General features: G+C 44.6%; 1 protein-coding gene across 49 annotated transcripts; it reads left to right on the forward strand.

Annotated features, from left to right (window-relative positions):
- The first annotated feature begins 7,521 nt into the window (after positions 1-7,521).
- On the forward strand, positions 7,522-114,614 carry FOXA2 (forkhead box A2). 49 transcript variants are annotated; one of them, XR_015951264.1, is made up of 10 exons: positions 19,079-19,308; positions 49,964-50,178; positions 51,866-51,982; positions 53,470-53,620; positions 57,666-57,760; positions 58,190-58,296; positions 67,693-67,794; positions 110,721-110,848; positions 111,553-111,616; positions 114,424-114,614. XR_015951264.1 is itself a non-coding variant. In XM_035101311.3 (2 exons), the coding sequence occupies exons 1-2, from the start codon at positions 7,679-7,681 to the stop codon at positions 10,870-10,872; spliced, it is 1,368 nt and encodes a 455-aa protein (XP_034957202.1). In that variant the 5' UTR covers positions 7,522-7,678; the 3' UTR covers positions 10,873-12,162. The 49 variants fall into 49 exon arrangements, 1 of the variants encoding a protein (XP_034957202.1); XR_015951268.1 differs by having other exon boundaries at positions 53,541-53,620; positions 57,666-57,788; XR_015951263.1 differs by having other exon boundaries at positions 19,081-19,308; positions 53,541-53,620.
- Positions 114,615-144,179: the final 29,565 nt, after the last annotated feature.

Genomic DNA, 144,179 nt, shown 5'->3' on the forward strand with positions numbered 1-144,179 from the left:
ACATCCTGAATGCAATGGAAATGGTCTGAATGCAGATTCAGGACAGAACAGAACATCTCAACATGCAGTGAAGGTGTTGGCCAATGTAACAGTGTAAGTTGTTTGACCATGCATTTACTACATTATGACATTCTTTTCAGGGAAGGTATGTGGAAGGGGAAGGGCCAGAGCTCAGTGGAAGAGCATCTGCCTTGTGTGCAGAAGGTCCCGTGTTCAACCCCTGAAACCCTAGAGGGTTGCTGCCAGTCAGGGTAGACAATACTGAGATAGATGGAACACTGTGTCTGATTCTGTATGAAGCAATTTCCTGTGTTCCTCTGTACTGAACATCCAGGCAAAAAAACTATGGTAGCAGCTGCCCATTCATGCATAAGTACATAGGATCAGGCTAGTGCCCATCTAGTCCAGCATCCTGTTATCACAATGGCCAATCAGATGCCTGTGGGATGCCCAGCCCAGGAGCAGGACCTGAGCACAAGAACACTCTTCCCACCTGTGGTTTCTAGCAGCTGGTATTCAGAAGCACAATGCAGAGGAAGAGCATAGCCATCTTGTCTAGTATCTGAAGCACAATGCAGAGGAAGAGCATAGCCATCTTGTCTAGTATGTGTATCTGAAGAAGTGTGCATGCACACGAAAGCTCATACCAAAATATAAACTTAGTTGGTCTTTAAGGTGCTACTGAAGGAATTTTTTTTATTTATCTTGTCTAGTAGTCATTGATAGCCTCCACCTCCATGAATTTGTTGAATCCCATTTTAAAACCAGCACTGCTTCCCTTGGAAACAAATTCCATTGTCTAACAATGTGTTGTGTGTACTTCCTTTTATATGTCCTAAATCAGGCATCCCCAAACTTCGGCCCTCCAGATGTTTTGGACTACAATTCCCATCTTCCCCGACCACTGGTCCTGTTAGCTAGAGATCATGGGAGTTGTAGGCCAAAACATCTGGAGGGCCGCAGTTTGGGGGTGCCTGTCCTAAATCCTCCAACATTCAGCTTCATTGGATGCAGTGGCAGACCTTGGGGGGGGGTCTCAAATTTCAGTGGCAACCTGTGCAATGCCAAAATTGGGCGTGTGCACCCCCTGCCTCTCACCTTGCATTCTACATCATAGTTGCAGCTCCCCCTGCGACACCCCTGAGGTTCCTGCCCAGTGCAACCCAACCAGTCACACTCCCCTTTGGTTCCACCCGTCATAAAATGAGAAATGTTTCCAAGTTACAAGAAACAAAGAGGGAGTTATAAAGGTGAACTCTATCCTGAGTGGGCCAACACTGATATGTGTGAGCTGCTCACTTTGATCAGGCAAATGTCTGGGGAGCCGAGGAGTCCGTGATGACAATGGAAGCGCAGCCCTATAGGGATTTCAAAACACCCCACACGTCCCTGTATTTTGAAGGGGTCATGTCAGCTCAGGAATGACCCCTTAAATTCTCAGATATAAATTACTGGAACAGGAACGGCTCAACAGCAATGTCTTTGGAGCAAACCTTTGGAGGTATCAGAGGCAATTCTTTTGAGGTTACATTTCTCCTTTTATCATGCTAGAATTTTATCTGCCTTTTCTCTTTAAATAAAGAATATTAAAATTAAAAGTACCATTTTAAAAAGAAACTTTTTAAAAACCTTTTAACAATCTGTTTATTGAGCTTGATGTTAAAGCAGCTGAGGCTCTGTTGTGGTCAGGCATTTGTAAAGATATTCATGGGCTCCACTAGCCTTTGGTAGCCTTTCTTTAGGGGAAAAGAAAGCTTCCTTGCAAGACATTAGGAGATGAATGCTAATAGATCCAAGCTACTCCACAATCCAGTGTAATCAGTGGTTTCTGTATATTAATCCCCATAGTTTCCTTTTCCTTTCTTCTTCCAAAGTTCAGGACAAGCTCACGGTTTGCCTATCAGCATGTAATTTCCACCCACTCTGTGATGTTCCAGCTTTTTGAAAGAGAGCTAAACCTCCCCCCACAAGTGTTTATTGGGAGCTAACAGCAATGTAAAGCTGTAACAGGATTAATCAGTCCCTAGGTACCATTTACAGGAAAGTCATTATGGATTCTTACACTTTGCAAAAGAGACTCCCTGGAACAGTCACACTACACTGTAGATGTGGATCTCAGATTCACTATATGGAGCTGCTGGAAAGAAAACAGAGATTAACACCTCTGAGGATCCCTGGGGACTCTGAAAGATTGCACTTCCTCAACCCAAAAAGGGGGCTTGGCTTGAAATTTCCTGCTGCAATTGCTTTGTTTCTCACACCTGCCAGAGATCCATTTTCTTGATTGAGAAAATTCAGGGTGTTTTCTTTTCTTCTTAAACTTTCACATGCATTTAAAGAAAAGGATATGAGTGGTGTCATGAATACAAATGGATCCAACCTTCACTGGATCTACAAAAGGAATTGGATTCCCAGACCAGCCTCAGCTACAAATGTTCCAAATTTTCATTGAAGCTGATACAGGTTTATTTGTTTGAAAACACTTGTACCCTGCTGTAAATAGCACTTTCAGAAAATCAATGTCATAAAAGCACACATTGCATAACTGCATCCACACTAGAGTACAGAAGAAACTATAAAAGCAACAGGTCACAAAGTGGCAAAATGCAACCATCTGGTGCGGTAAAATCCAGCAACCAAATAGGTCACCCAAAGAAACAAGAGAGCCTTTACTTGGCACCTAAAAGATAACAATAAAGTTCTCAAGTGGGTCGCTGTGAGCCACTGGACTTTCACAACCAGAATAGGCCATGTCCCTGGTGGCCAGGCAGATGGTGACATCTGGAGAAGACAGTCATTGAAGAATTTAGCTCCTGGGCTGGTTCATAAGAGAGTAAGGATCCCCCAGGTACGCTCATGGTTCTGGACCAGGGTTGGGCAGAATGTTGACCTGGGTCTGCTGGTAGATCTCTGAGTGATTGGCACTAGATCTGCAATAGTTTCTTGCTATTAATTTTTTGAATAACTTTCCCCATCTAAATTAGGCTGCTGAAATGAGGAAAGCTAACCAGGAGTTGATTTCTGTTGGGAAAGACAAATCAGGTTCAGAATGGGTCCAGAGGGACGTGCTCTTTTACACTTGGCTCTGGTTGGTAGATCCTATAAAAAAGGAGTTCCAACAAACTTGAAATCTGCCCACATTTATAAATTTTATGGCTTTCTAAATAAAAACCAGCTCCTGAATGGTGCTTTAAAACCAGCTGAAAGACACATGGGTAGTATGGACATGAAGGCAACAGTGACTGTTTGGGAGAGGAGAGCTCTGGGTCACCAGAGAAGCTAACTGGGATTCAGTTTAGGCCAGACAAAAGGAAGCACTTCTTTGTCTAAAAACAAAACGGGTTTATGGGATTGGAACCTACCCAGCTGCTTAGAAAACTGAGGCAATTTTTTTGAAGAGTTTTTTTTTTTAAGAAATCAAGGGGTGTATAAATTTTATGAAATAAAGAAATAAAGGTGGAGATGACCCCTGAGTTTCAGAGCCTTGCTTTCTCGGGGCCATGCTACAGGCTATAGGTTCCCTCAGGTGCTCACTGATATGCAAGGGAGTGATGAGGTGGAGGGGCCCCTTTCAGAAAAACCAGAGGGGGACTCTGTTCGTTTGCTAGCTGGCACTGACGTGGCTTTTCAGGTAAGGAAAAAAGGCAGGGCTCCCTTCTTTTCAGTGGAATGGCACCTGGCGAATTGTAATGAGCGCTGCTTGCCTGCCTGCCTGCCTGCCTGCCCGTCTTTTCCCCTGCCGTGTCTGAACAATGGAAGGAGACAAATGGGATTCCTCTCTGAAGAATCACCCTTTTCCTTGCAGCTCCAGGTGCAGAAGCAGCACCTGCCCATTGATGCATTCGCTGAATTGCCCCGCCAACAAGCCTGCCAATCCAGTGGCTCTGCTTCGAGCGCGTTGGGGGAAGAGATCCGCTCTTCAGAGTGTTTCAGACAATTTATAATTATTCCACTTCAGGAGGATCAAAATCTCGGAGCTGGTCACATGTCCTACACATATTGATCGGAGGCAGTGCAAGTCAGGAGTGCCTGGCGTGCCATGGTCCATGGGGTCACGAAGAGTCGGACACGACTAAACGACTAAACAATAACAACAATTAAAGGAAAGGAAAGATCCCCAATACATGGTTGATAACGTCGGCGCACGTGAAGTTGTTCTTTTCAAACCACATTTAAAGGGTTCGCGCAAGAGAACTGCACAGTGGAGTCTATACGTAGGAGCCAATTATTCCTAGGGGCCGAGGTCCCTTCAGCCCCCCCTTAAATATTTGAGGTGTCGCCCCCCCCCGTTGATGGGCATTGCCATTCAAATGGTGTACGTGCGCCGCGTCTTGTGATCTATTAGGCAGGGTGGGACTTACCTGCCGTCCCGTCCCCCCAATGTTTTAGTCAAGTTGGCATCCCTTAGTCTATTCTTTGCTGTGATATATATATTTTAAAAATAACAGAAAGGCAACAAATACTTATTGTTGCTTTGTTTCTGAACAAAAGCTCGTTCACTTTGATGAAGGCTTGGCGAGTTTCTGAATCCTCCCCCCCCCTCGTTCTTTGCCCACGAACCCAAATACTGTAGGCTGATTTTGGAAGTGAAGTCCAACTGAATGCATGGAAGGATCAAGCAGCGAGCCAGGAAGTTCTCGATTGGTGGCGCTCGGCCTGGAAAGGTCCGCGCCAAGACCCAGCCTCTGTCCTGCCTACGAAAACCGCCAAGAAAGCGCTCATAGAGTGACTTCTGACTGAGATCGCGCACCTGCCAAGCGCTTTGAAGGGAAGAAAGAAAGCGCTAATGCCATTTCCGAGGAGAGTTCACTTTCCAGTGCGCATCCTTGCTGACGTGAATGTCATCTTTTAACAAGAGAGCAAACATTTCCCCATTAAAGCAAACCCTGAATCGCTTGCTCCTTTCAGCGGAGAAAGCTCCAGCATCTTTTCCATGCGAGCCTTGATTCTGGTAGCACTTCCCTAGGAATAAGGGAAAAAACGCCTTTGAGCAATACATTTCCTGCTCGGCGACAGCAGCTCTTGATCACAATTCTGGAATAGACTACCAGACCTGCTTGAACAGCAGGCATTCATCTTAGACCAAAGGAGGGGGCCTTGTGGCACTGCAGGTGACATTGAACTCCATCTCCCATCAGCACGTGTCAGCCCGGCAAAATGGTCAGGGATGGTGGGAACTGGAGTCCAGCGACACCTGGAGGGCATCCATTTCCCCAACTCTCCTTGAGAGCTTGCATGCTTTAGTGCGGGATCCAGCCAGAACGAAGCACTTTGAAGGCCTCGGATTTCAAAGGGATCGAACGTTTATCTCCTGCTGAAACAAACTGCTTCTGGCAGAAGAGAGGGCACTGCCTGCCGGCCCACCACGCATAGCTGCCAAGTTTTCCCTTTTCTCGCGAGGAAGCCTATTCAGCATAAGGGAAAATCCCTTTAAAAAAGGGATAACTTGGCAGCTATGCCACCACGGGGTGCAGCTCCACGCTAAGCACTTTCAAGTCCTACGGAGCCTTTGGACGCAGAGAGATGCCCAAGTCTCCCGCTGAAACGTGCGGGACTATGGCGCAGCTCCGAAGCGCATTCCAGTCCCGACAATTTCAACAGATCTGGCCAGTGGAGTCACGTTCCTGGAAGCCAGCAGAGTTGACTGTGGCGATCCTGGAGGCTCGGGCCCCTTGAACGTCGCCGGGCTAAGGTCTGCGTGAGGCCGACCTGCCGGCTCAAAACTGCTTCCCTCAATCCGGGGCTGAAGCCCTTTGCCCTGGGTCGCCTGCCAGATGGGCGGGGTATAAATTATTATTATTATTATTATTATTATTATTATTATTATTATTATTATTATTATTCGTCCGTGCCGGCTCCTGCGCTTGCGCTCGCTGCCAAGGCGCCCTCGGCGCTAAGTGTGGTTGGCCGGCCGAGTCCCTGCCAGCCTTTCTTCAGCGGTTCGCCTGGAACATTTCGCACTAGCCCAGCTGGGTGACTTCGAGGCGGTTTGTTTTAGTTACGAAATGTTGTCGATTGGGGGGGGGATCCACCCTTAGGGTGCCGGGTACACCTGGCGAGCTCCTGCTGGCCGCCTACTCTGGCAGGCTCAGGGCAGGTCGGGGGCGGCAGTGGATGCCCAGGGCGCGAGGCCCTTCCGGATCGCCAGGAGCGCAAGGGCAACAAGGGGCCGCGAGAGACTGCTTTGCTGCATGGCACCAAAGGGCCGCGTTCTGTTTCTGACGCCATTTCCTGTTGGTTGTCCAGAGCAAAGATATACTGCTCCTGAGCGCAGAGGTTCTATTTTAGTTGTCACCGAATCAATCAATCTTCTATTGAAATCTTTAGCAGAGTTAGAACTGGGAAAATGAAATGCCTCCCTTACGACCCCCCATCCCGCCATTTAAGCCAAGCGAATAGTTTGGGAAGTGGAAGGGAATTATTATGGCTAGGCCAATGTGATTACTATCAGCCTAGTTCCTGTAGAATTTTTGAAGTCCAAGCATTTCAACCGAAGTCGAAAGTATGGACTGTGGCTGCCGGAGTTTTCCTTAGTTATCTTCTGAAGAAACAGACCAAGGTTAAAGTATCAACTTTCTTTCTTTTCTCTACCTATGGTGCGATCCAGTCTAAGGCATGCACTTTTCAGTCCTATTTATTTCAATGGGATAGTTGTTTAGCGCAATCCTATAGATCCAAATAGGACCACCTACTAAGTGTGCATAGGACTGCGCAACCTTAAGCACGCCTCTAAATCCCCATAGTAATCAACGAACTATGCCTGGTTTGACTATACAGTATTGTATGCATACATACATTTAAAGCATTTCTATTCAACCTCGCAAGTTGCTTGGAGGAAGAAGTTTGTTGTGGTTGTAGATGACAATCGTAACCTAAAATCCCTAGATATATAGGGTCAGCCCCCTCAGAACAATCCACCGCAAAACATAAAAGCAACCGTAGAAATAAATGTTAAAACCCCAAAGGTCATTCCTCAGCAGCGCGGCCTGGAGGCGTGCGAATGGGTGAACTAGAGCATTGAAACTATCCAAGTCAGTAGGAAACCGGGAGGTAGTCCTTCCAGATTCATGACCAGGGTACAGCATAAGAAGGTGATTTTAGCCCCAGAACAGGGGGGCAAAAAGCCTCCCCCCAGGTTGCGCCCACGGGTGCTCAAGGGCAGCAGCCGGCGTCTTGGCGAGGAGAGCCCTAGGTGGGAGCTGATTATTCAAATCGCCTGCCTAGGACCTGGGGATTGGAGGCTAGCCTGGCCTCTGGCTGCAATATCACTCCGGCACCCACGTCACTGCACCACTTCGTTTCCTCCTCCTCCTTCCACCCTCCTCCTCCTCCTCCTTGTCTTCGCCTCCGGGCAACTCTTCTCGGCGAAACCCACCCAAGCAGTAGTAGGAGCAGCGGCAACCGCAGCAGCAATAGCGGGCAGGGACAAACCCCACGCAAAGCGAGCCCACCCTCCCCCTCCCCCACCACACACATAGAGGGAGGGGGAAGAAGGAGGGAGGGAGGGAAGGAAGGAAAGAGGGAGGGAGAAGGGAGGGAGGGGGAGAGAGGGAACGAGGCAAGGAGAAGGAGGGAGGGTTACCGAGGAGGGTGTTTTCCTTTTCTCCCCCCCCCCCTTTTTGGATTGCTCTCTCTCCCTCTGTCGTCGCTTGTTGTGGCTGTTAAATTTTAAACTGCCATGCACTCTGCTTCCAGTATGCTAGGAGTCGTGAAAATGGAAGGACACGAGCACACAGAGTGGAGCAACTACTACGGCGAGCCGGAGGTAAATGGCAACTTCTGTCTGTTTGCGTGGGTGGGTGTCTCTCTCTCTCTCTCTCTCTGTTTGTGTGTGGGTCCCCCACCCAATCCCCAAGCCTCCTCCTCCCGCTAAAAAACAGGACTCTCTCTCTCTCTCCCTCTCGCCCTCTTTTTATACAACACTGTGTTAGCCTTGAGATAATATTAACTTTGTGATCAAATATTGACTTGCGAAGCCTCCAAATCCTTTGCCATGCCTAGCCGCGCTATCCTAACAAAGTTGTGTTTGGCAGAGAGAGGTTGGGGGGGGGAAGAGGAAGGGCGTTTGAGGTGGGATCTATAAGGAACCAGGGGAAGAGGGGGCGCATTTATTGCTCGGAGTCTGGGGGCAAATGAAACCCAAAGCCGGACAAAAATTCTTTCTTGAAGGAGAGGAGCAAAGCTTTACGCACAAGCCCCTGTCGCTCTTCAAGTTGCGCGCCTCCTTCCTTTGCCCCAGAAAACAGCCGGGTCTTGACAACGGAGATCTTTTCCCTCCTTGAGTCAAATCACATTTCAGGTTCCGTCCTGGAGCCGTCAGATGTCAGCCCCATTTTTTTGGATTTTGAACAGAGCCCCCCCCCCCGATTTCCATGGCGTTTAATTCTGCCTAGGGTTGAGGTCTTGACCTCCGAGTGATTTCGATGCAATCCCCCCCCCGCAGTAGAGAAATAAAGTTGTCGGGAGATCACGACGGATACTCCCTAGTCAGTGTATAAGAAATTCGGGTTGAAATCGAATCCTACCGAAACAAAACACAAATTCTATCGAGTCGTTTTGATGGATCCGGCTTCTGTTGGGTTAAGCAACTATAACGCAAGTGACTTGGGAAGTAAATTGCATTGAAACCCAAGAGAATCGCTTCGGATTGGAAACCTAAAGGCATCGAGGGAGTCAGATTTGGGGGTCTGAGGCGCTAATCCTCTGCGCGTTTAGCTGGGAGTGAGTCCCGCGAAACACAGTAGGGTTTACTTCTGAGTAAGCATGCATAGGATTGCACGGTTAGACACGGAAAGTGTGTGCGGTAGAGAGCCGGCTTGCTTTCTGGTAGATTTGCATTAGCATTTGGGTTTTAACAGGAACAATTCCCCAACCAACGAATAAGGAAATATTTTAAACACCCACCCGGGTCCTCCTTTTCTTCCATCGCAATAAGAAGCACGTTACTTGGGCAAAGGCTCATTAAAGCCAACAGGAATTTTTAAAATGAGGATGCAGGAATACTGTTATGACCAGACTGGTCGACTTTCTCCTGTGGGATTAAGGTCCAGATCCTAACAGGTGCTGGTGTTGTTGTTGTTTTGTATGTCATCGATATCACTGGGACCTGTATCAGCTTAGCGCATTTGGGATCCAAGTTTGCAATGCTTGGACCCCTATACTAACCACAGACACGATCGAGTCAAAGTTAGGCGCTCCCCCTGCCCCTTTTTAAATTGTGTTTGGCGAGATTTACAAGCCGATCCCCTCTCGTGTTTACTCGGATGTAAATCTGACCGATTTTAATTTAACTGCCCCCAGATTTAAGCACTTGCTCTAGCCTTCCATATAAATTCAAGGGGCCCAAGAGTGCCTGGACCGTGCCCCATGTTCACTGGGGCGCTGGGTACTTTCACCTTCCAGCTTTGTATCACATAGACTCCGAAGGAGACCGTTCCACCGAAGAAAGCTCCCTTGAAATACGTGGTGGTTGGGGCTGAGGGCTAGGTTGCCCACGATCCCGTGGCCAGGGAGTTGGGGGTCTCGGGTGGGCCGACCCGTGTGGGCCACCTCTACTAACCGCTGGGCTCCCCGCTCTTGTCGCCTTTGCAGGGTTACTCCACCATGAACGCGGGGCTGGGCATGAACAGCTACATGAGCATGCCAGCCATGGGCACGGCGGGCAACATGACGACGGTGGCGTCCGGCGGCTCCATGGGCATGTCTTACGCGGCCGGCCCGGCGGGCATGAACCTCTCTCCGGGCGCGGGGGCCATGGCCAGCATGGCGGCGCACCTGAGCCCCAGCCTGAGCCCGCTGGGCGCGCAGGCCGGCTCGATGGGGGGCGCGCTGGGCGCTTACTCGGCGCTGAGTCCCGTCGGGGCTGGCGGCAGCGGCGCGTACGGGCAAGCGGCGGGCCTGGGCCGATCCCGCGACGCCAAGAGCTATCGCCGGAGCTACACGCACGCCAAGCCGCCTTACTCGTACATCTCCCTCATCACCATGGCCATCCAGCAGTCGCCCAACAAGATGCTGACGCTGAGCGAGATTTACCAGTGGATCATGGACCTGTTCCCTTTCTACCGGCAGAACCAGCAGCGCTGGCAGAACTCCATACGGCACTCGCTCTCCTTCAACGACTGCTTCCTCAAGGTGCCGCGCTCGCCGGACAAGCCGGGCAAAGGCTCCTTCTGGACTCTGCACCCGGACTCGGGCAACATGTTCGAGAACGGCTGCTACCTGCGGCGCCAGAAGCGCTTCAAGTGTGACAAGCCGCCGGGCTCCAAACAGCAACAGCAGCAGAATCAGGGCGCCTCGCCTGCCTCGTCGGGGGCAGCCCCGTCGCAAAGCAAGAAGGCGGCCTCGCAGGCGCCGCAGGAACGCGACCTGCCCAACGGGGCTCCGGAATCGCCGCACTCCAGCGCCTCTCCTTGCCATGAGCACAAGCGCGCCCTGGCCGACCTGAAGGGCCACCCGGAGCCCGCCCCGTCGCCGGCGCAGCAGCAGCAGCACCTGCTGGCGCAGCATCACGCCCACGCGGGGCTCTCCCACGAAGCGCACCTCAAGGCGGAGCACCATTACGCCTTCAACCACCCCTTCTCCATCACCAACCTGATGTCCTCCACAGAGCAGCAGCAGCAGCAGCAACAGCACTCCCACCACCCGCACCACCAGCACCACCCACACCCGCACCACCCACACCACCCGCACCACAAAATGGACCTCAAAGCCTACGAGCAGGTGATGCACTACAGCAGCTACGGCTCGCCGGTGCCCGGCAGCCTGGCCATGAGCTCCGTCACGAACAAAAGCGCCCTGGAGGCCTCGCCCTTGGCCGGAGACGCCTCCTATTACCAAGGGGTCTACTCCAGGCCCATCATGAACTCTTCCTAAAGGGCACCCCACCCTTCCGCTCTGCCCACCCCCTAAGGGCCAATGCCCTCTTTCTCTCCCCAGGACAAACCCGAGACTTCTCTGGACAGGAGGAGATTTGAGATACGATGTAGACTTTGGAAAGAATCCAAACGGTGCCCAAAGCCAGGTCCGTTTATCCCACGGCGTTGCCTCCCGATCCCAATCCATATCCAAAGGACTAAAACAATCCGGCGGCCTCCACCCACTGCCTGGGAGCTCCGGCGCCTTTCTACCAACTAAAGATTCTCTAGCCCTATTTTTTAAAAGAAAAAGACAACTTTCTATGAGGAGCGCAAGGACCCCACTTCTCCCGCGCACCACTTTTGGCAAAGAATCCTGGACTTCGCGCCCTGCTCCTAGTTTAGAAAAGGCTCCCGTTATATTTAATCGACGTTTGCTGTTGTGTAATTTAAAGCTCCTTTTTCTTCTACTCTTTTCTCGCCGGCGTCGGGAAAACAGGATTGATCTCCAACAACCGTGGGCCGTGGAAAACATCCATTTCCGCGGGCTTCGGCTCTTCACCACCGTCACCTTTCTTCAGACACCGATTTAAATTTTATTTGAGTTGGAGGTTTCCTTTTAGGAGCCTCCTTGTCTGTTTCTTTATTTTGTTTGTTGCGGGGAGTTATAAATATATCTATTTTTGGGTGTGAAAGTGACACAGAAATAAGTGTGTGTGTGAACCGGTGTTAGATTTCAAAACTGAGGATCAAAAAGACTGTAGCGTTGTGAACTCGGGGGAGGGGGGTACCCAAAAATGGACTTTAGATTGTAACTTGACACAGGAAGTTTTGATGTTACCGGGAGAGTAAACGACTCCGATCGAATTAATTTATCGTTTTTGTACGCTTTATTTATGGTTTATAGATGTGTATTCTGGTACAGACCGACCAAATTCTCACAAACCATATATTAAATTGCTGTTGGAGATTCCCACCCCCTTTCTTAATTTAAACAATAATACCTGTCTGTTATTTTCTAGCATAATGCAAAGAGATGCGGGAAAGATAATGAACTAATTTTAGCTCTTGATATTGCTTGCCAATGAGCTTACTGGGCTTAAAGTAGGGTGCCCCCCCCCAAGATGGCCTGTATGAATAACATGCATATTTAAAATGCACATATGAACCTGGAGTATCATGTTTCATACATCATCACATCTTGTTGGCAAGATTCCACGTTCGAATCTAAACTGTGAATAAGACTGCAACTTTACTCCCAAATATACACTTTATTCTCAAGTAAATACAGAGCTGAATCTATGGTAAATCTTTGCCTGATATTCACTAGATTCCCAAGCAATTTGGTTTCAGACTCCCAACTGTTTAGCAAAATTACTTCCCCCTCTCGACCAAAGTAAACTGCTGAAATGAAGGGGGTTGGGGGGTTGTTTTGGGGTTTGTGAAAGGGCTGTGAGCTCAACTCAGTTCTGATACTGCAGACGAACTCCTAGGCTCAGAATGGGCTCAGAGGCACCTTGGCCTTTCATTCTCACGGTATGCCTTTAGGAACTAGAATCTGGTTGGTAGATCTTGGGATTCTAGTAAAAAGCAAAATAGATCAGTAAAGCCTAAAGTCTGCCAACTCCCTGAGCTGCAGCCCATGGAAGTCCTAGGACAAGTCGGACTGAACTCAATAGGGACTTCCTTGTCCGCAGAGGTTGGGCAAAAAAAAATACTCCACCATTGTAATGGGTTGGACTAGATGACCCACGTGGTCCCTTCCAACTCTACAATGCTATGATTCTGTGATTGGGTTGTTAGGCTCTCAGTCGAGGCCTATATATAGATGCTGCCTATTCTATATATGTACATTATTGCTTTGCCTACTTGACTTTAAATATTGCTTTGTTTATTTGATCCTGTGAACATTACTTGATAGGAAAGCCCATGGGCTCGCACCAGTTATACCGTACTTGCCTAGACATCCCCGCTGACTCCAGTCCATGACTAGGATTGCAACCTCTGTTAAAAGGGGTACAGTATTCTCAACATCTGGGCACCATGCTAATAGTGGAGTCATTTAAATAATAGCACAGTATTCAGCCAAAGTATTTTTATGACTCATTGATTTCACTTATAATGTTAACCGCACATCTCTCTCATTCAATCTCTGGCCTTAAAAGTGCTTCATCTTTGACTGTACCTAACATTCAGCCTCGCCTTCCACACAATCACAGCCAATATAGCAACCCTGTAGTACAACTACTATTAACTCCACATTATCATACTCCACGCGGGAAGAGCAGAAACCATTGATTTCAATGGGTCTACTCTGAGTATGATGAACGTTGACTACGATATCACCCACTGAGACTACTCTTGCCTTTCTTAATGAACTGAGTGTGGCTTGGGAGAACCTTTCTCTGCATCAGAGAACGCGCGTGAAGCCTCAAGTGCCTGGTGGAAACCAAAACGGACGCGCGGTTGGGTTAAGAGTTTCGGGACTTTTAAAACAAATTGGTTAGATAGATTCGAATTTTAGCTTCTTTTTATTTTCTTTAAAGATTTGGGTTCTAGCTTGCTTGAAACGCAGTTCGCAAGAAGGAAGGCTTTAACCTAATGCTGGGCAATTCGGAAGTTGTTTGAAAGCTCGATGCTCCTATATTCCTCCTCTTCTGTCAGCCCTCCAGAGCCGTATTCACTGAGAAGGCCTGCCTTTCTCTGCCTGCCTGTCTTCTTCCTCTGAGTTGTCTTTGGATAAACTTCGGGGCTCCTCTTTGGAGACTCTTAGCAACGGGAAAACAGGGATGAGTAGATGGGATTCCAATCAATCCCCATCTCGCTCATGTAGAAATCTGCGCACAACACACACGCAACAGTGACAACATACACACACACGAGAGGCCTTGCCTATGGCAGGAGCTGGCAGAAGGGGAAGCGGAGTTACCGGTACGAGCTTCCTTTCGCTTGCCAAGTCCAAATGAAACTCCGTCGGCATAGTGGATTTTCTCGACTGACTACAAGCACTCTCGCCTACTCCTGTGGTGGACGGTGGTGGATCTCCAACTAGTTCTTCAAAAGCAGCCAGCTATATGCTTCCCTTTCACACCGTTCCTGAAAACAGTTGAAAACGGTAAGTTTAACTTCAGAGTATTGTAAGAATTTCATTGATTTTCAGTGAAACTGATGTGCATCACCTTATGCATATTTTACTCAGGAGTAAGGTCTTCAATGGCTTTTGAATATCTTATGATACTTACTTGGAAGTAAGACCTATTGAATTGCGGAGGACTTACTTCTGAGTACGTGCGCTACGTGTTACGCCGCACCTCTAGCCGCGCTGCAGCGCCATTGCTCAGCATGAAGACATTTGATGCTAGCTAGTTACCCCCTAGGAAGGGTATTTTTGTGTTGGCCTTTCGAGAGCATAGTTTAGCAGGATCTCAAAGACGCAGCACTGAGCCTGGTTAGGAGGAGGAAGGCTTCCAGCGAAGGCTCGCTGGATGGGGAATCGATCCAATTGGAATAAGCGGGGCATCCTTCCCAAGAAGCAGGTGTAGTTCCATGGGAACTAACCTCGGTTGAATCCCGAGGTTTCCAACTAGACTCAGATAGAGAAGATTGCCTGGCCACCGGAAGTCAAAGAGAACTTCGTTTCTTATTTATTATTATTTACTACATTCATATGCCACCTTCTCCTCCAAGGAGCTCAAGGTGGTGACCATGGCTCCCCCCCCCTTTATCCATGCAACAACCCTGTGAGGCAGGTTAGGCTGAGTGGGAGTGGCTGGCCCAAGGTTGAGTAAGGATTCTGGCCGTGCTCTCCCAACCCACTCGCACTCCAGACCCCAAACGGAAGAAACCGCCGGTGACGCCTCACTCAATAGTTTAACCCCCGCCCTCTAGCAGCACTTTAGAGTTTCTAAAGCATTTCACACAATACTCTGTCTTGTAATCCTCACACCAGTCTGGCAAGGTAGGTCAGTCTTATCCTAACATCACAAGTTGCCACTTAAGGAATTCAAGGAATTCAGAGCAGAAATGAGAGGGGAGGTCCTCATCCCTACCTCAGGGTGCTAGGATAAGAGCACTTACCTGGGAGTAAGGTCCACTGAACGTCAGGCAATTGAATTCGCTACCGAATCAACACGTATTGGCTGAGGGTGTTTTTTTTGGTCTTCCCCCCTTTTTGCTAGCCACTGTGCTCTGCCTCTGCCACATCTGTAGGGCGCGAGACTGATGTTCTGAGACATTTCACTTGGAGTGCGAACAAAAGGAGGAAACTGCAAAATCGGGCAGCCTAATGATGGATGCACGGAGGGTACGGAAACCTTTACGTCTACTTAGAAGTGAAGGGTTGGCTTTGATTCCGTTCATCATGTGACGACTTGCATGTGCGGACTGTGCCCTCCACTCGGACCACAACAACTCTTTCTTACCACCTCAAAGATGCCATTACATGCATTCAGGCAAGCGCTTGCGTGAACCGAGTTGAGAACTTCTTCCAGTGCTCCCTGACTGGAGTTCAGATGAACAAAGGTTCTAAGCACAGTTACTCAAAGACAGCGCCACTGAATGTCATCGTCTACAAATAAGTGTCCTTTAAATAAGTGGGACTTGCTCCCAGATCAGTAGGTGAGGTTTTTGAAGCCTTAGTCCCTGCAGTCTTTAGAGTTGCAACCTTATTTTAAGAGAGAGAGAAAGAACAACCCCGCTCCTGAATTTGGTGAAACGTTCTTCACCTGAATAAACACGATTTAGGACACGGTGCTATTTTAATACGCAATTGGCAACGTTGATCCCCTTCCCACACAACAGCCCAACCCCATTCGTGGAGTTCATTGGGACTTACCAGAAAGCCTTGCTAGGATTGTAGCCCATCAAGCCCTCTGCATGTTTGTTCAGAAGTTAGTCTGAACGCCATCAGAAGAAACATGCATAGAATTTCAGTTTTTAACAGAAATGAGTCGTCCTCCGAGTAATTAGGCTTAGGGTGCCGCGTAAATTCATTAAATAGAGAGCTTCACACAATCCAGTTCTGCTGAAGGTTTGCATTCCAATCCTATATCTATCAAATCCCATTGAGTTCAATGGGTCTTCCAGGTAGGTAATTATCGGACTGGGAGTCTAAAGGTGATTGGTTAAAGTGGGATGTATAAACAGAACATGTGGCTTTTAAGTTGGATATGTTTAGGATCTGGAAACTCATTTCGCAGGGGGTCAGTTGCTACACGAATAAATTGATGGGAAGCAAATGAGAGCTCTATAGCATCTTTCAAACTTCCTCCGGAGTGCATTCTGAAAGATCAACATCCGATTGCGTTCTCGCTAAAGGTTGCATATACAACACTCACTTGCGGGTGAAATCCTTCCCTGGCAAATGTGTGGGCATCAGATTTCCCCATGCCAATCATAGCTCGACTTTGGGATGAGACAGTGATGTGTGGCGCCCACGAGAGAATGAACAGTTAGTAGCCTTGGTGCATAGAACTATTTCAGTAAAAAGCATCTCCTTCCCAGGACTTGGATGCTACCTTTCAGGGTATGGCTTATATTCCTTGAATGCTTAAAAATCCTGCTATGGCTTATTTTATGGCTACGTCTTATTTTCGGAGAAACAGGGCACATCTCTACTTGGAAGTAATTCTCACGGAATTTCATGAGATCAACGTTTGGAAATAATCGACTTGACTTCTTCTTCAGAAAGTGGGGAGGACAGCTTCATATTTGCGAACCTCTGCAAACCAAACACCACAAATTTAACTTTCCTAACCCCCGGAAATGTACCTCTATGGTGCCAGTCGACACACGGCAGGGGCTGGTGTTCCAGCATGTAGTCTTCAAGTCAGCTATGTATAAAGTCTGCTCTTAGCCTGTGGAGGATTATGACCCTCTTCTAGAAAATGCAATTGGGAGTAAGTCCCACTGGTTTTACTCCAATCTGAAGTCTGCTTACACTTTTGCAGTACTGTGCCACCAAATGTGGCAGCACCACATGGATTGAGTGTACATCTCCAACATTCAGAATCAAGTAATTTACAGATTTCCACCCTCATCACTTTTTAACTTGTGTGGAGTCAAATTTTCATTTGCCCTTGTGGGAATGTCTCGCTAAATTATTAGGAGCCACCCTGGCATAAATAGATCAATAATAACATGTAATAGTTGTTTCCTTTCACCTTGCAATGCAGCCAGAACAATATACATATATCTGCCAGTAAACTTTCTGGGGAGTATGCCCCTACTTGTTTTAATTGACATAATCATCATTATTTATCCTCCTCTGCTTCCAAAGATCACAGGGCAGTTCACAACATGAAAATACAAAATACGCAATAAATTAAAAAAATGCCCCCTCCCACAAACACATTTTAAAAAACCATAGAGTGTTAATCACCCCAAGCCCTGGTTGAACAGATTATTTCCAGTGAGGTGATGACCAACTTCAGGTAACTCTGCTGGAAATCTGACTGTTAAGGAGAATTTGGCAGACCTTCAGTGGCTTAACTCAGTTGGTGCACAGGTTCCCTGTTTTTGGGAAGATTTGACATTTGAGTACAGTACTTTGGTTTTACTGCTGGAAGTTTTGACTAAATGCAAAGGAGACGTAAATGACTTGACACCATGGACCCAAACTTGAGAAATACTGTAACACAGTTGCATTTAAACAAAACAAAAACCAGCCCATAAATCCACACACGGCCCTCATAAATGTAGCCTTCCCAGGTGCTCCAGGCCTAACTGGATGGCTGCAGCAAGCCATACCTTGTCAGGAAAGTGACACTCTTCCCTGGATGATTGTTTGTGAAGTTTTGTATTTCTGCCTTGCTCAGATTTATAGATATTGATCTATAGATGTGGGTGCATTTAAGGTAACTGTTAGAAACATGGTGAATCTTGATGTTTACCAGAACGTCTTAGGACTGTAGAAGACCTAGCCTGAAATATGAGAAATGAACGTGTGTGTGTGTGGGGGGGGTGTTTTACATTTACTACAACCTGGTTAATGCCCTTTTACTATGAAAGGAATGAGGGAAACATTCAGACTGAAGACTACTAGTAAATTTCTCTTCTCTCCTAATATTTGCCTGTCTATCCGTCATATCATATCAAAACTTTGGTCATCTGCGCGTTAGTGATTGCAGTACTCTCGATTCTTTCCTCTACAGCCTCAGATTCAATCTGCAGGAGGGGAGGCGATTGCTTTTTGAAATCCAAAAGAAATAAAAATGTGATCGCCAGTACTTTTCTCTAGGGCACAGAAAGCTGACCGGTTGGCCAACCTTATTCCCACGTTCTAATTTTATTAATTCAGGTTGCATCGTCGAAGCAGCTTTATTTGGGGAAATGTATGTATGTATTTAAATAAAATATCAATTGCTTTTCCTCCGGACAACAGTCTGTCCGCTCCTCGCCCACCCCCACCCCCCGCACAACGTTTATAGATTTAAGAAGTGACCTAAACTTGCGAATCCTTCTCAAATCCCCCCTCATTGTTTTTTCGGGAAGACTGGGCCCCCCAAAAAAGGCACCTTTTAAAAAACAGGCCTATGGGTGGAGAGGACCCCATTCGGCCGCGCTTCCCCGCCGTCCGCCTGTGTCCCGCGAGGACACACACGTTGTGAAGCAAAGCGGAAAATGTGTGTTCATTACCACATAAAAGGCTCCCGTCGCGCAGAAGAATGGAGGCCTGGAATGGCAGCGATTGAGCGGACAATGGGGAGCGAATGTGATGCTCTAACCTGGCCGGTCCCATCGCGCCTGCGGTCGTTTTAAACTAAGTTAGCTGTCTCCCACTCCGTTGATCCCCAGCGATAAGATATATATACCTCTGCCAAAAGACCTTTTTAATAAGGAAAAAAGAGAGGGAGGAATGTGTGTGCGTGTGTAGATGTCGTTTAGAGTCGAGGTCTCTTTTTTCCTCTTCTGCCTCCTTTCACATCCTCTTCACACGCTAGATCGGGGTCGCTTTGCAAAGGACCACACGGTCTGCCTTCCACATTCAACCCTCCCCACCACCACCGCTATTTTTTTTTTAAAAAAAACCGCTGGTGATTTAAGTCCCCGCAATCTGGGAATAAGCAAAAACAGTTAAATAAATAAATAAATAATAAATATTTAACGCCGAATTCCAGGAGGGCAAACTTCACGCAGCCCGTCATTCTTCAGCAAATTTACACAGATATTTGGACTGCTGTTCCCTGCTTCTGCCTGTGTGTACGTGTGCGTGCATGCGTGTGCGTGTGTTTTCTCTGCTCCTTTCGAGCCATTGTGCTTAACTGAATTTTATAACGCTGATCGATATCTTGGTAAAATATTCATTTTTAAACTAGCGGGCAGTGAAATCTTTGCTTTGTGCTAAAGTCAACAGTCGCTCCAATAAATGCCGCGATGCCTTGCCGCCGAGTTGCTGTTGGCGGGGCGCCTGGGCTCGTCACCGTCGCCTCTGCGATCGGCAGATCCAGGGCATCAGGTAGGGACTTTTAAGTTTGGAGGGGCTGCTGCGCGTTGTTGTTGCTGCTGTTCTGCGCTGCTGGAAGCGGGCGGGAGAGGTAGCTTGCCTGATTCCTACCTGCTGCTGATCCCCGGTCAGAATCGGGCCTAGAGGAGGGGGGGGCAGCGGTCATCTCCCCCGACCCCAGAACCCCAGGTTTAAAATGTGCGTTAGGTTCCCCGTGGCTACGAGAATCCTCCCTCCTCAGCGAAGGAATGCGAGCTGGGGGCTGTCCCATAGTTATCAGGAAGCCGGAATCGTCCCCTAAAGGTCATGGCGACCTGATTTTCAAGTGGCCTCCTGGGCTGTTTAAGTTTTACTGGTTGGAGTTGTGGGAAAGAGTGGGTGCGGAACAGAAAAGGTGTGTGTGTGTGTGAGAGAGAGAGAGAGAGAGAGAGAGAGAGAGAGAGAGAGAGAGAGAGAGAGAGAGAGAGAGAGAGAGAGAGATGCTAGTTTAACATGCAGCATGAGCATATGCAGGCTTACTCGGAAGCAAGTGCCACTGAGCTCAGTGGGCTTTCTGGCGTGCCGTTGGGCCTGATCCAGCAGGTTTTTCTTTTGCTTGGGAGAGGCGAGCTTTTTTACTCCGATCGCCTTTCCCCTTTTCGGAACCGACCTCGTTGACGATCGGAGCAGCTGGCGGGTCTTAACAGCTGTCCTCTTCTTGGCTTCTGCGCCAGCCACCCGCCTTCGGCCGACCCCTTCCTTCCTTCCTTCCTTGACGCTTCAGAAGCAGCAGGACGCCACGCTGTGCAGGCTTACCTGGGAGTGAGCCCAGATGAGGACATTTGGACTTTCTTCCAAGTAAGCCGGCATAGGATCACACTGCAGGGAAATGGCTTGAACCTCTGAAAAGAGTTATAACACTTCTTAAAAATTGGTTTTTTTAACCGAAACTCCCAAGACTGCAAAGGACTTGAACGGGATGGAGGCGGCTTCATGGGACAGTTGTGTGGCCGCGGAAGCCTGAGGTCGCAACCCCTGGACACGTGGGCCTTTGGGGCAATGCGTAGTTTGCAATGCACTGTGAATATCAACTGCGCACCTGTCTGCGCTACCTTTGCCTATTTCTCATTCATTCCGATTCGGTTTGCTCAGAACTTCCCTCTGGATCGTGCTCTTTCTTATACAGCGAAGTGAACCTTTGCTACGAAGCCGCAATAATCCCGGGACAGGGCGGTTTCATTTCCAAATTTTCTATACCGCTTTGCGAAGTAGCTCTGGTTAAAAGGGAGTTAAATGTGTATTTTTCAATTTGTGTGCGTGTGTGAAAAGTACTTTGGAATTATTTCTGCCCCACAATACCACTCGAAGGTCGCACGTTGTGTAGTAACCGAGAAATGAGTGGTAAAGAGCTTTGAGCGCGGAGGGAAAGCTTAGACAACAAGAGCGAGATTCAGTCAAACCAGCCAAGCATATTAAGCAACGTGGACTTAAAGATTAACTTTGGCTTTTGCTCCCTTTGCCCATTTATCATATATCTTTATTAAAGACCCATCCCCCATTTTACAGATAGAAAACTAAAGTGAAGTCGTAATCTCCCCAAAAAGCCTCAGCTAGGATTCAGTCTTTCCGTAGCTTTTAAATTAGTCGACCAATATCTGCCCCTCAGATGTAGAGGGGATAACCTCTTTTCCGTATCGTAATCTCTATTTGGGGGGCATTTTAGGAAAAAGACACACCATATATCCTCGGTGGATTTGGCTCTCCTTGCCTCGGTGACCTTGACTTGCAAGGCCTTTCCCCCTCCCCTCCCCTCTTTAACACCATCCAAGGCCACGACAACTGTTGGGGAGCAGTGTCGGGGAAAGGCGAACAGATCCAGAGGAGTTACTTGGGGAAAGAAAGCGAGAGGTCTTCTCGGTAGGAAGCCTGTGTGCCAGCCAGGTCTGCCTTGCTGGCGGTATAGTCTCCGATTCCCTCAGCGGAGAGAGGGAGGGGGGAGGAGTTCCTCATCTGATTTCCCCTCCATCTAAACTGACGTGACAGCTTATATTTCCCGAACAAGATGGGATCTCTGCAGGACACACACAGAGGCTAATGGTTTTTCAATAATTAATACTCCCCTAGACCACTCGTAATGCGGCCTCTCGGATTTGTCAATTACTTGTCATTAAATGAGTGTCTATCCACGTCCTTCCCTTCGGGTCTTTTGATAGAGGGCTGAGGGAAGAAAATCACCTCCAGCCTTGTCTCCAAGAAGCTCAGGCAGCCTGATCTCAGTGTTTGTGATAGGCGGCAGGCAGGGTGCAGCTTCAGAGTCGGGCGAGAGTCTTGCAGAAAGCGCCAGGAAGCCGACGCTTGGAAATAGATTAAATCTGCCAAAGGGCAATTTTGTGTTTCCTATTCTTATCCTTCTTTTGGCAAGGTTTTTTTTAAAGGAAAATGAGTGCATAAATAGTAAACATACTTCGTCTAGGCAGAAACCAATCTCCTCTTCGAAGCAAGATTGCCAACATTTTCTTTTTACTGCTCCTGTGCAGCCAGACCAAGAAACTTCTCTAAATTTCACCGCGTCAGGCTACAGTTTAAAAGCACAGCAGCAGGGCTGGCACCCCCCCCCCGCCCTTTTAATGATGGAATCCGGACAATTCAGCGAATTATTGAATTTGTGCCTAGTCTCACGGCTCCGCTCTGGAACATGCTCTTCTGAGTATATTCAGAGTGCTGTTTTTTCTAGGAACTGAATAATCACAACCAGCATCTAGCATACCTAGGATTTGGGGGGTGAGGTGGAGTAGGCAGAGCTGTCAAGGCAGAAGACACCACAGAGCTGTTCATTTTAGAAATCCCCTCTAGTTCTGGAGGGAACTAGAGCAAGCTGTGGTTCGACCCTTCTACGCCCCTTTAACCTTTACGTCATAAGGTGATGGCGACCAAGAGTCACATAGCCGAGAGTCACATAAGTAAAGAGGATTAGGTTCCCGCCCCAAGGAGTTTACCATCTAAATTCCACCCCCCCAATTTTACTGCCAAGCCAAAGTTAAGCACTTGTAAGCCCAGAGGCTTCCAAGAGGCCAGTTTGGAGCATTTTGGGTGGGGGCGGCGGAGGCGGAGATAGTCAGGGGGCATACAAGTACTGGATGCTGCGCCTCTGCCCCATTCAAGCCAAAGAGAATCAGATCTCCCAAATATCTGAAGAAGTGTGCATGCACATGAAAGCTCATACCAAAATAAAAACTTAGTTGGTCTTTAAGGTGCTGCTGGAAGGATTTTTTAAAATTTTGTTTCAACTACGTCAGACCAACACGGCTACCTACCTGTAACTATCTCCTACCGTGGTAGAAGATGGATCCAGGCGCCTATCTTTAGTTGAACCCTGTCCTAAATCTAGAGGCGAGAGGTGTGAGCATAGCTGCCAAGTTTTCGCTTTTCTCGCGAGGAAGCCTATTCAGCATAAGGGAAAATCCCTGTAAAAAAGGGATAACTTGGCAGCTATGGGTGTGAGGCGTGCCTAGGAGGAGCAAGGCAGGCACAGGAAGACATACAATGAGGGTTAAGAGCTCGCAAGGCAGCATTTTGCAAGGGGGGTAGAACGAGGAAGGGGGTGGGAACGTCTAGGCTGATTGTAAAGAGACATTTCCATCCACCAAAGGAACAATCCGGCGCTGCATTCCAGAGGCGGAGGGCGCTTAGTTGCAAAGGCGACGTGGATCAACTGAGACCCAGAAAGCGCGCTGCGCATTTTTTCGTCTAGCTAACCGTAGATCGGATAGGAGGACGAGGCCCCCCGACTCCCCTCTGCGTCCCCGGCCCCGCTCCTCCTCGGTGCCTCCCTGCGCCCTCGTTGCTGCGTTAAGAAGCATACATAAGCTGAGGCGTCCTCGCCGCTATGGCAACCGTGTCTAGCATTGTCTATAAAGCGGAAAGCCACCGCCTCCCTCCTTAGGGCAGTTTAGTCCGTTCCGTCCTTGTCCATCTCCCGGCAGGCTACCCCTCCGCCCCTTGCTCTTCTCTGTTTAGGGAACGGTGGCACAAGTGTAAGCAGCGTTTGACCCTCTTTAACCGCCTGGACACTTTCCTCGATGAACAGTTCAGGGTAACCCCAACTCCTCACAACACACACACACACACCTAGGAATCTCCTTTTGGGGACCCGGCGCGGCACCGTAAGGTGGCGGAAGACTTTGGCAAAGAAGGAGTTCTCCCAATCACAAAAGACGCCGCACCCCCAGATGGGAAACGCAGTTTTTTCGAGGCAAGTTAGATGGATTTCAATGGGATGCACTTCCCTAGTGATAAGAATGTTCATGTGAACCAAGAAGGCAGCGCTGCACGGGAGAGGACATTTCAGCTGCTATCATGCAACCTATAGTTAGTAAATTTCCCTTTTCTGTGGAACAACGGAAGGTGCAGGAGTCCCGTTCTCTTTATTATCCAGCGATTCAAACTTTCATATAGGTTTATGAGTCTTATTTCCTCTTCAACACATCTCACCCTAAGTCTAAGTGTCCAGAACACCTATTAATCCTGAAGGAGAAAAGAGCGTTGCGGCTGCGCTGAGTCAATGTGTTTTAATGCCATGTACTGTATACAGAAAGCTCGGCTGCCGGGGATTAGCCAGGCAGCTTTGCAGTCTTGAAAATTTTAAACCTTTTCTGGAAAGAGAAGTCGAGTTGACACGCAGCCTCAACTGATGCGTGTTTACTCAGGAGGAAACCCCGTAGAACTGGGCTCAGCCTCAGGTAAGCATATGGACTCAGAAATGCAATGCCTCTTGAGTTCAATGGGAATAGTCGCAGGTTAGTGGGCGGAGAAGGACTGCACTTTGCAGCCCCAAACTATGCATGCTTACAGAGCCGTAGGCTCCACTATGCTCAACCGAGTTTACTCCCAAGCAAGTGTCCTAACTGAGGAGTCAGCTCCACTGATCTAAACTGAAATTTATCACGGTTTTGATCGGGTAAACTTGCACGGAACTGGAGGGGATTTAGTTCTTCGGAAATCCGCGAGACTAGCAATATTTTGGGATTTGGGGGTGGCTGAGTTGGACCCACAGAAACAACGTGGCTCCCTGGACCAGACCCAGACAGAGGGAGGGCATATGGGCCACTTGGCCCGGGCCTCCAATTCCAAAAGGGGGGGTCGGTCAGCCCATTCACAATCAGTAAAATCCCCAGGGTAAAAAAAGGGCCACATTATCTACCTGGCCCGGGCCTCTGCCCTGGACTAATCCTGACTTTGTTTCATGCAACATTGATTCAATATTGATCTAACACACTATTTCCCCTTTCCTTTCCTTTTTTTAACGGATGAAATTGCTGCAGAAGTTGACTTTCTCTAAAGGAAAAAGACCTGAGGGGGGAAATAACCAGAAACCTCACCCGCCCGCCCCTGGCGCTTTAAACCCGTATATGTTAACTCAACCAGTTAAGAATAGACCCGCCGGTTCGCTACTCTGTCAAGAATTCTGCCATTCACCGCTGTAATAGAAGGGCAGAAATCATCTAATTGTGCATCCCTATTTTATCCTCGTCTTCTCCTCCCCCCACCAACTCTTTTCTTTACTTCCCATCAAAACCAAACCAAAAAAAGCCCCACACCTCTTTCTCTGTTGGGAGTCTGGTAATGACATGCAAGGATGGGCTGAAAGACAACCAGACATCAAAGCACAAAGAAAATGACATTTTCCGCACTTTGATAAGAAAGTCACACTCCTCACTTTCGCCCCCTCCCTTCTCTCCTTTCTTAAAGGCAGACCCCCCAGCCCCCAAGGGCGGCTGCAAGCTCTGAGTTGGGCACCCAAAACCTCCTTTTTGCATTTTGCATCTTGCGCGGCCACCCCTTCGTAAACAAAGCAAGTCCCTTGGATGCTCCAGAGGTTTGTTGGACTTGGGGGCCGGGCAAAACAGCAACAACATTTATTGGGGATAAGGAAACACTGGTGTGGGGGTGGGGAAGACACACGCTTGGGACCGAGATGGAGCTAATTATTGCGAGGAGTAAGAAGGAGCTGGAACACCCAAGTCGAACTGAGCCCGTCTCCCGGGAGACTGATGGAGACCTATTTTACAAGCTGTAATTCCGCTTTAGACGATTGCAGGCTAAAGTCAATTCACACCCTCTTCTTTCTTCTAGAAATATTCCTAATCCTGCCGTTCAAGCGGGGAATTCTCTCGCCTTTCGCTCCACCGATATTAATCTAGAAACTTCATAGAAGGAAATCGGATAATTGTGGGTTGGGTGGGCGGAAAGAAAAGGGGTTCACCCCACCAGTTTAACTACCTCGGCAACGTCTAACCTTCGAAAGAGTAAAAATTAAACGGGAAGATATGTCGTTCGGTGATTTATGGTCCCTTGCTCTGTTATTTGGCTGAAGGATGCGCCGCCAATTAATTGAAAAGCAACAACCATCCACCCTTTTATTTTATTATATGAGCGAAGCAAGAATTTTCCTTTTGATAGCCTTTTTCTTGTCCTGTCAACTTGAGAAGCGCCTGAGCGGTTTGCTACGAATGTGTGTGTGTAGCGAAAATTTTATAATTCATTTGGATGTATCTAATTAGTAAAATAAATGTATACCCGCTCTTGAACAAAGTGAGTGTATATGGCATTGGTGTAAGCACACTTATTTGGCAGACTAAATAGGCCTTTCTTTAGAACAGATAAATAGAACTGTGTTTTAAAGCTGGTTTTATACCCATATACCTGAGTTAGTCTAATTGAACTTAATGCTCCTTTACTTCTGAGTAGATATGCATACGAGTGTATTGCAATAGTGCGATCCTTGCAAGTAAGCCACATTGAGTTACTGTTTGGAAAGTGTATATAGGTTCTCACCCTGCTATCCTGTCCAGGTTTAGGACTCCTTCATATCCCACTGAAGCAAGTGGTCAGCTAGCCTTACTCGGAAGTAAGGCCAACTGGTTTCAGCAGTTATACTTTACATGTCTACATGATACTGAACTTGCTACGAGGATTTTTTTAAAAGGATTTTTTTTACTATTTTTTAAAAGCAAAATTGGCAATAAAAACATAAAAATTCATATATTTTAGAAAGTAAACAATGAAAATGCCTATTCGCTCCCTCCAATCGTTTAACCCTTATCAATATCAAAAAAGCAATTTCATTTCACTGATACTTCTAGCCAGTTCGCTTTGTCAGTTTGGTATGATAGAAGACAAAAAGAAAAGAAAAGAAAAAGTTTGCATTCCAGCATAAAGTCCTCTAGACCCCCAAACAAACAGGTGCAAAATTAAAACATAGTAAGCTAAGCATTAAGAAACCTTCAGCTAGAGATAATAAATCAAGGGCTATGTACAATTTGATACCATTTTTAAAGGTGGAGGCGCTGGGATAATTTGCACTCAAAGTCCTGACTTTTTCATTTTAACTGCTTTCCCCAAATCTTTGAAAAGTTAAAATTCAGAAGGGAAGCATTTCTCCTACCAGCAGGAAAGAGGCCTTTTCAAACAAGCACCCAAAGAACAGGAGTTATTTAGAGCAAAATTAATCTCATATATAAATGGCAGCCAACTTTGCAATCAGTTCTGGTTGCTGTGCCTCTAGCAGTGCCTTGATCTGCAACCCTCTTTCGTGGAGGTGAGAGGAATTCATCTCAATTTGCTGCAGACGGAACCGCTGTTAAAAGTGCAGGTACAGAGGCCCGCTGAAGAGTTGGCATCCTCACACACGATTACGATGAAATATTATGTAGTCTGTGGCCGCAACATCAGTCCAGATTTGTGGACTGAGTCACATGCAGGAGCCCTTCAATGGGACTTAATTTCTGGTAAAGTATGTTTAAGTTGGAAGCCTTAATTAACAATGCCGTATAGAATGAATAATCCACTCATTCATTTGCGTTCTAGATCTAGCTTCGGCTCTGCTGTCCCTCATTTTCTCTTCCACCTGCGCGGGGCCTTCCCCTTTCTGGGAGACTTTAAGCAAGTTAATAGGGAAGAATGTTCCGTGGAAATCAATGGATCACTTCGAAGTCATGCTTTAGCTCCTCGGTGTGTGAAACCCATTCCATCTTTCTGTAGGTTTCATACCATATTTGGTATATGCAAACAATACCGGCAGCAATCCTATAGACCTGTAGGTGAATTTTATGGATCTCAGCGGGATTTGTTTCCGAAAAAAACATCACTAGAATTTGAAATTCGGGTGGTGGGTCTGACACAAATTTAGAATCCTGAAGCCAAGTGAGTTTTGCCTCGCAGGACAAACCAGATTATGACCAACAGTCTACTCGGAAGTAAGCTTCACAAAGTCCCATGGCCCTCAGGTTTGTGTGCACAGGATTGCATCTTAGATGCTGAAGGCCACATCCCACCCCAAAGCAAGCATTTTAAGTCTACTTGATACAATTATATAAGAGTTGAACACAACACGGTTATAATAAACTGGACACGCATGGTTAGGAGAAGGTAAACTCCAGTGAGATCAATTGGGATTTACTCTCAAGTAAGCGTGCATAGTATTACAGCCGTAACAATTCTTATATTTGGTGGGCTATTATAACTACTACCGTTATTGTAGTTCAGATATTTATTGAGGAAATAAATGTTTTGATTGAATCCTTTAAAGTAATGTAAGTCTGCGTAAGTTTAATAGAAGGCCTGCTAAGCGCCGATGCGCAAAGCTATTCATTTCAAAGTGACGTCTGATCCAAAGTCAATTCGTCTGCTTCGGAGTAAATGGCAGGCACTAGCCAGTTCAGAAGCCAGCTATCTGCAACCCTGAGCAGAAGGCAAAAACCCCCACAACGTTTTGGGGTAAGGGTTTCTAATCCAACCTTTACCCAATCAAAGCCAATGAGATTAATCACTGAGTAAACATGCATAGGATTGCACGCAGGCACCATTTACTGAACGCTGAAGCAGGTCGTTGCTAGACCTAAAAGTGTGACACCCTTAGGCTACTTGGAGCAGGTCTAAACACTTCAATGGAGGGAAATTCAAGAGATTCACCCCCTTCCTTCCAAGCGCTCCATAGCGTGGTTTTCGGAAAGATCATGAACGTATGAACCTGTCTTATACCATTGGTTGATCGAGTTCACTTACTCACACCACCATCAGGCGCTTTCCAGGGTCTTCCCATGGGACTGTCGCCTATTGAGGGAGCAAGGGACCTCGTCCCTCCCAACTCTACAAGTCTATGATTCTATGAAAAGATGTGAAAAGAAATGGATAGGCTTCTGCTATAATATGTCCTTCCCTGTTTTAAAATAGATTATCCTCATTTCACAGCTGCACTGATTTATACTGGCGCGTGGAGAGCGCGGGTAAGGAGAGAGAGCCTTACCGGCTAGCTGTGACGTACATAGCTGCCAAGTTTTCCCTTTTCTCGCGAGGAAGCCTATTCAGCATAATGGAATTTCCCTTAAAAAAGGGGAGAACTTGGCAGCTATGGTGACGTATGGTGGTGTTAGATAGCAATAAGCAGTTTTAGAACCCGAAGTTCTTGAAATTTGCTTGTCAGGAAGCTGTGCTACCATTCCGTTGAGAATTCTCCCCCAAAATGTGTGTGGGAATGAGATTGTAGTGATCTCGAGGAGACTGGAAAAGTTTGGAGGGAGGAAGCTAATGGATACAGCACAATGTACCCGAGCGAGCCACTTTCTGATCCGGAGTAGGTAGGGAGTGGGGGGGGGGGGCTGTAGTTCAGGAGGACAGCCCCACTCTTTCCAGGACCTCACTTCCATGGAGCCCCAAGAAGGGAGAATTGCGATGCTATCCTTCCTTGGCCCCCGTCCTTTGCAAGCTTACAAAAGACTCTCATCCTTCTCTAATCGCGACTCGGTGAATGAAACCTGCTCTGGTTCCAGCAGAAAAAAGCAACCCCCCCCCCCGCCCCTGCTTATCTTCTCTGACATCAAGCCACTGGAAGCCGTTTATCTCAGGTGCCTTTAACCTGCGGTTATCAGCCTGCTGGACTCATTTAGGGGAGCTCAGCTCGGTAACCTGAGACAAGGCTCCATTGATTGTCGAGAGCGTCCTTTAGATTCCACCTCCTCTGGGTAAACATCGCCAAGGAGCTGCCCTCGTCCCTCTCCCCCAACCGAACCACTTGCAGCAAGCGACACCTCCCCTCATCCGAGAGGTCGCTGCCTCTTAAAACGTCTCGCGACGAATTCCTAAAGACAAAGAGGGGTGCATGGATGTGCGCGTGTGTGTGAGAGATCCAGCAGGTGGGCATTTAGAGCCGCTGCGGGTGCTCTGACACCTGACGGGCGGGAGGTGTTAGGTTCATGGGGTCTCCAGCTTACTTCCAAAGGCTTGGGGAGGGCGCAGGTTTGCAAAAGGTTTGCAGTCAGAAAAGAAAAGAAAAGCAAAAATGAGGGGTCGGCCGCGTGTTTTACGCGCGCGTACTGATGCCAAAGAAGCGGACAATTCTGCAGCCCTGTAACGTATACTGAATCCCAACCGGTCTTGTTAACCCAGGAGAGAGCTGTAATAGTCATGATGAACCAAACCCACTGCAGCAGGGTGATGATGATGATAACAAATAGTTCAAGCATTTTGGGTACTCACTTATGTGGAATTTTTTGGGCGGGGAGGTTATCTGGGTTGTGAAGGCTTCCAAGTGTCCAGGGCTCTTAACAACTAAATACTTCACGGTTTATTAAAGCAATATAATAATTGCTTGTTTTTCTTTCTTATTTATATCAGCATACTGCCCAAATTGCATTAATCAATGCCGCTTTAAAAGGTTTAAATAGAAAAGGTATGCAAACGTTTTAAATAAAATATAGGTGCCTTAGGGATATTAAGCCACGTGTGGGTGTGGGTGAGCTTGCTGTTTAAAAATCATTTTAGTGTCTTCTTTTCCACTCCATTTCACAAGTAACACAACAGCATCTAGAGATCATCAGAGGTATGCGCTTCATTCCGAGAGTCATGGATTAAAACTCGTCCTGGCCGGTTGGCTTCCTCCGATTAATCAGGGCATTTAGCTGATTAATCGACCCATTAAAGTGCCCTAACTCTCCAACAGTTTGACTTCACCCCGGAAGGCGTACTTTTCTTCCATTGTCTCCTGAAACAGACCTATGACAACTAACCAAAGCATTGGGGGGGGGGGTGATGGTTTTGTTTTTATTATGTATTTTGTATTTTTATATTGTACTTTTGTGCTGCGAATCGCCCTAAGATCTCCAGATGAAGAGCGGTATACAAATTTAATAAATAAATGAACAAAGTGGTTTAGTGGTCTTGACGGTGGGCGTTATAGGAGATGAAGATCCTGCATGGAAAGACTTAACCCCTGCGTTCTCATGCACCGGGGCGAGCTGCTTGTTAGCTCTAGGGGGCTCATTTCGTTCTCCGCCAGTCTTCAACAGACTGAAAACGGAGTTGCTCGGTTCTATTGAAGCAAGTCCCACAGAAGGCGGTGCTGGCGGGGGCTAACACAAGGGGTGGAGAACCAAGCTGGTGGTTTCTGTTATTTGGGAAGAATCACCATTTTGCTGGAGAAAAGCAGGAGGAAATGTATATTTAAAGTAAACATAATAAGAGGGACATCTAACTATGTGGATGTGCCCTGTCTGCTGCCCACTGAAAAAGGAAGCGTTTTTAAAAAGGAAGAAGAAAAGATGCTGCAGGAATCATGTCAGCCCCGGCATGGCCAGCTCCAGTGCTGCCCCCGAGCATCTCTGGAAGGTCATTTGACGGAAGGCGGCCTGGAATTGCCCAGCATAGCTCTAGCTCCATCACTGGTACCCGCCAGCTCTCCAACCCCTTCAGACTGAACCTGCTGCGGGGTCCTTTCTGAAGGGCGGGGTACTCCGTGGTCTCGCTGGTGGGTGGAAAGGGGCAGCTCGTGAAACCCTTTCCATTCGCTCAGGCTTCGAAATGCACTTTGTTGCCAGCAGGAAAAGGTTCGTCTGGACTTGAGGGCAAGGCTCTTTTCGCTTTGAACATTCACATTTCCAATCCACACTGTTTCATCTATTCGATCTGTGTGGTTTATCGACTTCTGGAGCCCCTCCCAGAGGACTCTGAGGATCGACGGACGGGCATAAATAACACCAACCACAACCGCAACTTGCTGAAGAGCAGATAGGTCGTCCCTGCCCAAACGCCGCCTTCTCCAAAACTACTAATGAAATGCACAGAAGTTGCCATCATATCCACTTCCTATTACTCTTCTCCAAAGGCGGGTCCCTCCCCCCCTAAAGCGCAGGAACAGTCTCGTCAGTTTGGACACTTGCCCACTGCAGGTCCTCTCATTCCTTTCCAGAATGTTCCTCTCCGCATCGTTTGCCGCGGGGATCCTGCCATCGCGCGTTGCTAGCTGGCTCGTTCAGTTAGAGCTGACGGAAGTGCCCCCGGGCAAACGTTGGCGCTGACCGTGGCGATGCCTCGCCTGTGCCAGGTGGAAAGGTTCGACGAGCGGGTAGTGCTGTTTACTGCGCAGAATAGGAACCAATTCCTGTGAGGACCCAGCCCCCCAATAAAATATTTGAGGGGTCCGCCCCCGCGCCCCCCAGTTGATGGTGTGCGTGTGCATAATTATGTGCATAAATATGCGGGATGGAGCTGACCTGCCCCCGCTAATTTATTCAAGTTGGCACCCCTGCTAAGAATGAAGTCTCACCAGCTTCAAGTGGGAGCTCCTAAGCTTTCTTGGAGGTAAGGTCCTCATGGTCTCCCCAGGCCTTCCTTCCAAGCAAACTCAACCTTAAGATCTCAGTTTTCTGTAGACAAGAGCTGGCAAGAGGGAGAGACCAAGGTTTATTTGCAGCCACTGGTTGGACCGGTCCGGACTCTATCCCAGCCGTAGACTACCGAAGGGTTAAAAAGAGCGATCCCGACCCCCCCCCCCAGTGCTTTGCGCAGAAGTGCCGCGCGCAGCTACGCTCGAGAGGAGGACTATGTCTTTGGGGATGTGCTCCGTCTTGCAAAACTATTTTTCAGGTGGAGTCTGCTGATAGCAGCGTTTGCAGACTCCGAAACCTGATTTTCCGAAAAGCATTTTTCGGCTTGTTCAGGCCCAGTGAGCACGGAGGGGGAGCGAAGATGGGGCTCAGTATTTACAGTAGAAATCAAGCATGAAATTGAATGTTAACCATTTCTTTTAACAAATGCAAATCCAATTGAAGCCGCAGAGGGAGGACCCAGTTAGAGGTGTAGCAACCTAACGGAGCTCTCGCGAGAAAGGAAACATAACGTTGACATTTTGCTCAAGAGGTTGGAGAAGCGCCGTCCCCAAGAGTAAGTTAAATGTTAAATGGTAGAAAACTAAGCATGGGACGATCCAGGCCAAACGAAGCTAATTTAACTCCTCCTGGGTAGACTTTTAACCTCTTGCTCATTGTGACCATAAGCCAGATTCTGGAAGTCTATCAAGGAGCAGGCTGCTGAGATCAGCAGTCATAAGGAAGTTACTTGCAAATAACCAGTTAACTTCCATGGTTTGCAAAAGAAACACACACACACCTCATAAGTGTGCACAGGATCTCAATTTCTTAAAAAGCAGAACTGCCTCCTTTATAGACTCGCTTGAGAGAGCGACCAGCAAGGGTTGGGTTGGGGGCTTCAGTGATGTTTCTAAAATGTTAGCTCACTTACAGGCTGACAATATCTCCAGGGCCTTTGCTCCAGGAAGCCTCCAGGCCAATCCCTTAGGCAGGGCCTACCCAAGACATTTTGGCAGCTGTGGTGAACCACCAAATGGTACCTCCCCTCTAGAGAAGAAAAGTGGAACGAAGGTCACATCAGGAACAGAGGGAGAATAAAGATAGCTCAGTTGGTTAGAGCATGGTGACAATAATGCCAAGGTTGCAGGTTCAATCCCCTTATGGGACAACTGCTTTGCAGGGTGTTAGACTAGAAGATCGTTAGACAGAAGATCCTCAGAGTCCTTTCTGACTTTACAATTCTACTATTGTCCCTGTGGATCCTGCTGCCTGAGGTGGTTGCCTCACCTTATCTCATGGGTGGGCAGGCCCTGCCCTTAGTGAAGAATAGCTAACATGGTCCTTCAGAGATTGTCAGACTCCAGCATCCCTTAGCCCCAGCGGCCATGGTTAGGGATCTTGGGAGCTGCAGTCCAAGCACCTCTGATGGACCACAGAGACAGCTCCTCCACCTTAGGGTGAATTAACACCTGACATGCCCTCCAACATTATTTCTGCACCTGTGAGTTGAAGTTTCTCATGAGAGTACACCGTCCATTAAGCACGTGGGAGAAAAGAGAGCAACTAACAATGGAATCCTAAGTCTGCTTCGACTTCATTCCTGATTGGACTTGCTGTGTATAATATTACAGCCTGAGCAAAGAGTTGGATGGTGGCCCAAATGTTCCATGCTGGAAACAAACATGTATTCTCACACAAAGCTTAATACCAACACATTTTGTGGTCCCATGGGCCGGATGCAGCCCAATTGCCTTCTCAATCCAGCCCACGGACAGTCCGGGAATCAGTGTGTTCTTACATGAGTAGAATGTTTCCTTTTATTTAAAATGCATCCCTGGGTTATTTGTGGGGCATAGGAATTCATTCATCCCACCCACCCCCCAAAAAATATAGCCCGGCCCACCACATGGTCTGAAGGACGGTGGACTGGCCCATGGCTGAAAAAGATTGCTGACCCCTGGGTTAGAATGTTGGAGACCTGTGAGACCAGGGTTCAAATCCTCACTCGACTATGAAGCTCACGGGGTGACCTTGGGCCAGTCACTGTCTCTCAACCTAATCTACCTCTCATGGTAGATTGTTGTGGGTGTTCAAAGAGGAGGGGGAGAATCTTGAGTTCCTTAGAGAAAAGGATGGGATACAAATGTCATGATTAACAAAACAAATGGTTCCACTTTCTGTTCGAATAGAGGATCAACCACAATTCAAATCTCATCGTTGAAAACGATGTTCAAACAGGAGAAGATAACAGGCCATTTCCAATGTTTTTTCACTCCAATCTGTAATATAAGGGTGACTGGCTGGGAAATAGCTAGAAGATGTTCTGAAATCATTTTCTGTAATCAGTAACGGGGTGTGAGGAGCCTTACACAGAATTGTAGAGTTGAAAAGGACCGTGAATGCAATCTTAGAATCATAGAATCATAGAGTTGGAAGAGACCACAAGGGCCATCCAGTCCAACCCCCTGCCAAGCAGGAAACACCATCAAAGCATTCCTGACATGTGGCTGTCAAGCCTCCGCTTAAAGACCTCCAAAGAAGGAGACTCCACCACACTCCTTGGCAGCAAATTCCACTGTCGAACAGCTCTTACTGTCAGGAATTTCTTCCTTATGTTTAGGTGGAATCTTCTTTCTTGTAGTTTGAATCCATTGCTCTGTGTCCACTTCTCTGGAGCAGCAGAAAACAACCTTTCTCCCCCCTCTATATGACATCCTTTTATATATTTAAACATGGCTATCATTTCACCCCTTAACCTTCTCTTCTCCAGACTAAACATACCCAGCTCCCTAAGCCGTTCCTCATAAGGCATCGTTTCCAGGCCTTTGACCATTTTGGTTGCCCTCTTCTGGACACATTCCAGCTTGTCAGTATCCTTCTTGAACTGTGGTGCCCAGAACTGGACACAGTACTCCAGGTGAGGTCTGACCAGAGCAGAATACAGTGGTACTATTACTTCCCTTGATCTAGATGCTATACTCCTATTGATGCAGCTCAGAATTGCATTGGCTTTTTTAGCTGCTGCATCACACTGCTGACTCATGTCAAGTTTGTGGTCTACCAAGACTCCTAGATCCTTTTCACATGTACTGCTCTCAAGCCAGGTGTCACCCATCCTGTATTTGTGCCTTTCATTTATTTATTTTTGGCCCAAGTGTAGTACTTTACATTTCTCCTTGTTAATATTCATCTTGTTTGCTTTGGCCCAGTTGTCTAATCTGTTAAGGTCATTTTGCAGTGTGATCCTGCATGGGCGTAGGCAGGGGGGGCAGGAGGGGGCAATTGCCCCCCCTAGAAGCAGGGCCACTGGCCAGCCTGCCCCACTGCCCGCCCGGTGCCGTCTCCCTTCTCCCTGGCTGGCTGTGGGGCGGGCGGCGGGAAAGCACCAGAGCCGCGCAAAGCGTTTGGCTGGCTTTCCCTCCCTCCGCCCCACAGCCAGCAAGGGAGAAGGGAGAAGTCCCTTCTAGCCGGCTGGCTGTGGGGCGGGCGGAGGGAAAGCCAGGCAACCGCTTTGCGCGGCTCTGGGGCTTTCCCTCCACCTGCCCCAGCGATTGCAGAGGGGGAGGAGGGGATCGGAGCAGCCCGATTTCGGGCTGATCCTGGCTCCCCCTCGTCCCTTCCGATCGTGGAGGGGGAGGAGGGAGTCGGAGCAGCCCGATTTCGGGCTGATCCTGGCTCCCCCTCGTCCCTTCCTATCGCGGAGGGGGAGGAAGGAGTCGGAGCAGCCCGATTTCGGGCTGATCCTGGCTCCCCCTCGCCCCTTCCGATCGTGGAGGGGGAGGAGGGAGTCGGAGCAGCCCGATTTCGGGCTGATCCTGGCTCCCCCTCGTCCCTTCCAATCGCGGAGGGGGAGGAGGGAGTCGGAGCAGCCCGATTTCGGGCTGATCCTGGCTCCCCCTCGTCCCTTCCGATCGTGGAGGGGGAGGAGGGAGTCGGAGCAGCCCGATTTCGGGCTGATCCTGGCTCCCCCTCGTCTCTTCCTATCGCGGAGGGGGAGGAGGGAGTCGGAGCAGCCCGATTTCGGGCTGCTCCGATGTGGCCCCGCCCCCGCCCCTTGGCCCCGCCCCTTGCTCCCCGCCCCTTGCCCCCCCTGATTTTCATCCTGGCTACGCCCCTGTGATCCTGTCATCTGGGGTATTAGCCACCCCTCCCAATTTGGTGTCACCTGCAAACTTGCTCAGGATGCCCTCAAGCCTGTCATCCAAGTCATTGATAAAGATGTTGAATAAGACCAGGCCCAAGACAGAATCCTGTGGCACCCCACTAGTCCCTTCTCTCCAGGATGAGAAGGAGCCATTGATGAGCACCCTTTGGCTTCGGTCAGCCAGCCAGTTACAAATCCACTGAATGGTAGCATTGTCTAGCCCGCATTTTACCAGCTTCTTTACAAGAATATCATGGGGTACCAATCTAGTCCAGCTCCCTGTAATGCAGGGCTGTTTTGTCCAACATGGGGCTTGAAACCAGACCCTGAGATTAAGAGTCTCCTGCTGTCTCCAAGGTAGCCCAATGTGCAATGAGTACCATTGATGGAAAGGAGTAATCAAACAGCTCCTTTTTCTACAGCTGCAATCCTACCCACAACTCTGAAATTGGCTGCATTGAACAAAAAGGGCCTTGTATAGGTTGGAGCTGCATGTTTCTTCTGACTTGTCTGCCACTCTTTTGAGATCTTCTGCTGCTGCTTTGCTTTGGGTACCTCCTTTATTGGAAAGGGAACAGTGCTCCACAACAAAAGAGGGCACTTTCTCAGGCATAGCACCCCAGTTTAGGACCACCCCTTCAAGAGCTGCCTTGTAACAGCGAGATGGGGTCCAAGTCTTCACCCAGCCCTAAAAAAGTCTAGTGGGTTACATAGACCAGTCACTGACTCTTAGCTTCACCTACTTCACAGGGTTGTTGTGAGGATAAATTGGTGAAAAGATAACCATGTATGCCACCTTAAGCTCCATAGAAGAAAGTGGGGGTGTTAGTGTAATAATGGCCGCTTAATCCCTCCAGGACCAGTTTTCCTTGATGCAGCCTTCTTCATTTGTTCTAGGTTGGTTTTGATTGGCTGTGGTTATTGTTTTATTGTTGATTTACAGCTATCAGAGAGGCTGTAGTTAATTGTTTTCTTATTGATTTTTATTATGATTATTGATTGTATACCTATACCACCTTGATACCCCCCAAACGATGAAGGATAGTATACAACTGTTTTAGGATCTCCTGATGAAATTACAACATGTGGGAGATATTCTGGCATCTGGAATAAGAAGATTCCTTTCGTGTTTAAATGAATAAGGAATCTTAAGTATCTTGTAGGGTATGAATATTCTGGAAATAGTAATACTACTATTTCATTACAGTATATGGGGCACAGGGAAAAGGGGGTGGGAAATCTTCTAGATGAAGAAGTTCTTCTATTGTGTCTTTCTCCCCATTAGGTTTTTCCTGATTTTTCTTCACTGCCCTTGGGAGAGCAACAATTCACTTGCCATCCCAAGCCTGTTAACTGGCGACAGTGAATCACAGTCCACTTTAATTCAATTTGCTTGTCAAATTAGATTGAGCGACAGTGTTAATCTTTTAGATTTACTTCTACACGTTGGATTTTATCTCCCTGTTCTCACAACTAGGAGATTGGGGGTGGGAAGGTGTTGGCAACCTCTGCCAGGGCTATACCACTTCAGACTGCAGGTGAGGGCACTTGTGGTGGAAAGCAACTCCCTGTAGGTAGAAAATAAGCATGTCAGGGAGACTTCTGACCAGATATACTAGTTATGCATCTGCCAGGAAAGAAGACATTCCATCATGTAAGGCCCCACCTAGGTTTGAAGTAGAGGTTGACTGCCTCATCTGTAGTTGCTTTGCAGGATGAGGCTTTTCCTAATCCTGTGGACCTTAAGCTCTGTGTTGGCAGTGGGGGCCACAGGGCTGAAGGATATCAGTTGACTGTCAGTGGATCTCTGGCAGTTTACAGATGAACGGAAGCACTTGAGTCAGAGACAAGGGCCACCCAAGCAGCGATTCTGTTTTCGAAGGGGGACAGATGTCTCTAGGAAGCCTGCAAGGGTTGCATGGGTCCCCAGGGTCCCCTGCTCAGGGGTACAGGGAGGTTCTATCAGGACTGGCAAACTGTTATAGACCTGCCCTTTATTACACACACACGTCTCCAGCTGCTAAGCCTTGGAGAGCCCTGTCAAAGAGGTGACCTATTATAGCTGACATAGCCTTTAAGGTATTGCCTTAATATGGTTTTAAATACAGTACAGGAAGACTTCTCTATCCACACATCCAAACGCATAATGTCACCCCAGAAAGAGGCATTTAGGAGGCGATTTCTCTCTTTCTATAATGTAATTAATCCGGTTTTATCCCCACCCCGAGTTGTGTGAATCAGTCTTCCACGCTGATTAGCATGCACTCAAACGAAGGTGTTGGAAGGCCAGGGGAAGGAAGGCCGTCTTTTATTCCTCCTTTAACCCTGGGAGCAGAAAGGGGGTGGCTTTGCTGGCTCTTCCAACGGGGGCTCATCAGATGCCCCCCCAAGAGCGCGCAAGCTGGCCATTTGCCTCTGCGGGGGTCCCTTTACTCACCACTGTGAACTGAACCTGACCATAAACCAATCCTCCATTTCCCCCCGTTTTTGAAAACCAGCCCCGCAACTCAATGGCGAGCCAAGGCAGCGCGGGTGAAGGCCGAGGTGTGCAGAGGTCAATGAATCCGCATTATTCAGCGCTGGCGCTCGCGCAACCGAGTAAGCACGCTTTGGCTCCAAAGGGCGAGAATGTGCCAAAGCCCTCCTCCCGGCCTGCTGTTTCCCGATCCATGCATCTCTTATGGAAGCTTGTGCTCTCCTTTGATACGGGCCTGGGAGCGATGCAGACAGATCCTCCACAGCGCTCAAAGTTCACAACGAAACCTAACATCTCGGCTGAATTGAAAACGGTTTAATGACGTCTTGGTTTCCGCACCATTCTGTTATCAGAGTTCTATGGTGTTTTATTCACAGTGCCTTTTGGGGCGCAAGCCAACACTTTCCACGTCCTGTCACCCTAACTTGGGAGCAACCTGCGTGGAATCCGGTGAGATTTGCTTGAAGAGACACGCATAGGATCGGGCTGCGCGTCTCAGCGGATTTCGGTGGGAGGCACGGAGATGCTTGTTTCTCTCTTAGACTGAAAGCCTCGGCAATTGAAAATGCTCAGCCATGGCTGGATCGTACCCTTCATTTCTCAGCCAGGAGAGTCGTTTGCTTTAAATGATTGCTTCCATCCTAGCGGAGATCGTTGGAGATACTGGGCAAGAAGTCCATCGGAAAGAAGCTCTGTCTCCCCGGAGAAGCAGCCGCGATTAATTCTCCTTTCCTTATCGCTCTTCCTCCTACGGCGGAACCGTTTTCTTTCTCACAATCCCAACCTCCTCGTTTTCCGTTTGAATCAACTTTCGCGAGTTTCTCGGGAAGTTCTGTGTTGACATTTCTTGCCCCCCTCCCCCTGCAGCCTCCCTCGCGGTCTCCGCCGTGAAATTAGTGGAAACTAGAAGTTTTTATCAGCCAGGAAAAGTAATAAGTAGCCTGCAAAACAGAGATCGCCCGGTTTATTGCCCCCCATCGCCTCTGGTATCTGGTCGCAGGAGAAGGAAGCGAAAGCGGCGCTTGGCCTCGCTGGAAAGGGCGCAGCATTTAAAGGAGAGGCGTCTCGGGAAATTGACATTCTTGTCCGCATCCTTTGTCTGATTTCAAAGCAAACAAGAGGCGATTCGGATCCAGCCGAGGCTTCGGGACGCACGCATTTCCCTATCATGTCTCGGCTTTGTTTCGAACCGCGGGGCGTTAATCCCATAAACGCGATTTAATTACCGGGAGGCTAATTGCTAGGCGCAATTGTTTAGCTCATTAGTAACTGACTTGACATCCGCGAACGTGCTCCACCAAGGATGACACGAGCGAAAACTTAAGAACGGGCTTAAATAGTTTTCACGCAGACACTTCGACCCCTGGTTTTTAAGAAAAAGGAAAGAAAGACAATACAGTATCTGTTTAAGGCTGCAATCCTATGCAGACTTCTTTGGGGTGGGGGGGAGCCCCACTGAATCCAAGGGGATGTGCCTCCTAGTAAATATGCCTAGGGGTGTTCCTTCAGTGTAGGGCAGGTTTATGGTCTACTCTAGGGGTGGTGTGATTTCAGTCTTGCTAGGTGCACTTTATTTTATTTTAAACTGGAAACCTTCTTGTCTACCCAGGTGCTTAAATTTTACAAAGCAAAAGCAATTAAGGCCTCACTGATCTGTGCCCTTTTTAAGTGTTCCTTAGTGCTTTCTTGCTTAAGGACGCAGGAAGACCTGAGAGGACAGGATAGTGCTCTTGGCAAGAAATCTTTCCTGGTTGTAGTTGGTCTGCTGGAGATGGTTCCTTACCCTTCTGTGCCTTTTGTCCATATCTAAAGTTTCTGTTATGGTAAAATACAGTCTATGATTTCCCCTTAAGACACACCAGGCTAGCAAGAAACTGCTTAAGTCCATTTTTTAAAAAATAAGCTACACCTAGGATAGCTGCTTCAGGAGTTTCACTATGGCAAACCATCAGAGTTTAAAAAATAAAAAATGGAATATAAAAGTGCTTTCCATTATCAAGTGAGCTTCAGCACTCCATTCCTTTTCAAAATAGACTACCAAGATCAGCACTGCCTTCATGCCCCCTCCATTTCTATGCAGCCCCTTTGCATCTCTTTTTAGTGTGAGACTTTATTTGCCCAGAGACCAGGGGACAGTGGGGCTACACATGGTCAATAGAATCAAGCTGCATGATTGGATTCAAGCAGCAAAATCCCCTTTCAGGCTGCATCACATGGTTATAGTGCTTCTCCAGAGAGCTTTTGTGGAATGCAGGCTAGGGAGAAAGGTTCAACTTAGGCCTAGTTCTTACTGTGGTTTCGTTGGGTCATCAGTTCATACTACAGGTAGAAGGGGATGTAGGTGGCACTGTGGTCTAAACCACAGAGCCTCTTGGGCTTGCCAATCAGAAGGTCAGCAGTTCAAATCTGCTCCCGGCTTCTGCCAACCTAGCAGTTCAAAAGCACGCCAGTGCAAATAGATAAATAGGTACCACTGTGGCAGGAAGGTAAAAGGCGTTTCCGTGCGCTCTGGCTTCTGTCACGGTGTCCCGTTGCACCAGAAGCGGTTTAGTCCTGCTGGCCACATGATCCGAAAAGCTGTCTGTGGACAAACGCTGCCTCTCTTGGCCTGAAAGCGAGATGAGCGCCACATCTCCATAGTCACCTTTGACTGGACTTAACCACCCAAGGGTCCTTTACCTTTACTTTTAAAATTTATTATAGATAGGTCTCACACAAATAAATGCTCCTCCATAAAAAAACCCAAACAGCTCTGTTTAGAGAACTAGCAAGTAAGCCAAAGCTCATTCCATGGAGTGCTAATTTTTATGTGCAGGGACATATATATATATATATATGTCTCCAAGGGTGGGGGACCAGGTATGGAAATACAGGGAGGAGGGAACAACAATCCACGGGGACAACAGAGGGCTTAGACAAAAGTGCATGCTGGGAAACTGAACCCAGAAGCTGACAGTTCCTTCTCCAAGGGTGGGGGCCAAGGTATGGAAAAACAGGGGGGAGGGGCCAACACTCCCCAGAGACAACAGAGGGCTCAGACAGGGTAGGTGGGGGGAAGAGGGGGCTCGATAGCTCATGAGTCAGGACAGGGTGGGGCCAGTCACAGGGATGTGCCGGAGGGGTGGGGGGGAAGGGGGCTCGATAGATCATGGGTTGGGACAGGGTTGGGACAGGAGGGGGCAGGATAAGTCATGTGTCTGGACAGAGTGGGGGGGAATCACAGGAAAGAACCATAGCAACGCGTGGCCAAGCCAGCTAATATTACACACACACACACACACACACACACACACACACACACACACACACACTGTTTCCCCTATTTTAAGACATAGTCATAAAATAAGCCATAGCAGGATTTCTAAGCATTCAAGGAATATAAGCCATACTCTGAAAATAAGACGTAGTGATAAGTGCATTTATTTTGGTGGGTAAAAATAAAAAACAATAAGTTGCACTTTTCGATGATATTCTAATTTTCCAAGTTTCACCTGTATTTTATGTTTTTATCTTGCACTTTTATGCTGTGAACTGCCCTGAGATCTATGGATGAAGGGCTGTATACAAATTACATATGTAATTAGCTGAAAGCTGCATAATGAAGGTGACAGGCAACATAGGCGTACGATGCAGGCGGGGCAGCGCACCGCACTGGGTACCATTTGGGGAAAGGGTGCCACCATGACCGCCCCCACGGGTGATGCGCCACATCCCTGGGATGCGCGCCAGCCACGCCCATGCCTGTTCTCTGCTCCGGGGGCTGCAGCATGTTGCTCCAAGACTGCCAGGCAAGCCTCCCTGGGGAGAGCATTCCACAAACAGGGAGCCACTGCAGAAAAGGCTCCGTTCTCATGTTGCCAGCCTCTATCTTTGAGGCTATCTTTGAGGTATTGTCGTCCTAAGCCATTTAAACTCGACCTCCCCTCTCTGTGGTATTGTTTTTGTTTGTTACTATGGTATGTATTTTGTGTTTTTATATTGTTAAATAAATAAATTGCCTTCAGTCATGTCAGAGAGCGGCTGTTCCTGAGGTGAGTTGCCTGGGGTCCATGCCTTCCCTGGCAAGTCTTGGGGTATGGAGCCCCACCAGGATGATTTTTAGCAGTGCTATGAGAGCAGCAGCCAAAGTTGTAATATCTGGGCAGTGTTTGCAGAAGGCTACCAAGTGGAGTTTTCCATTTTAAAGAAGAGAGATGTTACAGGACCTCTTGGGAGCCTTGCTGCCTCCAAAGGAAGCTTTGCTCCTCTGTTACGAGTGTGTAAGGATAGGCACCCTGTACTTGCTCCAAGGTACTACTCTGTATTATATAATATTATGATGACAGGTTTCCTCAAGACGCATGGCCAGAGAGGGGGAAAGAGTGGTGTTCAATGCTTGTGGTTAAAGAAGAAGGAAGGGAACTTCAAGTCTGTAGTCCTGGCAAGTTATCATTAATTAATTCCGTGCCTTCCACCTTCCCCGCTCTCGTGCCCTTATTAGGGCTCTTCGGGGGGGGGGGGGAAGGAGGTCTAAAAAGGACAGAAGGACAGCTGCCAGGTCGCCAAGGCTTCAGGTCGCTCTACCTGAAGTTTTGGGGGGCTGCGCGCTCTGCAGACCCCCCAGGACCCTTCAAGGATCGGGAGAAAGTCTCTCCCGCTGCCGCTGGCGCTCGCGTTCAACCCGGAAGTCCTAATTAATTACATTTATATACTGCCCTTTGCCTGAAGATCACAGGGCAGTTCACCACATATTTCCCACCCTGTTACACTATTGAGGTGATGCCACAGTGCACAGCCCTACATTTGTATCGGCACATTCCTCCCCCATTTTAAAATAAGGTGTTGACTGGGGTATCTTTTTGATTTGAATTATATGCCCAGCAAGGTGGTGTTATTCCATCTCTTTGAGAAGGGGTATCAGCCATTGGACTTTGGAACCTGCTGCTTAATCAAAAGTGTCCCACCTGTGCCTGACCTTCTTGTCAGCAAGTGCCCTTGCAGGCTTGGGCTGTGCTTGTGGAGGCATAAATCCTGCTCGATGGCTCAGTTCATCTCTGTGCTGTGTGCTTATGATGCATCATAATCAGCCATGGCGTTTATTTACTTCTAGGCTTGTTTGTTTTAAAGGTGGGATGCAAATACTGAAAAACCAACAAGCAGGGTTAGCATTTGTTATAGCTTCACTAACAAATTGTCCTGTTCTCATTTAAGAGTAAGACCTTACATTTTAAAACTCATTTGAAACCAGTGTAACTGTCACAGACACCTTTTCAAGAATAGTGAAAATTGCGATTTTTCTGAAGGTGCTGAAAATTCTTGGTAGAAATTCAAGCTCTTATGACACAGATTTTGGTCTGAGACCAGCTGGCTCCCACCTAATCCCTAGGAACTGCAACTTTGTGAAAAATATTTTATTTTAATTTAGCTAAGGCATTTATAGACCACTTAATCATTAGCATTTCTAAGTGGAGTACATAAAAATAAACCATACAGAGAATAAAACAATGATTTTTTTTCATAAAACTAAAGAGAAACCCAAATACTGTCTGAAAATGCCTGCTGAAATATTTGCCATCTGCCTGAAGTTCACCAAAGAGGGTGCCTTTCTAATCTCAGACCCACACGGCATGCCTCTGACGCATGGCAGACCACCAACAGAGATTCCCCTAAAAATCTTAGAGATCGGGCAGGGATCTAAGGGATCAGGCAGTCCAAGATTTTGATTGTTACAGATCCCCCCCCCCCATTACTGAATCACAAGAGCTCCAGGCTGGGATCACAATACAATTAAATAAACTGGGAAAGTGTTTAAAAATGTACACTGAGGCCTCACCCACACGTCTGTTTATTTCATGATTCCCAGGCACAGGTCGTTCTTTTGTTGTTCTTTTGTCCTGCCGCTTTCCCTAGGAAAAGCCTGCTGTTTATTGCTGAATCAGAACAAATGGCAATCAGGTTTTTGAGGATTGATGTATGTTCTGTTTCAGCAGTAAGGAGAGGGTTTTCCTGGGGAAAGTGGTGGGACTCTTGAACCTGTGCCTAGAAATTATGGAATAAACCGAAGAAATCACAGGACAAAGGGAAGTGTGGATGAGCCCTGCATGAAGAAGGCATTATAGGCTGCAGTCACGCAACTGTACAACCAGAGCTTCCCCACTGTTGGCTATAGAACAACTTGCACCTCCTGCAACTTACAGTTTATAGCTGAGGGTAGGATTTAGCTGTATTCACAGTTCTGGGCTGCAATCCCACCTGCTGTATCTTGATTCTCCTCCCATGTCTTGGACGTGTGGCTCCAGATATTGCAAGCACAGCCTGAGTTAACAGCAGATAAGATGCATTTGATTCTGCTTTGGTAGCTGGGTTGACAGAGGAAGAGGATCGCATCCATGCAGCTGAATTGGGCAAACAAGCAAAACCATGGGAGTGTAATCTTCTCTGTTGCAAGTAAATGGTAAAAGAAACGGCAACTCTTTGATTGACATTCTGCAGAGTCAGGCCCTTAAACCACCATGACCCTAGAGATGGTGCAGTTAAAAAAATATCCAGCCTCGTCATTAACTACCTATTTAGCACTAACCCGTATTTGATAGCTGACATGCAATAGCACCAAGCATCTAACTACAATCCATACCTGATATGATATGTAGTATTTTAACCAGATCTGATAGTTAATATACACTAGTTTTATGTAACTGGCATCATTTGAAATCTGACATGCAAGCATTTGGGGTTTGTCAGGACTTAACTGGGAGCAGCCAAAATCAAACAAACAAAGGGATGCAATCAAGTCCAAAGGATTCCAATTTGATTTAAAAAACATAAAATTTCACATTGAAAGCTTCTCAGCTTTGAATTACTGCCAAAAAAGAACCTAAACAAAAGAACCCAAACCCTTGTTATAACACTTTGGACAAGCGATAATGCCACATTTCCAAAAGTTAAATTGCGGTGCTGAACTGGGCTTTTTATTTTTAGGGTGTCAACTCTGAAATCACAAAACTGAAGGCTTGATCTTAATAGGATCATAATTGCACAGTAATACACATGATCATGTGGAGAAATAACCACAAAAGAGGATGTAGAATGGAAGGAGAATATTGTGTTTATTGCCTTTGAGGCCTTGGATTGGAATGGGAATATTTCTCAAGTGGTACAAACCTGTCAGTCTGATTTGTGAAGCTGCAAAACTCCTTCCATTCCAGAACTAATTATCTCTCCCTCCCTTGCCCCAATTTATGTAACCTTTCAATACAACAATTTAAAGACATGTTTGAACCCTTAAATGAATTTTATAAATAGTTCAAATAAATAAAGGAATGAATTTAATCAGGTCTGCACTACAATAAAGGCACGGTGGTTTTCAGTCACTGTCATTTATGCAGGGTGCATTGTAAGATTTTAAGAAACATCTAAAGTGGGCCAGCTCTTGAAAACGGGTTTAAAAATTTCATCTGATCCATAATGTGGCAGGTGGCTGCTTGGGTGGGAGGTCTTGACGGAGAGTCTCTAGGTCACCGTTATTTTATGTAGAGAATCCAAAAGTGCAGGGTTTGACCTTTGAAGCTGCAATTCTATGCCCATTTACTCGTAGATCCACATCCACTGTTTATACAGAATAAGGTAGTTGAATTCTGGATTATTCCACTTCAGACCACAGATACAGAACTGAACTTTTAAAAAAGAAACCTCACTGCATGTGGAAATTTAGGAGGCGGGGTTTAGTCTAGGTGTCTAATGCAAGAGGCATCTTACATAGGGAAGCATTCAGAAATGTGACCTTCCCTTGCAGACTGAGATGGCGTGGTTCAAAATTCTCCACCCTCAGCTTCTCATCATTAAATTTCTAAACAGGCCTGCCTTCTAGATAGACATGAATAGGACAATGAGCAAAGTTTGACCCTTTTAAATGCACCTGATATCAGTGGCAGAGCTGAGAAGCACATCCCCCATGTAAGTCTCTCAGTAAAAAAAACAATAGGAAGTAAAAGTGGGTTGACTTCGTTTCAGATCATGTGAGGCAGGCTTTTGACATGCTTATCCCTTGTTGGAAAATGAACTTTATATGCAAACTGGTTTTGCCTGCGTAGTTCACCCCGAATCCCCATCCAGATGCTCCTGCACTCATCTATCCCTAAGCAGAAAACCAGCAGTCATTTGCCTAGCTGTGGATTTTGCCCCCCTTGCCCCCCTTCTCCACCAACCAGCTGATCAGCACAATTGCCAATTGTCTGACAAGGCTCCATGCTGCCCTGGGCTCCTTTGGGAGGAAGGGTGGGAGGTGAATTTAATGAATGGATGCATGCATGCATTAAATACATGCGTGCATCCCATGGAGGGCACACACAATTGGGCCAGCACAACTTCATAGATTCATCTGGATTTATTTTGGCATAAGCTTTTGTAGACTAGAGCCCACCTCACCAGATGCTGAGCTGTAGCCCACGAAAGCTTTTTCCTTAATACACCCGAGACTCCTTGTGTATGTTGCTTCGCAAGATAACCAGATTATTCTGTTGGGGTTGTGCCCACTGAATCAGGGCAGTAAGTCTTCCAGCAGAAACATCATGGCTTGAAATCCCTTCTATTACTGGTAGCTGCACCCAGCACACCAGCTGCAATTATACCTGGGTGGAGATATGCTGTGGCAATCTCTCGCTGAGACTATTGCAATGTGTTGTATGTTGAAAACCACAGTTGGTTCAAAACGGAGCCACACGTCTGCAGACTGAGACTGAGTATTATAATACGCCTCTGACTATCAGCTGTGCTGGCTCCCAATCTGTTTTCAGGTTCAATTTAAAGTGCTGCTGTTTCAATCTTGAAACCCCTTTCCATTTTAGGATTAGGTTACTTGAAAGGGTGCCTTCTCCCCCATATGCTTTCCCATACTTTCTCTTCAGAAGCCCTGACCTGTCTGTCCCTACAGTGTCAGAAAGACACTAGGGAGAAGGCCCCCTCCATGATGCCATCCTGGCCATTGTATAGCCCCCTCCCCCATGAGGCTCTCCTCCATGGACTTTTCAGCAAAGACCTTCTCATTCACCCAGGACTTTTAAACAACTTCTTTCTCAGAGTTTCTATTTGGTTCACTGTGCCATGTCCTGCCAATGGAAGCCCTGCCCAAGGACTTCTGTTAGTGCAATGGAGCTCTCCCCTCTCATAGAATCATAGAGTTGGAAGAGACCACAAGGGCCATCCAGTCCAACCCCCTGCCAAGCAGGAAACACCATCAAAGCATTCCTGACATGTGGCTGTCAAGCCTCCGCTTAAAGACCTCCAAAGAAGGAGACTCCACCACACTCCTTGGCAGCAAATTCCACTGTCGAACAGCTCTTACTGTCAGGAAGTTCTTCCTAATGTTTAGGTGGAATCTTCTTTCTTGTAGTTTGAATCCATTGCTCCGTGTCTGCTTCTCTGGAGCAGCAGAAAACAACCTTTCACCCTCCTCTATATGACATCTTTTTATATATTTGAACATGACCTCTTCTCCAGAACCTTCTCTTCTCCAGGCTAAACATACCCAGCTCCCTAAGCCATTCCTCATAAGGCATTGTTTCCAGGCCTTTGACCATTTTGGTTGCCCTCTTCTGGACACGTTCCAGCTTGTCAGTATCCTTCTTGAACTGTGGTGCCCAGAACTGGACACAGTACTCCAGGTGAGGTCTGACCAGAGCGGAATACAGTGGTACTATTACTTCCCTTGATCTAGATGCTATACTCCTATTGATGTAGCCCAGAATTGCATTGGCTTTTTAAGCTGCTGCATCACACTGCTGACTCATGTCAAGTTTGTGGTGTACCAAGACTCCTAGATCCTTTTCACATGTACTGCTCTCAAGCCAGGTGTCTCCCATCCTGTATTTGTGCCTTTCATTTTTTTTGCCCAAGTGTAGTACTTTACATTTCTCCCTGTTTAAATTCATCTTGTTTGCTTTGGCCCAGTTGTCTAATCTGTTAAGGTCATTTTGCAGTGTGATCCTGTCCTCTGGGGTATTAGCCACCCCTCCCAATTTGGTGTCGCCTGCAAACTTGCTCAGGATGCCCTCAAGCTCATCATCCAAGTCTCCTTCTCCATGTCCCACCAAAATTGGCTCATGGGGTCAGGAGAAACCCCCCAAAAGTGCACAGGGGAGGAGAGAGGAAATCTTTACACTTGGCAAACTGACATGCTTGTGCAGACCAAACATTCCACCCATTGTGTTTTATTCTATAATCCAAGCTGCTAGCTTATTTTATTTCCCCCTTTACTAGAAAGGGAAGTTTTTATGCTGCATTTTATTGTCTTTGTATTTTTAACTGTTGTATTTTTGTACTTGAGTGTCACCTCTCATTCCAGTCCAGAGAGCATATGTTGATGGACAAATTAAGGGTGATCTTTTATTAACCTGCTCTCTCAGAGCAAAGATTTCTAGTTGTGCAAAGGGACCTTCCCTCGTCTCTTCCCCCTACGTGCACCCCAAACCACCAGTGAGTGATGGAGCTACACAGCAGGAGAAGAGGGGAGGAACATTCAGCTGTGCAAGCAGAAATCCTTGAGCTGATAGAATGATTGCCTTAGCACTAGGTTAGATTCCACCCTCAGCAGGAAACAGGACAATTCAAGCCCTGGCCTTGCAGTGGTAGGGGCATGGCGGACTGCTGGAGAAATTACTATGCCTTCAGCCCCATCACTCATGTCAGCCAGGGCAGAAGGTTAAGTAGGCAGGCAAATAGCTGGCCCATTCTGGAGCTGGTGCAGCAGCAGGGCCCAAATGAAGACTGATGTTGCCAAGTGGACAGTGAGGCTGGCTTAGGGTCCAGGGGATCCTGGGCTGGCTCAGTCATTCCCCACCATGTCCCACTTCAGAGCTTTTTGTAGTTGCACCCACACATTCAGCAGGTGGAATGAGAAACTCCAAGCCCAAGAAGTGATGATGCATCAGCTGATGGAAGTTTGCAGGGTGCCAATCCACACACCCCAGCCTGGCACAAAGGAGGTTTGCAGACTAAAGAAGCAAATAAGAAAGATGGAAGGAATTTCACGAATGCTCAAATACTGGGTGATGCATGTAGTGTCCTAGTTTTAAAGCCCAGTGTAGGAAGAATCTGAAACCACTGAAAATAAAGATCTCAGGCCCATTAGAATTACTGTAAATGGAAAGATTTGCAGGCTTCAAACTATGTGGGGGCAGCTTCTGGCTCATGGAGCTTAATTAATGGCACAACTCTATTTTATATTATTTATTTTATTGAAATATTTATAATCTCCTATGTGAGTTTGTGTCCCCTAATATTTTTAGGTGCACAAGCGTGGAGCTTTGGCTACATGCATAAGGTCTCACCTTTGCATCTTAGCACAAATGTAACAATTCCTACCTCTTAATTGAAAGGTCTCTCTCTCTCTCTCTCTCTTTTTAACATGCTTTAACCACTCTGATTGTACTACACCTGATTCATACATCCCAGCAGTGATGTAGTATTGTGATATAGTATTGCCAGTCTACATTGCAATACTGGAGCTACCAGCCGCACGTCTTTCTGAAATGCTGTCCTGCTGAGAGGGAAGATGGTGTTTGAATGGGAAGGACCAAGATGACTGAATTCACTTTAAGGCTTCATATCTAGATGCAGACCTCAGTGCTGTGGAATTGTGCATGAGGGGAACCAGCTTCTTCTCATTGGTGAGATGCAAGAATGGGGGTGTTAAAAACACACTCTAGAGTGTAATTAACTCATGTTCAATTATTTTCATACACACTCTAAGGGGCAAATAATGATATAGTTCACAAATGCTTATACACCTCTTGATGTATCTTTTAACCATTGCATGTTTGCTGCTTTGCAGCTTAGCTCACCCCTTTCTGGTGTTTGATCTGTGAATGCTATTTTACACAACTACCACCAAATATGAACATACACGTGAGAACTGATTATAAGTGTTTCCTGTTCCCAATACCCAATGGACCTTCAAAAGTGCCCAATAAATTTAGGAGCCTGAACACAATGGACCTATGGTGTTTCCCCATCCTCTGAGAACACAGCATTGTTGTGAGTGTGTAGGTAACAGAGGACAGAATCTAGCCAATAGAATCACAGAATTGTAGAGCAGGAAGGTACCCCGGAGGGTCATCTAGTCCAACCCCCTGCAATGCAGGCACCTCAACTAAAGTATCCATGACAGATGGCCATCCGATCTCTGTTTAAAAGTCATTCCACTGTCGAACAGCTCTTACTGTCATAACATTCCTGATGTTTAGTTGGAACATACCCAACTTGCTCAACCGTTCCTCATAAGGCTTGGTTTCCAGACCCTTGATCGTCTTAGTTGTCCTCCTCTGCACATGTTCCAGCTTGTTAATGTCCTTCTTAAATTGTGCACCCAGAATTGAACACAGTATTCCAGGTGTGGTCTGACTAAGGCAGAATAGAGTGGTACTATTACTTCCATTGATCAAGACACTAGACTTCTGTTGATGCAGCCTAGAATAGTATTAGCTTTTTTGCTGCTGTATCACACATGTTAAGCTTGTGGTCCACCAAGACCCCTAGAACCTTTTCACATGTACTATGGGCAAGCCAGGTTTTCTCAGTCTTATATTTGTGCAGATTTATGTCAAATCTATTTCAGGCGTAGTGACTTAAGCATGTGCTGAACTTCTCTTGTTGCAGTAGATAGGGCTCTTTTAATAGTGATTTATTCCCTTACTTTGTGTTTTATAGAAATTTCTTTTAAAACACATGCAGCATACCCTGTAAAATTAAAATAAGAGATACCTTTCACTCTCCTGAAGTACGATAAATTATGTGCAAAATTAACCTGGTATTTCCTTGGTTACTTATTAACCATAGTTCATTTAACAGAATCAATATTTCTGGGGAAGAAGTAAACACTTACCACACTGGCCCCTCTTTTTCCTTTACCTTTACAACCTGAATTTTTTTATAAAAAGGGTGGGGGGGGGGAAGCATCTGCCTGGAAACCAAAGGAGAACGAGGGACCGTGCCTGTTATCTTGGGGATATGCAAAGCACATTTTATTTCGCCTTTTATCTCTCCAATTGTATGTTGATCCCATACATATAGATTGATTTTGCACAGGTAGATAATGAAAAGTCAAGGGGGAAAATTTACACAACGGCACTCAGCATCTCAGCTCTCTATTGGTATATAAATTGGTTTATTATTTCATTCTCTTAAAGAGAGCACTTTAAAATATAGCATGTTTAAACATAAATCGATTTACCATTCATACGCCTTTTCCCCTTTGTAATTTCCACAGCATTTTGGGAAGTTAATTTCAAAGATATTTACATGTAAACATGATCTTGTTTATTCCTACCTCTCTCATCCATCACCTTCTTCCTATAGTCAAGGCTCTCATGTGAAATATCTGATAGGATGACAACGGCAGCTGGAAGCCCAGAACACGTAAGTGTTTCTCTCTCCATTTGATGATACCTTGCGAGCCATTCACCGTAATTCACCGTAAGTGCTTTGCTTTTAGCCAGTGTAACCTATATTCAGGGTGGCAATTCCAGTGGAGAGGGAGGGCCTGTAGGCTTGGAGCAAAAACAACAACAGAAACCCCAAACAGAAATGAAAGGAAACATGATTAAAAAACATTTTCTGGACATTTGGTGGCACACATTTTGGCTGCTGCAGCTTAAAGCAATTAATTCAGGATACTGACATTAACTCTCTAGCTCATTGACAGCTTGGAGCTGGGACTAAAAATGCTAGTTCTCCAGGGAAAAGAGGCGGCTAGCTGGTTCTTTTTCTGGACTGTTTGCTTATAGGCCCAGAGAGCAATCTTCCTTGCAGAATGAAATGCAAGGACACAAACAATGTCCCAGGGAGAGAATGGGAGATGGGAATGAACAGTTTGAACTATTTGCTCAGCAGAAGGGCAGCCACAATTGCCGGCCAATGGCTTTCCCATGCATCAGCCAGGGCTTCTTAGCCTCTTTTGTTGTTCTTCTACTTCCTTTAGCCAGATAAGAACACAGCTGCAGAGATTCCAGCTAACTTTGGGCCTGGATTTATTCACATAAGTCTCCATTCATCTTTACTGTATTTATTTGTTGCATAAGTTTCTGTCCTATTTCTTTGAAATGTGGGTTTCATTTTCCCACTCCGAAATGAGAACTATATTCTGTAAAAGAAAAGAAAAAAGAATTTGCAACTTCTTGTCATATTTGTGCTACTTCCCATTTCCTTTGCTTTCTCAAAGAGATGGAAGGAGTCACAGAGAGGTTTTAACCAGATCCCCCACTAAAATTGCTTAGTTAGTGTTCCAGCCAAAGTTAAGCAATATCAATTTTGTCAATTTTGAGTGAGTAGTACACAGTCTCCGCCATTTACAGGGTTTACCTGGGGATGGATCAGGCCCATTCTGCATGTTTACGCAGATCATTTCATGAAATGTGCATTAGAGTGCAGGTTTAGGTCCTCAAGATTCCGGTTAATTGTTCTTTGTTTAGTTCTAAAAAAAATGTCTGTAGGATGGAAAACACTTTCAATGCCACGCTACCATACTGCGTAGGAATGCAATGGGATTTCAGCAGTGCACTATTTTGTGCTTCATTGAAAAAGCAAAGAGATTGCAGAGGTGGTTACACGGCAATCAGATAAAATTATCCTGAAGAATAATAATCATATGTGGTGTGAAACATGCAGTGTAAGGTCTCAAATGGTCCTCCCTCCTGCTCAATAATTGTCAGCACATAAAAAACACCCACATGATAGCTTATATATACACACAGACATTTATAGAACTGTCACATATAATGCTTCCACATATGCAACATAACTTATCACAGATACATATACACAGGGTTATATAAAAAACACAGGGTTCACATATAGAAAACTGAATTAATTTTGGGGTATTAAAAATGTAAATGTCCCAAGTACCCATGCAGTGCCACCTGTTTGTGAATGAATGGTATATGTGCATTTACATCTTTTAAAAGATTTATATGCAGTTTTTCATGAAAAATGCCACTGCAGTGTGATATGGGCACATTCTTCCACAATAATGCAGGACCAACAGCAATGAAAGTATCTGCACATCACCCACAACTGGGGAAACCCAACCATTTACATCTATGTAAATGGTTACGTGTGAGTATTATGAGAGTTGTTACCATATTTTGCTATTTTAATTCTGGTCTTTTCTCAACCACAATTTAAAATGTAACATGCGAACTTTTTGCATGAGTGGACTTGTGCAAGTGGTCTGACTTCTGTGTTAGCTTTTTATATTTGGTCCTGAGTATCTGATCTCTGGTCAGATCTGCATGGAGTGCTTAAATACTAAAGTTATGTGGAATGAAAACCAGGGAAATTGCCTTTCATGTAAACCAACATGAGAAGCATTTGTGCTGATTTCTGTATAGGTTTCCATGTCATTGCCCTTAAAGCTGTACTTCTATAGTATCACCAATGTACAGTGCTTTACAGCATAACATCAGTGAAAGCGATAGGGCTCTCCTTCCTCCAAATTTAAATCCCAGATATCCTGTTAGAAGATTAATTAAACTTGAATGAGTGTAGAATGAGGTAGAAAGTCATTTTTTAAAAGCAACAAGAGAGTGATTTAATGTGAACAAATTGAACATTCTCAGTCAATGTGCAACCTCACAGGAAACACAATGTTTGCACATCACTTTTTCCAGTGCAAAACCTCTGAAACTGCAGGGATTTTTCCTCTACTGGGTGGTCAGGAGGCAAGGCTGAAAGGCAAAAGGACTCCTATTGTCCTCTGCTGTGTCTTAACAGCTGGCCTCACGTGCCTCTAAAAAGAAGAAAGCACCTGTTTATCTCGTTATCCCCTGCTTCTATGAGCACCAAGCTACCCCCACAGAGATAGGGTCCTTGGCTGGTGGGGGGAGGGGTATCTCTAAAAGTGCTTTGAAAGCCCCCACATCAGCCTTGATCCAGATACAGTCATACACTGATCAAGACATTGTTTCAGGATGCTCACTTCCAATATGGCTGGAAATCTTTGCCCACTCTATCTATGTCACTACATCCTGAGTAGTCTTGAAGACATATCCAGTCTGAGCAGGGGATTCCCATTCAGAAACACAGAGGCAAAGGTGTTCATGATTGTCACGTTACACAAACTGGACGAAGAGAGTCAAGCCTAGAATGGCAGTTGGCAGTTACACTTTGGCAGTTGGGATTTGACAGTTACAGCCTGCCTTGTCACATGACACTCCCCCAAAGACCTTGAGAGCAGTAATATAAACATATTTATAAATATAACTTATTTATATACTTTTATCTACAAGATTCAGCTTTGCAATCAATTCACTATGTTGTACCCCAGGGAACGCTTTTGTAAATAAATCAGACAAATTATCATGTGATTGACAATACACTAACGTAATCACATTATGTTTTATATAATCTTTAACACTGAAAAACTTAATGTTTCGCACGTGTTGAAGTGTTCCCTGAATTAGCGATTGCGATACAAGCTTGATTATCCTCATAGATTTTCACAGGCTGTTGTACTTTATATTCCAAATCATGTAATACATGTATGTACCATGTGACTTCGCTACACGCTTCTGATAATGCAGAAAATTCTGCCTCACAAGTTGATGTGGCAACAAAACCTTGCTTTTTCGATTTTCAACCAATTAGTGAATTTCTAAACATAACCACTAATACGCTGGTTGACTTTCTTGTGGATGGACAATTTGCGAAATCACTGTCCACAAACACCTGTAAATCATTTGAATTAGATGCAAATTTTTTTACACTTATTCTGTGTACCCTTCAAGTATCTCAGAATTCTCTTAACAGCAGCCCAATCATTTAAACTAGGCTTACTCACGTTTCTGCTTAGAATACCTACACTAAAAGAAATATCAGGCCTTGAACAGTGGCTCAGGTACAAAAGAGAGCCTATTACTTTCAGTCTTTTGAAAATCTATAGTCATAGGAGTTTGTACAGCATTACAATTCTGCATTTCTAGCTTTTCGAGCAGATCTTTAATCTTTCGCTCTTAGCATATTAAGAAACTTTCATCTGCTTCTCTGCATATTTGAACCCCTAAATAATGACTTATTGGTCCTAGATCTTTCACTTCACTTCATTATTTTCCCAACTGTTTTGCTATCTTTTGAATTTTGCCTGTGGAACTACCTGCTAGCATCAAATCATCTACAAAAATCAAAACCAATATATAATCATTGCCTGATCCTTTTGTATACAAACAAGAATCAGCAATACTTCTTTTAAATCCAAGATTTAAGAGTTGTGTGTTTATACAATCGTTCCAACATTTAGCAGTTTGCTTAAGACCATAGACAGCCTTGTCTAATTTCCACACTAAATCATTCCCTTCCTCAAAACCTGGTGGTTGTCGCATGTATATCACCTGGTCCAGAGGAGCATTTAGATATGCAGAAGTAATATCATAATGACTCACTTCCAGTTTCTTGTCAGCTGCAACAGACAAAACAAGCCTCACTGATTCTGCCTTTGCAGAGGGCGCAAAAAGCTCATCATAGTGAATTCCTGGCTTTTGTGCAAAACCTTTTGCTACCAGTCTAGCTTTAAACCGTGTATCACCAGATACCCGAGTCTTTCTTTTAAAGACACATCTGCTAGAAATTAAATTTTTTAAAGGCAACTTAATGGGCGTATGAGATAGGGTCGATAAGACCTCACTTAACATCGCAGGCTGCTTGAGGAGAGGCTCCCTTCTGATCCTGCTGGGAGCCTCTCCTCACCCCTCGAAAGGGCCACTTAACCCCACAGGATGTGGCAGGGTGACTCCTGAAACACTTATCGCAAACATGGGAATACCTACATCCCTGATGCTGGCAGGACCCCTTATTGTATTCCCAACAAATAAGGTGCCTCCCTGCTTTCTTAATAGCTTGCTTGGATTTTGGCTGCTCAATGGACTTACTCTCGAAATTTGGAGAGACATAAGTAGTCCACACATCAAGATCTTTACGATCCCATGGAGCATAAGGGATCCTGGCGGCCCGACGACGAAAACTCTCGCCGTAGCTTATAGCTGCCGCCTCACTGGCCAATGCAAAGGCTTTACGCACCAAAGATTGAAAAATCCACAGGTGCAAACTTCTCTTGGGGTAAGCTGCAGAAATAACCCCATAGAAACCAAATGTAACAGAAACAAATACAGTGGTACCTCTACTTACGAATAACTCTACTTACGAATGTTTCTACTTACGAATGGAGCTCCGTCTGCCATCTTGGATGCGGTTTAGATAGGATTTTTTCTACTTATGAATTTTTAGATGGGGTTGCTTTGACTTACATTTTTTTTCTCCCAATGCATTCCTATGGGATTCAACTTACATTTTTTTTGACTTATGAATGTGCCTTCGGAATGCATTAAATTCGTAAGTAGAGGTATCACTGTATACTGTGAAATTCCCTGAAATGAGAGGTAATCAGATAAAATAAAAATATTTAAGGAGCTAAGGATATCAGAAAACTAATAGTAACGACTGATATAGAAATAATTAACGAAAATAATCAAAGCCTTAACGGAATGCCGGCTACAACCTCGTTTCACTGCGATTAACAGTTTCCTCAGAAGGAAATTGAAAGAACTGTATTTTCAATAAACATCATTCAAAAATAAAGAGTAAGGAAACACTAATTTTGCATATTAAAGACCTAATATGCAGGCAAAAAAGGGGATTCAAATTAAGCTATATAGCTTTCTAAAAAAGTCAAAGCCTGGGCTATGCCAACACCATTCAAAGATAAAGGGCAATAAAATTTAGATTTTGCATTCTCAAGGCCTGAAACGTAGGCAAACAAGGGGTTCTAATTAAGCTATATAGCTTTCTGAAAAACTCAAAGTCTGGGCTGCAAGAGCTCCATGATCTAATGTTTCGCAAAGATCATGGAGTTCTCGCAGCCCAGACTTTGAAACATATCCTGACACGGGAGAAGTATTAATATCCTGCTAATCCAAGAGGATTCCTGCAGCAAGGGAGATACGCCGCCTCTTTAACAATCTTCTTCAGATTACCAGGTGCTGTTAATGACAAAAACCATACTCAGGCTGTATCAACTGCAATGTTCCTAGCTCCCTTCCCTTAATTGTTAAGGGGTATTAGAAGCTCAGAGAAGCAAATGTCCTTCTGTCTCCTTTCCTCACTCCATAAGATGTTCCTGCCGCAGCTCATGATACTGTTGTCCAGGGCTGGCTGAAGACGTTTTGGCACCTAGGGCAAACCACAAATCTGGCCAGGAAAGGAGGGGTGAGTGAAGAGTTACATCTGAAATAAGGTACTCACTTCTTCTACCCCTTCATAGGTGCCAACTTCCTGAGGCCCTGCTGTGTGCCTGAGCACCCATAAAATTCCCCATGAAGGGGCTGGGCACCCACGGCCCCAGGCACCCACAGTTGTGTAGCCAAGTTGTCACTCCTGTACCTCTTTTTCCTTAGAGCTTTCTGTCTACTCTGCCCATCTCAAGGATTGGAGAAGTTCAGCCAATCAGTTACTGCCAGAGGCTTCATTACCATTGCCACGTCTCCATCAGCTAGCAGATTAAACTCCTGATTGGTGGAGGGGGGGGTCTCTTTGCTTTTTTAATGGGGCATTTATACTTTCAATTTCTTCAAATGTGCTGCCAAAAAAGGGTTCCCCTGTACGTTCTTATGATATAATGTGCCTTTTCTGTTTTAGGAATTAAGCTGAAGTGGCATTGCTGGCTCCACAGTCAAGGACTGTGCAGCAAGAGGCCAAGTCTTGAGTACCATTCTGAGCACACCTGACTTTTGAACTAAGCAAAGGTATGCAACGTCAATGTGATTTCTGAGAGAGAATGTTTGCAGCACACTGCAATTAAATACGGCTTAGTTGATGCATTGCTGAATGATATATGAGTAAAAACAATAGTCCTGAAGCAAGGCTTTGGTTTTAGATGATGCACCCATGTGTCATAGCAGGCTTTACCTGTCAGACAAGTGGGGTGCATGTGGGATGCATTCCTTACACATGAGAAATGTCACAGTGGCTATGAGAAAGTGTGTATCTAACTCGAAGATGGAACCCACATTGCTCTAGAAAGCACAATTCTGAACTATAGCTAGAAAAAAGTCATGTTTCTTTGAGACTGTACATACTGAATGGAGACTCTACATTACCCAGAGCATGTACAAAATTCAGTCAAGCTTTGCACATTCCACAACACTTTATGTATATTGACCAGGAAATGTGCACAATTCCCTCTTCATGGGCAGACTAAGGGCACATTCCCCTTGAGGCCTGGTGAATTCATACAATGACTCATTGCTATGACTATTAGCTGTTCACTTTACACACACCCCTCTAACATATACATAGACACATCACATTCTCTCTCATGCATACACATATTTGACTTTAATGCTACATGATTATAAAGGCACCCCTTTCTCAGCGCATAGCACAGAAGCACAGCAAATTTCCCATGGAAGAAAAGAGTGATCATCCTCCATGGTTGGCTCCCTTGTTTTCCATGTTGCAAACTGAAAAGCGGCTCCCTTTGTCTAGTCTCTCAAATTCACAAACACCAACTTGAGAAAAAGATGGGGGGCGTTCACGCGATGACACACACACGGTGCAGGGACATAGAGGTGATGGAGGAGCCAGGGGGCAGTATGGCTTCAATGGTTGGCGGCTTGTCTTCTCTGGTGCTCAGTTTCCTCCTCCTCCTCCTGCCACCACCACCACCAGCTGCTTCTCCCCTCCTTTCCTTCCATGGCAGGAGGAGGAAGAGGAGGGGCCACCAGGCTCTCCCTGTTGTACTTGGCTCTGCAATAGGCCTCCTCTGCAACTGATTCTTCTCAACATTGAGGGCCTCTTAGAGTTGGTACCTATGCTCAGGCTGGAGGGGCAATCTGGTTTGGAAGCTGTTTTTTATAGTTGGGAAGTATCTCCTGACCAGCTGAGGCCTGTTTATGCAAGGGATTTTCCTTGGCTGATAAGCCTAGTCTTCTTGCAGCTAATTCATTCCTTTAGTCAGAGTTTGGGGGTAACACCTAAGTTGAATTCTCACCTGACATTTCTCAGGTCACCATTCTAGAAAAGGAGAGATCACATGGTGAAGAGGATGATGAAGCAAAGCAACATAACCAATCATATTTTGCTCCATGCTGATATCATTGGAATAAGTGAATACTTATCTGCCCTTTCACAGTAAACATCATGAAATCACTGAAAGGAGAGGTGCCTTTCAACCTTGATGGAATATAGAAATTGTCCCCTCTGCGTCAGCCCTTGTAGATACTTATGTAAAAAGTTATGAGAAGTCTGGGTGCCTTCTAATCCTGTCATGACAAGATCATGCTTATTTATAAGCCCTGAATATAAGGAAGGATACCTGTATCAGCACATTTATATTTTTGATAGAGGGTTAGGTAGAAAATAAAGCCATAAATCATGTGACCAGTGTGTCAGTCATATCATTCTAAAGAGCTAGTTGATGACAAGGCAAAACCTGCTTATTTACTGAGGCATGAGGAGAGTAAGCTTCTTATTTATTAAAAAAAATCCCTTCCAGTTAGCACCTTAGAGACCAACTAAGTTTGTCATTAGTATGAGCTATCGTGTGCATGCACACTTCTTCAAATACCTTCTTCAGATGCACACGAAAGCTCATACCAATGACAAACTTAGTTGGTCTTTAAGGTGCTACTGGAACGATTTTTTATATTTTGTTTCAACTATGGCAGACCAACACAGCTATCTACTTGTAACTTTCCATCAAATTCATGCTCAAAATGTCTAGTGGTGTAATTCCTTCTTAAAATCTCCTGTGACACTGAACAGCACAATTCTCATATGTATGTTTTAGAAGGGTTTGAATCCCTGTGATGGGGTGAGCCCCCATTGTTCTGTCCCAGTTCCTGCCAATGTAGCAGTTCAAAAGCACACCAGTGTGAGTAGATAAATAGGTACCACTGCAATGGGAAGGTAAACTGCGTTTCCGTGCATTCTGGCTTCCATCACAGTGTTCCGTTGCACCAGAAGCAGTTTAGTCCTGCTGGCCACATGATCCGAAAAGTTGTCTGTGGACAAACGCCAGCTTCCTTGGCCTGAAGCAAGATGAGTGCTGCAACCCCATAGTCAAGTTTGATGGACTTAACTATCCAGGAGTCCTTTACCTTTACCTTTTACCTAGTCAATGCATAGATTTATGTGCAGCCTGGGAAGAGGAACCACCAGAAAGACCTGCCATCTTCCTGTTCTTTTCCACTGCACCAAATACCACTTCCATGTTACAGCCCTTCCCCTTCTTCAGGAAGGAAAGATCTTTGGTTCCTCTAGGATGGTGCAACATTGAACAAGTTTGTGCAGCTCCTAGAAAGACAAGCTGGATGTTCTTGTTTTTGGGCCAGTCTAAAAGAGTTTTCCACACAGACTGCAAAACAAGGAGAAGGTTGGAATGGGGATCCAAACGAGGCAAATGAGAGAGAATGGTTGAAAGAAAAGAGGGCCGGATCAAGAGCGAGGGCAGAGAGTGAGAGGGAAAAGATCAACTGGATCCAGCAGGTGGAAATGACACTTTCCTCAAAACATATCTTATGCCGCTCTCTTTTTTAAAAATGTGAACTTAGCTAATTGAGAGTGAAGCAACCCTTACTGACACAACTCTCTTGTCCCATTAGAATCCTTTAGTCTGTGGATATGAAATATGATTAAAATTTTTCTTGCTCCATTTTAACTGATTTCTATCAACCTGGGGGGCAAACAAACAGTCACAATTGTGGTTTTGGTAGTTGGCTTGTTGACATGCTTTGTAATGAGAATGCAAAGAAAAGAATTAACAGCACCCCCACCGCTGAAGCCTCAGGAACAAATAAGTGCTGTGGACTTTATTGCCCTCTTACACTGGGTGGCAATGATACGGAAGAAAATGAATAAAGTAATTGACTCTCTCCAGAAAATGTTGGTGCTTTCATGAAAACAAATCTGTGCTGTTTCTTGCCAGCTCTGCCTGTAGGTGCTCATTCACAAACACAATTGATGGAATAAATGCATTCAGATCTCTTAAAAGACACGTGACTTCCAGACGAAGCACCTGGGACTTCAGAGAAAATAAAAGGTTCAAAGCTTGTCTGTGATCACAGGCTTTTGGGTTTGATCCAGCACAATGGAGTCAACCGCAACGGCCCCATTGTCTTTGAGGATGCAAGTGCAATACCAGCGCACAAGCCTTTACATGACCCTTAGGCAAGTTATTTATAGTCTCCATTGCAACTCTATTCTACCTCTGACAGGCAGAAGGCTGCCCTGCCTTAACGGTTGGGCAAAGTGGCCCTTTCTGGGTCAGGAACTCAGCTCTTTGAGGGTCTCCAACTGTGAGCCTTGAAGAGATGGTAGAGAGCCAGCTGGATGAGGCTGTGCATTTTATAGAGCCATGAAAGGTTTCCTTAACAGAGGCTGACATTCTGTATTATACTGTAAGCAAAATGACATACCTTCATGTATCCTTCTGCCTCTTTGGGGTATAGAGCCTTGTGAATAAAGCAGTGGTTTCCAAACTATGTTTTTGGAGGGCATTGGAGCCAACTCCTTGGGGCCAAGTCCCTTAGCCCCCCTTAAAATATTTGAGTGGGCCACGACCTCCCAAGTTGATGGGCATTGCCATTCAAATGGTGTGTGCGCACTGTGTCTTGTGATCAAGTGTGTAAGCTTTTAGAGGTCTGTTAATGAAAAGATCTGTAACGACCATCTTCCCTTAATAACTGCTTGCCCACCCCTACCAATCTGCCCTCACAAACTGCAGCTTTGGAGGAGATTGGGGTGTGTTCTAGGTTGAGTCATCATGGATAACAGGCCCGGCCAATATCTCACAAGAATCGTGCTTAAGAACACTAGCCCAAATCCTGGGCAGCACAGGACAATGTGTTGGGGGTTCCTCAGTAGGCAAGTCAATATGGAAAGGGTACTATGAAGAGGGGACGTTTGAAAATACTTTCTCTACAGAGAAGATTGGGGGCACTTTAAAAAGCACTGGCATTTGCTGCAGAACTTTGACTCTACTTTCCCCTCCTCCAAAACAGGGGTAGGTGGCCACTGCAAGTGCTGCTGGCCTTAAATGATTTTCTGGTTCAGGTAGAGCAAGGGAGATGCATGATCTTAGCAGCAGACAGCATCTTCTGGGAGAGCGGAAATAATGGGGAGTGGAGAAACATGGCCACTGTTTCATTTCAAAGGGTTGGAGTGGAGATAGGAGCAGCCTACCACCACACATTAAAATGTTAAATAAACAGAAAAGCAGATGTTTCTGCAGCTCACTGCTAAGGAAATCACATCTGCATCACATGAACTGGTTTGGGGTTCCTAATACCCCAGGACAAGGCAACAAGCTGGCTGCTCCCTGCATTTGCCATCTTCACGTGGCTGTGAAGTGTTTGCTGTAGTCCTAAATTACACTCGCACTGTTCAGCCCAGATTAGCTCCCAAAGCACCACACTGCAATTATAATTCAACACAAAGGGATAATATATTAGGAGTCTCTTTTGGCTCCTCCAGTTGACCATATAATGCAGGATCAGGGCTGTTCCACTGCGAGCTAGACTGCAAGGCTCATTAGCAGTAAAGGTCCTTGTGATCCACAAGGATTTCATCATCAGATTATTGCTTCCTGCTCTCCTCCTTGGGAGGAATAATCAGGGCCGGCCCTACGTGCAGGCTGGGTGGCGCCGGGCACCACGGCACCGGCCCACCAGGAGGGCGCCGCGAGCTGCGCCCACCCGCTGGCCTGCCGGCCTGCCGTGCAGCTGCGCCCACGGCAACCGCGCTGCGCCTCCCTGCCCGCCCGCCCGCCGCGCAGGGAAATGGGGTGGGAGGGCGCCGGAAGGATCCGGCGCACCACGGCGCCAGGGGCGCTTAAGATGGCCCTGGGAATAATAGTTGAGCATATTGTGCAGCCATAAAAATGGCTTATTGCATTTGCAGTAGCACCCAACTCAGATCACCCCAAGAGGCACATCCGTACTTTAGCTAACTTGAGAGGGCTGCTTCCTCACAGTTAATGGTTGGATCATTGGACCTTACTGTATATGCTTGCTTTTTATTCGTACACTGCTTGAAGCAACCCCTTTGCGGAGAAAGAAAGCAGGGTATACATTTGTGAATGAAACAAATATTTTAAGTGCTGGAAAGCCTTTTTTAAAAAAGCAGTGTTTCCTCTGTGTTTTCTTTTAAACCATTCTGTTACCCCTCTTTATCTTTCTGCACCCTAAAGCATGCACTTGATTCTTTCTCTACACTACTTCACAAAATGTTTGTCTGCATCCCTTTTCTGCTTAGTCATCCCTCCTTCTCTTCCCATCCCATAATGCCTGGTCTCTTCTCTGCGCCATAGCTGCCAAGTCTCCCGTTTTTCACGGGAAACCTCCATATTTAAACCCGTTTCCCACTGTTATCTCAAATAGAGAAAAATCCCGTAAATCTCCCGGATTTCCTACCTGCCAGGGAGGCTCCTTCTGCGCATGTCTGGACATGCATAGAAGCGACTTCCGGTGCCGCTCTGCCCATGTCTGGGCACTGGAAATCGGGCAGCGCCAGCACCGGAAGTTGCTTCTACGCATGCCCAGACATGCGTAGAAGCGACTTCCGGTGCCGCGCCGCTGCTGATCCCGAATTTTTCTTACCGGGAGTTGGAGGGTGTGCTCTGTGCTTCATAGCCTTCTTCGCCCTCTTTTCTTTGTGTCTCTCTGGACCACCACCAAGTCTCTACCCCACTAGTTCTCCACAGGTCTGTCTGTGTCATCGTTTCTCAACTACCCCACTTATTTTTTCTGCATCCCAGAGGTTATTCTGCTCCAGCATATGTCTCCTGATCTCTGCTCCCCTCCCCCTCTTCCATTTCCCCACCCCACCAAACTTTAAGCTATCTTCTTCTTGTGCTTCCCACTATGCAGTTCCTTTCCTTTCTGCACCTTCATGAAAAATGCAGTGGGGAAAAGAACAACTGCACCACGCTAATACGCAGCCAAGAATAAGTCTGACTTAATTCCTAGTCTAAAAATGGCAATAGGTATCTTCCAAAATGTCTGATAATCTGGCTATTCTGATTAGTGTGCTTGTTGAAGCATCTGTCCCACGTGACCTCCTTTCAAGTAGCTCAAAGTCATTGTTTTAATAATAATAATAATAATAATAATAATAATTTATTATTTATACCTCGCCCATCTGGCTGGGTTTCCCCAGCCACTCTGGGCGGCTTCCAACAGAAGAATAAAATAATCGATTAAAGATTAAAAGCCTCCTTAAACAGCGCTGCCTTCAGATGTCTTCTAAAAGTCTGAATATCTAACAGCGTTGCTGTGGCTCAGTCTGTTAAATGGACCCTCAGAGTCCCCCTTCAGTCTCCCCTCACCTTCAGAGTCCCCCTTCATTTTCTTGAAATGTTTTACGTATGTTCTGTTTACACAGGCTCATCCCTGTGACTCCTCCCACCCTCTTCAGACCCATGAGCTATCCCACCCCCTCTTCCCCCCACCCAGGCGAGCCCCCACCTCCACTCGGCCCAGTCTGGAAAGCCGAGCCGAGATGCTGTGGAGAGGGAAGCTTTCCTAGGTGCAGTACCAGTGTACCGCTGTTTTGCAACCTCTTCTGTGCTCCCAGCATGCACTTTTGCCTGATTTGTGAGTTCTGGGGTTTTTACCTGGCTCAGGTGCGACATCTGTCTACGCAAATTCGCTTGGGATATTGTGTCAAAATTTGAATGCTATTGGTCAAGCGGTTTTGTTGAGCATCGGAAATGAACCAACATACCCGGTTTACATTTATATATACAGTATATAGATCAATAACCAGCCCTCCCTCATTTTTCAAGGAAATTATGCTGGCAGTATTTTTTCTCCTGTAGGTTACCTTCTATAATTGAACTGCTAGGGATGTCTGTCTTATAAAGAGAAAGCTTAGTTTATCCCAGCCTTTGATGAGTTTGAGAGAATGTCTGATCAATTAACATTTTGGGATTAAAGTGGACTAAAAGACCCAGGGCAGTCTCGAGCAGGTTGCGCCCCCTGGAGCTGAGGGGCGGAGATTGCTCTGGCGCCTCTGCCCTCGCAGGGTGCAGCATGGCTTCCGCGCGGCTATGCCGCGCAACGCCCTGACACCCCGCGCCACCAGGACTCTACCTAGATCCAGCCCTGAAAAGACCTGTCAACCTAGCAGTTCGAAAGCACGTCAAAGTGCAAGTCAAAGTGCAAGTAAATAAATAGGAAGCGCTCTGGTGGGAAGGTAAACAGCGTTTCCATGCACTGCTCTGGTTTGCCAGAAATGGCTTAGTCATGCTGGCCACATGACCCGGAAGCTGTACGCCGGCTCCCTCAGCCAGTAAAGTGAGATGAGCACTGCCACCCCAGAGTCGGTCACGACTGGACCTAATGGTCAGGGGTCCCTTTACCTTTAAAAGATCTAGAGGCACATCACATCCATAACAAAATGCTGTGGGATGCAAAGTCCAAACTGGCTTCACTGTTTGTTGAGCTATAAATGATGCCTATTTCTCTGGAGGTACTCTTTCCCATGATTAAATTCATATTTCCTTTTTATTGCCCCGCCCGGCCCGTATGTCAATTCAACTTTCCAGGGCATAAAGAGTTACGTACATCACTGTGCAACCCTAGTCATGTCTACTCAGAAGTAAGTTGTGCTATGTTCATTGGGAGTTTCTTCCTGGAACATGTGTCCTGGATTGCAGCTGCCAATTTATGGGATTGCAAATACCTCTGCATATTGAGGTGTGTAGAAAACGTACGCTACAGAAACTTCATTTACAGAATAACAAAATGGTACACATGTGGAAGAGCAGGGGAAAGCCACTGCTCTGGGTGTGCGTATATTGGATAAGCCAGTCATCTCTGATTCATTGGTTGAGGAGAACGACCTGCTGCCCAGTTTGCAGCACATAGGGAAGCCAAATGGAAATGGGCTCATTTGAGCTCATACTTTTAAATGCTCTAAAGGGGTACAACTAAAACATGCCTCCAACTTTAACTCAGAAAAAAGTGTGCCCCACTTAGCAGGATGTTTGGGAAACACTGTACCTTATGTTGAACAGCCCACATTGATATCAAAGGCAGCAACCATTTTGCTCTAATTGTTTCTTCAATTCAAATACGTTAATAAAAGACAACTGAAAATGTCAATTGTAAAACAATTTGCAATAAATTCTGCAATTTAATTTCCCTTCCCACCTGCCAAACCCTTCCTATTGCTTTTGAACAATTTGTTCCATGCCTAAATCATGACCTTCAGGCTTTGTAGAAAGTAGGCAAGGCGTCTGCCCGAAGGACTTCAAAGCAGAATCAAGGTGCCTCCAAAGCAACAATAGGCATGAACCATGACTTGCAAGGCGGCTCCTTCACCTTCCATTTCCCAGTGTGGTTTTTTGTTGTTGTTGTTAGTGCTACTTGAACCACAGACCTGGCAATTGAATGATGTTTCAGAAACTAAATGGGAATGCCCATGAAAGGTGACCTGCTTTGTGCTCATGACCAGAACAAGCAGAGCCCCAAAGTGCAAAACTTCACGCCCCAAGGTTGTTTCAGCAGTTTAATAACAACGTCTTCCTTGGGGTGGGGTATTTGCTTGTGTCCAAGTTTGATTTGAGCCCAGGCTGCAGGGTTGGGAGTTCCTGGTGAAAATCTTTAACTTACACATTGGGTTTGAGCAATGTTTTGATCACTCTTCAAATAGTCCACAATGACTTTGTATGCTGGTGGAAGCATTTGTGATGGATATACATATGCTAGATATGAATAGCTATGGCCTCAATGCAATCACCCTCTTTAGGTGACATGGCTTCTTTGCTTAAAAAAAAAGGAAAAACATTTGCTAATATTATAATTTGATTTCTATTCATTTTATTGTTGATCATGGAAAGACAAATATGCTTTTGTTAGAACTGCAAAACAATACAGCATTGTTTGTAGGGCTGGCACCTGAGGCAAACTACACAATAGCACGCACACACACACCCCCCAGGAACAAGTGGGGAGGAGATATTGAATAGGAGCCTGTTCTTTTAAGAAATGGTGAGAACACCGGAGAAAGCCAAAACAGAAGGTGCCTCAAAGAATCATAGACCAAATCAAAGGATCAAACCCCAATCTATTACGCATGTTTATGCATGTTTAGTCTGAAGTAAGTTTCATTGGGTTCAACGGTGCTTTCATTTAAAGACAGGAACCTGCTGTAACCCTGCTCAAAGGATGGGAGTCATTCTTGGGTGCCCTCCGGGCAGATAATTTGTAATAGCAGCTCACAAATTGTCAGCAGAAATGGTAAGTATCTTTTCAATGCCCACAAGTGGTATTTTGGATCATCTCACTTCTCATGTGCTCAGAGCTTTGGGAAACACAGAGCTCTATTGGTACAGAAAAGTACAAGCAGAGAACAAGCTTGACGAGGCTTCGAGGGAGCTCTGCTGTGACTTGGGGGTAAATTGCATTTTGCACTTTGACACAGGAGGGGATAGACACCTGAATCACCATGATTCACCTCATTATTTGCCCCCCCCCCATCAATGCACAACCTATTATATATTCATTTTTCAGACTAATTATTGTTCAGAGTTAGTTCTTTATTTGGAGTATGATCTGTGTTGGCTTATTCACACATGCAGCTCACCTCATGGATGTTTTAGTCTTCTAGTTTTGGATTGGTTGTCACAAAACTTGCAAGGAGTCACTCTATTGCTCCATTGTTGAAAAAACAACAAGAGAGTCTTCTTTAAGAACCACAGATTAACTGTGATAGATAGAATAAGTCTTTACACTACCATAATTTAAAAATGAAAGAAGGACTCCTTAACCCCAGGGGTTTGCTCGAGTGCTTATTTGCTGACTCTCCCTTGAAAGTGTGATCTGACTCCATAGAAAAGCTGGGTGTGATGTGAGATGATGTTTGCTCTGTGGTGCCTCATTCACCTGTGCAAGTTGCCACCTGATGCTGCAGTCATTGATTGATGAGCACTGAATCATGAAGTTGGAGCCAGGCAATAAGAGCAATCTTGACTGCAGAGAGCCAGTGTAACTTACCCCAGGTCATATTCAGCAAAGTTTTACTTAGGGTAGACCCGGTGCTCGCATAAGGGCCTTAGACGATCTTTGAGTTTCTGCCCCATTCTTCTCTTATGAATAGTTCTTCTGTTTATTCCAGAGCAATTTGTCCACTACTCTTAAAACATGGGAATAGCATGAACTTGGGAATGGAGGAGAGACCATTGCTTTTTTGGGGGGGGGGAATGCAAGTCCCCACCCTGAGCTGCCATGCCAGACTCCACCTCATCTCCCCTTCCCCATGGATTTGAGGTGGAGTCCAAGGTGCCAGTACTGTATTGGGTACTGAGTCTATAATGGGCACTGAGAAAGGGGTATTGGGCTTCACTTCCCCCAAATCTGTTTTGAGTCAGCCTTGTGGCAGCTCCTCATTTCAGTTAATGGAAAAGACTGGGACTGGCAGTGGCCCTCCCTCCCTCCCATCACTTGCCACATTTTGAATTTTGCTGGCCCTTTTTGGCACCCTTGAAAATTTGCCACTATAGGCAGTTGCCTAGTTTGCCTAGTGATTAAGCCAGCTCTGAACAGACCCATTGAAATTACTGAAACTTAGTCATGTTCATTAATTTAAATGTGTCTTATGCCCACCCCCATGATTTTTTTTAGGAGGCCAGGCCCTCTCAATGTTCAGAGGGTGTTCAGATCCCCCCCGTCTCCTCGTGACCTTGTGTGATGGTGCACGTGTGACGTCAGGATGCCGTGTTGGGCCCCTTCAGTCATCTTGAGAAGTTGGCGCCTCTGAGTCAGAGTAAAACTTAGTTGAATGCCACCATCCTATTCCAAACTCTGTTCCAAAGGAGGTAGACTTACATCACTGAAAAAAGTTAGTCATAACTTAACTCCCAGTAATTTCATGATGATCTAAAGTTAAGCTAAATTAGTCTGGATCCAACCTTTAAAGTTTTAGAGTTGGGAGGGATCCTTCATTTTTTTAATCCAGCCCCTTGCTCAGTGCAAGAATTTACAGCACCCATAGCATCCAAATATAAGCCAGCCTCTTGCAACATACCTAGGACAGAGGACCCCTGACTTAGGACTACTATGGGCATTACTTTCCCCCATTTGTGTCTTGTCTTGTCTTGACTGGGGACAAAGTGGCTGGGCAGATGCATGTCCAAACAGTGGGAACCCTGTAAGATCCCTGTGCCTGAATAATGTCTAATCATTCAGGCATGAATGAGATGACTTTCTGGCCATTTTCCTGCTTGGAAGGGTATATACATCCTAACTATTAATTATTTCCTAAATATTGCTAATCTGACTGGCGGTTTCCATCCTGTGCCCAATAACAGCTTGTAAGTGTTGTTGCTGGCATCCATTTATCTTGAGAGACAATGGAGTGTGACTCTGGGGTAGAAGCCAAACCTCTGTGTTAGCAGCACCAAAGTGACCTCCCTGGGGCACAAGCCTGGGCAGGGTGCAGGTACACCCAGGGCTCTGCAGATGACCAGCCTCGCTGGTGTGGTCCAAAGGATGTGTGGACGTGTGAGAGAGATTTTCATTGCGATCATGGACTGTAAAGAAAGCCACCATTAAAAAAAAAGATTCACAGTTTTTATTTTTAATTGATAATTTAATGCCACATGAAGTTAGGCCTTCAGTGGAGAGGCAGTTGAGAGACTTGGAGAAAATCTGTCCTTATGTCCTATAAATAAATACCAGTGCAATAAAGAAGAGCAACCAGCTTTGGATTCAAGCTTTTCTGAAATGCTGTTTCAGATTTTCAAGCTCTTCTTCCTTCATCTCTCCTGAAAGAGAGGAATAGTGGGTGGCAGTCACTGCCACACTGAATGCTAGAAATAATGCATCTTCTGGCCATCTCCTCCATTACTGAGTGACAGTTCTCATCCCAGACCTAATAGCACATGTCCACCACTCCCCTTATCATTAAATGGCAGCTGTCACAAGGGCTCGTCCAACAGGTCATGACTTTTCATTTTGTATTAATTAATCTGAAACAACTACCTCCCCCCTTTTGCATTTATTTTGCATTAAAAGTGGATATAGCACTGTGGCTAAGAGACTAAACTTTGGGCTAGGAGTTTACATCTTAGCCTCAAAACTACACATTGCACAAATTTCTGGGACTCTTCCTCTCTGCCTCCCTGTGTGTGGCTGCATGTGTGGAGGTGTGCATATACGTACATATGTGTTTAACTCAAAGCACTTTGAGCCATTAAAGACCCATTTAACCCTTTCATCTCCAGTTCCTTTTCAGCTCAAAATTATCCTCTGCACCCTAAGGGAGGCTGTGTGTGTTGCAGTGTCCTGGTATTTCCTCCACCGCCTTTCCACCATATGTAAAAGCAAAAAACAAAGAATAGCTGAGACAAGGTGATTTTGAGCTGCAAAATGATCAGAGGAGAAAGCAGCTTCTCCCTGACTGCCATTTTCCAGCTCTGCTACCATTTACCCAGATTGTTTTGGGTTTAAAGAGGGGAGGAAACACCAGAACTCCATATAACATCTACTTTGAGCCCAGACCTTCTGTCTTCTGTATGGGAAGAATAATCCCAACCTATTTTACAAGGTTGCTATAAGGATTATTTAATTCATATTTCCATACTGAGATATGAACACTTCGAAGAGAGAGAGAGAGAGAGAGAGAGAGAGAGAGAGAGAGAGAGAGAGAGAGAGAGAGAGAGAGAGAGAGAATATTCTATTTCATGTATGTACTAGAGGGGTTCCCCCCGCCAGCCTCTGTATATATGGAAATTCACAGCAAAATCCTCCATGTATACCCAAAAGTGAGTCCCATTGTTATCACTGTAGTTTACACTTGAATAAGTGGATACAGGATTGCACTCTTATACTTTGTGCACACAATACCTTTAAAGCACATTCTGGACACTGTAGTTTACCCATCACAAAGGTACAATTCTAATCAAACTTAGCAAACTATAATGGCCAGAATTCATGGGTGGGGGGATATGCTTCGAATGTGCTTCAGATTTACAGCATGTATGCAGAGCCTTAATCTCTGAATGATGGTGCAGTGAATGTTTTATGATTATAGTGCAGATGGATACACACATCCAAACACAGAATACCATAGAATCTCCTTCTATAATTGTGTGTCCAGCAGCTACCGTAGTAAATGTTGCCCAATGTATCTGAGTTGCAGCTTTCTGTCAAAACTACAAGCAATAAAGACAGTTTTAATTGTGAGGATCAGTTTACAAACACAGCTTGCTTCAAAAGCCGCAGCAGGACAGCTATTGCAGAGTAAATGAACAGCAGGTGGTAAACAGCCTTAGAGTTGTACAAGAATGGGAGCATTGAGGCTCAGGCCATGATCCTTGGTGTGAGAACAGTTAAGAGGCACACAGAAGGGTTAAGAAGCACAGAGGGCTCCTGTTTCATCTGTGCAAAACTGGAAGGCATTTGCTTATTTAGGGGCTGGATCACATGGGGATGTGGCATGCATTTTAAACCTTTATTTCTTACCTTCCCATTAAAAAAATGCCCAGTGAGGCTAACAAGAATAAATTCCACAATTAAAAATAGCCAATATACATTTCAGAAAGAGCAGCAACACAATAAGACTATCAAAACTTGATATGAGCAGATAAAAAGCCCCCCAAATTGCTGCCAGTTAAAATCCTAATTAAATTAAAAATACAAAATAAAACAAAAAAGCAGCAGAAAATAATGAAACAGCTGGGTAGGCAAAGTATCTGTTTTCAATAAAAGTGATTTTGTCTATGAATAGCAGGCCATCAATGCAGGGACTAGACCATCATCCCTTTTTAGGGAATTCTAAAGTCTGGGTGCACAAAACACATGCCAGATGTTGGTGGAGACAGAGAAGTGCCTCTTTGGAAGATCTCAACACCCAACCAGGGGCCATTTTTAAAATTTAAAATGGTCTTCCTGCAGACAGTGATGGATTTGGATTTGATATCCCGCTTTATCACTACCCAAAGGAGTCTCAAAGCGGCTAACATTCTCCTTTCCCTTCCTCCCCCACAACAAACACTCTGTGAGGTGAGTGGGGCTGAGAGACTTCAGAGAAGTGTGACTAGCCCAAGGTCACCCAGCAGCTGCAGGTGGAGGAGCGGAGACACGAACCTGGTTCCCCAGATTACGAGTCTATTGCTTTTTACCACTACACCACACTGACTCTCTTTGATATTGTCATGCAGCCATTCAGATTTGGCTACCTCAAGTAGGTGAAATAAAGTTCATTCAGAGTGAGGCCACTGCTGTCCGTGACACATCTGTGTATGTAGCCAAATGTGACTGGCTATGGTCAGGGCCGTCTCAAGCATGTCGGGTGCCCTGGCACCGTGGTGCGGAGATCGCTGTGCAGCACCCCCTGCAGGCCCAGCGCCCTGGCACCTTGCGCCACCCAGCCTACCCCTAGAGCCGGCCCTGGCTATGGTTTCCCCCCTTGGCCCTGTGATGGCACTACTGTTCCTAAGAAGAAAACAGAGTTGAACAAAGAAATAGTGTCAAAGTGGCAGTAGATCAGAGCTGAGAAAAGGCTCACTTTGGAGTCTTCCTGTCACCTCAGAGAAAGTGCAGAGGAGTACCGCAGTGGTGTTGCAATGAGAATATTTATCTGCTTTCTCTCCCTTCTCAAATGCCTTAAATGAGCACTTTTCATGGGGGAGAAACATGCTTCCTCCTGTTTTGGCTCAGTCCTAGAAATTAGCAAATGGAGTCAGTGTACAATGCCCCTTGTTAACATTAGCAATGACCGCTGAATGGCACCAGTAAAGTATGCTGGCAATGTTTAACAACCCATCTGTCTTTCACCTTTTCCTGCTCAACAGAAACCTTTGTTTAAACCATGTCCTCCTTCAGCGAGTCTCTATCTACTTATCTGAAATATTAATCTGAGATGAGGCACTGTATCTTTGCTAAAAGAAGACTTATTACTTTGAATGTCCTCTTCTGTAATGGTTTAATGCTGGGAAAACTTTTTTAATAGGGGATGTGAATTCTGTGTTTATCTGTATGGCTGCAATGGGACTCATTCATACTATGAAATTAAAACTGGAGGGAAAGCAAATAAGCACAAAATACGGATTGAATTTGAATATTCATGTTAACAATAAGTTATTGAAATGCCAGAGTCAAATGATTCATTTTTTTCAATCTAGATCATTATTGTTAATAAAGTTATGGCAGTCTCCCTGGATGCAATGGCTAAATCTGTGCCTTTGCATGCTACCGTAGGTGCTGCACAAACACTGCAAAGAGGCATTTTATATAGCTGAGATAGCCGGGCAGCTCTGGGGCAAGCAAAGAAAGAACCAAGAACAGCAGAAAGCTATGCTCTCTGGGCTGTTTTCCCTAAAGAGTGGAGTAAAAGGTTGGCAACAGTCAGAAAAGCATAGCCCAAGCAAATTACACTTTTTGCACATTATTATTATCAACAGACATATATATATATCATATTTCCTCAACAGAGTTCTAGGCAACCAACAATATCTTTTTCTGAAAAAAATTCTAATATAACAGTAAAACACTAAGAAACAGCAAAAGGAAAAGATATAAGAACAAAAGTCACTTTTCAATGGCAACAATGCTCTATTTTGTTTATTATTCTTTAAAATTACTTCTATGCAGCTGTTCATCAGATATATCACAGCAGTTTACAGATTTTAAAAACAAAAACGAGGGCAGTAAAACCAGACCATGTCTCCAAAACACATAGAAAGAAAGAAAAATGCCCTCACTCCCATAGAGAGAAAGTATATAAAACAAGTTGGAAGCTATGAGGAACTTGTGGGGCAGAGAGAGGAGGAAGAAGTTCACCCCCCCACCTCCTGGCCCTCAGGAATTCCACACCTGGGGGGGGGGTGAGGATGTAGCACAAGGTTTCCTTGGAATTCCCTCACCTGACCCCTACGTCGTCGCACTGTGGGTGAATTTGTTTTCTCTTCCCTTTTGTACAAGACCATCATTGTTTTTGGCTCAGTGGTTAACCCAGAATGCCACGTTCGTTCTCATACTCAGAGTAGACCACAACTGTGCTAGGCCCATTAATTCCAATGGGTTTGAGATGCACTGAGTCTCTGAGTCCAAAGTGTTTCAGCCCCTGCCATGAGTCTGAGACTGGAGTGCAAGTGGGGAAATCTCACTCGTCCCCACCACTGAACTCATCAAGGATGCTTAATTTCCTTCAGTGACTGAAACTGCATTCAATTATACTCACAGAATGGAAGCTTCATTAACTATATAGTCCTAAATGGCCAGGCACCCTGAGCAATTCTGTTGCAATGTCATTCTCCCATTGGAACCTCATAGAACTTTGGCGTCTACAAGCTCAAGGTTCTGGTCTTTTGGGGAATTGGAGCTTGTGGGGATCAGAATAATGCTGCTTTGGTGTTAGTTTCAGAACACCATCCCCCAAAGTACCTACACTGCCCAATTTTAGGCAGCTGTTTCATAAAAACAATTCTCTTCTCCCAGCATTTTAAGATAATGTTGGGCATGAGGCTTAACTCTGCTCTGGCTGATTTGACTGTGGCTGATTTGAGATTTGGGGCAGACAAAATTGTGGAAACTATCGAGGCATCTCTCTATTAGCTGCGGCCGGCAAAATCCTTGCAAGGATCTTAGCAAACAGTCTGGTAACAATATCCAAGGTGACCCTTCCTGAATCCCAAAATGGTTTTCGGCCTTCTAGGGGGACAGTGGACATGATTTTCACTGCTCAACAGCTTCAAGAAAAATGCAGAGAGCAAAACCAACCCCTGTATATGGCGTTTATTGACCTGACTAAGGCTTTCGACACTGTAAATCGTAATGCCCTGTGGACTGTCCTGAAAATTGGCTGCCCAGATAAATTGTAAACATCATTTGGCTCCTCCATGATAATATGACAGAAACAATCACAGATAACAATGGCTCTCAAAGTGAACCATTCACAGTGGGATCAGGTGTTAAACAGGGTTGTGTTATTGCCCCAACTCTATTCATTATTTTCATTGCCATGATCCTACACTTTGTCGACGGGAAACTCCCCATCAGAGTAGAAACTATATATCGAACAGATGGAAAGCTCTTCAATCTGAGCAGGCTGAAAGCAAAAAAGTAAGGTTACCGTCATAGAGCTTCAGTATGCTGATGACAACATAGTGTGCGCACGCTCGGAGGATGACCTCCAAACCATCCTAAATATCTTTGCAGACGCTTACGAAAAGCTTGGCCTATCACTCAACATCCAAAAAACCAAAGTGCTGCACCAACAAGTACAAAATAACCTCATAAACCAAAGTCAGTGGTGTAATGTTGGAAAATGTTGATCACTTCTCCTACCTAGGCAGTTATCTTTCCACAAGGGCCAACATTGATGCCGAAATCCAGCATTGCCTGAGCTCTGTGAGTGCAGCTTTCTCCCGATTGAAGTGCAGAGTGTTTGAGGGCCGGGACATTCACAGAGAAACCAAAATGCTTGTTTACAAAACTATTGTACTACCAACCTTATTATATGCTTGTGAAACATGGACCACCTATAAACGCCATCTCCAACTCCTCAAAAGATTCCATCAGCGGTGTCTCCAAAAAATTTTTACACATCACTTGGGAAGACAGGCGAACTAATATCAGTGTACTGGAGGAAGCAAAGATCACCAGTGTTGAAGCAATGATTCTTCAACATCAACTTCATTGGACTGGTCATGTTGTGTGGATACCTGATGATCGTCTTCCAAAGCAACTACTCTATTCCGAACTTAAAAATGGGAAGTGTAATGCTGGTGGTCAACAAAAGAGGTTTAAAGACTGTCTCAAGGCAAATCTTTAAAAACGTAGCATAAACACTGACAACTGGGAAACACTGGCCTGCGAGTGCTCCAGTTGGAGAACAGCCTTTACCAAAGGTGTCATGGGCTTTGAAGAAACTTGATCTCAGGACGCAAGGGAGAAACGTGCTAAGAGGAAGGCACGCTTGGCAAATCCACACCGTGATCAACTCCCACCTGGAAACCAATGTCCCCACTGTGGAAGGACGTGTGGATCCAGAATTGGCCTCCACAGACCCATTGTTAAAACCGTGTTTATGGAAGACAATCTTACTCAGCTACAAGGGATCATCAAAGAAGAAGAATGGCAAGTCTCATTGATTTGAATGGGAAGTTGAAGCATGTGCTCCACTATCATGAAGTGAAGTAAATGGGACTGAAAAGTGCTTGACTTTGGCTGAATTGTGCCCTTGTATATGGTCTTTTAATATGGTTATATGCCCTTTTATATGGTCTTTTAATATGGTTATATGGTTAATAAACATATTTTAGGATAGATTATTAAATCTAAAGAGTAATATGATATAGAGACAAGGATCAAATTCTATCTTTTCAAACAAGACTTCCTTACACATTGATGATTCAGCTGAGCATCTCAATAATAGGAAATATATATATGATGATGATATATAAAGTAATTATCATAAAAGGGATAATAAACAATTACTTAAAAATTAATCTTGTACACCACTCTGAGAATTTTATTAAAATAGAAAGCAGGCTAACACATCTTCCAAAACAAATAAGTATCATTTTTTAAAAATCCTGTTGATATACAGTCACTTTGGATCTGAGTGTAGGGTTCATAAACGTAAATGTAGGCTAAAAAGCCCCACAAAGCCCCACCCTACAATAAAGCTGTTGAATCCAGATGGATAGAAATCCTCCAGGTTGAGGTAGAACTGGGCTGTGAGTCAGTGTGTTCAATTAGTACCTGGTTATGACTGAAATTGACCTGATGGCAAATATGAAATATCAAAGCGCTTGTCAGCACTCCTGAATGGGACAAAGAAAAGGCGCATTAATGATTAACTCTGCTAAAAGCTCCGGCTTTTGTATTCCCATGGTGCTTGGCCTATCTGGCAGCCATGTGACATGCTCAGGCCATTTTCTAGCAGATTGGGGAAAGCTAGAGAGCAAACACAGGTGCTTTGAGTCAGCCCTGCTGTCAGGGACAACCACAAACAGCAGCAGCTATGCTCGGCTAAATTAACCCCTCTGTTTGCCTCTATCTTTGCTTCCTGGAGTTCTCACTGTCTCAAGGCAAGCGGGTTTTGCTCCTGCTTTAAGCTATTCACATATCCCCACCCCACTCCCCAAAAGAAAAGAAACCCACAGACAACTTTCTGCTTTTAAAAACCAGCAACAATCTGATGGGGGGGGGAGGGTTAGCCATTGCAAGAAAGCTAGTAAACTAATTTAAAGTGTTTTCCGTTAAACTCAAACTGAATTGAGTGCTGTTCCCCCCCTCCTTCTACTTCTCAAGAGAAATTATTTCAGTGATTCGAAGTTCATATGGTAACTTCTCAACAAACATGAAAAGGGAGTCTTTTCTCCCAACTTGATTCCTTTAGTCAGAGAGAGAGAGAGAGAGGGTAACATGCAAGAAAAACTATGTGAGAATGAAAGACACAAGGAATCTACCCTGTGTAAATCTCACTGGGATTTGCACAGAAGAACTTCCAGGTGGATTGTGACCTATTTTCACATTATTATTACAAATAAGCGCCGGAGGTGTTTCAATAGAAGTTTAAAATTCTTTATGTTACTATCACTGATAGTAAAGTTCAAAAATTATTCTGACTTCCTAGCACTGTAATTAAATAGGATCGTGCATATATTTATATAGCTGTATGATTCAGATGCGCTCATATTCGTTGCAATCACTTTGGAACATTAAAGAGCAGTCAGAAGCCCACATCACACACTACAGGGCACACATGGCATCTATTCAAATGTCCACACCTAAAAGGGCCAGCCCTAGACATTTTGCTGCCCGAAGGGACAAGCAAGCCACCTGAAGCCACCTGGACTGGCAGCTGAATTTTACTTCAACACTGGTGATGGGGCCGTGTTCTTCAGTGCATTTGAGGCAGGAGGATAGTTTAGACGGTCCAAGGTAGGCACTGTGAAATACACAGCTCTGTCATCCAACAGAGGGAAATGACCAGGTGGTTCAGGAGGGTCAACTTCTGCTGGAGGCAGCACTTGTCTAAGAGTCACATGGACCTCAGGAGTGTGGCCAGCTGCATGGCTTCATTTCTCCTAAGAATAATAGAATTGGAGGGTTGGACCTTAAATGTCATCTAGTCCAACCCCTTGCAGTTCACGAGTCACAGCTAAATAATCCCTTGACAAGTGACCATCCAACCTCTCCTTAGGAACCTCCAATGATGGACAGTCCACCACCTTCTGAAGGAGTTCATTCCACTGTCAAATAGCTCTTACAAGCAGAGTATTTTTCCTAAGGTTTAGTTGGAATCTCCTTTATTGTAATTTGAATCCATTGATGTGGGTCCTCCCCTTTGGAGCAGGAGAAAATAAGCTTCCGCCATCTTCCATGTGACAGCCCTTCAGATATTTGAAGACAGCTATCATATCACCTTGAACACATTGAGACCCTCTTCATATAACACGTGGACTTATTAATAGGGAGCAATAAGACATGCCCCACAGGCAGCCTGTTGCTAAATGGCTTTATACCATTTAAACTGCCATGTATTGCCTCAAAGAATCCTGGGAATTATAGTACCACGAGGGTGCTAAAAAGATCCATTTTAAAATCCTTAGCAGGCCCCCTTTGGAGAATTGCAGGTTCCAGGGTTTCCTAGGGAAAGGGAAGGTCCATTTAAGTAGTTTTGGGCTGTAATCCTAAACACTGTTACTGATGAAAAAGCACCACTGAACTGAGAATGACCAACTTCTGAAGGAACATTACATAGGACCACACTGTAAATCTCTGGTGCAGCCTATAATAACAGGAAGGTGAAACGATATGTTGGTGACTGGTGTTAAGTTTGGCATTCTTTCCCGACCTCAGAATGTGGAAATAAAGAAAAAAAAAGGAAAGCAATAATAAAAAGTGTATACAGAATGTTACCATACTCACAGTGCTTCACATACATTATCTCAGTAATGAACTATCATACTCCTGCTCTCCCTAAAGCCACTCAGCTTCATAGCAGCTCCAGCATTTTCAGGGCTTTGTGACCGACCCGAGAAATTCAGGCCGAGGCCATTCATCTAGGCTCTTTGTGTCTTCAGACACAGCACAGACATGGGGCAGCTGCCTGTGGCATTGAACAGCTCTGCTGTGTGGCGCTCGCCTTTTGGTGGGGCTGGCTGGCACTCAGCCTAAGCAACTTAGAAAGTCTTGGGGAGGAACACTCACTGTCTGGCCTGGGAGGCCCCAACAGAACGGATCTGCAGCTGTTGCTTTAGCCTGAAACCTGGAGTGAGTGTCTCCTACTTATTAGCTGAAAGGATGGAGTGCTGTATAACAAGGATGACCTCTAACAGAGCATCACTCGTCAGAGACTCAGTCTCGCTCACTTCCCAATAGGCATTACAGCCCCTTCTACAATCTAAGCCTCTCATTAGACCTCTACAGAATATCATTTAGGAGTAAGGTGACCATATATGAAGGAGGCAGGGTTCCTGAACTTTTAATGGTTTCATAGAAGAGGACTTTTTCCTCAGCCCAGCATGTGTGGCATAATGGTTAGTGTGTTGGACTATGACCTGGGAGACCAGGGTTTGAATCTCCACTCAGCCACGAAGCTCCCTGGGGGGACCTCAGGCCAGTCACCATCTCTTAGCCTAACCTACCTCACAGGGGGGTTGTGAGGATAAAATGTGGAGGAGGAGAACCATGCAGACCACCTTGAGTTCCTTGGAAGAAAAAAGTGGTATAGAAATGTGATAAATAATAATAAATAAACTACTTCTGCCAAAATGTTGTCTACCTTATAACTACTGCAATACCTCGAGTGTCAGGGCCGGAGTCAGACACAGGTCAGCGCGAAATACACAGGATTCCATAGCCAGGGAAGTTAACTCTTTATTCAAGGAGATGGCATACAACTCGGCAACCCTTCCCAGTAGGTCTTGTCTCTATGGAACAGTTGCCAGGACTGACCGGGCCCCGCCTCCCACCATTTCAAAGGCTGCTTCTCTCCCAGGTGTTTTCCAAGCAGTCTCAAGCTGTGTCTGCACACCTCTAGCCTCTGTTCTGCTCTCCTCATTATCCTATGTGTGTTATTGGAGGGGGGGAGCCTGTCTCAGCAGGAGAGGGGAGGGTCCCTGGATTCTTCAGCAGCCCCTCATTGTGCCTCATTCCTCAGGTGAAAAGAGGGACATTTCTCACTCCCCCCCCCACTGATCCTCCTCAGTCCCCATTGTTTGTTCCCCACCGCAGAGCATTTCCAATCAGAAGAAGGGGAAGTGCCATCAGACACCAGTACACCAACGGGACCAGCACACACACCCTCCACCACCATGAGAAAACCCCTTAATCCTGATTTTATTCTTTGGTAGATTAGACATGGATACACAAAGCATTTATATATATATAAAAATCAAGATTTGTTGCTCTCTGCTCCACTTCCCTCTCTCCCCAAGGCGGCCTTGCCCTCTGCCTTCAGAGCCGCTGCTTCCCACCTGGCTGCGCAATGGCGGCTGCAGCTCCTCCTCCTCCTCCTTGCCTGCTGTCCAGCAGCTGCCATGAGCTGCCCAAGGGAGGGAGCTGGTAGCAGCTGTACTGGCGGGGAAAACAGGAACATTCCAGGATCAAATCAGAAGCTGGGATGGCTTTCATAATTCCAGGACTGTCCCTGGAAAATCAGGACAGTTGGAGGGTATGGGAATGGTGAAAACCAAAGACCAAAGCATGGTTTCTTTGTTGTATATCTCCCCACAGTTTCTATCAAAATATGCAGCACAACGTTGGAGGAATTTAAGGAAACAGAAGGGATCTGGTGATCGACTTTTGGAGGCTTTGAGCTTTTCTTTGTGCTTTTTCAAAGAAGCCATTTTCACAGAAGCCATTTAAGCTGTTTACCTGGTTTAACTTGTATCTGAAACACGGTGGTAAAAATGTGAGTGGTATTTCCATCTTAAAAAATAAACATAATAGTGGCACTATCCCTGTACTCCAACAGCCTCTCTCTTTCCCTAATAAATCCCTATCCCTATTTTTTTATAGTGTGCACAGATAAGCCAGTCTAGTGTGCTTCACTTCCATCTATTCTCTATAACCACAGCTCAGTCCTTTGTATACAGAAGGTGCCAGGATCAATCCCTAGCATGTTCAGCTAAAGTTCAGGTGGCAGGTGATGTGAAGGTGCTCTGCCTGAGACCGTGGAGAGATGCTGCCTTTCAGAATTGACAGTAGTGAGCTGGATGGACAAATGGTCTGATCTGCTATAAGGCAGCTTCCTATGTTGTAGCTAAGAGACTGAGCAATAAGATTTTGGCATTTTTTTTCAGGAGTGTGGTGAAGTCTCATATGGGGCTAGATTAAACACTGTTTTCATGTATGATGCTACTGGTAAAAAATTAGTATTGCCTTATGCCAGTGAAAAATGGGAAAGGTGTTTACTGTAATGGAAGAGGACATTGTGCGATTTATTTGTCTATGTGTTTCATTTATAGTGGGGGTGGGGAACCTTTTTTCAGACTGAGGGCCACATTCCCAAACCTTCCAGGAGCCAAATGGCAGTGATGGGTGTGGCCAGAGGCAAAAATGGCCAAAACAACCAATGGAAATCTTATACAGTGGGCTAGTTTCTCCTCTCTCTCCCCCCCTTTCTCCCCCCCTCCATCCATGGAATCAAGAGCTATTATCAGAGTTCAAGGATGCACTACTGCCAGACAAAAACATGTAAGGAGGGCTGGTGATGTGTGTGTTCTGGGAAGAGTCCCGAGGGCCAGATGACAAGGCTTGGATGATACATTTGGCCCCTGGACCTGAGGTTTCACATCCCTGTTTTACAGACACAAAATATATCACCAGGGGCTTAAAAGCCTTCAGTCCTCCTAATAGTCAATCAGTCACGTGGTTTTTCTGCCCAGAGACACATGGAAGAGACCTCTTTGCCTTTCCTATACTATTGGATTAGGACTGGCTGAGTGGTAGACAGTGGATTGACCAGGGAACAGGAGATTAACAGAAATGTGTCTACGAGCCTCCGCAAATTCATGGAAGTATAAAATGTGTGTGGGACAGAAAAGAGTTTGTGGTCACTAGCCTTGATGGCTAACTTCTGCTTCCAGTATCAGAGTCAGGATGACTTTCAAATATCTGTTGCTAGGAATCAGAAATATGCAGACCCTCCAAGTGTGTCTATTTTCCAGGAACAGTCCTGGATTTACAGAAGTCATATTGGTTTCTGATTTGATCCTGGAATGTCTCGCTTTTCCTTAGAACTTCCCTATTTTCATCAGATAAATGTTGGAGGGTGTGGAGTTATGCGACCCCCGAACCAAGGAGATAAGTAACTATATAACCTTTAGAAGACATCTGAAGAAGACATCTTTAGAAGACATCTGTACAGGGGAATTTTTTAATGTTTGATGTTTAATTATGTTTATGATATAAAGAGGTATTATCTATGGTCCCATAATCTCTTTCCAGTAATCTCTAGCCAATGCCAGTTCAGATACCACCCACTTTTACAGTGGTACCGTGGATGTCAAACTTAATCTGTTTGGGAGTCCGTTCAACTCCCAGAACAGTTCGAAAACCAAGGAGCGGCTTCCAATTGGCTGCAGGAGCTTCCTGCACTCAATCAGAAGTCACATCGGACGTTCAGCTTCCAAAAAACATTCATAAACCAGAATACTCACTTCTGGGTTTGCGGCACTTGGGAGCCAAAACGTCTGAGTACCAAGGCGTTCGACAACCAAGGCACGACTGTATGTGGCTAGCATCCTTGTTCCAACATGCATAAACCCACAACTACATTTTGTTGCCTATTCATCTGATCTGGAGAGAGGTTTTTGGAGCTCCCTACAGTCTGCTTGATATTTCACTGTTCGGGATCATTTGGTATCTCCACATAGTTTGTTCCCTCACTGTTTACCCCTGATTCCAGACAATTAACAAATTAATCCAATGCAAATCTTTGAGAGACCCCAGGGAATTATTCCCTTCACTGTGAGTTTGTAATGAAATAGTTGGCAACAAAAACAGTATTTTATTTTGTTATATGCGTTCATGTTACAAGAGGCCTATGTATTATGCATTTGTGTCATTTATAATTGTCATAACATTTATAGCTTTCATCCCATACATTGTGAGCCTTGTCTGAAATCAACTTTGTGTTTTAATGTGACCTTGGATCTTTATTGTCTCTCCAAATGGATGCTTCCAGATGGAATGTGTAACATTAATAACCCTGGTAGGCAAATGCCCATATGGTTTTGCTAACTGCCGTTTGCTTACGGGGACATTTGTTTAATGCAAATTAACCTATAAATGAAGATAGATTGGAGTTCTTAGAGATTTGCTGGGAAGTGTTTTTGTCAAGCAAAGGATCGGAGGACTTCATTTCTTCACCAGGTTCCCCCTCCCCTGAAAGGTCATCCTAAACAGAATACAGAAGATCGTTATCAGCCATTTATTCAATGTAGATTTCAATAAGGCTCAAGGCATTAGTCACAGAAACAGTTCCAGTGTCAGCCCTCCAGTAGACAAGGTGGAAATGATTAATTGTCATTTGCCATTTTCCAATGGAAACTTGCTTTCCCTCCTTCAAAGAGAAAGGGTAATAGCTTGCCAGTGGCATGGAGACCCAGACTATGAGATTAAAAAGCAAACTGGAACTCTATGCCAAGACAACCTGAATTCTGTGTAGACATTATGCAGATTAAGCCAATTAGCATGATTCTTTCTTAGGCCTAATTAATTCTGCAATGTTTTACTGTCTTGCATAATTTACTCTGTGTTTGCTAGTCATTGGGGAGAAGAGAGGGGTAGCAAAATGCATTTAAGGCCCTCCCCTGCCTGACCCATGGAGAAGAGCTGAGATTTGCAGGAAGCAAAGTTCCAAAACCCTGATATTTCTAATCAATATTCTCAAGAAAGCATGTCATCTACAAAGTCCTAAAGCATCAGTCCATCTGACTGTGGCATGGAAGTCTTGATCATTTTGTTATACACATCCACTGTGCGCTTCTGCTTTTTACATTCCTGTCCATTTTCTCCTTAATGTATGAAGATGGTGCCCACTGAGACTGGCAGAGCAGAAAGCAGGGAGCCCAAACAGTACACAGATGCCAATGCCAATAGTAGGCAGAGACAACTAATTCCCCTCTCTGCTTAGTCACATTTATTATTATTATTATTATTATTATTATTATTATTATTATTATTATATTTGTTAGCTACGTTATCTTGCCCAAGGCAACCCAAAGTAACTTACAACAAGGGGAACACAGAGACTACAGGAGAGGAAGCTGACAGACAGTACCATCCCCTGGACTAGATGTAAGGAAGAGGTCAGACGGGGGGGGGCTGCCTTAGTGTTCCATTTGCCCTGCTGGACAGTGGATGTACGTATATGGTTTGCACTTGTGCTTCTATTGAGCCTTCTTCCCAAAACTCTTTAAATGAACTTTGGTTATGAACTTCAAGTTTGCTGAAACCAATGTTTTTGTCATCAAAAATTCACATTTGTCTGGTGAATTTTGCCTGACTGTCACCAGCCAGTGCTGGTTCAAGAATCTAAAAAAGGTCAATGCAGATCACTAGGAAATCACTCACATATCCTTTCTCGTCCTATAATTCTAAAAGTGTCATCCTCAAGTCCTCTTTACCAATTTCTCTTTACTGTACTTTATCCTGTGAGGATCACAAGGGATTAGATACTTTTGATTTAATTAAATGTATCTAAAAAGAGCTTATGAAATATAACCTTCAGCATCTGTGATCCTCCTAGGCACAACCACACTACCAAGTTTTGTCTGTGGCAATTAGCAATTATGGGTTCACTGAGGAGTAAAAAGCTTCATTATGTAAAATAAAATGTGAAACTGGGCAATAATGCAGGAAATTAATAATGCCCAGAAGATGTTAAAGGTAAATATAATTGTAATGCAAACATATTGCCTTTAAATATTGGCTTTTACATGACAGCTGCTCTCTGAGCTCATGCTTTCCTCTTATTAACAACAGTAATTTACAACCGGCAGGTTTTGTTTAAGCACACAATGGAAATTGCTGCCATATCCCTATTGTCTCAGTTTCAACTCTATGTTTTCACCTCGTGTGTGGAAAGGACTGTTGACCACCAAGTTGCTTTAACCTATGAGACATATTAACACAACTATGACCCCAATATTGTATCTTTTTTAGACAAGGCACCAGGCAAGAGAAATATATCACCGTAATTACAGCCTTCCCTGCATCAGGAACAGCTGTTATTTACTTTCTTGATATCCACATTTCCTTATTCAAACAAGCAAACTTTACAGTACACTGACTCTGGCTGCTTCAAATCAGCTGCCTTGAGCTGATCCCCATAGATTGCAACTGCTGTTATCAGGACTAGCGCAACACCACAGGCTACCCAAGTTAGCAGCAACATACATTTAGGGGTGTCAAAGAAAGAACATGGAGCTAGAGAAGTGTGCCCCAGGATCTCCTGCACTCTTATAGGCCTGTGTCCATTCAGTGGTGTATGATTTCTGAATTTTGGCCCAGCAATAAAGAATTCTGGGAGAGTATATTTTGGGTTGCACAGTGCAGACATGAGACAGTAATGTGCCTTGGACAAGTCCTGCTGGTTCAGGAACTTCTTGAGAGCTCCTTTGCATCGGGCTCTATAGGTTAGTGACCCCCATGTTTTAGATGGTCAATCATTAGCTCAGAAATTTTGATAGGATAGCCCCCTATACTGGAATATTAACTTTGAACTTGTGCCAATTATGCAAAGACCTATGACAACTTTGACACTGGGTACCCCTTCTATACCTATTCTGCTTTTTGATTCCCCCATCACAGGTAAGAATGAACAGACTTGTGCACCTAAGTGCTCTGAGATTGTGTGCTAGGAAAATAGTTCATCCATTCAGGGCTTTGGGTATTGGATAGAGTCAAAAACATATCCAAGGTGATGGTTTGCAATAGGAAATCAGCTGTTGGGGAAGGTGGGATTTTCCCTTTCCCTCCCTGAAACATATCACCTTTCACACATCATTCCATGTTGCATTGTGGATTCTATAAATCCTATCCCCACCCCATTTATTTATTTAAATTTTTTCTTGATTTACAAAGATATATGCAATGTCTCTCGTAACATTTTTACAAATCAGTTTCATTTGTTGGGATATTGGGAAGAAAGGGGAAAAGAGGTAGATGGGGGAGAGATGAGTGGGGTTGGGGTTGGGTGACAATGTTTCTATTTTACTTACTATACGTGGGGTTTTTTTGTCAGCGTCGCTTGTGCCGGTTCTCTGCTGTTCGCTTGTGTTCCTTTGGTGGTGAGAGATGTTGGGGTTGGCCTAGGGTATGGTTGTTCATTTGTGGTTGGCTGTGGTGGTCTTTGTTTTGTGGGTGAGTGGGGTGGGTGGGTGTTTTGGATCAGGTTAGCCATATTGATTTGTATGCTGTTGGTGGGTTTTTGTCATTGTCTTGTTGGGCTGTGTATGTGATAAAGGGGAGCCATACTGGGGTGAAGTCGTCTTCTTCCATTTGTCCCCGTGTCAGTTTCAGCTTATTGGTTAGTTTTTCTAGTAAGGCTGTTTCCCATACTATTTGGTACCATTGGTCCATGCTTCCTCCTGACAGGTCTTTCCAGTATCTGGTTATGGTGTTTCTGGTTGCTGAGAGTAAGTGGGTTATGAGTTCTTTGTGGTGTAATTGGACATTATTGTCTTGGAAGATGTTTAGTAAGGCCAATTCTGGGGTCATTTCTAATGTTGGCTGGTGTTGTACTTCTTGCAAGGATTGGTTGATTTGAAATGATTCACTGATTGGACCTTGTATTTAACCTTGTAAGTAACTGTTGCATTTCATCAATCTTTGAGAATTGTGAGCTTCGGTAGTCTTGTTAAGCTGTTACACATGAACCTTAGGTGAGTAATTTTAAACATTTCTGTACAATGTTTTAAAGAAATGTATAAGTATTCATGGTGCATCATATAAATTTATACAAATTTATTACCTAAGAAAGAGTCCGCCCCCTGAGGAAACCATTCCTGTGAAACGGGGAAGAAGTTAGCCGCCCGTCGGAAGAGATAAGAACGCATGATACATCGTAGCACTTTATTATCGGACTTGATTATCAGACTTGATTATTGCACTTTATACTGGACCTTTAAGACTTTGAGCATGAGATTTTGTACACATTTTTGAATCTCTTTGTATATGTGAAGGTTGTTGGTGCTTATACATTTAAATATTTGCACTTCACGGTTGTTTACCTATTCATTGTTTTGCTAACATTACCGTGTTGTCCGTTTGTTGCTGCTATTCTGGATTGTTAAAGAGGGCATGTAATTTGGTGTTGTGCTAACCAGGGTATTTGGATGTCTTCTAGTTTATCTTGTATTTCTTGTGTTGACAAAGGTTTGTTATTTTTTATAAAAGTCTATTAGGCGATATAAGCCTTTGGTTTGCCAGGTTTGTCTGGAGGTTTTGTGCTGCATGGTGGAATAATGGGTGGTAAGTTAATGGGGATGGGGTTGGGGATAGTTTGCCTGTTTCTGCTTTCTATGCTGTGAACATGGTTTGTGTGTACCTATTATGTGTTGTGGGAATTTTCCTTAGTTTGTTCGGGAGGAGTGGGTATGCTGTGGTACAGATACTTTTGATTGAGTCCCTTTCTAGGTGTATCCATTGTTTTGTCTCATCTTCTAGTATATATGGGATTATATGTCGTATTTGGTTGACTCTGTAATATGTTTCTATGTTGGGGATCCCACATCCTCCTGCTAAGGTGGGGAGGTGCAGGTATTTGGTGCTTATTCTTGGTTTTTTATGTGAGAAGATAAAAGAATGTAGTTTTCTCTGCCATCTGCGAAGTTGGGTTGGGGGAATCCAGACTGGGAGGGTTTGGAATAGGTAGGTTAGTTTTGGGAGGGTGATCATTTTGATCATGGCCATTTTGTCTGAGAGAGTGAAGTTCATGTTGTTCCATCTCTTTAGGTCTTTGTTTATTTTTCACCACAAGGGTTTGTAGTTGTGGAGGTATAATTTGTTGAAGTTTTTGGTTATTTGTACCCCTAGGTATCTGAACTTGGTGTGACAGAGTTTTATCTTGGTGATATTAGTGAGTTTCTTTTGGGTGTGAGGAGGGGTGTTGAAGCACATGTTGAAGCACATGGCTTCTGATTTTGCAAAGTTTTCTTGTAGGCCTGACACCGTTGCAAATGTGTTGAGTTCTCTGGTTAGGGAGATCACTGTGTTTAATGGGTCTGATGTTGTGACCATTAGGTCATCTGCAAAGATCCCTAATTTATATGTTCTGCCTTTTATTTCCACTCCCTTGATGTCTGTGGCTGCTCAGATTTGGATTGCTAGGGGCTCTAGAGCCAGGATAAATAGGAAGGGAGACAGTGGGCATCCTTGTTTTGTGCCTCTTTGGATTGCTATGGTGTGGCAATGGTTAGATCCCAAACAAGACATAAGACGAGGCTGAGTTTCCAAAAGAACAACCCCGGGCGGAGCTCGGAGGTTCGCTTTTATTTGCAGCAACTTTGACAGGTAAACATTAACCAGCTATGTAACTTTCAACCAATCCCAGAACAGGCTTCATGCATAAACATGTACAGGTAGATGTCACTTCCTGCCAACACCCTAACTTTTCCGCCATAGAGGAAGTGGCCAGTGGCACATCTCTCACATCCCATACCTGTCACATGTCTTGCTCATCAAACATCCCCCTCCCGTCGATCTCATGATCTCCAGTAACTTTCCAAACTCCCCATAAGGATTCATTGTGCTCTTCTCACCTCAGCATGACCCATTCCGGTCTTCCCCTGTCAGGCTAGATCAAGCCAGTTTGAACCGAACCTCTCCAGGTCCATCCAGCTTCTCCCAACACAACTGACCCATACCTCACCTTCCTATTCCTAACACTGTACTGGTTTGCCAGTATTACTCTAGCTAAACCTAAGAGATTAGCGGGTTTGCCACGCTACTATCATGAATCAACCCCACATGTCCCCTTTCTTTCATTTAAAAAACGAACCTAGGCTGACAGGGAAAGAAACGATGTAAGGGTACAGAATGCTTGTGCGAAAACTATGTTGCTGCTTTTACGAGCACTTGCTGTCAAAGTCATGGTGGCACTTGCAACCTTGTAACATGCAAACATTTGGCATCAGATATAAATAACAATGTATCAAAAATAGAAATAAAACATCTTTCAACATACTGTAACGGTTTTCTCATGTAAACTTTGTATCAGTGCAATAAGATTACTGAGTCTCTCAGAAACTGAGGGTCCAATAGCTTCAACGTGTGTTTCAAACCTAAAACGATATAATTCACTTCCTCAACGGAGGAGAAATCTTCCTGTAAACAACAAGGCAATATCCATCAGTCCTTCTTCACTGTGGCCGATGATAGTCATGATCCCGCGGTTCCACAGAATTGGATGCCAAACAGGAAAAGGCAGCAAGGAGATGATTCTCAGGTGTCATCGGAACCCCATGCACTCTCAGCAAATCAGCAGCCTGCATGGACAAGGCTTTCACTTGGCCCCAAGTGATCCGGCGACGCTGCAATGGAACACGATCCCGGCCCCTCTGCAGATCCCTCTGCTGTTGATCCCTCTGCTGGCACTCCCTCTGCGGTGGCGGATCCTGTATCTGCAGATTCTGCATCTCCATCTCCAGTGGCAGTTTCGGCTCCTGCTGCAGCCCTAGACGCCACGCCATCGATCCACGGCTTCACACACCTCGCTGGCAGCCAAATCGGGTCACCTGTTAGAGAAGGGGAGATAGCAGCATACCCCCTGCCCCAGGTTATAAGCCTAGCCGGTCCCTGCCACTGAGGATTGGGCAATAGTCGATAGCTGACTAGTGGCTGAGGAAGGCTTTCCCTGTGACCAAAATGGTTTTCAGCTGGAGTGGACAAATTTGTAATATTTAAATGATTTAAAGTGAAGAGAACTTTGCTAAGCCATTCCTGCCTAGAAGGAAGGCTAGGGGTAGTATATTCCCCTTTTTTTCTATGTTTTTCAAGAGAGTCCTTCAACGTCTTATTCATCCTTTCCACAATTGCTTGTCCAGTTGAATTGTAAGGAATGCCAGTTCTGTGCTCAACTTCCCAAGCTTGACAAAAGTCTGCAAAAGCTTTACTCACATAGGAAGGAGCATTGTCAGTCTTAATAAGTTTAGGTTTTCCCATGATCGCAAAGGTGCGCACACAATGATTAATAACATGCTTAGCCGCTTCACCCTTTTGAGGGGAAGCCCACACATAATGAGAAAACGTGTCCACAGAAACATGTAAAAATTTCCAGGGAGCAAAAGGAGGATAATGAGTAACATCCATTTGCCACACCTGATTAGCCTGCAAACCCCTTGGATTTACTCCAATGGAGGGGGTTGCAACAATTCTGGAACACTCAGGACATTGTTGAATAATAGCACGAGCATGGTCCAATGGAATTTTAAATTGTCATGCCAATGCCTTCGCATTTTGGTGGTAAAAAGAATGACTTTCAAAAGGTGTCACTGCACAAATTTGCTCCCTTGTAGCTTGGTCTGCAACTGCATTGCCTTCTGATATAAAACCAGGAAATGACTGGTGGGAACGAATATGAGCAATATACAACTGACATCTCCGAGCTTGTAAAAGATTCTGCAAAGCCAAAAATAAACCTAAAAGGTTCTCATCCAGGTTAGGTGTTACATAAGAACCTGGCAATGCTAAAACAACTTGGCATACATACTGACTATCTGAAATCAAATTAACATCCCGTCCAGAGAATTCTTGTAGCGCCAGAATGACAGCCGCCAATTCTGAGCGCTGGGCAGATTTCTGAGGAGGAGTGATTTTCACCTTCCAGGAGCTTTGATGATACCAGGCAACAGAGCCCCACTTAGCACCTCCGTCAGTGAACACCGTCACCGCCCCTTTTAAGGGTTGGTGAGAGATTATACTGTAAACTGACACGGGGACCTGATTCAGCGCCAGCAAGCGTGGATCTGAAGGAACGTGATACGTCACCGTTCCAACATAGTCAGCCAGAGAAGCTTGCAGAGGCATAGAAAAACAAATCATTTTATCCCATTCCTTTAAAGGTAGAGGGATAACTATATTCACTAAATCCAATCCAATTAAAGTCTGACTTCGCTCCCTTCCTTTGAAAATTAAATCTCCCAGCATCTGAGCCATTGGATAAATTGTAGCATTCGGTGTATGGGGTAAATATAACCATTCCAAGATGAGCAAAGACGCTTTCCTTTTACCCTGTGCCTGCTTCTCTTGGACAAGAGCTGCAGTAGGCAACTTAATAGTTGGAATTATAACTAAAGATAAGGGAATATTGTCTTCACACCTATCTACCCACACCAATTTTAACGCCTCATTAACTTGCTTTAACACTGCCTCCTGATCTTGTGTAAGAGAGATTATTTCTGCTGGATCCTGCCGGAACCTCAACGCTTCAAATAGCGGAGTTAAGGCACTGGTGGGTAAGCCTACATAAGGACGTATCCAATTTATAGAACCAAGAACCTGCTGCAATTGCACATAAGTCATAGTTTTTTCAATCTTTATCTGGGGAATTACTGGATGAGAGTAAGTTTGTAACAATTTGTGTCCCAAATATAAGAAGGGCTCCTTGAGCTGGACCTTCTCTGGGGCAATTTTTAGACCAAATTTAGCCAGATCATCAGTTAATTCTTGTAACCAGTCACTCCCAATTACTGGACTGGCCACAAGCACGTCATCCATATAGTGAGAAACCCTCGCCTCAGGGTGGCGCTGTCTGAAGGGTTTTAATGCCTGTGCAACATAATATTGGCATAAATTAGGACTGCACCGCATTCCCTGCGGAAGAACCTTCCATTCAAATCTCTCTGTTGGCTCTAGGAAATTTAATACAGGGACTGTGAATGCAAAGAACTTTTGATCTTTTTTGCACAAAGGAATGGTGAAAAAACAATCTTTTAAATCAATGATCATCACCTGAAAATCTCTAGGAAATAAATTAGGGTTAGGAGTCCCACTCTGAATCGATCCCATTGGTTCCAATAGTAAATTTATCCTCCTAAGGTCATGAAGCCCCTTCATGGATCAATGCCTTGTCGTGGCGAAGGGGCTTGAATAACTCAGAGAAGCTATGAGCTATGCCATGCAGGGCCACCCAAGATGGACAGGTCATAGTGGAGAGTTTTGACTAAACGTGATCCACCTGGAGAAGGAACTGGCAAGCCACTCCAGTATCCCTGCCAAGAAAACTCCATGGACAAAGACAACAGGCATATAAAAGTTATGACGCTGGAAGATGAGCCCCTCAGGTCGGAAGGCGTCCAACATGCTACTGAGGAAGAGCGGAGGACAAGTACAAGTAGATTCAGAGCTGATGAAGCGGCTGGGCCAAAGCCGAAAGGACGCTCAGTTGCGGATATGCCTGGAAGCGAAAGGAAAGTCCGATGCTGTAAAGAAAAATATTGCATAGGAACCTGGAATGTAAGAACCATGAGTGGAGGTAAGCTGGATGTGGTCAAAAATGAGATGACAAGAATAAATATCGACATCCTGGGCATCAGTGAACTAAAATGGAAGGGAATGGGCGAATTCAGTTCGGGTGACTATCATATCTACTACTGTGGGCAAGAATCCTGTAGCAGAAATGGAGTGGCCCTCATAGTCAACAAAAGAGTGGAAAAAGCTGTAATGGGATGCAATCTCAAAAATGACAGAATGATCTCGATACGAATCCAAGGCAGACCTTTTAACATCACAGTAATCCAAGTTTATGCACCAACTACCAGTGCTGAAGAAAGTGAAATTGACCAATTCTATGAAGACCTACAACAACTTCTAGAAATGACACCAAAGAAGGATGTTCTTCTCATTACAGGGGATTGGAATGCTAAAGTAGGGAATCAAGAGATAAAAGGAACAACTGGCAAGTTTGGCCTTGGAGTTCAAAATGAAGCAGGGCAAAGGCTAATAGAGTTCTGTCAAGAGAACAAGCTGGTCATCACAAACACTCTCTTCCAACAACACAAGAGACGACTCTACACATGGATATCACCAAATGGGCAGCATCGAAATCAGATTGATTATATTCTCTGCAGCCAAAGATGGAGAAGCTCTATACAGTCAGCAAAAACAAGACCTGGAGCTGACTGTAACTCAGATCATCAGCTTCTTATAGCAAAATTCCAGCTTAAACTGAAGAAAGTAGGAAAAAGCACTGGGCCAGTAAGATACAATCTGAATCAAATCCCTTATGAATACACAGTGGAAGTGAGGAACAGGTTTAAGGATTTAGATTTGGTGGACAGAGTGCCTGAAGAACTATGGATGGAGGCTCGTAACATTATACAGGAGGCAGCAACGAAAACCATCCCAAGGAAAAGGAAATGCAAGAAAGCAAAATGGCTATCCAACGAGGCCTTACAAATAGCGGAGGAGAGGAGGCAAGCAAAATGCAAGGGAGATAGGGAAAGATACAGGAAACTGAATGCAGATTTCCAAAAAACAGCAAGGAGAGACAAGAGGGTCTTCTTAAATGAGCAATGCAAAGAAATAGAGGAAAACAATAGAATGGGGAAAACCAGAGATCTGTTCAAGAAAATTGGAGATATGAAAGGAACATTTCGTACAAAGATTACCATAATCAAGGACAAAAGTGGTAAGGACCTAACAGAAGCAGAAGACATCAAGAAGAGGTGGCAAGAATACACAGAGGAATTATACCAGAAAGATATGGAGGTCTCATACACCCCAGGTAGTGTGGTTGCTGACCTTGAGCCAGACATCTTGGAGAGTGAAGTCAAATGGGCCTTAGAAAGCATTGCTAATAACAAGGCCAGTGGAAGTGATGATATTCCAGCTGAACTATTTAAAATTTTAAAAGATGATGCTGTTAAGGTGCTACACCCAATATGCCAGCAAGTTTGGAAAACTCAGCAATGGCCAGAGGATTGGAGAAGATCAGTCTACATCCCAATTCCAAAGAAGGGCAGTGCCAAAGAATGCTCCAACTACCGCACAATTGCGCTCATTTCACACGCTAGCAAGGTTATGCTTAAAATTCTACAAGGCAGGCTTAGGCAGTATGTGGACCGAGAACTCCCAGAAGTGCAAGCTGGATTTCGAAAGGGCAGAGGAACCAGAGACCAAATAGCAAACATACGCTGGATTATGGAGAAAGCTAGAGAGTTCCAGAAAAACGTCTACTTCTGCTTCATTGACTATGCAAAAGCCTTTGACTGTGTCGACCACAGCAAACTATGGCAAGTTCTTAAAGAAATGGGAGTGCCTGATCACCTCATCTGTCTCCTGAGAAATCTCTATGTGGGACAAGAAGCTACAGTTAGAACTGGATATGGAACAACTGATTGGTTCAAAATTGGGAAAGGAGTACGACAAGGTTGTATATTGTCTCCCTGCTTATTTAACTTATATGCAGAATTCATCATGCGAAAGGCTGGACTAGATGAATCCCAAGCCGGAATTAAGATTGCCGGAAGAAATATCAACAACCTCAGATATGCAGATGACACAACCTTGATGGCAGAAAGCGAGGAGGAATTAAAGAACCTTTTAATGAGGGTGAAAGAGGAGAGCGCAAAATATGGTCTGAAGCTCAACATCAAAAAAACCAAGATCATGGCCACTGGTCCCATCACCTCCTGGCAAATAGAAGGGGAAGAAATGGAGGCAGTGAGAGATTTTACTTTCTTGGGCTCCTTGATCACTGCAGATGGTGACAGCAGTCACGAAATTAAAAGACGCCTGCTTCTTGGGAGAAAAGCAATGACAAACCTAGACAGCATCTTAAAAAGCAGAGACATCACTTTGCCGACAAAGGTCCGTATAGTTAAAGCTATGGTTTTCCCAGTAGTGATGTATGGAAGTGAGAGCTGGACCATAAAGAAGGCTGATCGTCGAAGAATTGATGCTTTTGAATTATGGTGCTGGAGGAGACTCTTGAGAGTCCCATGGACTGCTAGAAGATCAAACCTATCTATTCTTAAGGAAATCAGCCCTGAGTGCTCCCTGGAAGGACAGATCGTGAAGCTGAGGCTCCAATACTTTGGCCACCTCATGAGAAGAGAAGAATCCTTGGAAAAGACCCTGATGTTGGGAAAGATTGAGGGCACTAGGAGAAGGGGACGACAGAGGACGAGATGGTTGGACAGTGTTCTCGAAGCTACGAACATGAGTTTGACCAAACTGCGGGAGGCAGTGCAAGACAGGAGTGCCTGGCGTGCTATGGTCCATGGGGTCACGAAGAGTCGGACACGACTAAACGACTAAACAACAACAACAAGGTCATGAAGAAGCCTCCACTTGCCAGTGGCTTTTTTTTTATAATAAAAACTGGGGTATTAAAGGGGCTTTGGGAACTCTGTATATGCCCCGCGTCCAGTTGCTCTTTAACTAATTTCTTCAATATAATAATTTTTTCCCGTGTAAGTGGCCACTGCTCAACCCAAACAGGGGTAGTGGAACGCCACTTCAATGGTAAGGCAGTAGGCTTTGAACAAGCCATGTCAAATTTTAATCATCTATTACTAATTTAGATTGAAATTGAATAATCAGATCTCTCCCCCATAGATTGACATGAATGGGAAGAATTACAGGCTTAAGCAAAGCTGCGCGATTCCCAGCAGGGGCTGTTACCGTAAGCCACTTGGAACTGTGACGCGCTGACTGAGAGCCTCCGACACCCCACACAGAAGGAGATTGCTCTGTGGGCCAATCTGAAGGCCAATGAGTGGCAGCCACAACGGAAACGTCAGCTCCAGAGTCTAACACCCCCTCAAAGGACCTGTTGTTCAACAAATACACACGGGTGGGCTTAGACTCCTTTATTATCTCAGTCACTGCTAGAATGCTAGGATGCAGGGAGCGGGGAGGATCAGTAGATCCAAAACCGCCTGTTCCTCGCACAACAGACTGCCCTCCAGCCGGTAGGACATATGGAATTATAACTAGCTGTGCAAAGGATTCACCCTGCTTTAAAGTCATAGGCATGTTAGTTTCGAATTGAATCTGAATGACACCTTCATAATCTGAATCTACCACTCCTGGAATAACAAAAATACATTTTCCCCCCGCTGATGATTGGGGAAGAACTAAGCCCACAGTTCCCTCTGGGAGAGGTCCCTTTAATTGTGACTGCATAAGAATTACAACACCAGGGATTGGAATATATCAATCTTCTTGATTAATCAGATCAATCCCTGCGCTACCTTTTGTAGCCGCTTTAGCGTTGGAGACATCGGTAGCGGAAATGGCAGTATTTGTGCCGGGGCGTACTGCCCGCCCGGTTTCTAGTTTCCCTGAGGGGGAACTTGAGCATTTTGCTGGGGTTTTGCACTGCGACAGTGTTTAGCCCAATGATATCCCTTGTTGCAAATGGGGCAAACCTTCTTGGGTCTTACTGTTTGTCCCATTTCGTTGTTTCCAAAAGCCCCCCCTCCAGGCAGCGTACACTGAGCGCGATAGTGGCCAGCGCGATTGCAATTAAAGCAAGTTCCTCTGCCCCCCTGCCTGTATCCCTCCTGTCTGTTGCCTTTACGCAAAGCAGCTGCTAATGCGTCCATTTGGAATACATTAGTTCCAATGTCGGAGCACGCCTTTAACATATCAGCAATCTGGTAATTCCCGCGTGCAACCACAGACTGCAGTACCCTACGACAATCCGCGTTAGCTTGCTCAAAAGACAGTCTCCTTAAAAGCTCTCCACAGGCTTCGGGATTATCTACTTGCCTTTGAATTGCCTCCTGCAACCTATCTACAAAGTCAGAGAAAGACTCTGAAGCTCCTTGCTTAATGTTTGAAAAGGACCTTAAAGGTTTCCCAGAGTCAGGAACCTTACGCAGCGCTTTAAGTACGCACATGGAAATAATGGGATAGACAGCATGGGGAACTCCCACAGCTTGCTGTTCTAGTGTGGCAAAATCCCCCACACCATACAACTGGTCAGCAATGTAATGCCCATGTCCATTATTTCCAGCTGCTATTGCCTCTTTTTGATATTCCGAGTCCCATACCATATACTGAGCTGGAGTCAACAACATACGGAAAAGATCCTTCCAATCCTGTGGCACCATATTATAAGAAGTGCTAACACTCTCAAGCAATCCCCTTGTGAAAGTAGAACGCAATCCCGTCTCTGCCTTACTCTTCCTAAGCTCTCTCAAAATCTGAAAAGGCAGTGCAGACCAATGGTACTGCACTGCTCCTTGGGCATCTAAGTCCTGTGTGACCGGGAAGGCAGAAAGCCCTTCCTCTAGTTCTTCTCTGGTCAACGTTCCTTTTGCCTGCTCTGCTTGAAACCCAAGCCGAACAGCACCCCTCATCGTCCTTTCCTGGGACGACGGAGAAGTGGCCAATGAAACAGAGGATTCCGAAGGCAATGGCAAAGCCAGAGCCTCCGGAACTGAATTTGGGGGATCTGTGACAGCAGCCCCCTCTGAGCAATGAGATTCAGGGAGGGGGGTTGCCTTTCCATCTATAGATACCCCTCCCAACTCAATTGCATTCCTGCATTTCCGCCAAAGCCTTAACGCTTCGACGGGAGCCCGGGGGGGGAAAGTAACTGCTTCCCTACCCGATCCCAGGTCTTTAAATCTGGGGATCCCTCTGGAGAGTACCACGGGCACTTAAACGATATTTCCTCAACCAACTCCTCTAGTTCTGCCAAACTAACGCCTGTCTGACCGAAACTCCGCAGAATTTCTCTCAGCTCCTGCGGGTGCGCGCTCCCGTCCTCCTGAGCTGAAATAAGAGAACCCATACTCACGAAAGGGGGCCGTGGCCAGTGGTATACCTAGACTGCTTCCAGTCTGCTTATAAGTAGGATTGAATCACGTCGGGGAATTCACCATATGTGGCAATGGTTAGATCCCAAACAAGACATAAGACGAGGCTGAGTTTCCAAAAGAACAACCCCGGGCGGAGCTCGGAGGTTCGCTTTTATTTGCAGCAACTTTGACAGGTAAACATTAACCAGCTATGTAACTTTCAACCAATCCCAGAACAGGCTTCATGCATAAACATGTACAGGTAGATGTCACTTCCTGCCAACACCCTAACTTTTCCGCCATAGAGGAAGTGGCCAGTGGCACATCTCTCACATCCCATACCTGTCACATGTCTTGCTCATCAAACATCCCCCTCCCGTCGATCTCATGATCTCCAGTAACTTTCCAAACTCCCCATAAGGATTCAGTGTGCTCTTCTCACCTCAGCATGACCCATTCCGGTCTTCCCCTGTCAGGCTAGATCAAGCCAGTTTGAACCGAACCTCTCCAGGTCCATCCAGCTTCTCCCAACACAACTGACCCATACCTCACCTTCCTATTCCTAACACTGTACTGGTTTGCCAGTATTACTCTAGCTAAACCTAAGAGATTAGCGGGTTTGCCACGCTACTATCATGAATCAACCCCACACTATGGTATTTGAATCCATATTGTTAATTCTGCATTTTGTTGAGGCTTGGGAGTATATTTGTTTCAGGATGTGTGGGAAGTTGGGGCCAAATTTCATGTATGTTAGTACTGCTAATAGGTATTTCCTCTTAGAATTTTGAAGTGTCAGGCATAGCTCTAGTGGCTTTAGCCCAAACGTAGCAGAGCTTTCCTGCATAGCGCAGAAGCTAGTTGAGGTGGAAATGACTAGTCGGCTAGACGCAGAATAACTATTTACAGGATTTATTAAAAGAAAATAAAAGCAGCAGAGTTTCTGCATACAAAGCAAAGCAAAATAAATCCTTACTCTCTCTCTCTCCAACCATATACACAGCACTTCTACTCCTAACACCTAACAAAAACCAACTGTGCTAGCATTCCTTGATAACAGAGTTCAGTGCTGGTCGTTAACCAATCAGAAGAGAGTAGTTTCTAGGTCAGGCAGACCTTGGCTTTCTGCTAAGAGTAAATTGACACTGCCTTGAGTTAATTGTGTGAAGCCAGAATCTGTAAGTTTCCCATGAGAACCAATTAACAGAAACTGAACACCCCCTCACAGATTCTGCTGGACAATTAACATCTATTAACACCTGTGTAGGAACTTTTACTGTTCACTCATTTTTCCAGCAAACCTAAACCCTTGCACATTTGCTTGTTCTTTATCTTTGCCAATGGTTTAGTTAATACATCTGCCACATTTTCTTCACTTGATACATAAGTACATGTGATTACATTGTCTTGTACACTGCAACGTACATTTTGGTATTTTACAGCGATATGTTTGGAACGTGACTTGAAACCCTCTGTTTTACTTAAGGTTATACAAGCTTGATTATCAATGTAAACTTGTACTGGTTCTCCACAATTTACATTTAAATCTGCTAACAAACGCTTGAAATAAACCACCTCGTTGCACAGTTCACTCAATGCGGCGTACTCCGATTCCGTTGACGACACACTTACGACGTTTTGCTTGCGCGATCGCCAGCTGATTAAAGCTCCACCGAACATTATGACTAATCCTGTGACAGATTTTCTATCTGGCAAATTTCCCCAGTCACTATCACAGTAGCAACTCAACATTTCATCCTCTGAAGAATTTAGTTGTAACATATAGCCAATTGTCTGTTTGAGGTATCTCAGAACTTGCTTTACCCCTTTCCAGGCATTTAGTGTGGGTTTTGAGACCAATCTACTTAGTATGCCTACTGCATAGCTAATATCAGGTCTGGACCATTGTGCTAGATACAATAGACTTCCAATTACAGAATGATATACCTCTGGATGTTCAAATACAGGACTCTCATCTGTATGAAGTGTTTTTATGAAACCTGGATCCATAGGTACTGCTGCCCCTTTGCAATCCTGCATCCTGTACGTAGTCAGTAGCTGTTTAATTTTGTTCTGCTGACTAATTAGGCAGCTGCCATCTTGGGCCCAGCACACTTCCAACCCTAGATATGCCCGAACAGGGCCTAAGTCCTTCACTTTGAACTTACTTGACAATTGCTTGGCAAACCTTTTAGTTTGTTTGTCTGTCTTGCAAGCATACAATACGTCATCTACATAGAGCAGACAAAACTCTTGATTACTGCCTGTACCACGTACATAAACACAATTGTCAGCTGTACTCTGCTTGAAGCCAAATGACACTAAGGCCTCATGAAAACATTTGTTCCAAGATCTTGCAGCCTGTTTGAGCCCATATAGAGCTTTGTTTAATTTCAGCACTCTATTGGAACCTGTCTCATAACCAGGCGGTTCAGCTAGATACAGGTCTTCTGATAATGATGCATGTAAATATGCAGCCTGTATGTCAAAATGATTTAACTGGAGTTTTCTCTTTGCTCCAAGCATTAGAATCAGCCTTACACTGTCCCCCTTAGCGGTAGGGGAAAAAGTCTCGTCATAATCTTTTCCAGGCCTCTGAGAATATCCCTGGGCCACTAAACGAGCTTTGTATTTGTACCCTCCTATCACCAGTGGTTTAAGTTTGTACACCCACCTGCAGCCTACAACTTTAGCCCCCTCAGGTGCTGCTACTGGTGTAAAAACCTTGTGCTCATTCAGAGAGGACATCTCTTCCTCCATTGCCTGTTTCCAAAGCTCTGCCTCCTCTTTTGGTAACTTTAACACCTCCTGAAAACTCTTGGGCTCTGCAATTACACTAAACACATTTGCAGTATCTGGAGAAAACCGCTCTGGAGGCACTCCTTTGTTTTGTCTTTTAGATCTTCTGGGAGAAAATTTTTCTTCTGACCCACTTTCCTCCCCAGAACTATGACCTCTCTTCTGTTGCTTAGCAACTGGTCTCTGGCTAATTGCACTTTCTTGAGAGCTCTTATCTGAACTTTCCTCCCCCTCAGACTCTGATTCTCTATGTTTACCTTCAGAGTCACGAAGCCCCTGGGAAGGTTCAAACCAAACCTCAGTATTGGCATGTAGTCTCTCCCAGCCACTATGTTCACAAAAACTGGCATTCCTGGAGATCACAATGCCATTTGTCCCTTCAGCAAAGCGGAAACCTTTTCCTAGCTCCTGGTAGCCCACAAACACTAACTGTTTGGTCTTAGGATCTCCCTTCTTTCTCATTTGTTTTGGAATTAATACCCAGGCTTTTGACCCAAACACATGCAAGTGGTCAATTTTGGGTTTTTTGCCAAACAATTTAAAGTACGGAGTTGTCCCTATTGTTTGATGAAAGAGTCTGTTTTGGAGATAACACGCAGTGAGCATGCTCTCCCCCCAATAAGACATGGGCAAATCAGCATCATCAAGCATGGCAAACATCATCTCTTGAAGAGATCTGTGTTTTCGCTCCGCAATGCCGTTCTCTTCCGGGGAAAAAACGTTCGTTTTTCTATGCCCAATGCCACGCTTCTGTAACCAATCTCTAAAAGCATTTGACATAAATTCCCCACCTCTGTCCGTCTGAATCCTTCTGAGTTTAAGGGACAGAAACCTTTCCACAGATGCCACCCAGCCTTTAAATTTAGTGAACACGTCACCCTTATGCTTCATTGGATAACACCAAGTGTAACGTGTCGCGTCATCAACAATTGTTAACGAAAAACGCGATCCACCCCTGCTTACAGCAAATGGACCAACCACGTCCATGTGGACTAGCTGTAGCGGTGACTCACTAACTCTATCACTCATGGGGTAAGAGACTCTGTGGGTTTTAACCTTTTTACAAATATTTCAGTCAAGGTACTGGTTACAACTCTTTAAATTGCACCCATCAGCCAATTCAGACATTTTCAGTACACTTTTCCAACCAGCATGCCCCATTTTCCTGTGCAATAAGTGCACACAGTTGTCATGTATAGCTTTGTTGCTCACTGCAGGCTGAGATTTACTGACTACTGCTGCAACTTGAGATCCTGCTTTAAGCCAAAACAAGCCTCCCTCTGACTTAGCAGTGCCTAAAATCTCACCAGCCTTCTTAATCATACAACTGTCTCCTTCAAAATGCACTTTAAACCCAGCTTTTAGCAAACAATCTACAGACATCAAATTGCTCCTTAATGAAGGCACACACAGTACATTTTGCAGGCATTCACGCAGACAAGGAACAAAAACTGCACCCCCCGAAATCACTTCAGAAGTACTTCCGTCTGCTAGAGCCACCTGGCTGCGCTGTGCCGAGTTCTTGGAAACAAACAATTCATCTGAATTTACAATGTGCCGAGACGCTCCCGAATCGACCACCCAGACAGCTTGTTTCTCCTCAGCAATCTTGACCTCGGGGGTCACCAGCTGAGCAGACTGTTTTCGTTTGAAGAATTTCTTTTTATGCTGCTGCTGCTGCTGCTGATCTCGTCTCTGCTCCTGCACCGGCCGCTGAGACTTGACCATCTCCGGACATTGTCGTTTTAGATGCGCTGAAGACCCACATCGGAAACAACGCCTAACAGCAAACGCTGACTCCTCACTGGCACGCTGCTGCTGCTTCACCTCTGGTATGGCATGAGAACTCCTTCCAAACCGCCCGCTTGTAGAAGCCTCTGCAGCCAACGACCTTTCTTGCTTCTTCTGCCATTCTTCAATCAAACGCCCAGTAACATAACTGACTGTTAAATCACCCTCTTTCATTGCTTCTAGAGACATAACAAGATTATCCCAGCTTTCCGGGAGAGAGCTCAGAATGATAGCCACCTTCTCCTGCTGGTCTAACACACAGTCTCTTTCCTGAAGCGCAACAAACTTTAACTGCAGACTGTGTAGGTGTTCCTGCATTGTAACCCCAGGCTGTAACATTGCCTTGTACAATGCCTTGCGAATGAACAGCTTGGAAACCGCTGTCTCACGCACATGGAGTTCTTTAAGTGCTTGCCACACACCTCTAGCTGTCTTGATTCCCCTCACATACGGCAACTGGGAATCTTCCAGCCCCAAGACAATTGTGGCCCTTGCTCTTTGGTCTTTATCAAGGTCTTCATCATCAGGCTTCACAGGAAACTTACTCACCACTCACCAGAGATGATCCCTCTGCAGCACTGCCTGCATGCGTTCCGACCACAGCAAGTAATTGGAGTCATTCAGACGCTCAAAAGCCATCTGAACTGGTTGTGAGGCCATATTGAGAGCGATGTCCCTGGAACCCGGAACCAGCTACTCACGGCCACCGAGAGAGAACAGGAACCACAGCACCCAGTACTCACACGCTGCAGCTGCGTCCACTGCGTCACCAGCTCACGACAGTCAGGAACCAGCCAGTGTCCTTCCGCTGCACCAACGCCACAGGAACAGCGACTTCTGGAACTACTGGAACCTCTCCGCTTACGCTGACACCACCACAACTCAGGCTGGCAGCATGATACCCATAACCTCTTAGAATTTTGAAGTGTCAGGCATAGCTCTAGTGGCTTTAGCCCAAACGTAGCAGAGTTTTCCTGCACAGCGCAGAAGCTAGTTGAGGTGGAAATGACTAGTCGGCTAGACGCAGAATAACTATTTACAGGATTTATTAAAAGAAAATAAAAGCAGCAGAGTTTCTGCATACAAAGCAAAGCAAAATAAATCCTTTCTCTCTCTCTCTCCAACCATATACACAGCACTTCTACTCCTAACACCTAACAAAAACCAACTGTGCTAGCATTCCTTGATAACAGAGTTCAGTGCTGGTCGTTAACCAATCAGAAGAGAGTAGTTTCTAGGTCAGGCAGACCTTGGCTTTCTGCCAAGAGTAAATTGACACTGCCTTGAGTTAATTGTGTGAAGCCAGAATCTGTAAGTTTCCCATGAGAACCAATTAACCAATTAACAGAAACTGAACATTTCCATTCTAAGCAATCAAAAGCTTTGAGGATGTCTAGGGACATAAGTGTCAGTGGGAGTTTAGTTGCCCCCACCCCCTTTCTGACTGTAATTTCACATCAGTGAAATTCACCGAGTTCAATTTCGGATGTCATTCTGTAGCAAGCATATGGCGAGTCAGGTATTTATGCCCCATCAATTCCCGAGTTTGCCTCCAGATCTGAACTGACCTTGCTCTTCCCAGCCTATATTGGAAGCTTTATGAGCACATGAATTCTGGAGATGGATTGAAAAAACACAGAGAATCCGGCTTTTACACAGAAAGGACAAAGAAAGATAAAGAGAATAGTGTCTGATGAATGAATGAGTAGCAAGCATGGAAATAGGAATGGTTAACTGAGAGCCGCACTACCATGTGGTCAGTCATGGCCCATTCAATTTCAAAACCTATCAAAGTAATAGTGAGAATGTACTTTTTGCAACGGGATCCAACTATTGTCAGTTAAGTTATACCTGTTTTACTTGATCTTTGCAATCAGTTCCATGAATAAAGAACACCTGCTGTGGGTAGATAGCCATCATACATGTGTGTGAATGTACACAGGGGAGTTATCCCTTCCTTAGCCAGAGACAGATGAAAGTCTACTAAACCCTTGCTGTCCTTTCCATAACCTTCCATTATCTCATCTGCAATAAACTTGCTACTTTCTCCCTCAGCTTCCTGTTTTCTGTATGCTTGCATTCTCTAATGACATTGTCACATTGGGTTCAGAAATCGGGTTCTCTATTGATTGAGAGCACGTGTTGCAGTAGGGTTAACAGGACATCCCCTGGGGTTGCTGGGCAGGTTAGTAAAATGGTCACAGGGTGATTGGACAGTTTGTTGCTGGGGGGGGGGGGAAGTCATGTTGCAAGTTAATGATCGATAGCGATAGTAGGTATAAATTCTTTGTGGGCAAGTTTTGGTTTCACTTTTGCCAGTGCAACGGATCTCCTGCCCGCCCGCCCACCCTCTTTAAGGGCTTTTTGCTTTGACATTGCTATGCCTGTCATGGGGTCACCTGCTTTGGGGCAGGGGCCTGGTAGGAATTTTGTCCATTTGGCTGATTGGCTGTTGGCCTTTGGTTTTTGCCTACTGCGTAGCAAATCGTCACAACTTGTAAGGTTGGCGGTTAGGCATTGGTTAAAAATTGGTTGGTGGACGGGTATGGTAAGGCTGGACCTTCCCCTCAAAATTGCTGCTGCTTATAAGGGTATTCCGTTAAAGGAATCCTGGGGCTCGACGGGCTCTCATCTGTACCCCTGCAAGGGGCTAGGGCCATGCAAGAGCAAGAGCCTCGGGGAACATTTGGGGAGAGGTGAAGGGCCTGACACACGGCTCCATCCTCTCTCAGGGGGTGTTTACCTACTGACTTCCCTAGATGGCTAGGGATGTCAGATCAGTCCCAGGGCGGGGGACAGATGGATGAACCAATGCCTAAGCAACCACTCACATTTGGTTGTATTTTAAATAAAGTTGTGGCCAAAATAATGCCAAAAACCTTAAACTTAAATTGCTGTGTGAATTATTGGGGGGGGGGTGTCCTGTGACCTCGACACGCAAAAGAGAATCCTTGTAAGATGATCTAAAGTAAGCTTTAAAAGCATTTGCTTTTGAATCCACTACCTTTTCTATCTATAAATGAGATCCAAAGCATGTGCGCCACCTTGCCCCGTGTGATGTCGGCATGCCATGTGCACATGCTGTGAGGGACGCTGACGTCTTGTGCGGACACCCCACAGCTTGCATGCCGGACACAAGGACGCTCTGCAGCTTGCATGCATGGCCGCTATAGCACTTTTAAGGGCCCCAACCCCTTCACTGAAAAATTTTGAGAGGCCAAAGCCCCCCAGGCCCTCCTACTTGGCACCCCTGCTGCAAAACAAGGGTTGTAGTTTTAAAACAATTTAGAATTTCAAGGCATTTTGCCAAAATTCAAAATATCATAAAAATTATGCACATTCAATTATGATTGGGAAGACTGTCAACTTATTTTATGACTGGTCTATCTTATCTCAAAGATTACCTCAGAATTTATTTTATTTGCCAATATTTATATATTGCTTAATAGACAAAAACTTGTAAGCAGTTATTAAGTATTTCTGGCTGAATGTAATGTCTCAAATGGAAGAGGGATATTCTGAAGGGAAGCTTTTTAAGGTCTAATGATTTACTATGTTTTTATAGATGCTTCAGAGTGGCTGGGGCAACCCAGTCAGATGGGAGGGGTACAGATTAATAATAACAGCAACTCTTCTTCTTCTTCTTCTTCTTCTTCTTCTTCTTCTTCTTCTTCTTCTTCTTCTTCTTCTTCTTCTTCTTCTTCTTCTTCTTCTTCTGACTGTGGGGGCTAATTCTGGATCCACACGTCCTTCCACAGTGGGGATGTAGGTTTCTGGGTGGGAGTTGATCACGATGAGGGTTTGTCAAACGTGGCTTCCTCTTTGCACATTTCTCCCTTTCATCCTGAGTTTGAGCGTATTCAAAGCCCATGACACTTTTGGTTAAATTGTTGTTGTTGTTGGAATCCCAGCTTCACATAAAAGTTCCCCACAGTGAATAAAAGGATCAGAGGGGGAGGGACCTTAATATCTGATTATTGACGTTTTTATCCATTTACTAAAGCTTCTCCCTACCCCCAGCGTAATTTGCAGGATTAAAGGCATTTGGAATATCACTGCAGAAAAGGTTGAAACCACTGAGATTAATAGGTTGTCTTCAATCCATGCCAAATTCCCAATTTACATTACAGTGACAATTCCTCTTGAGAGGTTGATGAAACTGAACCTATGCTGGGCCGTTATGCTCATGAGATAGTATTACAATAAATGTATATGAGATATTTGCATAGCTTCCTACTTTACCATGTAGATTTCCTCAAGGAATTCCATACAAGGTGCTGATACTTAGCTTTGAAGCCCTTGATGGTCTGGGATCAAGCTACCTTAGAGATGGTCTTTCCCTGACTGAGTCCCTGGGGGAGTTGAGAACTTCTAATCCAGGGGTCAGCAAACTTTTTCAGCAGACCTTGTGGGGGGCCGGACTATATTTTGAAAAAAATATATGAACAAATTCCTACACCCCACAAATAACCCAGAGATGCATTTTAAATAAAAGGACACATTCCACTCATGTAAAAACACCAGGCAGGCCCCACAAATAACCCAGAGATGCATTTAAAATCAAAGTACACATTCTACTCATGTAAAAACATGTTGATTCTCGAACCGTCCATGGGCCGGATTTAGAAGGCTATTGGGCCACATCTGGCCCCCGGGCCTTAGTTTGGGGACCCCTGTTCTAATCTGTTCTCATTTGCTGTCATTAGGTGCATACCCCTCAACTGTCCTGATTAAATCGGGACATCCAGTTTTGGGCGTGATCTCGCATGAAAGCACAGTGCCCAAGCACATGCGTTTTGGTGTGCCGTTCTCTCACGTGAGTCACATGACTTGCACAGGAGCACGGCCCCGGAAGATGTGTCCCCTGGTTTTCCACCAGGACATGTTGTGCCCCCTCACCCAGATTGTCCGGAGATTTGGGCTGTGTTGTCACCAATATGCTGACGACAGTCAGCTCTATCTGCTGATGGACAGCCACCCCAACTCGGCCCCAGACACACTTACTAGATGCTTGGAGGCTGTGGCTGGATGGCTCTGTGGGAGCTGACTGAAATCAAATCCTTAGAAGACAGAGGTCCTCTGGCTGGATGAGGATGGTATAGGGTTGGGGGACCAACTCCCTTCTCTTGCGGAGGCTCAATTAGTGCCAGTGCCTTCCGTTAAGAGTCTGGGTGTAATCCTTGATGCCTCCCTTTCTATGGAGGCGCAGGTTACAGCAACAGTCAAGGCGACATTTTTCCATCTTCGCCGTATCAAGCAGTTGGTCCCTTACCTTTCCTGCCCCGACCTGGCCACAGTGATCCATGCGACGATCACCTCCAGGCTTGACTATTGTAACTTGCTCTACACAGAGCTGCCCTTGAAACTGTCCCAGAAACTCCAGTGGGTGCAGAATGCTGCAGCGAGGCTCCTCACAGGGTCCTTGCCATGGGAGTATATTGTAGAATGTAAACCAGACCTGCACAACACTTGGAGCACTTTGAGAGAATAAAAATGGCCACTGGCACTGTAAAATAAGTTGCAGGAGTGCTGGAGAGAGTTGCTCCACAACCCCTAAAATCCTTCCCTTCTATTCTCCAAAGGCAAAAGAGGGAAGGTTATTTTAACATCATCCCCTCCCCCAATCTGGGCTGACCTTCCAGGGCTTCAAAGTTGTGACTCAGTGGCAGAGTATGCAGAAAGTCCAGGCTCAGTTCAAGGGATAGTGACGTAGATTTGGGAGAGACTTCTGATCTGAAACCCTGGAGAGACATTCAGTCAGAGTAGATGACACAGAGGTAGGTGGACCCATGGTCTGATCCTGCGTAAGGCAGTTTCCTACATTCCTTATAGTGCAATTATAATTGCAACATATACATTGGCCCAAATGCTTTATTTACAAAGTTTCTGAATGGGAGGAATGAGGTAGCAGCTTATAAAGTTTAAGAATAAATTACGAAGTTGGAAAAATAGGATCAAAATGCCCCATCTGTACCGGTAGTGATGACTTCCCAACCTTTGTATTTCTACAATCCTCCTATAGTCATATTATATAGTTAGGGTTAAATGCTGTTTGGAATGTGTGGTTTAAATGACCAACTTATTTATTACGAAGGTATCACAGATGGAATCTTTTCCCGCTGCCTGTAATCGTATTCTCTCTAACAATGGCATAGCTTGGAGAATTAACTGTTTACTACTTTGAGACATTCAAAAAGGTAATGAATGTACAAACACCGAAGGAAAGGAGCACTCTGGCGATGTGGCTCATGATAGAAAATTCAAACAATATTAGACTCTGAAAGTCAACATTAGACACACTTCTACTAAGGACCTACAAACAAACAGAGTTCCTCTGTACACACATTAACAAACAGAACTCAAACAATGATGGCGGCTTTCACCTTTCCAGTGCCTCCAGCTCTGGCTTCACTGCACTCAGGGCTCTGGCTTTCAGCGTTCATGACGCTGAGTGCAAAACACGAAGGCTTTGTAGCCAAGCCCCTTTACTTCCTCTTCAATATTAGTATGCCAAATTAATACCAGAGTCACAGATCCGAGATTAGCTAAATAATGAATTAGTAAACCACGGCCGAAGATTTAGCAGACTGAACACTAGATGTTTGCAATAGCCTATATAGTTGACTTGCAACTTACACATGCTTAACTTGCAGAAATTCAGCTTTATGTGTTTGGCTGAATTAAAAATAAAAGGGGGGGAGAGTTTCTGGGGGAAAAGGAACTATTGGCAATCCCACCCACCACTGCACTCATCTTGAGGTGCAGGGAGAGTGTGATTTGACTATTTCTTTGGTGTCTTCTCTTCCCCCCTCCCCTGGATCAGCCCCTCCCCCCCATGAGAGTCAGAGAGAAGGCAAACAGACACTCACTTCTGAGCCTTGAAAAGTACATAGAGGTAAAAGAGGAAATCTGGAAGAGCATCATTCTATCAACTTCACCTCTGTGTATTTTTCAAGGGATAAAAAGGTAGCCACCCTCACCACCTCATGACCAAGGGGACAGTGAGCCAGAAGCTTTGTGGGTGCCAGAGGAAGACCTCAATTGTGCCCACAAGCATCATACACCAGTGACCGTAGCATCATATCATCATATCGGTGACCATAGACATGGTGTTCCATGATCAGAACAAATGAGTAAAATGTTTTCCCCTAAACATACCGGTAGATCACCATCGTTCTCCTGATGATGGTTGAGAACTGGGAAATATCCTCACACCTACCAAATAGGAGCCTGAAATCTCTTTCAAATCAAAGAAATGGGGCAGTCTCCCAATAAAGGAGGTCCTAATTGTTAATTGGCACAGGGCCTCTTTGTGTGAGATTGTCAATAACACACAACACAGTCAAATCCAGGACTGATGCTGCTCTGCCGTCTCTGATAATGCAGCACTCTTCCCTGGGATCAAGGTATTAAGGTTTAGGTTATTTGTATTGATTTTATGTGCTGCCATGCTGTGTCACTCATGCTCATATTTGTGGTTCACAAATTCCTCCTTTAAATGTCACAGCCATTTCATCTCCTTTTGCCATCAATACTGCAAACGGCAGGGTCTGTTTATTAACCCCACCAGCGGCATTGTTGTCGACAGCTTCATACACATGTATTCACCAAGCAAACACTATGCTTATATTTTTAAATTGAGTATGTTTGTGTGTCTACATGTATAGCTAGCGCTCTCTCTCTTGCTCTCTCTCTCTCTATCCATAATGAAACATAGCAAAGGTATAATCCACCGAGAAATTCTCCCATGCTACAACCGTACTAGGCCCATTCATTTCAGTGGGGCTTGCTCAACAGAACATTCTGCTAATAGACTGAGCCCATAATGGTCAGTTTTCTTACTTTCTTTTACAGACCCATCTTACACTAGCAAAAATGAAACAAAATAAAAACTATGATGTGGGAAGGCCTGTTCTTAGAGCACCACATACACAAATAGGAAAGGTGAAAGAAAACACCCAGTTACAAGACAGATGCTTCTGGTAAGGTTTTTTTGGGGGAGAGGGGCTTTTCCATTTCAGCTCTCTGTGCAGTCCAGACAACTTCCAACTGTCACAGAGCGACCCTCGATGCAACATGAAGAAGTAATGGACCTGGGACAGACATGCAGTTTTGCTTTCATCTCCCACACCGGGTCATTTGGATTGTGGGCCATGACTGTATTTTCTCCTTAAATAGGTGCAGCCATTCTTCTTGGGGCTTCCTTTATGCCTAGAAGAACTCTAGGATGAGCCAGTGCTTCTTCAAAACCTTCCTTAAAATCCATCATTTCCATGCCTTTGTGCAACCTTACTGAAGCCTACTAACATATGATTATATTTATTCTCATTTACACTTTGCCTCTCCCTCCCTTCTGAAGTTTGTATTGTAAGCTCCTTGGGGCAGGGAGACTTTTGGGGTAAGTGCTTTTATTACTCTGTAACAGACCATGCACATTGATAGTGCTGTACAAACCAAAAATGGGCACAATCCAGTCAAAATTAAGCCAATTAGCTCCCTCACAGAAATCAACAGGACTAAAATGTGCTTACCTTTGCCTGATTTTGGCCAATTCTATACCCATTTTTTGTCTGGTTCTGAATTATTATGTATCAATGTTGCAAGTGTTTGGATGCTTTCGTTGCATGTTGTTAAATGTTTCAATCTATCTATCTATTCTGAACATGGTTTTTCTCTTCCTTGACAGGGTGCCCCTAAAACCTGGAGCCATTCATGGTATAACAGTGAACAGAAGGAGCTCTCCATTGAAAGTAAATACACTCCCCCCCTGTATGTTCAATGAATTGGGAAGTCACACACAACATCAACAAACTTATAAGGATAACTAGCTGGGCCGGGAACACGTTGCTGTGCCTGACTCAGGGTCCTTGTTTCCCAGGAAAGGGGGAGGATGTGTCCGTCCCCCATTGGACTATGTGTCCCATCCCCCTGGTTGTTGTGTCTCATTCCTGTGATTCCTCCCATCCTGTCGCGACCCATGAGGTATCCCGTCCCCCCACCCCTAGATCATCCCTGTGACTCTCCCCACCCTGGCTCAGCCCATGACCTATTCAGGCCCCTCATCCCCCCACCCACCACTCAGGGCTCTACTCGGCCTAGTATGTAAATGCGAGCCTCGGCCTCCGCCCTGTATCTCTATTCCTTGGCCCCCACCCTTGGAAAAGGAACTGTCTGCTTCTGGGTTCTATTTCCCAGCATGCACTTTGGGGTGAGTTGTGTGTTCTGAAACACGGGGTTTGGGGTTTTTTTACGTGGCCCAGGTGTGACATCTGTGTACGGAAGGTGTCTTAGGTTACTCTCGTATTCGCATGTGGCATTGTGTCCAAATTTCAACGCTATCGGTCAAGCAGTTTCGTTGAACATTAGAGAGGAATGGACATGCCCAGTTTACATTTATATATAGATATATATGACTGAATTTATTAGTCATTGCCCCATTTTATCTACCATGATCCTTTAACAAACAGCAGCTGAACTAAAAATAGAAATAGATGTTTCCCTTCCACAAGAGCTTACTTAACACTTGGCCATGGGACATTTGGTAAACTTACTGATGATATCAGAGAACGATTTTACAAACAGTCAAAGTTACACTACTGACACCTCCAAATTCGAGAGTATTTGTTCTGCGTTAGGCGCCGACTTGCTCAATGGGATTAACAAACATTACAAGAGAAAAAAGGCTATGGCCAAATCCACCCTGGTTGTTTATAAAACCTTTACAACTCATCAGCTTCCATGAACGTACTGGCACCATTCAATTACCATCCCTTTTAGAGAGCCTTAGCAAAACAACCAGTGCCCATGTAAATAGACAAATCTGAAAACTAGCGGGTCTTGTTGGCTTACATACTGTAGGTAATGTTTTCTTTTGCTCAAATTTGTTCTGGAAACTAATCACACTCTGATAAAGCCATCCGCAAATATGAGAAAGATTGACATCCACATGTCAAAGTTTACACAGCCTGACCAAGTGTACATATAGTCGAGATGATGTTAGGGCCCTGCCGTCCTGAGTTTCCACAAGGCCATGTTCAAATGGAACAGCAAAGAAGGTTTCTTTCCTGGAGCCAACGCAAACGGCCGCTTACATAGACATCAAATGTGGGGCGCAAAGCCAGGCCCACATAATGTCCAGGAGATGCATTGGGGTCCTCTGGGACTCTTGCACAGCTCATATTTATTTCAAGGGGGGTGAGCTGGGACTGATTTTCAACAAATTGTACGCTTTTTCCAGACTTACCATAAAGATTATCTGAAAAATGCAGTTTGCCAGGGACGTTAGATTCATGTGTTCTGGTCCCATATGGATTCATAGAATCATAGAGTTGGAAGAGACCACAAGGGCCATCCAGTCCAACCCCCTGCCAAGCAGGAAACACCATCAAAGCATTCCTGACAGATGGCTGTCAAGCCTCTGCTTAAAGACCTCCAAAGAAGGAGACTCCACCACACTCCTTGGCAGCAAATTCCACTGCCGAACAGCTCTTACTGTCAGGAAGTTCTTTCTAATGTTTAGGTGGAATTTTCTTTCTTGTAGTTTGAATCCATTGCTCCGTGTCCGCTTCTCTGGAGCAGCAGAAAACAACCTTTCTCCCTCCTCTATATGACATCCTTTTATATATTTGAACATGGTTATCATATCACCCCTTAACCTTCTCTTCTCCAGGCTAAACATACCCAGCTCCCTAAGCCGTTCCTCATAAGGCATCGTTTCCAGATTCATTTAAGGTCCAAACCCAACAAAAACAATAAACTGAGTTAGTGGCCAGTATTAAGTTCTACTCTTCACTGCTTGGAATGAATGGTATCAGGTTAGGGATTGTCTACAAATTGCAAAACCAACTACAAACCCAATGAAGAGGTGGATTGTTTGACAAGACTGAGATGTGAAGATGTGTTTTTAAAATGGTATTATTGCTGCTTTATATTGAGTCACACCACTAGTGCATCTAATCCACTATTGTCAATTCCAGCTTTTCCCAAGCTGGTGCCCTCCAGATGTTTTTGAAAGCTACAGCCAGCAGTCAGGGCAAGCAGTCAGGGGTGATGGAAGTTGCAGCCCAAAACATCTGGAGGCCCTAACCTCTTGTGGGTTTCCCATAGACATCCCATATTAAACATCTTTTGGGCCACTGAGAGAACTTGATGCTGGACTAGATTGGTCACTGGCCTGATCCAGCAGGCTCTTATATTATTAAGGAAGACACAAGGTTGAGCCAAACTGGGCTACTCCAATTGGTTTTCCAACAGCCCAGCCACCTGAGAAGAGGACGTTTGAACTGGATATGCCTTTAATTGAACCCAAACAACCTGAATGCTAGGTCTGTGCTGCCACTAAGATAGGGGTCCTCCTTCAAAAGCATGAACTTATGTTAGGTGTATCATGCATTTTATTTATTTCTAGACATTAACACATAGTATTGGAAATTTATGTGATACCAACAAATCTGGAGAAGCTATCTTAGATTTATACATGTTTGATGGCTAACAACTGTCAGCTATCAAATACTGTCAAATTTTGACAACTATCAAATATTGTCAATATTCTTTACAGGAGACAGGAGTGCCAGGCGTGCTCTGGTCCATGGGGTCATGAAGAGTCGGACACGACTAAACGACTAAACAACAACAACAAGTTCTTTACAGAGTCAACAGTTTTCTGTAAACCTCTTCAGAGGTCTTTTCTTGATTAAGTCACATGTAAATCTGGCTAAAATAATAATAATTAAACAGCATCTGAACTCAGTACTGTAGTATCATCTAGTGGTTTGATGACTGGATGTTGTTTCCCCTGTGATAAAAATCTCCTGAACAGGTTAACTTACATTGTCCATTGCAACCATGTGGGCAATGCTTGGCTTCTCGAACCTCGTGTCCCCTGCATCTTTGCTAACCATGATGCTCCCACATGTGTAGAATAGTTTCATGAGTTTTTATGACATGGGAGTAACCAAGGAGAGAGCAGCAGTCATTTCTGGTAAGCAAATGTGTATTTGCTTATTTAAAAATAATGCTTTTTAGGGCAATTACAGCACAAAACAGATCATAATCAATAAAATACCTCAAAGAAACATTCAGTGAAACATAGCAGTGAAACTATGAAATCTCACTGCAATCTGCCGACAGATCTTAGGGTAAAGACAGGCTGGCATGGATTCAGGCCAGCAGATCCAAAGATAAAGGGCATCAAAATCCTTTTGGTGGTGGCAGATCTGAATAATATAATGTCATAGAATCATGGAACTGTAGAGTTGGAAAGGATCCCGAGGGTCATCTAGCCCAACCCCCTGCAATGCAGGAATCTCAGTTAAAGCACCCATGACAGATGGCTAGCGAATCTCTGCTTAGAAACCTCCAATGAAGCAGAGTCCACAACCTCCCAAGAGAGTCCATTCCACTGTCAGCCCAACTCCCTCGACCGTTTCTCAGAAGGCTTGGTTTCCAGACCCTTGATCATCTTGGTTGCCGCCTTCTGCATGTGTTCCAGCTTGTCAATACCCCTCTTAAATTGAGGTGCCCAGAACTAGACACAGTATTCCAGGTGTGGTATGGCCAAGGCAGAATAGTGTGATATTATTACCTCCCGCGACGGGGTGAGCTCCCGTTGCTCGGTCCCTGCTCATGTCAACCTAGCAGTTCAAAAGCATGTCAAAGTGCAAGTAGATAAATAGGAAGCGCTCTGGCGAGAAGGTAAATGGCGTGTCCGTGCGCTGCTCTGGTTTGCCAGAAGCGGCTTAGTCATGCTGGCCACATGACTCGGAAGCTGTACACTGGCTCCCTCAGCCAATAATGCGAGATGAGCGCTGCAACCCCAGAGTCGGTCACGACTTCTTGATGCAGCCTAGAATACATTAGCTTTTTTGCTGCTGCATCACACTGTTGACTCATGCCAAGCTTGTGGTCTACTAAGACCCCTTAATCTTTTTCATATGTACTACTGGCAAGCCAGGTGTCCCCCACCTTATATTTGTGCGGCTCTTTCTTCCTGCATAACTTTACATTTGTCCTTTTGAAATTCGTTTTGTTAGTTTTGGCCCAGTCCTCTAATTTGTTAAGGTCATGTTGCATCCCAATTTTGACTTCTGTGGCATTAGCTACCTCTCCTAGTTTGGTGCCATCTGCCAATTTCATGAGCATTCCCTCAGTTCCTTCTTCCAAGTCATTTATCAAGATGTTGAACAATACTAGGCCCAGGGCAGAACCCTGTGACACCCCACTTGTCACTTTTTTCAAGTTTGATGGGGAACCATTAATGAGCACTTCCTCTCAGAAGGCTTAATGCAGTTCCATGGTGAATAACCACCCCCTTTTAAAAATCCAAGCTTTTTTCTTTCAGCTTATGATAGAACAAGTCTTGGGTTAGGAATCAACATGTGGATTGCTGTATGCAACAGATTTCTGACTGATCCAAATGCATGGATAAGAGTCGGGGAAAGCAATTTGACACAGTTGTGTAACATGGTGCCATCATGTTATTGGATGGGCCATCTACACCGTTTCTATCCTTGGGGCCTTAAGCCGCCTTCTGCTGTTCCAGGGAATCACTAAAGCCTCACTGTCAGCTGCCATATTTTGCCAACGGATGAAGAAAAGACTTTGACTAGGCAGTTTTCCTTTCTGAAGAATGACCAATTAGAGCTGGTCCACAGCATGAAGGATTTTCATTTGGCTTCCACTGTATAAACAAAGCTTCTGTTGACTTATACCCAGACCTCATGCTTGCTGTTTTGGACTAGATTCCAGCGTCTGGCACCTCTGCTCTGACAATCTGAGTGCACAAAGAGGATATAAATCACAACGTTTCCCTTAATAGTATTGAGAAAGAAAGGATTTACACAGAATTTAGTGAACTTCCTATCCTATTCTTAATCAAATAAAATATCACCCTCACAGAAGGCTGGTGCTGGATTGGTGCCTTCACACAAAGTGCCAGTTTCAAGAACTGCTAAGTGTCTCATGCTTTATAGCCTGGAACTCATTAGAATCGTTGAGCCAGCGCCTCCAGGGACAAGTTTTAATGCCTTATTCTGGCTCATGAAAGGGGTTCAGAATAGTTATAGTAGTAGTGGTAGTAGTAGTAGTACTACCGGTAATACTTAGGGAAAGGTCCTGCAGATTTTAAGTGCTTTCAAGCCCCATTGACTTCAGTATGTGCTTAAATATTTCCCATTTAAAATCAAGGGGATTTGAAAGTGCTTACCTTTAGCAAGATGATGTACTTGAAATTTAGGCGGTGCTCTTCATACTTTCTCAAAGCACTTCAGAGAGATGTTGATCTCAGCTGTCCTTACAGTAGCTTCGTATCTGTATTATTTTTTTAATGATCAGCCATGCCATTAGACAGGGTGATTGGGCGTGCCATGAATGTGCAACAAAATTATTCATTTAAAATATTGGTATCATTTATTATTATTGTATCTTTACTGCGATGGAGAGGCATTTGTGGGATTTTCTGCCCCAGGCAGCAAAATGTCTTGGACTGGCTCTGGGACGGCTGCTTTGATTTGATTTTTGGGTTAGAGACCTCTTGGTTCACAGCTCATACTTTTTACCACTATGCTGTATTAGTTCTCATCAGAGGCCTCCTTAAAATGACATTCAAGGTCAAATTGAGATGCCAACTTATGTATATCTTGGTTTCCTGGCAGAAGTGTCAAGGTAGACAAGGTTTATCAAAGGAAGACAGTTTCAAAGCTACTGCTTTAATTCGTGTATGTGATACAGATGGCAACACTGTATGATGAGCGCTGCACCCCATCGCCAAGTTTGACTGGACTTAACCGTCCAGGGGTCCTTTACCTTCACCTTTTACTATAAGTGATGGAGATACAGTAATGCTTCAACTGCTCTGGAAAACGAGCCCAGCTTTTTTGGGCTGCTAATACTAGATCTGAATTTTCTTAACAAAGGAGCACAGGTCAGTTTGTTTCTCTTCTTATTCTGACTTTAGTATCCACTTCTAGAATGCCAGCAAGGGGGATTAGGAATGTGTAAAAAGCTTAAATAAAATAAAAGACAGCGTGAGGTTCCAGCCAGAGTTGGTGCCAATCCAAACAACCTAAGACAACATGTTCAGTGTGAGTGAGAAAAGCACTTGCATAACTCAACTCTGTTCGTATTCTTTAATAGATGAGTTTAAATGGGTAGTTAAAATGCAAATTCATGGAATTTCACATGACCCAAGATATAAACAAACCAATTTTTCATGTTATGATTCATGAAAATTACCTTCCTTCCTTCCTTCTTCCTGCCTTTACCTGCCACTCTATATCTAGGTTTTCAAATATATATATGGAGTAAAACACTTCTTGCCATGATTGGGACCCATCTCCCTTCCACCTTCCCTTTCTATTCTCTGGGCTAGAAGGTTTGAAGGCATGGGTCTGTTCTTATAACTCATCTCAAACACACAACAGACGAATCAAAATTGGTACCATCTGAAACAAATGAGTAATTTCTGCAAAAGCTGCCACTTTGCTTCGTATCCCAATCTGAAGAAGTGTGCATGCACACGAAAGCTCATACCAATAACAAACTTTGTTGGTTTCTAATGTGCTACTGGACAATTTATTTTATATATATATATTTCTCCTGTGTCAGACCAACATGGCTACCTACCTGAACCATCCCAATCTGTGTTTGCAAGGACAGACCAAATTATTATGCTCCCATCTCATTTATCTCCACTATTTAAGGAGATCATTTATGCAAAGTCTTTCTTTAAACCAATTTCTGATCTACTAGGAATATTTTGGCTCTGGCTTCATCCAGCATGTAGCCCCTCTTCTCCTTATAGGAATCTGCCAGAGTTCCGCAGCATAACATATTGATTGATTGATTGATTGATTGACATTTATTACGGCCATTGGCCCATCACACAACAATTCCCATACCAACATATATGTACTTAAACCTCCAAATTTAAAACAGCCAAAAACTTACAAAAAACAAACAAACAAAAAACAAAAGACCAACAACATACAATAAATTTGCAGCATAAACATCGCCCTCTGCTCATAAATTAATAAAAGACATCAATGATGATATCAACTAATTACATCCTAAAACATAAATCATGGTTTAAAAGGGTTATCCGAGCCACACAGGAGTCCGTTTTTCTTCTTTAGGGATAGGACACTGATCGGGAATCTGGCAACCGTGAGTGATCTTTTTTTTTTTTTAATAATCTATTTTATTAATTTTCCAATTAAAACACGATTATATCACATTCATTATTTCGAATTATACAAATACATATCAATTAAACCGAATATTATGCCAAATCATATAATATTTTCTGGAGTTCCCATGCTTCAAAAATTTGGGGATTCCTCGCACCCGTCTACTGCCGTCTTTTTCTAAAGTCCAAATCTTCTCTCAAAATCCAAAATAAGCCCGATCATTCCCCACCAGTCACTAAAATATTTTCTTCATTCATCCGATTTTTCCACAGCTGCTGAAATAAGTATCAAACGAGAGTTCACATATATTCTTTCTCCTGTGTGAGTTTTAATCGTCCTGCCCCCCCCCCATATATCTTCTGTCTGGAATGTCCTCTTGCGCCAGCCTTTCAACACGGAGCAGCGCCATCTTAAAAAGCTTAGATCACTTTCGTTTTCTTAAGCTTTTTATTTTTTAAACCACCGATCTTTGTAAAATTTACAGCTTTTTCAGGCAAAGAAACAGCAGTCACTTTATGCATAGACTCTTGATAAGTTTGTAGCTCTCCTTGCCCTGTAGCTGAACTTAGCTTCAGATCGCTGTTCAAATTCAAAGTGCGTCACAACCATAAATCCACTGAGCGCATTCCAGGAACTCCGACCATCCAGTTAAAGGGGGGCTTCTCTCTTCAGTAGTTTTCCAACTTCAAAGGATATGCTCAATAAAATAGTTTATAAAGTTCGTTACTCACTCAGGTATTCTTTATCTCTCATTTGTTCCAAACAAACAAGGACGTCCCGTCCGGGAAGGTATGGAGTAACTCGTAGAGTATATGAAAAAAATAAAAAAGTTCGCTTCCCTTCTCGTTACGTCCCCATCAATCTTTCTTCCAGATAACATACAGCTTTGACTTCTCACCCTCAGCAGCACAAATTCCTTGGCAGTAAACAGAGCTTCTTCCCCTCCTTCCGAAGCATGTCCATGAATACGCCTAATTATCTTCTTTAATCATGGAGATCCCGCCATGCAGGTTAGCGTCCGGGAGTGCCGACATTTCATGAGTGCTCTCAGCCCAAGCCCCCCCCCACTCCTTAATCGGAGTGGGTTTGGGGGCATCGCGGGCCCGCGGCCCCTCTCCGTAACCCCCGGAGAGGTAGGGGGGTTGCCTTTAACTCCCCTGGCAACCGCCGAATTCCTCATGAAGGTCGGAGAGATGGAACAAGGGTCAGCCATTCCTGCAGGCGGAAGCGGAACTCCGAGTGATCTTAAGGGGTCTTCATCATTTAGTAGATATCTCAGTTTGGCTTCATTCGAATCATCGGTGATTCCCTTTAGATATGGAGCAAGAAACTTGCTCCTGGCCGATGAGTGAAGAGCACAATCAAGGATTATGTGATGCCACGATTCCGGTGCCCCACAATTACAATCACATAAGAGCGATATCTGTCCATTGGAAAATCTATTTCTCAGCACGTTCGATGGGAAGGTGTTGAATCTTGCCTTTATAAAGGCATATCTATGAGCTGAAGAAGATAAGGAATTAAAATAATTTGGGAGCTTTAAAAGGGGTAATAAACCAAGGTTTGGAGGTGAGCAGGTACCATTGCCCAACACCATGTTCTGCTACGAGTCCATCTCCTCTAGTTTACAGGTTACTATTCTTTTAGCTGGAACTATGTCCTGCTCTAGTAATTTAGATGGGGAGATTCCCATCGCCGTAATTTTCAGTTGTAAAATTTTTACCCATGGGCTCTGGAAATCATCTCTCCACATACATTGTATCAAATACAGGTTTGGGAGATTGTGCCATAGTGATAACCAGTGACAAAGTATGTGCTTCCACAGGGCGTTTTCCATATATGTGATTCTTTGCTCGACATCCACTGTTTGCTTCCTTTTTGCTGTTCAGTTCAGGATTTCTTAACCCCCGCCCCCTCTTTTAACGACAGACTCATGCTGCAATATTTAAAATGGCTTGTTTGAAAATGCATATACATCCATCAGTCATTGCTGCTTCTTGAAAAACAACATTGATAGACTAGCAGCTCGCAAAGCCTTCTCATTGCCTCACCGGCATGCTGTGATTCAATTAGTCACGGTCAGAAGGTGCCATTATTATTCATACATTACTGATTGTTCCCTAAGTAAACAGGCCTGTGATGGGGTCTGTGATCCTCTGTGTGCGCTTAACTAGAACACAAAGGAAACTGCCAGGAAGACCCTGGGGTGGGACATTTTCTGATCTGATTTTCAAGCTTCCTTCATGGTTAGATCTTCCTGTTTCTTGTTGGCTTATTCATACATGGTCCTGAGAAGAACTGCCTCCAATCAATTCAGCATAGGCACTTTTTTCAGTGTGGATAATCTGACTCAAAGCCACAACATGCTGTTCTTTTCTGCCTGAGCTACCCAAATTCAAAGCACTAATCTGCAGCAGTGATCAATAATGACACCCGCTTGCAGGCCTCTTCGCCCTGTTAACTTGCATGCTGCAAAAAAACAGCAGCCCAGTGGCTTGAAATGTAAACCAGCAACCATTAAGAGTTTCCCTCTCTGATCCCTCAACACAGAAGATAGGATAGACTCCATCCACCCTTGAAAACAACTCATTCCCCAGCTTCTGAGATTTCCCCAGCATCAAATTATTTGTTTGGTGGTGTTGCGTACCACCCCAATCTCTGAGCAATGTGAAATTTCAATGGTTCCATGCACTTACTGAGATTTCATGTTGTCTTCAGAATGGGTTTGTAAAATGAGAGTCATCATAGCGATCCATTGTTAAAAGTAGACGCTGACAAACGTCTCCTCTTTCTTGCTCTTCAAAATATGGCAACCCTAAGCACGTTTTCTACACATTTTGGTTTGAGAAGTTCAAATTCTGCAGGGTAGCTGTGTTTAAATTTGCATATTGTTTAGGGAAATGTGAATTGGGTAGCTTTGCACAAAAGTGCAGACTGCACAATTCTCTCCCACCCATACTTGCCCTCCTAAACACACCCCTGTGCAACGTTCCTCCTCACAGTTTGTGAAGTGAGCTCTTTCCCAAGTCTTAGGGCTTAATAGGTCCAGTTTCTTTTGGAGAAGGGAATTCTGGATACTCACAGGTCCTGATCCAGAGAAATATGCTGCTTGTTACACATGGCACATTTAACTATTTAAAAGTTTTATTCCTCGTCTTTTGACTTTTAAAACAATGCACAAGGTGGGTTATAAAAATTTAAAAAATACACATTGAATAAATAACTATAAAACAACATAAAACCAACATCAATATAAAAACAAGCAGAAGTAGGACAAAAAAGGCTGAACCTTCCTTTCTTTTTTCCCTCCTTTCTTTGCCTGGGAATTTTTTTGTAAAAGGTCATGACTTGACCCCTAGAGGTAAAAGGGGTTGTTGTCAAATGAATGCTAAAATTAATGGGGTAAATTAGTCCAAACTTGGTTCTAATGGAATCTTTCTCTGGACTGTGGCTATGGAGTCCTACAGCATACCAGTCTTACAAAATCATGGCTTCACCCACAGGGTCCTAGGAATTAATGATTATATTGTTGAGGTGCCGAACTTTTTTATTTTAACAACTCTGTTTCCTCATTCCCAGAGCTACAGTTCACAGGAGTTCCTGGGAAAAGGGAATAACCATTAAACCACTTCATGGTCTGTATCTAAGTGGTCCAGCCAATTTCATCCAACGGGAGGTGCTCTGGGGACTACATGTGGGAGAGGGTATTGGGAAAAATTGCATCCCACCCCTCTTTCTTTAGCAGAAACATCCCATTGGAGCAACAGAGGTAGGAAGACTAATTCTGATTCTGTCCTAAGTCTGGAGTATAGGTATGTCAACAAGAATTTCTACTTTAGACCCCACTGTAGGTTATCTGCGCAGCAAACAAAGGAATACACCAGAGAAAGAAGACAGACTCATTTTGTTTACTCCTCAGATAGAATTCTGATTTCTGACCTTAAAAAATGTCACTATGTTAAGCAGGCCAGAATCATCACTCCCATCCTTGGGTTGTCACTAGGGTGGAACGGTCTGCCAATTTCAGGTCTCTTAATTTCACATCTTTCCTAACTTAAATTCAGTTCTCCACATTTCTGCAGAAATTTGTGATTTCTTTATATAATCTTCATGAAAGTTCATCAGCATTTTACTTTGAATTTACCTTAATAAACATATTTTTGTATGCCGTTTTGACTAATGTACACACAAAATGCATCTTTGTATGTTACTTTCAGTAACACGTTGATTTTTATGCACACTTTCCCTTAATATGTGCATTTTTTGTAAATGTTGGGTAGGTGCAATTTTTAAAGGATGCCTTTTGGTTCTCATATTGTTTCAGAATGTGCAAAGTTGATATATTTGCCTTGACACTTCTAGTTGTCACTTAGTTGCCTTAGAAGAGCTGAAGCATATTTCAGAGATTCTCCACAAGTGAAATGTGGAGAAAATTTAAGGGTAGCCAGAAGAGTTTCAAAAGGATAGAACACTGTAAACAACTAAAACCTTTGGCAGTTACCCTTGAGTAACGCTTGTAATGTACTAAAAATTAAGGTAAAAATGGTTTATTTAAGAAAAAGAGAGAGAATAAGTGAAACAGTTGGAAAAGATTGAAAATGGTAACCATGGAAGGGAGGAGGGGAGTCAAAGTATTCAGGGGATCCTAAATGATGATGTTGATGTTTAATGTTTGAATTTAAATTTGCAATGTAAAACTCAATAAACAAGATTTAGATATAAAAAAGAAAAGTTTCAAAAGGATAAGCCAAATGACTGGGGTGGCTGTGTCCTCACATACCTAGCTGTTACTAGATTTCAACTAAAACAAAATTCATACTCTTCAGGTAAAATATCTGAGGCCATTCAAGGGAGCGAGAAGAATTTCGACAAGTTGAGTGAAATTTCTCAGGGGACCTTCCCATCATTATATACTTTTGAAAAAGAAAGTCTCGCACACAACGGTTGAATTCTGCATTTACGTGCTGATTCAATGGAAGCATAAGAAAACAAGCAAAATGAGGCAGGCAATTACAATTCTTCTTGAAATTAGGATACCCATCCAGAGCATCACAGCTCCTGAAACTGGGAGACATCACTGTGTGTACAGTATCTCCTTCTTTATTAACACTAAATGCCCCACAGCTCAAGGAATAGAGAGAGGAGAAATGAAATACATACTTCTGGTGGCCTGAAATTCTGCTGTTCACTTTCCCTCCTCAGCAAGAGAACTGTAGTGTTATACTGGTTGGATTTTTCACACCAATTCATTAGATGATCCATTATTTATTAACTGATGCATAAATGTAGGAGACATTTTTTTTGGGGGGGGGACACTGTACACCCCCATTTACAAGAACAGACCCAACCTGTCACTTTACTGCAGCTGGGTAAGCATCATGATGCAGATATGCCATAGGCTTAGCTCATAGCTGCCAAGTTTTCCCTTTTCTCGTGAGGTAGCCTATTCAGCATAAGGGAATTTCCCTTAAAAAAAGGGAGAACTTGGCAGCTATGGCTTAGCTACCTTGAGACATATGGTGCAAAGTGGGGTATAAATTGCTTACATACATACATACATACATACATACATACCCTGATTGGTCTGGATCTAGCTATAGTTTATTGTGATCACATCCCACTAAAAGCAGCATGACTTAAGTTCATTCTGACTTAGATTGTTCCATTAGACTTGATCCTGACTAACTTACGGTAGGCCCTTCCATGAGGTTTGAGGGAGAAGATTTACTGAAGCTACGATGCAGACACTTTGCAATAAAAAGGAAGCACTGCCCAGAGTTCTAGAAGCGGAGAACTATGGTAGGCTACCCATTATGCAATACAATGGAGGCAAGGCAAACATACTATTCATGTCTACTGCAAGGATATTTATGACATATTCAACAGTTGTCATGTCAACAGTACAAAACCCCACAGAGCTAAATCATGCTGTCACTGGGTCAGAGCAGTAAAGCCTATACGAAGTTCTTCCAGTTACTGACATGAAACTTTTTCATCGCTTGTTGAATTTGTGGGGTGGGGTCCCCCACTTTTATATCCTTAGGTTTTGCTCCTGTGTTTGGGTTTTCTTTCCAAAGGGGAAAAAGCAGAAGCCAAATACAGATGGACAATTAAGGAGTCCCATTAAACAATTGCCATAATTGTTTGTTAGATAATTGGCATAGATGTTCTGCTGCAGACACGTCCCTGGCTCCAGTTTGGCTTGTCCATCAGCAGGAACAGGCAGAGGGTGTGTTGTGAAAAGTGGGTACATGAAAGATCCTTGCAAATGCTCATTGCAAATGGTGATGGGGATAATGTTGTGGTAATAATAACTCTGCAGACAAAGTCAAAGGCACTTGTATGAACAGATAATAAAAATACTAATTTTGCCCCACATTGGTGAATGAGCTATCACAGATTCCTAAACATTAGGAAGAACTTCCTGACAGTAAGAGCTGTTCGACAGTGGAATTTGCTGCCAAGAAGTGTGGTGGAGTCTCCTCCTTTGGAGGTCTTTAAGCAGAGGCTTGACAGCCATCTGTCAGGAATGCTTTGATGGTGTTTCCTGCTCGGCATGGGGTTGGACTGGATGGCCCTTGTGGTCTCTTCCAACTCTGATTCTATGATTAAATACCATAGACAGAACATTCATATCACTTCAAGCTTTCAAACAGAGTATGCCCACAGATTCAACTGCAAATCGCCCAGTACTAGGTGATGTGTATGAACTGACCCAGACATCTACTGAGTTTCATGACTCTGCAAGTGTTTTGAGCCAGGTTCAATTTGCTTTCTGCTCTGACTCTTCATAGCTAATGCACTGCTCCTGTAAAGACAATGTAAATCTCAAGTCTTGTCCAGATTTAGTTTCATTTGATTGAAGAGATCGCAGGTCAATTCCCACAGTGTAATGTGGTAGTCCTTCATAGCTAACTCCTTGGAAATTACAAGAGAGGTAAGACACAGTGCCTCTCATTCTCAACCCATGGAGCTGCTCCAGGAGGATACTGTGCTTGATGGTGTGGAAAGTCGATGAGAGTTCAAGGAGAACCGAGAAAGTTGCCCTGTTCCAGCCTATCTCCTAAGGGAGCTCATCAGTCAGGGCAGCCAAGGCAATTTGGTGCCACACCTGGGTCTGAAGCGTACATGAATATATATACCTTTTAAATCTTAACTTCACTCTATGAATATGGGAATTAACACAAGCTTCAACTTAATTATGCCAAGACCGAAACCCCATTTGTGGTCGATTAATGGTATTTCTCTGGAGCAGGTTAGCTGTTTCAAATATCTGGGCCAGGTAATCTGATCAAACAGGTCTTTTTTTTGGCACACAGAGGATTATATTGCTACAAATGCATCCAAAGCAGCTATGCTGATTAGATCCTTATATGCCGAGAAACAGGCACAAACAGTGAAAGTGGCCTTGAGACTTTTCCAAATGAAAGTCCTCCCACTACTTTTGGTGGGCATTGCTTTGGGTTCACACAGGGGGTTTTTAAAGACTGGAATCCATCCAATCGCAATTTCTTAGAGCCATCCTCAGGATCCCACCTTCTGTAGCGGGTGCGGTCATGTGATTAGAGGCTGGCTGCCAAGCTTTTCGGTACGTGGCCCTGAAAGCGAAGCTTTGGCTATGGCTTAAGCTATGCTTTAAACCCGTGGGTTTGGCCCCCTTGATATTGAGGGATGATTTTCAATCATCCTGGGAAAGGGAGGTCTTAGATGAAGTACAGACTTATGGACTGTCACACCTTTATTTGGAGTCTATGACATACAGTCAAGCTAGAGCCGTGATTGCTCAGAGATTGGGCGATATTGCTAGACAAGAGGACATAGCCTGCGTGAAACTAGGGATGTTCCTGGGGAAGCAGATCTATTAGGTTACACCAGCTCCTTATCTCGTGGAAATCCACTATGTGGAATACCGTAGACTCCTCACTGCGGCCAGATTGAACGTCCTCAAATCTGTAGTATTATTGGGAAGGTACAGGGGAGTTCCATACGACTAGAGAACTTGCCATTGTGCCTTGGGTGAGGTAGAGTCCACCGAACATATCCTTCTGAGTTGCCCTTTCTATGTAGATTTAAGACAATGTCTCATAGCCCCATGCCTATCTCAGCTCAGCTCTCTATCCAGAGAAAGTCAGGTTGTATACTTCTGGAATAATCCCACTGGGAAAACAGCTGTTTTGGTGGCCAAATTTCTCTTCCTAGCTCTCAAGCATCGTAAGATTAAAATCGACTGCATTGATGTGGGTTTATCTGTATAGCTTTTATTAGTGCTTTTATTTTAGTGTTGGTTGTTTTTTTTTAAGATGTCTTAGATGTTTTAATCTTGTACTGAGAAATGTATTTTTTCTGACTGACGGTCAAATAAAGAATAATGATGATGATGTTCAAATATATAAAAGGATGCCATATAGAGGAGGGAGAAAGGTTGTTTTCTGCTGCTCCAGAGAAGCGGACACGGAGCAATGGATTCAAGCTACAAGAAAGAAGATTCCACCTAAACATTAGGAAGAACTTCCTGACAGTAAGAGCTGTTCGACAGTGGAATTTGCTGCCAAGGAGTGTGGTGGAGTCTCCTTCTTTGGAGGTCTTTAAGCGGAGGCCTGACAGCCATCTGTCAGGAATGCTTTGATGGTGTTTCCTGTTTGGCAGGGGGTTGGACTGGATGGCCCTTGTGGTCTCTTCCAACTCTATGATTCTATGATTCTATTCTATGAAGCCTACATGAGTTGAGATTTTGTACCACTACCTTTTTTTATTTTTTAAGTTCCTGCTGATTTAAGTATTGCCTATTGTTTTAATGGATGTGCACTTTATATTTTTGTATTATTATTCTGTATTATTTCTTATTGTAAGCTGATCTGAGTGCCATTTTAATAGAAAAGTCAGATATAAGACACTTCAGCCAATGTATGCTTAACAGGTGGCACTGAAATTCAGTTCAAATTGAGGGGAAAGATTATTACAGATTAGATGCAAAACAGATGAACAGACAGCAACACAGAAAACACTGGAATTCAACAAGCAAACAACAATGCCATCTGGATTTTGTATAAGGTGCATGAACAGCAATTTCAGATGGAGCAGCTAGTGCCATTTAAAAAACATTTTACAGATGTTTTTATGCTGTGGATGAACTAAACCATCAATATATTTAGTTCCTTTATTTTTCATTTTGTATCCCACCTTATTTCTAGAATCTCAAGGTAGCTAACAAAGTACACATCAAAAAAACCTCTCTAAAAAGCCAGTGAAAACAGGCAATAAAAAGCAGCTGGCTTGTTGAAATTGGGCATGAAACAGCAGCAGTCTAACTAGACAACAGGGTCCTGTCTGTTGCTCATCAAGTCAATAGGGAAAAAATCCTCCTAACTGGTATTCATAAGCCCTGACTTTATTACATGCTGATCAATGTAAATGTATTTTATTGCTCTCTTTCCTATTATGCTGCTGTTGAAATTGTTTTTAAAAGGAGAGACTTTTCTTTCCAATTATCCTTCCTTTTCTCTCTCTGGCTTCCAAGCTCCCTGACTGTCTTTTCAGTACTCTATCTCTTTCCCCTCCTGCACTTTCTCTTCATAAAACAGCAGCAACAACAAAAAACAATTGGTAGTGGCTGGTGTCACAGGCAGGGACCACCTTAGGTCATGGGCCATGACCCAGTTGTGGGTGACAAGACATGGAGGGTTTTTATAGATCTCTTCTTTCATGTCCCTCCCTGACTTTTCTGCCTCCTTTCTTCTTCTTCTTCTACCCTGATATTTATTGTAATCTATATAGTTGTATATGTTCCAATCTAGCAGTGTGGAAAGAATGGCTCTGTGCATATCCCAAGCTGGCGGGAGGAAAAAATGGCTTCTGTGTGTATGTCAGTCCCCAGCAGGCTGGCCTATATGTACATACAGTACAGTGAAAAAAGGATGGAGTAAAGCAGATCAGCTGATCAGGAGGAGAAAGTCATTATATCCATCCTCTCCCCTGCTTCTTCTTCCTCACCAAGATGATGATGATTGTACCCCTCCCATCTGACTGGGTTGCCCCAGCTCCTCTGAGCAGCTTCCAACATATTTAAAAACATAATAAACATTAAACATTAAAAACTTCCCCATGCAGGGCTGCCTTCAGATGTTTTCTAAATAATATTATTGGCTCAAGATTTCTGTTTCTTGACTACCGTACATGCCTGGAGCCTGGGCTTATTTATACTGTACTTTATATATACCAGCTTGTTTGCTTTCTGTCTCATTGTGGGATGTGCAACAGCTTGGCAGGTAAAACAAAATATGCACAATAAAAACAAAACACTCAGTTGTCATATATTTGTAGCTTAAATAAATTGTTTTTTAAAATGAAGACATTTTCCGTAGTGTTTCGTGAACATATTTCCCGTTTATTTATTGTAGGTGCCAAATGTGTAATATGAGGGAGATGCAGGATCCTAAGTGCACATTTGGGGCTGCCATGAATCAACACCACTCCCTTAAAATATGTACCTGGATACGCTGACATTTTGACACATTTACATCAGTGATAGGGGATGGGGAGATGATTTCAAAGCATGCTGCCCCAAATGAAAAGTGCCTCTGAGCTGCTCTTCTGGGTTAGATGCTGGGAAAGCTAAATTTTAAAGTTCTGTCTTCAACTGTCCAACAAACAGGCAACATCTGCAGCTGCTTCCAGACTATACACAGACATGTCTGATGTGAATTATTTAACACAAAGTGCTGTGACCTCTATTAACAAAGGGAGATGCTTCAAGACCTGTGGGCAAGCACCCTGGGAAGCAGCTGGATCCAAGTCAAGCTTATTGAAGATGGGCTAGAATTTATTATACAGGGTGATGGAAAATTGCTGTTAAAGACAATCCCGAGGATGCATTCCAGCACAGCACTCGGTCAGTCAGGACAGTAAGAAGCAAGTCATAAATTGTTTTTAGTCTTGTGATCTCTTTTTCTTTCTTTCTTTCTCTCTCTCTTATACACACATACCAGGAGGAAAAAATATATATTTGCAGTGAAACAGCACGTTGGAAAAAATAAAATGATGTAGCAACTTTTCCCTCTGTCTCTACTGGCAAAAGAAAGAACTGAATTTGGGGGTTGGGGGTTGGAACAATACAAAAACGTGCACTTCAAGGCTTTAAATGTGAAACTTCCTAATCCCCTGAAGTCCACACTAGACTTCTAGCCTCCATGGAAACACCAAAGCATTCATCCAAGTGATTGGCCTCCAATGAATTTTAGATAAGAGAGAATGGAAGGGAATTGATGTGATTTTAATGCAGAAGCAAGCGCTGGAAGGGAGGTCCACTTGGTTCATATTTGAATAAAGCAAACATGGCAGACAAAAGGCTGACAGCAGTAAATGACATTGTCAGGACAAAAATTATCAGCCAGTTTACAATCTGTTTGCTTATGTTGAGCAAACACCATGTGGGTGGCATCCCTTTGGCTTCATGAATGGCAGAAATACTTGCAGGCTCCAGAGAAAGGCAGATATCTCTCCCGCTACAGTCCTGCCACTATTAGATAGCCATTTGACAGCCCACACTGAAAAGGGAAATTCGGGTCTGGGCTCTTTTTGATTTAAAGTTGATGGATTTTTTTTTAAAAAAAGACAAGCAGCATAAAGCAGGAAAACATACTTGCCTGTTAAATATCATTTTAATAAACCACTTGGCACAATCCATTTCAAAGGTCGCTTATGCAAGCCCCAGTGAAATGAATGGTGAGCCAGGGCTGCACAGAGAATAAAGTAGATCAGAGAGATGTGGGCTTGGGACCCTGCTCAGCCATAAAGCTCTCTTGGGAGGTGTGTGTGTGTGTTAGAGAGAGAGAGTACAATGGAATAACTCCAGATATGCTGCCTTGAACAACTTGGAGAATGGGTGGGATACAAAGTTGGTAAATAAAATATATGGGGCTTGTGCAATAGACTGTCCAACTGGACTGTAACCTTTCTTACCAGATCAGATGGCTTACTAAAATTGCATGGCACTCCTATAAAAGCTTTCACCCATATAATTCTGCCTAGATCCAGCAAAAGAGATCTGTCCACAGATGCAGCCTTCTGCCTTTGGCACACATAGCAGACATGGATGGACATTCTCAACATCATTGTAATGCTTACCCGTTGAACTGGCTGAATGCATCTTTTGTTGTGAATTAGGATGTGAATTGGGATATCAGCAGCTGGGGGCTACCAGCTGTTACACACCTATGACGGCAGCTGGATCTTGACCATCATTTTTATTTCTTACAGGAAGCCATATCATTCACTCCTTTTTCTCTTTTATTTTCCTGTTGTTTATGCTCTCCCAAAATTATCTGCCAGAAAAGCTTCTGATCTTGTATGAAAGCATGTTTTCTGTAAAGGTCAAATTTTTAGTCATCCCAGGTGTGTGTTCTTTGGGGCACAACAACAACAACAACAACAACAACAACAACAACAACAACACTTCAGTGCCTTTATAAGGCATGCTTGAAGGATTCAAAGTAGTTCAGATTGACATTGTTTCAGTAATCCTTACAGTACAGTCATACCTCGGTTTAAGTACGCCTCGGTTTGAGTATTTTCAGTTTAAGTACTCCGCGGACCCGTCTGGAACAGATTAATCCACTTTCCATTACTTTCAATGGGAAAGTTCTCTTCAGGTTAAGTACGCTTCAGGTTAAGTACAGACTTCCGGAACCAATTGTGTTCGTAAACCGAGGTACCCCTGTAGTCCAAAACAGACAGTCTGATGCTATTACCCCCTTGTTGCAGGTGTGAAAGCTGGGGAAATAGTGGCTTATTTGAGGCGACCTAGTCCTAGTGAGTTTGTGGATGTGGTGAAATTTGAAGCAGCGACTTCTAAGCTCATGGGTCACACTAACAACACATATTGTAGCTGTCAAGTTTTCCCTTTTCTCCCGAGGAAGCCTATTCAGCATAAGGGAATTTCCCTTAAAAAAGGGGAGTACTTGACAGCTATGTAACAGCATAAGATGGATCCAGGACTGACTAACCAAATATCTCTGGAAGTTCATAGATCAAGCTTCAAGGCATTGGGCTCCCCTGTTGATTATCCTTAAAAATCTGGTATTCAGAGGCATATTTTCCTTCTACCTGCAGGTTCCATTAAACTATCATATCTAATAGCAACATGGGCAGATTTCTCCTCCAAGTATGTGTTTAAAAAGTCTTCTAAGCTAGTAGCCATTTCTTCACCCTGTGATAGGGAATTCCATACTGACTGGTCATGTGCTGTGAACTTCCTATTGTCCGTCCAACTGACCAGCCTCATTCGGTGACCCCCAGCTTGTGAACTCTCTGCTCTGCCCCACACTGTTTGTAACTGTGAGACAAATGTCTGACCACTACATAACACTATCTGTCGTGGACGTACATCACGGAAACTATTTCACGTGTTGCTAAAATAAGGCTGGAAACTTTTTCAGCAGGTGGGTGGTCAGGGCCATCTCAAGCCGATCAGGCGCCCTGGCGCGGAGATCGCTCCGGCGCCCCCGCCCTTGTGGGTGGGCGCAGCGCACAGCACGGCTTCCGCATGGCTTTGCCGCGCAGCGCCCTCCTGCTGGCCCGGTGCCTGGCGCCCTGGCACCCTGCGCCACCGAGACTACCCCTAGAGCCAGGCCTGGGGGTGGTCCACTGTCTCTCAGAGTCAGACCTTGTGGGGGGGCCAGACTATATTTTGAAGGAAAAAAATTGAACAAATTCCTATGCCCCACAAATAACCCAGAGATGCATTTTAAATAAAAGGACACATTCTACTCATGTAAAAACACGCTGATTCCCGGACCGTCTGCGGGCCGGATTTAGAAGGCGATTGGGCCGGATACGGCCCCTGGGCCTTAGGTTGCCTACCTATGTTTTATAGGAAATCATTACCAAGCTTAAAACCATGGAAGCACCTGGGATGAATAGAGATATCGGATTCTTATCTCATTGTGCATGATCAAGCTTTCTTTAGCACCTCAGCCCAGGACTAATTGCAGCCATCAGCAGCCATTAACACCCATCTACAGGTTTACCACTCCCATCAGCCCATCTCCCATTCCCACCCACCCACCCCCACCACCCTCTGTATATATATAGGGTCTGACACTTCTGTTTCTACCCTGTTTCTCATATTTTAAGACATACCCATAAAATAAGCCATAGCAGGATTTTTAAGCATTCAAGGAATATAAGCCATACCCCGAAAATAAGACATAGTGATAGGCACAGCAGCAATGCCGCCCGCGGCAGGAGGAAGAGGGAAAAAATAAGACATCCCTTGAAAATAAGCCATAGTGTGTTTTTTTGAGGAAAAAATAAATATAAGACATGTCTTATAATATGAGAAACACGGTAGTGTATCTGAAGAAGTGTGCATGCACACGAAAGCTCATACCAAAATATAAACTTAGTTGGTCTTTAAGGTGCTACTGAAGGAATTTTTTTATTTTGCTTCGACTCAGACCAACACGGCTACCCACCTGTAACTAGCATATCTTACAGTTACTCAGCAGCATGTGTGAATACAGGTCATTGTTCAAAATAGTAGAGCCTGAAAATAAACACTTGAATCCGATCAATGGGTTTTCACATCTACGAGAGCCAACAGATGCCAATTTATATGGTATTTAGCTCTTTTGGAGTATTCCCACCGAAGAAGAAGAAGAAGAAGAAGAAGAAGAAGAAGAAGAAGAAGAAGAAGAAGAAGAAGAAGAGTTGAAGGCAATTTGAAAGAGGGATCGCTGCTTATAGTATGTTTAATTAGACCATTTTCACAAACAGGTTTTGTGGGTTTTCTTATTGTTTAAAAAACACATGAAACCTCTCTGACTGCAGATAATAATGGAACAAAAGAAATGCAAACAAAAGATCCAGAGTGTATGCACTACACCAGGGGAAGTAAATCCCTTTTTTCAGGCCACATTTAACTCTCCTAAAAATTGTTCTTTGTCTCCAGCCTTGCTCTCCTAAGCCTTCATCTAAGGAAATTTTCAGCCTTTGTTGAATATGCGTGTTAGCCTATGTTGATCTTCTTTTAAATTGCATGAAACATAAAAACCTGCTTATAGATTTCCTTTTCTTCTGAGGCATTATTGTAAAATTAGCTGTTGTATCTGCAGGCCATTTCAATTGTGGATCGAAGTGTGTTTCTTTCATGTAGATTATAAAAGTGGGTGGAGAAAAAAAGAATTCGTTCAGTAGCACTTGACTTGTTTGATCATAAGAAAAATAACAATGACAGGTGAGAATGGCCTGTTTGTTGCAGATAACTAGAGCATAATAAAAATACAAGAATACAGCAATTGCTTTTCAGGCACCAAAACCCATTCACGTGTATGGAAATTTTACGCAATTATTGCAAACCGGATGACACTCATCGTGTTGTGTTATTCTTTGCATTTTAATCTAAATTGCCGCTTCTTTTCCCTTCGATACAGCAATCGGTCATAAAGAGTTGACCACCATTAAAACTGTTTGATTTGGAGTCCTGTAGTGTTTGACTAAGAGGGTAAATGCAAATTTGATGAAAGAATAAGGATAAATTTACATATCAGCTCCAGCTCACATGGAGAGAGTAAACATTCTGTTTATCTCGAGTGTCACTTTATGATTTCAGCAGAATATAAAACTGACCTTGGCCCAGTCACTGCAAGAGGCTTGAATGAAATATATTGTTGTCTAAATACAATTTACTCAAGTAGAACTTGTCAGTAAACCCTGGGTAAGTCAGCAAACAGGGTTAGACAGCAGGGGCACTGGGACAAAATGGTTGTGATAAACTCCAAAATGAAATTCTTGTATGCGTTATCATGAAAAGAAAGAGCTTACCTCCGAAACAGTTTCTTTAATCAGGAGGCCAATGTAAGATAGTGGCATATGATTTTACTGTTATACTTTTCAAATCTCTTGATAATTAGAAAAGAGCATAATCCAGCCCAGGCTAAGCGTATTCAAGTCCTGTTGAGCTGCAGGAGAGAGATATAAACAGGGGAGTCAACGGGACATAAAACACTTAACAGGGACAGATCCAAACTGAAACCGAAACCAAAACAATTCAAAGCATTGTTTGTAGCTTATTTGTTTTAATTAATTTGGTGCTATATAAAGCTATTGAACACAAAATATAATTTTGACAATATTTCTTAATTATATTATAACTGTGAATTAGCTTGCTATTCTTCTGTTGCGTGGATAATAGTGTCATATAGTTTTGTTACTAGATGGTGCTGGACTTTTCGTTGTATTTGGGTGGAGTTGGGAGTTTCCAAGAATCTGCTCTATTCTAGATTAAATAAGATTTTTAAAAAGTTGTCGTCTAGCTTTCTGAGTGAGATGCCCTCTAATCCTCCCTTGATGACAGTCTTAATGTTTGTGATGCTAACTCTCATTACTGAGAATAAAATATATAGAGTGCTTTGAATTGTTAAAATGTGCTGCATTTTATTTGGTTGTTTTATTCCAACATTTCTATACCAGCTATGTGTAAAAATAGTCAAGGTGGCAAACAATCTAGAAAAATTACAGTATATCTAAAATTATGAACTAAAAATTACAGCTGGACGACATAAAAAAATCAGATTGATACCAAAAGCAGAAATGCCTAAAAAGGCATTGAAAAAAGTTGAGCTACTTCAACATCCTCCTCCAAGCAAATTACAGTAAGTGCCTTTACAGCCCATTTATTTCAATGGGAGGAGAGGTACAGTTGCCACAGTCTGTCTTGAGAGGTGCAAGGAAGTGAGCCTCTGAATGCCCTTCCCTAGCTGAGTAAGGAATCGCACCCCAAACGAAGGCTGGCCAGCCACACCTTGACTATAAAATATTTTCTTAAAGCACATTCTCCCTCATGGAGAGCCACCAAGGCATCCCTCTGTTGCTGGGCAGGTTAGTATGGATGGCCATGAATCTGACTGGGCACCTCATAGTTGCTGGGGAGAATTGGTTGTATCAATGTTTGAGCAGTTGATGAGGGGCTATTTATTCCCTGTGCACAGCGTTGAGCTGCCTCTTTTCACTGTGCGCATCAGATCACTTCCTTATGATGTATTTAGGGTTGTTTACTTTGACCTTGCTATGCCTGTCATGGGGTCATCTGCTTTGGGGCAGGGGCCTGGTGGGAATTTTACCATTTGGCTGATTGGCTGTTGCCATTTGGTTTTTGCCTACTGCGTAGCAAATCGTCGCAACTTGTAAGGTTGCGGTTAGGCATTGGTTAATTTTGGTTGGTGGAGGGGTAAGGATTGGCTGTGTTGGCCCCTCCAATGATGCTGCTGCAAGGGTATTCCATTAAAGGAATCCAGGGGCTCGCCATGCTCTTGTCCGAACCCCTGTCAAGGGGCTAGGGCCAAGCAAGAGCCCCTGGGAGCATTTAGGGAGAGGCGAGAGTCTGGCACCCAGCTCTATGCTCTCCCCAAAAATGTTTCCCCTTACTGACTTTTGGAGGCTTGTGGATGTCAGTTCTGTTTCTACCTCTAAGTGGGACCAGATACAGTAGTTGCTAACCAATGCTTAAGCAACCACTTACTGTAATCAATAAAGTTGTGGCCAAAATTATGCCAAAAACCAAAAAACCAAAATTTTTCTGTGAATTGTGTCTTTGTTTGAGGATGCCTGGGGGGTCCTCGACATGCAAAAAAAAGAAAAAAAGCCACCCCAAAGGAAGGGAAGCATGCTAATGCCCAGTGTATTTCCCATTGCCCTTTAAGTAGCCATGGGCTGTGGAGCCCTGGATTTCACCCCTGAGGTTCACTCCCACTTCTCTTATGTAGCATATGGGTAAATATTAGTAAACAGTGTAATGGTAACTAGTTGATCTCTTCAAAATCTTAAACAAAATCTCTTCAAAATCTTAAACATATTTTCTAGGTCTTAAATTCCATTGATTACAATTTTATTTACTTCCAAGAGAAGTCCAGCTTCAGACCATGAGTAGCCCTCTCTGTGGCAGAGCATATGGGGAAAGAGGCTTTTCATGACACCTTGTCCCTATAAGGCATTCAAGATCAATCCCAATACATTAGTTGGAGGGAATTGCTATACCTTTAATATCTGCACAGATTTATGTCCTATAGGTCTGGCAATGACATTGGTCATTTGCTGGGGCCTCAAGAGAGACCATTGTCCCAGCAATCTTGCCATTCTCACTTGGTCCAAATTTCCCAAGTAGCAGGGATTTCACACCTCATTTCTCCACAAGTGCTCAGACCAGTGAATGTAGCTGGTTAATTCAGTAGCAAGTGTAAGTGACAAGCTGTCTGAGCATTTATTTTGAATGCTGTTACTTTAACTAATACAAATTTCATAGGAAATAAATATGGAGATCTCCCTGGCTTAATTGCAGACTATTGGCAATTTCTGAAGTATGGTGAAAAACATGGCGATAAGTTGAATATACACATGAACACCTGAAACTGCCTCATACCAAATTAGACCCCTGACCCACCCAGACCCAGTCCTATGCTGCCTGCATGGACTCTCTGTGACTCTCCAGAGTTTCCAACAAAGGATTTTGGCAACCCAACCTGCAGATGCTGGAGAATGAACTGGGAAGCAGGTCCTGGAAAGCATGGGAGGGGAGAGTTCTTGTGTGCTGCAATGCTGCTGCTTGCTGCTCTCAGCCCCTGTGAGAACAGGATGCTGGACTAGAGAGGCAGCCAAAATTTGAAGGGGGCCACTAAGGTTGTCTTGCCTGAACCTTCTTCCAAATCCTGGACTCAATACTCTTGATCTCCTCTCATTAGATTGCTCCCCACACCCATCAAAATGGAAACACACACTTCCCCCCAAACCTTTTTCTTCCTCAGCATGAAGAGTGATTTTGTACATGCTAAGTTGAAGCAGCAAATCAATCATGCCCTCTGCCATGAGCCTGACTGCACCACTTGACCTTCAGAGTCGTGATTTAAAATTATTACCTAAGCAAAGCTTTCTCAAGCCAGGCTAGATGTCTGAACTGTCTTACCTCAAGCTACTTTACTAGTCCATGACAGGAAATCAACAGCCACACGTGTGCTGAACCCCAAAAGGCTGAGGACAGAGTGGCAATCTGCAGCATTATATTCCTCATATCAAGAATGAAATCCAGGAGCAAACATGTTATTCTTTGATCAGTGTGACTAGGAGCGGTGGGAGAGAATGACTGTTTGGCCCCAGATCTGCACCTACAAAGTGGTAGAATTCTCCTTACTATTTGACAGGATGACACTCTCAATTCCATTTCTTACTGAGGCAGCTAAAGGGATAGAAATAATTCCTGAATTGTACCTCTTTAAAGGTGTATATGAGAAGTGATGTCTAAATATAGCAAACTTAACTAAACTTCAGATCGCAGGGAAACATTTAGATTTGGGGGGAAAGCTTCCGGAGGGAAAAATCACTTTCACTGCCCCCTATACGATGCATTAAGACCGAGGCTTCTTCTACTAATTTCACCACTCATTGCCTTGGAAGATGATCGCATAAAATTTCTATTGGTAGACGTTAACCCCAGGGTTACCTGCGGAGTGACCATCTATATCTTGAAACTCAGGGCCCTTTTGACAGGCTAACTTTCTCTTGCCTCGGATCTCTCTAAATATTTTGCAACGGTCTAAACCCACATGATTTGTCATAGTTTTTACCAAACTCTGTCTTATATAGCATGATTTTATATTCGCTGTTTTGCAAGTGTATTTGATACATTCTCTGTATATACTTGGTTGGTTTGCATATTATGCTCACATTTCACACGATCCTGGCTTTCATGAATCTTTGTGGCTGGCTCTTCACAGTTGTGATGGTGGGGTTATTTCCACAGGCTGCAGCTTTACCTCATCATGGTTAGAACTGCTGCCATCTCACCCCAGTAGCATAATAATAATAATAATAATAATAATAATAATAATAATAATAATAATAATAATTTATTATTTATACCCCGCCCATCTGGCTGGGTTTCCCCAGCCACTCTGGGTGGCATCCAACCGAATATTAAAAACAGTACAGCATCAAACATTAAAAACGTCCCTAAACAGGGCTGTCTTCAGTTGTCTTCTAAAAGTCTGGTAGTTGTTTTTCTCTTTGACATCTTGTGGGAGGGTGTTCCACAGGGCAGGTGCCACTACCGAGAAGGCCCTCTGTCTGGTTCCCTGTAACCTCACTTCTCGCAATGAGGGAACCGCCAGAAGGCCCTCGGTGCTGGATCTCACTGTCCGGCTGAATGGTGGGGGTGGAGATGCTCCTTCAGGTATACAGGACCGAGGCCATTTAGGGCTTTAAAGGTCAGTACCAACACTTTGAATTGTGCTCGGAAACGTACTGGGAGCCAGTGTAGATCTCTCAGGACCAGTGTTATGTGGTCCCGGGGGCCACTCCCAGTCACTAGTCTAGCTGCTGCATTCTGGATTAATTGCAGTTTCTGGGTCACCTTCAAAGGTAGCCCCACATGGAGAGCATTGCAGTAGTCCAAGCGGGAGATAACTAGAGCATGCACCACTCTGGCAAGACAGTCTGCAGGCAGGTAGGGTCTCAGCCTTCGTACCAAATGGAGCTGGTAGACAGCCACCCTGGACACAGAATTGACCTGTGCCTCCATGGACAGCTGTGAGTCCAAAATGACTCCCAGGCTGCACACCTGGTCCTTCAGGGACACAGTGACCCCATTCAGGACCAGGGAGTCCTCCACACCTGCAGACCTCCTGTCCCCCAAAAACAGTACTTCTGTCTTGTCAGGATTCAACCTCAATCTGTTAACCACCATCCATCCTCCAACTGCCTCCAGGCACTCACACAGGACCTTCACCGCCTTCACTGGTTCTGATTTAAAAGAGAGGTAGAGCTGGGTATCATCAGCATACTGATGGACACCCAGCCCCAACCCCCTGATGATTTCTCCCAGCGGCTGCATATAGATGTTAAAAAGCATGGGGGAGAGAATGGAACCCTGAGGCACCCCACAAATGAGAGTCCAGGGGTCTGAACACTCACCCCCCACCACCACTTTCTGAGCACGGCCCAGGAGGAAGGAGCAGAACCACTGTATGACAGTGCCCCCAGCTCCCAACCCCTCTAGACGGTCCAGAAGGATGCTATGGTCGATGGTGTCAAAAGCCGCTGAGAGATCCAGCAGAACTAGGAAACAGCTCTCACCTTTGTCCCTAGCCCGCCGGAGATCATCAACCATTGGAAGGGATCCAAATGGTCCGCATCCTCCAGGCGTGCCTGGAGTTGTTCAGCAACCACTCGCTCAATCACCTTGTCCAAGAATGAAAGATTTGAGACTGGGCGATAGTTGGCCATATCGGCCAGGCATCTTGAGAGCCAGTGTGGTGTTGTGCTAAAGAGTGTTGGACTCTGATCTGGGAGACCAAGGTTCAAATCCCACTCAGCCATGAAGCTTAGTGGGTGATCTTGGGCAAGTCACTGCCCCTCAGCCTAACCTGCCTCACAGGGTTGTGGGAAGGATTTGTGGGAATTAAAGGGCGGGGGAGAACCACGCCTGCCACCTTGAGCTCCTTAGAGGAAAGGGTGGGGTAGAAGTACAATAAATACAATAAAGAAAATCTTGCCAGATTCCTGCTTTGCCGCAGAGCACAACGGCTACCCGACTTACATATGCTTTATTTGAGATTCCTGCATTGCAGGGGGTTGGACTAGAGGACCCTTGGGATCCCTTCCAATTCTACAATTTTATCCAAAGTTCCAGTAAGCTATTTTGCCATGTACTCAACAGCACTTGGAATGGCCTCATTGATCAAGATGGATTGGACATAAAGCGTTACAATGTAAGTGCATTTTTAAATGCAGAAAAGAGCATTATTGAGCAACATTTTGATAGAACTGCTTGACCAATAATGCTAGCAAGATGAACATCTGTGTTTCTTTCCATTCGGGGGCCCTTCCTCTTCACCAGGAGCGGCTATCCCCATGGTGCTCTCCCCTTGCAGCTGTGGCATGTGTGTGAATACAGCAACCATGTCAATGAAGGCAATCATGTGGATCTTTCCTACTCAATCACCACCCTGCAAGATCACAGGGTAATGGCCAGGTGGGAAAGACCTATGCATTTGACCCCCTGCATGGCTGCAGGAGTCCCAGACATACCAAAGCCGCATCTGAAAGCGCCATGGGGAAGCAGCTCTCTGAAAGAGGCAGCTATGTAGCTTTAACAGTGTGTGGTGTCCCTCCAATGGTGTTTCTTACTCCTAGAAAATCATATTACAAAGGTTGTTTGGTTGTGAAGAAAAGCTTGAGAGCACCTTAGGGAATGGAAATCAGAAGGGGATATGAAAATTGTCTAGGATTTTGCTTAACACAAAGAACAAGTACATAAGTGGTCAAAGGAAGCAGTTACAGTGTGCATTATTATTATTATTATTATTATTATTAACAACAATCATTAGAGGGTAGGGCGGAAGATGGAAACCTAACAAAACTTGAGAGGTGCCCCTGTTGTTTTCTAATCGGATCCAGGCTGCTGTGTTGCTACAATCCCAAATCTCTGTTTCACAGTATGTCTCTCCTTGTCCTATGCCTGCTGTTACCAAACTTTGGGAAATCAACACATCCAGTATCTTATGTTACACCTGCTCATTAAACATGCGCTGACCTGTTTACCTTTAAAGTGTGGGTGGAGCCTCCTGTTGACATCAAAAGGAGTTCACCAAGGAAAGGCACACGCCTCCCGCATCTTGAACTGCTGCCCCTGAATCCCCCTTTCCATTCTGGCTCACTTCTAGTAATGAAGTTGGCCTGGGGAAAGCAACTTATGCACACTCTTACAAATGTCTACTCATAAGTAAATCCCAATGAGCTCAGCTGGGCTTACTTTCAGGAAAGAGGGCATCAAATGGCCGCCCGAATCCAAGTGGAGCAAGGTAATGTGAGGATGAGGCAGGTTTCACTCCTTTTGATGTCAAAAATAGATACCTTACCACTCTTTGTGAGTCAGCAGGCCAGTATGTGTTCAATAAACATGTCCGTGTTTAGTTTGGCCCTTAAATTCTGTCAATAGTTTAGGATTGTGAGGATTTTCAAACACTATACAGTATACATTTTTCTTTATGGCTGGTGTTTGGTTTTTAGAGTTTTTAATTTATGTTTATTGACAACCTGTTGGGCAAAAAATACTTGCAAGGCTGCAATCCTGTACATACTTACCCAGGAGTATGAACACACCCTATGGAATGTACTGGAACGTCCTCCTGAGTATATGATTGAGCTCTAAAAGTACAAATAAGATGCATGTGATAAAATGCGTGCACACACATTTTGATAGCTGAGGTGTGGTATGTTTCATAACTTGTCCGTGTATACCACTGTATGAATGGTTTGGGAGTGCAGTTCACAGAATTTCATTCACTTGGGATGGGCATTCTTGAAAGCAAAATAATTTTTTTGGGGGGAGGGGTGTTTTCATCTCATATGGGTATAATGAGACATGAAAGACAGCCTGATGCAAGAGGGCAACATAAAGTGACTATTGCATATAAATAAGGTTGTGGGAGTGAGAATCATTTAAGCTAAATTTTTGAAACAAGAAAAAACCTGTCTATGTCAAGTCAAGTCGTTTTGTTATGGCCAATGACCAGTATCAAGACAAAAACACCCATTACAAATTATTTATTTAATTTTGGGATCTCATCTTGATGTTAGAGACAATAGGAAAATGTTAAATACATTTCCCGCCAATTGGTAGAAGCTTTTTGAATTATTTTTAGCACACAGAGATATCACAAGAAGTAATATTTTCTCTCTATGCTATAAAGTGATATCAATCCTGGAAACGTGGCAGGGTGCCTCAGCTTAAACTCAGAATGTTACTCTCCAAAAATGGCATATTCTGTTCTGAAATGGGAGCTGAAATGCATATGTCTGACTATTTGAAACTTGGCAATGAATGAGGACTTTAGACATTGGCTTTCTTGATTCTTTTGATTTTTCTACTATGTCAGAGAGGAAATCTCATCATCTGTTAGCTGTCATATGCAAAACACCATTGTTTGTTAGCTACTAAATACTGATTGACATGAAATGCTATTGCCTGTCAGCTACCACCTACTGCCAAATATTTGGCAAGTGTTCAGAGACTACGCAGTGAATATTGGAACATATTGGAACACGTGCATTATATCACGTCAGACTATTGATGCATTTAGCCCACTGTCGCCTGCTCCAGCTATCAGAGCAGAGACTCTTTCCCAGCACCTGCTAACGGAGCTGTACAATTGCAGGTGCCAAGGATTGAACCAGGACTTTCTGCACGCAAACCATGTGCTCTGCCATGGCTGCCAATATTTGCCAGAATAATTCACAGAGGGAAATTTGGGGGAGCAAATTCATTTCAGTCTCATTTCACACTACTGTATATTTCCGCCTTCCCAACACATGTTTACTGCCCACCCTGTGTGCTTTCATTGTGTTCTTCACGTCCAGTTGAATGTGGGTGAATTCAAACATGCAGGGTTACAACGTTGTCCAATGATTCAGAGATCTGAAACTGAGGAAGCACAGAATCATAGAGTTGGGATGGGATCTTGGAGGGCATCTCGTAACCAACCCAACTCCCTAGAGGAGTTGCAATGGAGGATGCAACCACAGCATCCCTGGCAGATGGCTGCCCAGCCTGTTCTTCAGTAACTCCAGTCAAGGAGAGCCCACCTCTTTCTGCAGTAGACTGTCCCATTGCCAAACACTGCAGAAGGAACTGCCCTGTCACCTCACTTTGAAACAATTCTCCCCTGTGACAAAGCTCATATAGTCCAATGTGGCTCATGCAGGGATGAAATGTAGCTGTTACATTTACATCCCATCTTACCAGTGCAAGTAGATAAACAAGTACCCCTGCAGTGGGAAGGTAAACAGTGTTTCCATGCGCTCTGGCACTCATCACAGTCCTCCATGCGCCAGTAGCGGTTTAGTCATGCTGGCCATGACCTGGAAAGCCGTCTTCGGGCAAATGCTGGCTCGCTTGGCCTAAAAAGCGAGATGAGCTCCGCACTCCATAGTTGCCTTTGACTGGACTTAATCGCCCAGGGGTCCTTTACCTTTACCTTTTTACCCTCCAAGGAGCTCAAGGTGGTGTGCACACTTCTCTCCTCTCCATTTTTATCCTCACAACAACCTTGTGAGGCCCAAGGTCACCCCATGGACTTCATGGCTG

The sequence above is a fragment of the Zootoca vivipara genome, chromosome 8, assembly GCF_965207765.1.
Source record: "Zootoca vivipara chromosome 8, rZooViv2.hap1.1, whole genome shotgun sequence".
In the NCBI taxonomy this organism is placed as follows: Eukaryota; Metazoa; Chordata; class Lepidosauria; order Squamata; family Lacertidae; genus Zootoca; species Zootoca vivipara.

What these genes read in the sequence shown, in the direction of transcription:
- FOXA2 (XM_035101311.3), top strand. Translation starts at nt 7,679, where the DNA reads ATGCACTCTGCTTCCAGTATGCTAGGAGTCGTGAAAATGGAAGGACAC. An exon ending in ACTACTACGGCGAGCCGGAG is followed by an intron (nt 7,766 to 9,591) that starts GTAAATGGCAAC and finishes TCGCCTTTGCAG; the next exon opens with GGTTACTCCACCATGAACGC.